Source organism: Siniperca chuatsi, linkage group LG9, assembly GCF_020085105.1.
Source record: "Siniperca chuatsi isolate FFG_IHB_CAS linkage group LG9, ASM2008510v1, whole genome shotgun sequence".
NCBI classification, from domain to species: Eukaryota; Metazoa; Chordata; class Actinopteri; order Centrarchiformes; family Sinipercidae; genus Siniperca; species Siniperca chuatsi.
Window position 1 is genome coordinate 2,668,309 of NC_058050.1, and position 122,999 is coordinate 2,791,307.

At 41.2% G+C, this 122,999-nt stretch overlaps 1 protein-coding gene and 1 long non-coding RNA gene across 20 annotated transcripts; one reads left to right on the forward strand and one right to left on the reverse strand.

Moving 5' to 3' along the window:
- Window positions 1-14,572: 14,572 nt before the first annotated feature.
- On the reverse strand, window positions 14,573-19,387 carry LOC122881845. The gene is made up of 2 exons (XR_006379252.1): window positions 19,251-19,387; window positions 14,573-19,145 (listed from the first exon to the last, which is right to left on the reverse strand). It is a non-coding gene; the product is annotated as an uncharacterized LOC122881845 (long non-coding RNA).
- Window positions 19,236-121,247, forward strand: mef2d (myocyte enhancer factor 2d). Of its 19 annotated transcripts, XM_044208490.1 has the most exons (15): window positions 19,238-19,368; window positions 21,848-21,944; window positions 58,896-59,285; window positions 67,380-67,583; window positions 81,420-81,557; window positions 88,890-89,121; window positions 92,457-92,513; window positions 101,177-101,355; window positions 102,930-102,959; window positions 106,160-106,277; window positions 106,729-106,906; window positions 108,412-108,480; window positions 112,320-112,370; window positions 113,642-113,734; window positions 116,041-121,247. In XM_044208490.1, exons 3-15 carry the CDS (start codon window positions 59,232-59,234, stop codon window positions 116,486-116,488), a joined length of 1,851 nt encoding a protein of 616 aa, XP_044064425.1. In that variant the 5' UTR covers window positions 19,238-19,368; window positions 21,848-21,944; window positions 58,896-59,231; the 3' UTR covers window positions 116,489-121,247. The 19 variants fall into 19 exon arrangements, with proteins under 19 accessions (XP_044064428.1, XP_044064423.1, XP_044064429.1 ...); XM_044208493.1 differs by lacking the exons at window positions 21,848-21,944; window positions 81,420-81,557 and adding an exon at window positions 81,168-81,302 and having other exon boundaries at window positions 19,236-19,368; XM_044208488.1 differs by lacking the exon at window positions 21,848-21,944 and having other exon boundaries at window positions 19,236-19,368.
- The last annotated feature ends 1,752 nt before the right edge of the window (window positions 121,248-122,999 follow it).

Here is a 122,999-nt window from a genome sequence, read left to right on the forward strand (position 1 = left end):
AAATATTGTCATTTTAAACTATGCAAAATTTAAAAAAAAGTGCCTTTTTGCACATTTAAAATGTCGAAATATCCATAATCTTTTCAGCTACATCTGCTGTGATTTGAATTAACTGTTAAAATGATATGAACGTTAACAACCGGAGGAAGAAAAAAATGTCTGTGGCGGATTACTGGCCGAGGAGGAAGAAATGACACACACACACACACACACACACACACACACACGAGCGCGCACAAATGCATGGCGCATTTGCATGTTGTATCCCACGGTGGAAATTACAATGGAGAGCAATTAATATGCACATAAATTAAAAGTGAGAGGGGTTTCTGAATTCCAGGAACAGGCGGTCATCCAAAGAGGAGGAGAGAGGAAAGAAAAGAGGCTCTGTTCACACGGGACAGCAGGAGGAGGAGGAGGAGGAGGAGGAGAAACAGGAGGAATATGAAGAGGAGAGGATGAGGAGATGTAGAAAGAGGAGGAAGAAGAGGAGGGAGAGGAGAAAAGAGGGAGCTGAAAGAGGAGGGAGAGCAGGAGGAGAAGATGGGGAGGAAGAGCAGGAATTAAAGGGAGTGAAAGAGGAGAAAGAGGAAAGATGCTTTTACACCACATTTTGTTTCAAGATATGAAACAGCCATGATGTTCAGTGCTGATGTGGGTGTTGTACCATGTATTTTGTTTTTTGAAATTGGTGTTTGACATCAACAAAAGTATCTTTTATTACAAGGTCATTACACTTCGGGCTTAAACCACAGCCATGCAGTCATCACAGGGCCATTAGAGGGATGATTTAGTGGTGTGAAGGATGCTCACTGTAATGTACAAAAGACAACCGGGTAACACATCAGTCAGACTGAATAGTCTAATATCAGTATTCAGTTTCAAAGAATGAGGAAGAACAATCATCCAGTTCTGAAATGATACTGTAACCACAGCAGGCTCGTCCTCCGCAGCAGCTTCCATTTCCTGTCACGGTGTTTTGACATCATTAACTTTCACTGTGACGACCAGTAATTACACACACAAAGCAGATTACCGGTCCAAAGCAGCGCATTGGTCATACTGTATGTTAATGTTAACACAAAACAGGACTGATATGTGAGGAGATATGTTTGGAGTTATAATATACACATGTGTATTTTATACAGTTTTTTTCTGTGGTGTTCAATATCAGTCAGTCAGTGAGATCTTCTGAGTAGATGATTATGAAAGCTGTGTTTTAGGATGGGAGCCTTTTTTGTAGCATATTTTATTTGTAGGGTGTGAGGCGGAAGACAAGTTCTTTCTTTGCAATGTAATGTAACAAACGTTTCACCACTGCAACGGTGTGTTCTGGTGTCTTAAAAGTCCATTATTGTCTTCGTACTGCCATAGTGTTTGTTTACGTACGTGCTAATTATCACCTTGGGCAGGGCTGATGGTTACTCCCACCTGTCTCAAAAGGGCCTATCAGATGATTGGTACATATACTGTGTGTGGGTGTGGTAACCATTTTTAAATATTTTGACCTGATTACGATCTGATGGGGAGCCAACCATTGTCTATTCAAAGGCATTTGGTGTTTGAAGTCAGTGTGCAGGAATTGCCCTTTCCCTTGATGTTGTTTTCTAATAGCCTTGCACGTATAGTTCATGTGATATGCTCCTTCTATTACCCATTTATCATCAAACACAATTTTATATATGACCTTCGAAACAGCAGAAAATGCCGTACTGTGCTAATTGACCCTTATTTTATAAAAGTTCCATACAGAACTGTTCAAATACGTGAGGTTCACTGAAGGATCTCATTAACTGTTTGGTGTCTTAAGGAACCTCTTGATTATTTTCACACTTTATCCACGAACCCCTCTGAGTAAAGGGCTTTGTTTAGGAGCTCCTCAGGAGAAACTTAGAGAAACCCTTAGAGATGCTTAAAAGTGACTTGATGAACCCTCCAGAAAAAGAGGAGTTTCTCCAGGAACAAAGCTGCTGGATGAGCTCATACAAACACCAAGAAGAACCTGTCTGATCTCAAGAGGGAAGAAAGTTTCAGTATCTCTGAGCTTCCTTAATGACCTTTTTACTTTCTGAGAGTGTGTGCTGCTGAACAGGCTTCCTCAGTTAACACCAGCATTTTAGTTTACACCAACCATCAATAATGAACACTACACACTACCAGGAGTCAGGAGCTCACTGTTGCTCTCAAATATGATATTGAAAGCAGATCCTGATTTTACCTGAACTGGCTGTTTATTTTATTGCTTTTGTGTATTTTATGTATTTTATTTCTTTCTATTTCGTCATTCACTGTGGTGTTTTATTTCTCTTGTTGTGAAGCACTTTGTTTTGATAAGTGCTCTATAAATAAAGTTTTATTTATTATTTATGTATTTATTAAAACGAATGTAAATGTTAATATTTATCAGATTTTTGCATGTGATACAATTGAAATGCAACAAAAGTCAAATACACAGATCCCACTGTAGCATGAAGAACACGAGAGTTTCTCCAACAAACTGGTCCTGCAGAGAGAGAAGCAGCAGATGTGAGCCGCCCCCTACAGGACAGTGGTTCAGGCACTCCAGCCCATTTTTAGACTGACGTCTCCCTCTAGCTGCTGTTTGATCTTACTACAACAAACTTCATTACAAGGGATGTTTTGATTAACCATAATCAAATGGTACAGTACAACTACTGCCACCATTTTTACGTTTACTTCATGTTGTCATTTGGTCAGCGCTAACATTTTTCTGACTCAAAACACTGAAATATCATTAGAAAATAACTTCTGTTAATAACTGTTATTCGGTTTTTCTCTACAGATTTTCAGATTTCTCCTCCACTCTAATCTTCTTTCTCTCTCTCCGACAGCTTGCACTCAGCAGCACTGTAGGCAGTCAGGACCAAGCAGAAGGACACCGAGCAAGAACACGAACAAATGAGATCACATCATCCTTCAAGGGACAAACAAGGTGAGGGCGCACACAAGATGAATGGGATCACACAAATAAAGGCAACCAGATGAAAATATCAGAGAAAAGGGATCAGAAATTAACTACAAAAAAAACATCTCTTATATTAAAAAACTCAAAGCTCAAAACTAAAAGCTCAACTCACTGAAACTAACCCAAACTAACCCCAGACCACTCCTAATATTTATAATCAACAGAAACAGACATGTATATGATATATACAGTACATACTCCGTCTAGTAGCTTACATCATGCACGTGCACTCAAGCATAATGTGACTGCCATCTGTTAACATTAGATCTATCATTTATCAAAAATATTCCAACCATATCTGATCTGTTCACTGTAAAAACAAATCTAAGTTGTGACGAGGCAGCCTCAGAAGTGTCAGTAAATCGTCTTTTCACTGTTGTTAATGTGAAACCCACTGAATGTGCTTAACTGAACTTAAGAGAACGAGTCAGACTCAAACTCTTGTGTGTGTGTGCGGTCTGTGCTCGTTCCAGGTCTTCGGGGCAGAGAGGAGGTCGTGTGGCTCAGGTCCGACCTGTTTTGGCTGCACCTGGAAGTTGCTAATATTCATTTTATTTCGTTCTGATTCTGACGTGTATTTCCTGTCTGTCCAGCCTGGATCCCTCCTCTGTTGCTCTTCCTGAGGTTTCTTCCCTTTTTTCCCTTCTATGAACTCATTGCTTGTTTTTCTTTGCATTTTCTTTGCTTTTATTGTTTGCTTTGTTTCTTTTCCCTGTGAAGCAGTTTGTAACTTTGTTAAGAAAAGTGCCATGCAAACAGTATTTATTATTATTATTAATCATAACCACAATTTCCCCCAAACTTTAGCCAAGTGTTTTAGTTACCTAACCCTAACATTAACCATATCATATTTGCCATGCACAGATATAGTAGAAAGTGAGAATTTCAAAAATGTTGGATCTAAAAAAATAAATATAATTACAATGTCACAGAATGTAAGCCATGATTCAGTGATGAGTTCTGAATGTGATAACTGAACAGATGACCTGACATAACACTGACAAACTTATATTATTACATTGAGTTGAGGAAAAAACATGGTTTGCTTTAATTAAACTGATTATGAGATTTAACGGTGCAGTTTGAACAGGATCACTTTTAATCCCCAAGAGAGAGCTAAAACACATCTGTAGCAGCAGCCACAGTATCCCCACTGCATCTACAAACTGCTCATACCTCTGTAAGCACTGTCACTTCTATCCATACAATCTGCAGGTGTATACGTTGTATTATCGCATTACTCAACCACCTTTTTCTGTAACGCAAAACTTCCCTCAGTATGAAGACTGATTCTGTGTCAGTCAGAATTATGTCCTCATTTTATAACAAAGCTTTCTGAACACACAATCCACAGCCGTACATCGTTCCACAGCTTGTCAACCCGTAAGCATTGATTTCTGTTTGACCCCTTCTCCATCTCCCAGCGGTCTCAGCTCTTAATGAGTGGTTCCTTGCTGAGAGCACTAGCATTGGCGAGTCTGATTGCAGAAAACCTGAATGCTCGGCTCTAACCTGGGCACCGAGGTTCCTGGCCTTCCGCTCTGTGACTCGGCTCTCCTGATTGCCACAATTTAGCCCTAATTGAGGGGTACAGGCTGAAGAGGAGTGGGGGCGTTTGTTGGCTCCGTTGCCATGGACACTGAGCGTTGCTAGGCAGCCAGCGGGATGCTGTGGAAGTGGAGTGCAGCGGAGCAGCAGGTCACTGCGGAGAGAGGGATGTGCACCCACACAACTCTCACACACAGACCAACACACTCTGCAGCTGATGAGGGAGCTGAAAAGGGACAGAGGCGTACATGAAACGGGTCAAGACAGATCCAATGAAAACTACCTTAGTACTAATCGTTCATCTGCTTTGAACGTCTTGACAAATACAGTTATATTATCAAACGACCAATAATTAGTGGAAACTTTATGGTTCCTTTTTACCTTATGACCGCTTAACCCTCACATGTTGCATATGTCAATGATTTATAAGTAGTTCTACCAAAGAGTGGTTTTTTCCCTCTCAAATGGTTTTGTTTGAGGTAAAAGTATCCAGTTTTTCATGAGAAACAAGAAAAGATGAGAAAGAAGTCGGAAACAAATATATTAATTTGTTTAGCAGAAGTATATTTTGTCTTCTTTCCTGTCTCTAGTATTTTATTACAGTACAAACACCGCAGGTTGGTAAATATTAGCACACTGTGTGTAGTTTACTGACATTATCTTGCAGGGTTTGTGGGTATGAGAGTGCAGTTTCTGTGAATTTATGTGAACTATAAAACCCGTTGTATTTTAAAGTTGCATGAACTTATTCGGTTTCTGGCCACTAGGGGACAGAAGAACTCCACAACAAGCTGACGAACACACACCCCTGAAACAGTATCACCTTATAAAGTAGCTGTGGCTAATGCGTTAGTAAACAGTTGCCTAGTTTCACTTCCTGCAGACAAAGAGCAACATAGGAGTCCTGTTTGTGTCCACTTGATGAATGTAAGTCCAATATTCGCTCTCCTTTTAGCTCTGTTTTGGTCTCCACCAACTCCTGAGAAAAACTGTGTGTGTCTGCTGTTTGCTGCTGGGCAGGTAGTGCACTGTGGGTTTATCACAGCTTGTTTGTTGAAAACAGCTGCCTGCTGCTGCTGGAAACCATACAGTAAATATGCCAGAAAAACAAAACTAAAAGCAAGTTGTCGCTGCAAGATTAAAGTCTGGAAAACATCCACTGAGAATTGAGCCTGACAGATATGTGTCAGACCAAGCAGCAAGTGAGGAAGACTCAGTCTTTCAGAAATCATGAACAATGATATTAAACTTTTACGGCATAAGAGAGAAATCTGAATAGTGGGAGAATGTGACACTACTGAGAGAGAAAGAAGGTCTGGCTGAAAGTGCTTAAGCATTTCACACTTGGTGGTTCAAAAATGACCTAATGAAAACAGTAAAGCCTCCAAAATCATCTCCTGGCAAGCAATAAAAAAGGCACAGAGTAAAGAGGAAAATAAACAAGGAGGGAAGAGGATTAGGCCAGAGAGATAAGACAGAGATAGGGAGGAGGAAGGGGAAAAGTGAGAGGTGAAACTGGCTAAAAGATAAAGAGAGATAAGGAAAGACGATAAGTGTGGAGGGACGTGAGGGTGTGGAATCAGACTGAGAGCAAGTGACAGAAATAAGACAAGTCTAGATTTTTGTTATTTTTAATCTCAGTTGAGTTTATAGGTTTAAAAATGCAGCTTCTTTGGTTTGCAGTGACAGGAGCAAGAGGAGAGTTGCGAACAAGAACAAACATGGACAGAAACAGAAAGGGCTGGATGAAAACAAGACACTAACCATGCACAGCAGCAGGTACAAAGTCTCAAAGTTGACAGAAAAAACCTGATAGATTGTTTCAAATCACCTTTAGAAGCCTTTTCTTTTCTCACGTCTATCCTTTCTATTTCTGTCTCTTTAGCTCACATTTCTCTAACTTCTCTTCAGTTGTCCTCTCTAACATGGTCGTAAACTTGATTCAGAGGAACGCTGTCGTGGTGGAGTCACCTCTGACCCTTCTGGGCTGTTTTAATCCATGTCAGTACCTCGGCCTCAGGGATAACAAAGTTGTAAACATTCAGTTAGTTTTGAATGGATCCACTTGGCACATACATGTACACCTATACAGACACGTGTTCTTACACTCACACACACGCACACACACTGGCACCTATATGTCAATGCACACACAGTCATGTGCAATGCAGCTAGATGCCCTTTATACATGACATCTGTTGCATTATTTCTCTTCTTTTTTCTCCCTGTTAAATAAACTGACAAACATATAAACGAATAAATGGATTGCAAATTTCAAGACCTTCATGGCCCCCAGAGGATCCACCCTACTGATTTTGGTGATCCTTTTCCTCTGATGCCACCAGCAAGTAGACATTTTTGGCACAAAGTGAAATGTCTCGACGAGTGTTGCATGGTTTGCCATGCATGAAATTTGATAGAGGTATCCATGTCCCCCTCAAGATGAACTGTAATAACTTCTATGATCTCTTAACTTTTCTGGTGCATCATCAAGTCAAAATTTGTCCAACTCATTCCCATCAGCCTCCGCTGTACTTTGTGTTTGCAGATGAAGCTACGTTACCTACATTCATCTGAAAGCACAGGTGAGCAAAGGACCACTGACAGAGTATACCTTCCGTTTTTCAAGTTAGTTTTCTGGTATGAAATCAGCATTACAGCCTCTCAGGGCTGCTAGCATGGCCGTAGACTTTTAGTCCTGTTTCAGGAGTGTAAGCTCATTCTACTGTCGCTCGCTCTGTGAATCTCTCTGGATAAGAGAATTAGCAAAATGGCTGAAAAAAGAGAGATAAGATAAGGAATACGAGAACGAGAAGACCATTGTGTTTGATGTAATGATGCTGTCTGGTTGCAAAAACAAGATGAACAGAAGTCTTTAGAGTTTAATAAAATACAACCAAAGTTAAGCCATCATTTCTTTTTTAAATGTGGCCGATGGATAAACCCGTTGCAGGATGAGTCTTTGCGCTCTTTCCATTAAAAGGTCATTCTATTACAAAGACTTAAAGTGTGATGTTTCGGTCAGGAAATAGAATCACATTCACTAGCGTGTCATCACAGTGTCCAAATGAAAACACTAATCTAGCAGCAGGACACTCACAGAGCTGGTCCCAAATGGTGAGGTCACGGCCCTCATGTGAACCGCCAACACAGATTCCTGGGTCATGGCTTAAGTCTCAGATTTGGGTAAATAAATGTACTTAAAGGTCTGCGTGTCTGGAGACTAGAAGCAGACAGCACATGTGTTTTGGTTGTGATTTAGACCATTTGGAATGCAATATTGCATGATTTTTATACATGCATATGTTTATACTGCAGTAGGATCTATGAAGCCATTAGTTTGCATACCCGCACATTAGTTTAAACAGATGGATGTACAAAATATTGTTCATCAAAGTTTTGAATAATTTTACAGCAGCTCAAACAAACAGATTCATTCCGTAAAAATTAAAGGATAAGTCTGATGATATTCCATATTTTTCTTCACTTCAACAAATCCCATTAAAAAGACCAAAACAAACAATGAATGTATCTGCTAACAAGTGTTGTGTGTGTATCAAAAGCCTGACATATCTTCTTCCTCTGAGCCACAGAGCTCTGTTGTTGTCCAAAAACTACTAAAACACATCAGGGAGCCACACTGTTGCACTGGGTGACATGTTCCTTCATCACCATGAACACACACACTGTGGTTTATTCTGACTCAGTCCCACACACACCGTCCTGCTGCCCCAAATACTCACTACAGCACCACATGTGGATTCATCCGCCGCTGAAAATAGTCCCGAACAAATGCACTATTTCCTCCTGTTTGAGTAACATTTGAGGAAAAACTAGTGTCCAGCTGTTTTAGAAAATTAGTGAGTCTTTCTTGATTTAATGAAACAATATGTGGCCTACTTTTATTGATTAACATCTTTAGCACGAACCAATGGGCTTGGTTCCTTCTGAAGTGTCACAGGGCAGGGAAGTCACAAAGTACTGAGAGACAGACGACTAACACATTGTTGGTTTGATCTTTTCATATGATTTGTTGGCAATAAGAAAATAATGACATAATGAATAACACCAGCCTTTAAGAGAGGTTAAATGTACACTAGGCACATGTAAAACATTTATCAATTTTGAGTCTTTTCTAAAATATAAATGGTTCATGAAAACATCAATGTATCAAATAATAAGGAGGCATGCAAAGATTACGCAGACTGGCTTGTGGTGATTCAAATACAACGCTTAAAAGTGGACTAATATACAAAACCACCTTACATGTCTGCTGTTGCATCACCAGTTTCCTGGAGTCTTTTGTTAGTGATCCGTGTGTTCGTGTCAGTGTGTGTGTGTGTGTGTGTGGGCTACTGTTGTGTCATTTCGAACAAATCTTTTGGGTGAACGAACTGAGCTGAATCACTTCCTGAAACATTTCTCAGTCAGTTCAGTTGAGCTCTCAGTCAGTTGCAAGCGAACGTGCAGGAGGAACGGGGAGCTCAAGACAGCAAATACACAGCTGAGTCAGATTGCTAACATTCAACAACAAAGGTCTTGGACTGCAATCCAGAAACGTGACATTATCTAGATTCATATTATATGCATAGGCTGACATTTAATGTTACTGCGTGCAGTGCCACACACACACACGCACACACACACACACACACACACAGACACACACACGTTACTGTTTTGAAAAAAGGACAGCTATATGGATTTATAGAATTTGATTTTTTTATCCAGTATCTTTTTTGTCCGGTGTTTGTTTACAGAACGTACGGAGTGGTTGCATTGTTGTGTTGCTTGCCTGAGACCAAGTTGTGACACGATATGAGAGATGCGATAGCATCATAGACTGCATTGCTGCATCTGTACTCATTAGATTTTGAATACATTTAAAATGAGCTATGTTACTTTTTTTTTTTTAATCTCACCACCTTTCGCGGTTTACAATGTGTGGCGAAAGCTGCAACATGAAAATGCGAGCGGCTGAGCCTGAGACTGTCTCCGATCCTTTCACTGAGAGAGAACGCTGCATGTTCAGTGATTCGTTCACTGAACGCACACAGTGAACGTGAGCCCCGAGTGACAGACAGTCGCTGAGTCGCTCAAGCCCCCCCCTCCTCATGCCTTGAAGTCTTGAAGTAGGAAGTAGTAAATATTTGATTTAATAATAAGGTGTCGTGAAAACATATGTGCTGTACATAACAGGGTAAGACTTTGTCATAGCAGCTTTCAGTTTGCAAACGGTATCTTTATCCAACTCACTGGCTCATCCTTCACTAGTTAGCGAGCTGAACTGAACGTTCGGCCGTGTTTCAGTTCAGTAAGTGGGACAGTCAGAGCTTCAGTCAAGTACTGAATGATTCAGTTAACGAATCTTATGAACAAATCTTTTGAATGGCTCTTTTTAATGAACTGATTCTAATGATTCAGTACGCTGCTTTGCCCATCACTAATATGGGCGACAGATTAAAGGAAAAACCACAGAAAGTGTGGTGCCTACAGAACAGCTTCAGGGCACAGCTTGAACACGTCTCTGGAACTCTGACACCATTCTTCCAAAAGAGAGCCCCTTGTGATGGTGGAGCACTGTAAAGAAGAAAGACAGTTTGTCCAACTTAAAATTTTCACATCTGTTAACTTACCCCAAGTGGGAGTAGCTTTTTATTCTACATGGTCACCGCTGAATTTTTACTTCTTTTAATTTACTTATAGTTACGGCAACTAAGATAAGAGGTTTCCCTGCACCCTGCAGAGACAAATTAACAGAACTTTCTCACTTTGTAAGGCATCACAGATAAAGATTTGAATTTATTGTGACTCATTCACTTTCACTGAAGCAAGAAACTAGCAGGATTTGTTGCCACAACTTCCATTTTTATTTCAAATGCGGATCATTTATATTTCTAAGGTAATTCTTATCTATGCCAAAGAATATAAGTTGGCCTTTTTACACCTCGCTCCAAAATCTCTCAGAAGTGTTAAGTTGGGTTGAGATCTGGTGACTGTGAAGGCCATAGCATATGATTCACATCATTTTCATACTCTTCAAACCATTCAGTAAGTTCTCGTGTCCTGTACAACAGCAACTGCATTCATTAAGTTTCTACACTCATTTATTCAGGGTTTTCCTTTCATTTACCCAACAGTACTTGCATTGCTGCACGTTAGCATGCTGTTACATGTACGCATACATGTTGACCTGGTTGAAATGATGCCTGGGGATGAGAGATGCAGCAGGTCAGCGGGGCTGCTTGGCTTTAACTGAGACACGTAGTATACTGAGAGAACCTGCTGCTGCAGACACAAACAAGCCCACAGTCTGTGCAGTGATGGTTCACAGCACGCGAGAGGACTGTGAGAGGAAATGTGGGAAAATTTGCAGCAAAAGTGTGAAGATCTGTACTTCAAGTTCAAGAAGCACCAGGTCATTTTGCATTTCTGTGTCCTCGTATGATTTCGCTCCCTGGCTTTCACCTCTGTTATCATGAGGAGCATGAACAGAGTGATTTTGTCAATTAATAAAATACAAGATACACGTCACTCATGATCCACTTTAGTTTCCCTGCTGTTTCCTCTTCAGTGTTTGTGTGGCCTGTCCTCTTTCCCGGTCTCTGTGGTGGAGAGGAGGTGGCTCAGATCCTACTTAGTAGGCGACACCTGAAGCTGCTCAATTGTCCTCCTGGATCCATCCTTTCCACTTATGTTTTACAATCCACATTCTGTCATCATAATTGTATGTACTATGTCTTTCTGTTGTGAATCTGTTCTGTACACACGGCATCTACCTCATGTCTGTCTGTCCTGGGAGAGGGATCTCTCCTTCCTGAGGTTTATCACATTTTTTCCCTGTTAAAAAGGCTTTTTGGGGAGTTTTTCCTCATTCGAATCGAGGGTCTAAGGACAGAGGGTGTCGTATGCTGTACAGATTGTAAAGCCCCTTGAGGCAAATTGTGATTTGTGATATCGGGCTGTGTAAATACAGTTGACTTGACTTGACTTTCCCTTCTGTTCTAAAATGTCTGTAAATTATGCCTTTACATTTGGTACCAACACCAATAATAGTTTTATTTTGTTGATGGCTGTATGTTTAGGCCTCGACATCTCCATCTGTTCATGGCTGAGCTCCTGACAGGCAGACTGCAGGCTGTGAGAATAATTACCATCAGCACACCACGCTGGTTTGAAATGGTTTTAGCCTTTGACTGTACAGAGTGAGTGGCCTCCAAACATGGGAATAAGAGTGACAGGAGAGAGAAGGAGAATCTGCCTTGATGTCACCAAAACAGCTACTTCTTGTTAGCAAGAGATGGTCATCAATTTTAGGATTTTCATTTTTATTTTTCACTGGAATTACTGTCTCCCAAGGAAATGGTCCCCATGAAGAAGGTTGACAGCAAAGTCTGTGGATTATCCTAAATAACTGGGTCATGTTCAAATGTACTTTTTTTTTGTGCTCTGAGGAACACAAATGAAGTTCCATTTACTTTCGTTGTACTTGAGTGACGGCAGAAGTGGATATCTCAAAAGCTTGGCACATAAAGCCAACGATGCATGGTCAGACATCATGAGCGAGAAAGTGTCTTTTTTTGTAATGATTACATTTGTAATGAAATGACCCTTTGAATTTTTGGTGAACATATCACAAATTGACTGATAGACTCTGAACACCACCTACCTTTGCGTCTTTGCAAACCATATTTCACATATTTGCGTAAACCCTCAACTGCCTGCTATTCCTCAAACAGTAGTTTAACAGTATCCAGGCAGCAGCTTAGAGCAGGTAATGTTGTGTTTTCCTGTTTGGTGGCACTGTTGTGTCACTGATACTATGAATTAACACAGACAAAAGGATGAAGGTTTGGAACTCTGAAAATGAAGACGTGCCTGAAGCAGCGGATGCTGTGGATTATTTTTTGGTTCTAAGTTATGAATCAGATGATTGAGACGCAGAATTTAAGCATGATTATGACAGTGAGATTGATTACAAAATAGTGGACCGCTGTGTGCACAACCATGGTGCAATAACCACAAGACAGTGACTGTGATTTACGATTACTGTGTTACTTGTGTTGCTAAGTGCAAGTCACTGAGCATTTACATCAGCCAATGTGTACCACAGTACAAAATAAACATAAAATATAATACGATATGCTGGAAGATATCAATCATTTTACACATTTCAAACACTTTTTGGCATCTACAGTTTAAGTGATTGCAAAGAAGTTTAACAAGCAAAATTATTTGAATGTGTAAAATCCATGCATTTATTTCTTGAGGAGTCTTAGCATCTGCATTTGCAGCTTTCACGGCTGCAGTCTTGAGAATATCCTGACTCGGTTGCATCGCAGTATGGTTCGGAAATCTGTGTGGAAGTGACGTACGCTCACTGCTACATGTGAGTGAGTAAAGGTTGCATAAAAAGTGATCGGGTCTGACCTGCCATCACTTCATGATCATCTACAGTTCTGAGAAATTTCAGTCAATAAAAGCAAACACCCAGTTGACACATTGTTCTCACTTCCACTTTTTGTAAAACGCTACCATTCAAGTTTAAGACAGTTTGCTTTCATAATTCATCGGACTGAACATCACATGAATTTTACTGCACCTCTCAGATTTTTTAAAAGTGTCAAATAATTTGTTTCATTATTATTTTCTGTCTTCTCTCTTTTGGGTCATTGTATCACTGTTTATTATCCACCCAAGTTAACAGTGCCTGGGCACAAGATTGTCAACTATCAGAATACGCTGAATTAAACAGTCTGCAGCCATGTTAGCAGCTCTGTGAGGCTGTACTGAGGCACAGCGGTGCTTTGAGCTAAATGCTAATGTCAGCATGCTGATGTTTAGCATGTTCACCATCTTAGTTTAGAGTGTTAGAATTCTAACATTTGTTAATTTGCACCAAACACAAAGTACAGCTGAGGCTGATGGGAATGCCATTAGTTTTCGAGGTATTTGGTCAAAAACGAAAAATTTTGACGTAATGATGGTGCTAGATAAAAAGTCTGGGGATCACCAAACATATAACAAATTATTGGGAGGGGGACACAAATGTCTGCACCAAATTTCATGGCATTCCATCCAATGTTTGTCAAGACATTTCACTTACAACCACAAGTCATTGAGATACATCATCTGAGAACTATGAATGTCTGGAGAAAATTTCATGGAAATCCGTCCAATAGTTGTTGAGATATTTTAGTCTGGACCAAAGTGGTGCACTGACCGACCACAGTTCCCGGAGCCACGCTGCTAGATGGCTAAAAGTGACAGTTTAATGTTAACACAGTTAATACAGTTTTAAATACAGTCTAATGTTACCCATATTGCCCATATTTACTTCCTTTCGGTTTATTCCATTCCACTCCATGACGTGCTGGCCAAACAAAGGAGCACCTTCAGCGGAAGACTCATCCCCCCACAATGCACCACAGAGCGCCACAGGAAGTCATTCTTGCCTGTGACCATCAAACTCTTTAACTCCTCCCCCTAAGTGTCAGTCTGTATGACCCTGAGTCATTAAACTGGACATTGATCATTAACATCACTGCAATACTTGAAATAATTATGCAATATTCTCTGTTTTCAGTTTAATTTATTAATTTTATTTATTCATACTTCTATTACTGCAATATCCTCCGTCTCATAATCATCTTAATAAACTACACTTAACTTGACAGTTCATGCACTATTACTTATTACTATATTATTACATTGTATTATTATACCGTACATACTTATCATCAACCAGTAATCCACTCTGTACTTTACACTTATTTTAATTTTATACTTATATCCACTTGGTACTTAATTTATCTTGCCTGTATTATAGTGTATTATATTTTTTGCTCAGTACTTCTATCCCTGTGTGCACTGACGTGACAGTGAGCAGCTGTAACAAAAGAATTTCCCCTCGGGGATCAATAAAGTATTTCTGATTCTGATTCAGATTTTCCTCTTCCTTTTTGAACAGCACATCATATATTGTGATTTTATGCAGCACTCAAAAAATATATTATGCAACCTCAACAACATCAAAAGTGCTTAGAAGATTATTTATCGTTCTGTCAAGATGTCATGCAGCCTGTAAACTCTAAGGTTGAACATTCGGAGTTACTGCACAAACATGGAGCGGCTCCCAGTATTCTTCACATCAGCATTTCATTCAAAATGCATCTCCACTTGATTGCATAACAACGGGTCATTTTTGCAGTCTCCAGCCGTCGTGACCTCACGCCCTCACGAAGCCATTAGCAATCTTCCAGAGCACTGTGAGCTGAACATTCAGGCTGAAGGACAATAGTGGGGTTACTGAGTTCCTGTTTATATCTGTGAACTACATATGACCAGCTGAGCCTGTTGTTCATCCCAGAGCTGCAGAAGGCACAAACATGAGCTCAAGTAATAAAAGTACCATGTAGAAAATACCATGTGGATATTTTAGAGACACTGAAATATTGTGTTTAGTAAGAGAAAACGTATTATCAGAATTTCAAGATGCTCAATTTTTCTATCACAATTAAGAATATTTGATACAGTACTTGGCCAAAAGCATGTGGACACCATCCCGAACATTACGTCATATTTGACAGCTGAACATGTGATTCCGACACCATGGGCATTAATGTGTTGCTCTAACAGCCTCCACTCTTCTGGGTTCACTCTTTCCAGCAGATTTTGTAACCTCTCTGCAGGGATTTGCTCCCATTCAGCCACAAGATCGTCAGTGAGGTCCAACACTGATGTTGGTGAAAAGGTCTGGCTCGCAGTTGGCGTCCCAGTTCATCCCAAAGGTGTTGGATGGGGCTGAGATCAGGGCTCATGTTGGAACAGGAAAGGGACAAACACAAACTGTTGACACAAAGTTGGAAGAACACTGTTGTCTAAAATATTAGTGCATGCTGGGGCAGTAAGATTTCCCCTCACTGGAAATAAAGACAGTCCCAGACCAAAAGTAGACTAAATGAAGATAACATGATAGGTAACACTGAAGCAGCACTCTAAAACTGCTCCAAACGGTTTTTTATTGCAAACATATTCAGCCCTCAGGCTCTTTGTTTGACCTCATATGGAAATCAGTGGCATATATGAAAGAACACACCATTAGAACATTTTCTCAGCAGCACAACGAAGCGGCTCTTAATCTTGGAAAATTGATTATGACATGAAAACAATGTCTTGTACTCAATGAACTGCTGTTCATAAAGCTAAATGTTTCAGCAATGCTTCAACAGGGGGCGCCAAACTGTAGTTATTGATTGGGCTGAATGAAAAGTCCTGGGCTGACATTGTTTCAAACAAAAAAGAAACTATTTGTGTCATTGCAGTGGGATCTGTGCTCTATGAAGCAATAACTTGACCAGCAGCCGGATCAGTAGCTCTGAGTACGGTGCTAGTCCTGCCATGGACGGGGCCTCTGTTTCCTGTTTTTCTTTTGCTCCCAACTCTGACCTGGATGTTTGTTGTCATTTTTCCCGTGGAATTTCCCTGACCCCGGGGGCCAAGTGGCTGACCACTGCACTACCCAGCTGTACGGACAGGACGGCATGAGAGGAAGACAGCGGGACGTCCATCTGACTGCTGCAATTCTCTCGCACATCACATAAGCTTCTTATGTAAAGCAGAAAACACTGTGTAATCTCTCTGTGTCACTCCCTGTCTCTGTGTCTGTGTCTGAGCTGATGTCAACACTACTACTAGCCTACTACTACTACTACTACTACTTACTTCATTACTCTCGGTTCTCCCTCGTTCTTCATCTACTTCATTAACAAATCAGTGAGACTTCCAGTGTCACAACATTTAGCTTTTCCCCGTTACAGCAGGAAATATAATGTTTTCCCTGCCCTTTTCTCCCTCAGCAGTCAGGTTCAGATATTATCAATCATACTGATAAGGTGTCACTTGTGTCCTGAGACTGAGCTAAAGCCCCCTGCCTCGCCTTGAAGGCTACGCCCACAATTATCAGTACACCCAAAACATCATAAAACATTTTAAAAATCTGATTTCAGGCAGTCAAAGGGTTTTCCTTGTGATGTCAGAAACGTTGCATATTCCAGCTGTAAACTGCATGAGTGTCATTCCTTGAGTCAGCTGTGCGTTCCCTGCTGTGTGCTGCTGTTTCCATTTGTTATATTCCTTCTGAAAGTGACAGGGCAGTCCAGACCGCGTGGCACGTTCCCTCCGTGAACACATCACACTCAGGCATGCGTCTGCTGAATATTTGAACTCTTCATATACCTTGTTTGTCCGTTTCCAGTATTGTGGTCTGATTTTTGTTGTCCTACCAAAGTCTTTTTTTTTTATATTTTATAGGGACTCTTGACCTGACTTTAAATCCTTTATTAGATTCAACTTTGGGGGTGGAAGTGGTTCTCTATCTCAAGTACCATGTGTTCTAGTTTGCTGTGTTACTTTTTAATACATCATCTCCCTGATGCAACTAGTGTCATCTTTCAGTTCCCTTTTAGGCTTTGACCTGAGGTCAAATTCTGCACATAATGTATGTGTTAGACAAGAATACTGTCATGGATCCAGCATTGCAAATGTGTGCAGCCGAGTACAAGCTTACAAGTTAGCAGTGGTGGAAAGTAACTAAGTACTTTTACTCCAGTACTGTACTTTAAAGTATTTCTTTTTCTGCTACTTTGTACTTCTACTCCACTACATTTCAGAGGGAAATATTTATTTAGTTATTATTAATCTGACTGCTGGAGTTACTGGTTACTTTGCATATTAAGATGTGTACATACAAAAACATACTGCATGATAACCATATAAAATACAACACATTGTCAAAGATTAAATCCCAGCATTTTTGGATTGTGGCCCCTTCCAAAAAAAAGCAGTGTTCTTGTCAGATTTCAGTTTTCAGATGTCTATGAGTTGTTAGCATTTCCACCAAAGTGACATTTCTCTTCTGAACTTCTCATGCGGTGTCATTAAAATGACTCTTCAAACTGTCCAATATTTCACAACAAAAAACACAAACGTTAGGGAAGTGTAAAAAAAATGGGGGGGGGGGAACCCCAGTTTGGGAACCACAGGACTAAAACTAGCTCCACCTCGAGCAGCTGCAACAGTAAAATGTTGCTTACACATGATTGCATCAGTATTAATAATGTCATATATAATAATATATCAATCACAGGGGACAACTTCTACTTTTGGTACCTAAAGTACATTTTAATGAAAGTACTTCTGTACGGAGTCTGAATGCAGGGCCAAGACTTGTCATGGAGTACTTTTAAATTGTTGCATTGCTAAGTAGCCTACTGCTTCCACCACTGCAGGTTGGACTGTGTATTCATTGGCCATGCAGTCGAAACTGTTTAACGCAACGTGTGTGAATTGGGAAGTTGCATAATCAACAACACTGTACTGTAAACGAGAGCAATATCTCAATATTTTATCTTAGTTTTTCATTTCAGCAATTACTTTATTGATCATCAGAGCAAGATGAAGCATTTAAGCAGCCCTACTTTAAAGATAAATAGCGATAATTATTAGGTATTTGCTGAGTCAGTAAATTGTACATACCTTTTTTTTTGTATATATCTGAAAATATAGTTGCCTACTTACTTCTTATTATGCCTTTTACACATCTTACTAATCTTTATCTCCATTTTGTCTTCACATGTAATTGTTTTATTTATTTGTTTAAGGTACAGCCCTTTGGATGCATTTCTTGTATGAGAGGTGTTCAAATAAATACTGAACCAACTCTGCATGTGTTGGACTCTCTGGCTTCTCCTCCACTACTTTCAATTTTGAGCCAAAATAAAATCATCTCATGCACGAGCCGTGGATTACTTTCAGTCTCCCAGCCAAGCTGTTTCCTTCACACTGACGTAACATGACGTAGCCTAACGCACATACAGAAGAAACTGGAAATAGTGAAAAGGTATAAAATAGAATCTGTACGTCCTCTAAAGTAAATGTCTGTGCATGTGTAGCTGCTCTGCCTCATGCGCCACACTGACTGTATCCGACACTGTACGTCACCATTCCGCTCACTGTAAACATAGTGTTCCTCCGCCGTGAACAGATAAAGTAGGGCGGCGGGGCTCGCACAGCATCGCTCATGTAGCACCGAGGGAAAGTAAAGCGTCACATTTTGAATCACGCATTTACAACATGAAACATCTATCGACCTAAACTGAGCGAAGAATGATGTTATGTTTTGAAAAATAACAGAATTTGGCCGCTATTATCTGCTCTGCTGGGTAAATGTACAACTTAAATATCTTCTCTAGGGGTCTACATGATGACATTGAGTTGTTTATAATTTTTGTATTTAAATTTCCATAATTGATTAAATAATTGTTTTTTTTTAAACTGTACAAAATGTTTTTATTGCTTGGAGCAGGCTATAACGTAGCTTACAATAATGAAACGACCGTGCCAGCTGTAAGCTCTGATTTGCAGTCGGTTAATATTAAAAAAGCAGATAAAGTCGTTGCTCTCAAAACATGACAAGCGGAGGGATACAAACCCTTAACACATGATGTCGCCATCAGCCCTTCCTACTTCACCGCTCACCTTCCACCAACTCCGCGCTGACGATTTGATTGGTCGAAGCAGCGCGCACAGCTCGAGCCCATTGGCCGCGCTCCTGTCAATCATAAAGCAATGCCACAGGATAGATTAGGCACCATTTGCCATAACTAAATAGTTACCTTGTACATCAAGTAGGAAGATTTTGTAATTGGTATCGCACCGCGGTCGGCGGAGAGTTACTGTTTGTCTTCGTTAAAACCTTCCGTCCGTTTTGAATGCAACAAAGTGTGACGCTTGAATCTCCCGTCTCATCAAACAGATGTGGATACACTGCTCGGGTAAGTCACTCTTCGCCAGCTTGTATCCGCATTTCACGTTTGCCACATATTTAGCCTCTTCCTGTGCTCGGTCCGCCTGCCAGCTGTGCGCCCGGACGCTGCGGGGCCGGTGTTGGAGTGTTGTGGTTGTGGTAACTCCGACGAGGCTCTGCACGGTGCTCCCTACGAAGCCTCAGTCTCCCTCAGTGTTTTGTGTCAAGGGCACGCGGGGCTTCATGCAGTTTGCTAAGTTATCATCAGTATTGCACTTAAAGCTTCATCTCCACTGTCTGCTGGCACGTTTCGTTCCCGCAGCCCTTCTGTAAATAACATCTCGCAGCCGGCGGGGCTGAGCTCCATTAGGAGCTGTCAGAAACGATTTACGACAAGTGTCAGCCTGGGTTTGACGCGATTTCTCTTCATTTCTGCACATGGATTTCATCTCTGAGAAAAGCACGTTTAGTTTATTGGCAACTTTTATCGCGCCATCAATTTGGTTTACGCGTTAAATGACAGGTTTACACCGCAGCGAGAAGTGGGCAGAGAAAGAGAGGGAACGCTGTCATTGCCTCAAGAAACCTGTAGTGATTGGTGTAATTGTGTTCCTTTTTATAAAAGAAACATAGTGGATGGTTTTCCTCATATCCTTTAAGCTATTGTGTCTGTCGAATAATTTTATGTCTCTTTCATGAGTCCATTTCCGACAATTGTGCTCTCATTGCTGTGCGTAATTGCTTTTCTCCCGGGAGAGAGTGCCATCAAACTTCTAATTTCCTCCTCAAACCCGGAAACCATTTTGCTCGTGGAAGCAGCCGTGTAATGATGGCATCAATAAACCCGAATAAAACTCCTGTCAAGTTAACTCTGAGATTTTATGGAATGATAAATGTCCTCTCTGTCAGTTTTTCCACATCCAGCATTGGTTTGGCAGGATCTCAGAGAGACAGGTGACTGGGATTAGAGGGCAACAAGACAATGAGAATATGTCTCTGGAGATAAGTCTCTCATGTTATCTATTACATCATTATCTAGTGCAGCAGAGGGATGTACTGCAACACGGACAGATGAGCGTTTCCGCAGCGCCTGCAGGTAAAGTCCAGGTTGCCAAAAAGGTGTCACAAGATCCCGAGGGAGACAGTCCAGATAAGGGTGCTGTGCAGTGCTGGTGAGCGTCCCAGCAGTCATAGGAGAGCAGATTAGTGGTTCTTTGTGAGTCTTTGGCAGTAGGACGCGTGCGACTCAGAGGCTCAATGTAACCGCAGATGAGTGTTTGTCCAGATAAGACAAGTAATATGCAGGTGTGAACTGGCTGACGGGATGGACAATAGACAGGGGAGTCTCAGTTTTGGCAGGGTGGCTGCATGTTTCAGGAGAAGGTTGCAGCCTTGAGTCCAGTAAATATACCGTAACACACCAATGTGTCCTGCAGAATTGCTCCTGAATCTCTCGGTGCAAGCAGAGCTCCAAATACCCAAACTGTAAATATTGATTGAAGAATGAACTAATTATGATTCAAGATTCCTATGTTAAGATAAAAAGTGACGTTGCATTCCAGAAAGTAACAAATTAGAGGTCTGAAGTGAAATCAGAACCGTCTCCTATAGTCAGAACATGGTCCAGAGAAATCTAGACTTGGCACCGTCGGACCTTTTCCTTCAGTCATCTCTCTGCTTTCTTTTGGTTTGAAGCTCAGAATCTTTAAACTGATGCCTGTTTGAAAGTTTGCCACGTTTGAAGCGACCTGCACTTAGAAGTTGCACAAACACTACCGGTTCAATTTCAGCTTCACAATAAATACTCGTGAGTTTTGTCAAATTTCTCTCCATGGAGGCAGGTTTATATCAGGGCCTTTTTTTTTTTTTGGTTTGTTTTTTCTGTCAGAGGTGTGAGCGAGCGTGGGTTTTGGATGACAAACAAAGAAACGCTCTGTTGTTTCTGACGTTGTCAAGATGTCAGAGCTAATGGGATCTCTGATACCTCTCTCCTTACATTACATTCATGCGGCAGAGTCTCTCTCTTAAGTCTCTGGAGGGCTCGCCCCTTCACTCATTTACTCACATGGGAACACAATCCATAAATTGAACAAAATATTGTAACCAGACTTGTTCAGTGAAAAGGGGCTTAAGCTGCAGATAACTTATGGGCTCAGCTCCAGTAATGGGCTTTTGTGTCCCTGAGAACTGTGACTGCAGGCGAAGCTGTACGCCGCGCTCGTCTACAGACTAAAGCTCCCTGCCAGTACTAAACTTAAGGAGACAGTTTTTATAGTGAGAATAATCTTGGAATTAATTCTCCTGAACATCCTTCCAAATTCAGAGTCAGAGTTTGTGAGGAAACTAGACTGGGTTTTGGTTTTTCTTACTGAAGCTCAGCCATGTGCTCCATCATGTGCTCTGTTGGCTATAGTCAAAACACAGTGTGTGTGTGTGGGGACCAACCCCTCCTCTCCCTCCTTGCTCCTGTTAATTTGAGGAAGTACAATCATTCTCTCCTGCTGCAGCTTCCTGCTGAATTGCAAACACAGGCAGTCAGCTGCCGCGCTCTTCAGGCAGTGCAGAGAGCGTCAGTGTCCGTCAGAGGCACGATGAAGCGACTGGGTGAGCTCAAGTGTAGTTTCTTGTGTGTAACAGCATGTAAAAGTTCGGTTTGAGGTCTTTTAGCATGCGTGCCTGAATGTACGAACATCTGTAATCGCACCAGTGTTCACGCTGCAACTAACGACTATTTTCATTGTCGTTTTAATCTGTTTTTCCCATTTAATCGAATACATTTTTCTTATTATTGTCATCCCTGGTGTTTATTTTATTATATTTTACTGATTTTGATGTATTTTAAACATTTTATTCTATTTTCCATTTTTTTTGCCTGAGCACTTAGGCCATGTTGACCTCAAAGTACCAAAGCCAACATGGCCAACATGGATGACAAGGCTTTTTAAACTCCATCTGCTGAGGAAGATCATGTAAGATCGAAAGCTCCAGAACTCCAGGTAGCCATTTAGCAAACACGTAATCTATCTGATAAAAAAGGATTAAGTTGTCTTTGAGTCTTACTTTTTAAATTATTAATGGGTTTTGTTACTAAACTAAATGTAAATAGAATTGATAAGAAAATGATTGACTTATAATATGCAGATTTGATTAGCCCTGAAACGATTAGTCCATGAATTGATTAGTTGATCGACAGAAAATGAATCTACAAAAGTTATGGTAATTTATTATTTCTTTAAGACATTCATCAATCATTTATCAACAATGCCAAAATATTCTCTGCTTCCAGCTTCTCAAATGTGAGAAGCTGCTTTCCTCTGGTTTTGTATCATTGTAAATTGAATATCTTTGGTGTTTTTGGTCAAAATTAGTGATTTTAAGACATCACCTTGGACTCTAGGAACATGTGATGGACATTTTCACAATTTATTCTTTTTATTATTCTATTCAATATATTATGACATTTATAGATTAAACAATAAAATGCTACCTAACACCAGCCCTAAATATTGCTGCTGGTTTTGTGAAAGCTGAGACACTAGAGTGGAGATGGTCTGTGGGGAATAGAATAAGGTCCAAACCATGCATTTGAATTAAACTGAAGAGCAAGTTAGCAGCGACACATTCGTTTCCTGACAGATTTTCCAGAGCTCTTCATTATTCAAGACCCTCTAGACTTTCACAGTGGAACACGGGACTTTTGGCGTGCGCTGTAATTTTAACTGGGGTCTAATTTTCACTAATCAGTTTGTTTGTTGGCCAGGCTGAGTATTGACGGGCTTTAATCAGCGCTGATGCCCAGTCTGCATTAGCCAGTGAGAGCAGAAAATGACATCAGCACACTGTGGAAGTTAAAAGTTAGTTTTCTAACAGCAAGTAACAGGAACAGAAAGGAAGGAAGAAAAGTGGTAAATTTTCTTGCTCAATAGAGGTGAGCTGAGCTACTGTAGCCACCGTGTTGTGGAGGGCGAGCCTCCTGCCACCTCAGTGATTTGTCCGTCTACCTTTTCAACTCGGCCTCACACCTTGTACAATAGAACAGCCTTAGTGGACATGTGTTTTCCGTGTGCTCGCCGGCAGCTGACCCATGCTCTCGTCCCACGACGGCAGAAAAACCCTTTTTGTAAGCGGGGTTAGACAAGCACGCCCCTTTCATTGCTGTCAAACTAAAAGCCTCACACCACAAGACGTGCACCTTTTCAAAAGGACGGAGCATTTCAGCAGAAAGGAGCAATTACTACCTGCTCTGGCCGTGTTGCTTTCATGGCCTCTTTTGTGTGCTGATTCCAGGGCAGATTTTGTCCACGGCTGTTCCCACGCTGAGCGAGGAGAACAGGAAGAACTCAGCCGCGCAGCAGGCCTCTGCCTTCTGCTATTATGGCTATGATTCAATCATCACAGGGCAGCGCTTTACCCCAGCACACTGAAAGAGGGAAAGAAATGTCCTCACTCCATCTCCGTTAATGGAACTTAAAGCCAAAGGTGTTTTTGTACAAAGAGGAGACCATCAGCCACTTAATGTGGGAAGTAGCAGTAGCAAGCCTCACCTCCACAAGCCACTCTCCCCCTACTGCGCTTTCAAAATGGCCTCCCTTCTGTGCTTGCAGCAAGAGAAGCACCACGCAGGGTGGAGGAACCAGACCGGGCGGGATTGGCCTCTCCTGGTGCTGCTCTACACACCTACTGTTTGTTTTCTTTGGCCTGAACCGGAGTGGAAAAGTTCAGCGTGTTACAGTTTTGGATTTCATTCATTTTCAGTCTCACGTGCCCAAATTAGAGACAAAAAGTCACATGACATCACAGTTTGTGGTTTCTCACGTTCAGCACTGCAAAAATGTAGTAAGACATTTTTTTAATGGCAGTGTGGATGGATTGGTACTAAATGCTGCATCAGCCAGGAATTACCTTGTTCTCTTTGAGTAACTGTCAAAGTGAATTGACAGCAAAGCTTAAAATATATCATGTTTAATGGTAAAAAATGTGTTTGATAATAAGTATTTGTCAAACTGCTATTTCCAAGGTCAAGAATGAACTTTAGGCTCAAATGATTAATAATTTGGAAATTAGGCATTTATCAAAAAAAGATACCAAACATTTGTATCTTCTAGCTTCTGCATTTTGCTTTTCTTATTCTTATGATTAACTAAATCTCGATTTTGAAAAAATTCAAATACACAATTAGAAGATGACTGCCCTGGGAACATGCAGTAGGCTTTTGTTTTCTGACATTTTAGAGACTAAACAGTAAATCGATTGATGAAAAAAATAATCTATAGAGCAGATAATGAAAATACTAATCAGTTGCAAGCATGGATGTAATTGTTTTTTAGCTACGACACACTCCCCAAATGTTGCTAATTATTGGAAGGAAACCTAAACAGTTTAAGAAATCGGGGAGAGCTGAAATGCATTTGATTCCTGTATTTCTGGCTAAGCATGAACCTGCTTTGCTCGGCTGTAATTTACCAGCTTTTATTTTCACACCAGCTGGGAACACTTCTGAGCATAAACCCCGTCCAGTCTCTGCTTATTCGGGCCATTTTTATGTGCTAGGCTTTCAAAGCACAAGAACCTGCTCTATTAAATGTCAATATCCACCTCAGTCTACCATGAAACGGTATGAAACAACATACTCCCAAAGCCCCTTGGTTTGGGGTTGCTTCCTGTTGGTATATCACATTGCTTGGAAGAGGACAGAGAGTTGTATTATCAGGGGTCTCAGTTAAGTCAGTTGGTTTTACCCAGTTTTGAACGCCATCAGTCTCACCTTCCTAAAAGCACCGAACCAAAGGCATAAAGTGCTCCAAATTTCAAATAAACCACTACGTACATGCATATAGGGCTCAGTACTGAGCCTCGAAAATTGTTCTGACTGCAGAGGGATGGGGGATGTTTTTATGTGGCTGCTTTGTGTTAAGAAAGCTAAGTATGGTTATTTTTTTAAATGTAAAAAAAAAAAAGCTTTTAAAATTTTAATATAATGTTTTCTTCAAACCAAGGCATGAAAAAAAGATATTTGTACCAAACTTCTGGTATCGTATTTGCATTGTACCGAAATATTTTAGACCTGAAACAATTAGTTGATTAATCGATATGACGGTAAATAGAATTTTTGCATTTGATATTTGGGGGCACAAGCAATTTAAAGACAGAAACTTTTCAGCACCACATTTTTCACTATTTGGTGACATTTTATAGACCAAATATTTGATTTTTTTAAAATTGATTTATCAAGAAAACAGTCTGCAGATTAATTGTTAATGAAAATAGTCAATAGTTGCAGCCCTAAAAAAAAATCCAAGATACCCAGCATGGTGTAATTGTTAAGTCATTGTAGCCTGTTTGGAGCTATTTGCCAACATGTCCTCCCTGCTCTGACCCTCGGGGCCGAAGTGAAGGATTAGGGTCCAGAGGACAACAAACCGCCTTACTTACACAGGACTAATCCCTGTCTTCCAGCAGGCTCTTAATTGAGCCATCATCAGCTGCTGATCTACGGGTTATACATCAATTAAGATAATGAGCACATAGAGAGGAGAGAAGGGGGGGGGGGTCTTCAGTCCAGAGGGCAGGGAGGTGATCAGACCCACCCCGAGGAGGAGGAGGAGGGCAGAAGTATGTGTGTTTCTGTGAAGTGGTAGCTTAGTGAGTGGAGTGTTGATTATGGTGCAGGATGGAGGCTACTTCAGGCAGCCTGATGGTGGTTTGTTGTTAGTTTAGCTGTGTTTGTGTTGGACAGGCTGCAGTCTCGGGGAGCGTCTCAGCTGCTGCTGGACAGTCTGGAGGCTCGCTGGGTGATTTCTCTATCACACACATTTTTAGCTGATGTTGAACCTTCACATGTGTTATTATTGCTGCTATACCTCCTTCTGGTTGGGTACTAATTATATTAGCAGAGAAATGTACAAAGTAATGAGATCTGTGATATCTTCATATCTGTCACAAAGTTACATCAAGCAAAGGATTAGGGCTGCAACCATAAACTGTTAGTTTTATATTCATTTATTAATTGTTTAGTGAGTAAAATGGCAGAAAATGGGGAAAGAAATGCCCACGACAAGTTCCCGGAGCCCAAAATGACATCTTCAAATGCCTTTTGTCCAATCAACAGTCCATATCCCCAAAAATTCAGTTTACAAAAATATAAAGCAAAGAACTAATTCTCAGATTTGAGAGGCTGAAGAATGGCATTTTTGATGATAAATGATTAATCATTCATCAAATTTCTTGTAGATACATTTTCTGTCAATTAATCTTCTTTCAGCCTATACCTGGACGGGCAATGATTCATTCATTGTATTTATTAGATTTGATTAGAATGCCCAGGTAACGGTGATGACATAATGATTGTACCTTGTATGATTTCACAAATCTGTTGTCAAATTCTAATCAAAATCACCAGAATCTATTAATAACTTTGTGTGTTTGAGATCTTAAACCATTTAGGAAATACTGTTTGAAAATAGTAATTTTTCTACTGCAGTTAAATGAGATGACGACAGTACGAGCCAAATTATTCAACATTATTTTCTGATCTTATTGTCAGTACTGTCATATCAATATCAATACTTTGAGGATTTTTGTCCTATTAATTTATTCTTGAAATCTTTTTGATACACATATTAAACATTCGGTGTCTGGTAGTTTTTTTTTTCTTTTGGAAACTTTGTCTGCAGCAAAGAAGTGATGCAATAGATGTTGGAAATAAGCAGAAGAAGAACTGCAGGTAGCAGTCTCTCAAGAGACAAAGAGAAAGAGCACCAATTACAGAAACCTAAACTTCATCAAAAGAAAATCCCAGATCCACCCACGCTGTTTGATTGACAGGTGATCTCTGGAAGTGCAGGGTAGCTGCAGTGAGTGCTGAGCGACGGAGATGGAGACAAAATTAAAACGCAACCTTGTAGATTACCACTTGAAATTAAATTTATTAAGCTTATTTGTCTTTGCCGAAAGCTTTTGAGGAAATTAATGATTGAGTCTTAAAAGCACATTGTGCAAACTAATCAGATTTTTGTCTGTAAGGAGGATGTGTTTAAGAATAGCATCTGGCCCCTGAGAGTTACTAAGTTGGTTTATTTAAATAACAGTCAGTGAGGGTTGGAAAGGGAATCGTCAGATAGCCTCTGGTATGTTTTTGTTGTGATGGCAGGAGCCACGATTTGATAAAAACTCCCTAATTATTTGAGATGATCATTAGAGAAACTCCTTTGGGTTTTCGATGCTGCAGTACACTGCCATTTGTCTTTCTGCATGTCTTCATTTGGCTGTAGTGATTTTAGAAAAATAGTTGTATCAGTATCTAAGGGGTCAATAACATGTCAAACATGTATGCACATATCCATTATCCATGTAAAATCTTTTTATTTAATATTTAACAAACACAGATGATTCAGTCTTTAAGTATTTTATAAGCACAGCTCTTAAGATGACTCATAGATTTAATAGAATCCCAAAATGTGCCTCACTTTCATGTCAGCAGTCATTTTTTATTGCTCTTCATCAACTCGTTCAAACAGCAGCCATATTTCACTTTTGAAGTTAGAGTTCAATTACAGATGGACTTTTTCTGAGATGTGATTTGATTGAGATGTTTGGCCTTACAAATTATATAACATAAATTTGATGATAAATACTTAAATCATGTCTGGGAGTGTCTTGAAATTCCAGTCATTGTAAGCCTTTGTTCCAAAACAGAACAGCAACCGCAGTCCAAACGGGCCCCACCCCCGCCTGGATTCATAAAGCACCACTCCACATTACCAAGTGTACCTGATGTAGCCACGACTACAGGGTCCTGCGTCCCTTCTCAAATCCAGGGACGCTGGAAGTCAGTCACAGTTGGGGGTGCTGAGAGAAGGACACGCTACATAATGACATCATACTAAATGGTGCACGATAGTCATGTTTTTTGTATTCATTTGAATGGCCAGGATAACTTATATGTAATAGCTATTAACAACAATTTGAGAACGTTTTACACTCCAGCAAACTTGAACACCAACATACTGTACAACAACAACTGCACAGTCAACAACAGGAACTAATGCATGAGAACTGCAAGGAGATGAAGAAGGAGAGACAGCGCCTGGACGGGGCGAGAGATGGGACCCACGACCATCATAGTTTATAATAATGCAGCACAGTGAGGATGGAGACGTTTCATAGAGGAGACCAGCGTAGGCCATATAATGCAGATCTGTCTGTTTCCTGTTAACAGAGACTCCAGTCTGCAGTTCATACACGTCAGTGATAAACCACAGAAGAGTAACATTAGACTTCACGATCAAAGTCTTTATATCACGTCAATGTCTTCGGTCCATATTCGCACGCTCCCGTGCTCTCACTCGTCCACATGAGCGCGCTCTCTCTCTCTCTCTCTCTCTCTCTCTCTCTCTCTCTCTCTCTGCTGCGAGTCTGCATCACTCTTTTTTATCAATTGATGGTTTTTAAAAAGCCTGGTTTTAGGGGTGCTGCAGCCCCCTCAGCAACCCTACTTCCCCTGTCTATGCTCAAAACTGAAACCAAGAGACTGTCGGGGCTGGCCACCCTGACTTCTGAAAATAAACGTGCTGTAAAAACAGATGCTGTAGTCCTATTGCTAAGATGAACTTGTATTCACAGTTGATGTAATCTTTGTTGCACTGTTTGAGAAACCGATTTAAAAATATTTCAGCCTTTAAAGGAAAAGCTTGTTCTATCGGTCTTCACAGTACAGTTGTGTAACAATCTGAGTTGAGTGGGCAGGTGGGCTTTTTACAATCATTTTGATAATGACATGCTGTACTCTGCCACAGTGAGTAATGAGGAGGAGTCAAATACGGAATATCGTGGACAGCTCCAACAATCATGGCTGTCGCAGGATCATCATCTTGACAGCGGTTGTGATCCTTTAAAAAGCTCCAGCTGTTACAATGAACTCCATAATCTGCGTCCAGTGTTCTAAAGTCGTCTGTTAAATCTTGCTTTGCATTTGAAATGATTTAGTAATCTCACTATAAAAGATGTTCGTCTGCTCTGTGCTGCAGGAAGGGGGCCCACTCAGGATTAACTGCGGGGGGGCCTCACCTGTTTGCGTTACGGTGCTGGCCAACAGTAATGCCTTTTTACTCCTTTTTGATCACAGGAACTTTTCCTGGAACCCAGAAACCTTTTTAGGAAGTCAGGTTACTTGAAAACTTGAATATTAAATATTGTCTAAACCCATTCAGCCATGCAGGAGCATTGCCTTAATGAAGGCATTGTATTTAAAGTGGCTATAATTGATATTTTTATAATGGCAATGTGAAAACAATGTGACAGTATGAAAGGTGTCTCTGTTAGTGATGAACCTAAAGAGAATTATCACCTGAATCTGCAGCTACCCTCGTTACGGAGCTTTATAGTGAGTTTCAGCTCATTGTTTGGCTGTCCGACTCACAACTTTGGTTCACTCCCACCGCTCTCATAGTGCTGTCTTCGGCTGCGGCAGCCGAGTTGGTAGAAACCAAAACAAAGCTAAAAGAGAGTGAATATTGGACTTACATTAGCAGCAAAGTGCTCCATATCAACTTTAAAAGGTGATTATATGTCAGTGTTGTGTTCACAACTTGTTCCCGCTGCCCCCAAGCGGTTATTGCAGGTTTAGATACTATTTGATCAAAGAAAAAGTAAGCCCTAGCTTCCAGTAGTATCAATATTTGGACTTGGGGTGGGAATTTTTAGCTTTTCATGGCCAACAGTTCATAGCACCGTCACCTTTTGATCCTTCCTCTTCCTTGTGAAGCAGAAGTCGCAGAAGCGTTGGATTGTTCACCCACTAGCAGCGAACATGAGCTGAGTTTTGGCCATCATGAGACAGGTTGACTTCTAAATAAAGTTATGTTGTAAGTTCCTGACTAGTATAAAAAGAGCAAGACAGAACTCGAGAGAGAAATATGTAACTTAATTTGCTAAATATTTCGTTGCGGCTGCGTGCCAAAGCCAAAACTCACGGCATCTTGCCTTTCTGGTGTTTTTAGGCTTTCTTTTTGCCTGCGGGTGCCCCACACAGCCTCCAAGCTTAAAAGGAAAGTTGGATCCCAAATTCCCATTTGCTGGAGTTTGCTCTGACTGTCTGTCACCCTGGCCTAAATTATAATCAACCTTCTGTGGTTTACCACAGACTTTCCATTCATCTCCCAGATAAACAGAGCAGCAGAGAATTCCTCTGCTCTGTCCTCAGATGATGGATCCTGGGGAAGTAGGGCAGCAGGGTGGCCTGGACTTTAAAGAGTCTTGTACTCTGAAAGGTCACAGGATTGTATCTGAGTGTTCGAACTAAGCTACGTGTCCTTGAGCTAAATGCCAAACTCCTACCCGCACTGAAAAAGTATACTACTCTGATTTCAGTGATGATTTAATTGTGGAATAATTTCCATTTTGTTTGTTGAACAACATTAGTCACACAGCTCACCAGGTCTGTTCACACTGTTCACTGCATCATTCTATGAAGATCTGTTACATACAATTTCAATGGAAATAAAAAAAAAAAATGCTGTGTGGTAAATCCCTTCTCAGTTGTTGATTTTTGCTAAAAATATCCTGTTCAGGGCACTAAATTTATCCGGTCCGCCTCGGAAGAAATTGCTGGAATTAACCAGCTTTGGCTCCAAAATGGAAATCTGTGCTGACCAAAATTTGGCTACGAGGTAGAAACAGATGAGCAAATGAAAACATTGAATGCACGTAACATTTATTTTGATCAGGGATTATGGAATCTGTAGGACTCTGGCCCTCTCACTACATTTCATCTCCGGGTGTCTGTGCTGTGATCTCACTCTCGTCCCTTTTGCCGTCAACCCGTTTTGCTGAAGCACTTTATCCAGATTAAGTTGTATTTCCCTTTTTTTAATATACTCTCCATCAACCAAAGAGGTCATCTGACGCAAAGCTGCCCACATAGACATTGTATCGGGTGTGTGGTGGGATCAGAGACCAGTGGTCCTGGATCAAGTAACAACCTACGGCATCTATGTAGGTTAAATGCAACTTAAACCCAACACAATTTGCAGGATTAACCTTAAATAACAGGAGCTTGAGCGGGGAGTCACAGCACTGTCAGGGTTGCAGTGCCGCTCAAAAACCAGGCCTGGCTTGACCTTGACTGGGGCGTGGTGTCAAAATCCACTTACATTCAATTTGAATCCATTTAGTTCAGCTTCTGGCAACCTTCAGCAATACGGCCTTTTATTTAAAATTCCATTACGTTCTCAATAGTCTTGTAGCTTTTAAAAAGAGAGTGAAAAGAAGAAAAGTGATGAACCAAATGAACAGCACTGAAAGTGAAATCAGAAATAGCCACTTCTCTAATATAAATACAATTTTTGTTGTATTTATACTGTTTATTAATGTCTACATATACCGCACATATACATACATTTGATATCAATACCTAAACCATCATATATATTCATATTCTTCTGATCGAAATACACAACCTACAATACTTACAGTGTGTGAGACTTTAGTGATTTGCCTAAGGAAACCTTCATCCATACCTAACCTTACATAACCTTGGAGGTCGGAGGGATTTAGTGTCTTGCTCAGGGGCAATGAAGCAGAGCACATGCTTGCCAACATGGGACTTGAGCAAAAGGACTTGAAGCTCTCATACTTACTACAATGTCCTACTGATATTTGATAGAACTACAGAACCTGTTCTAGTTTTGATATCAGTGTCATAGCAGTGACCTTGTTATCGCTGCATCACGTGTGTGAAACATTTCATAACTCCAAACTCAATATTTCATAACACAGCTGGAATCAAAGGTTACTGGCGTTGCCAGAGTTCCAGTAAGAGCAGTACGAACCAGGAGGATTATTGAGAATCAGAATCAACAACGGCCAGCAATCGACTGCATTATATTCGGCTTGGAATAAAGCTTCTCTGTCCAATCACCGAAGCTGCAGTCTCCACTGTGCACACTGAGGGTTCACTGGAGGTCCATGTGGTATTGCTGCCAGGGAGCTCCGAGAACAATGCGTTGCAAAAGATTATAAAGGAAGACGTGAGCAAAATAAACAAGAAGTTGGGCCAAGGATCAAGGAGCACTGCACACCTACAAGACCGGAGGAAGCTGCAAGAGAAAAGAAATATAGAGGAGAGGTTTTGTTTTCTCTGAAATGCCATACATATGTTTTTAGGAAAGTGTTTCTACCTCTGATGCATCATTCAGTATTCAGAAAACACAGCTCATTCTGCCTCCAGAGGCAGAAATGTTTCACAATCTCTTTTGCTGACTCTAAACTGGAATAGTAACTGATACCGTAAGTTGCTTTGGCCAGGTATCGTTTTGATGCAGCGGGTGTCAAAAGTTTCAACCCTTTGGCTACACAGACAGAGGCAGAAGAAATGCAGAAAGTGAAGGATGCTCGCACTGCTGGCCTTCATGATGGGTTCTAAATTGCTGCTAAAATTGGACTTGTTTTAGATCACAGTTTATTTATTATGAGTTGTAACCCCATAATACTGCCAGTGATGCTGAAAAAGACACACATGAGTAATCAAAGATTCACTGTTTGCATTTTTCTGCCTGAATTCCAAAACATTTAGATTTTAGCTTCACCACATTCCTTCAGGTTTTGTCGAAGTCGAGGCGTCTGCCTAAATACCAACCAACTCGCCTTTTGGCTTTCTTTCCTGTCGTGTTTCCTCTTTGTTGGCTCAGTCAAGCTGCCCCGGTGCCAAACTTATGACGATCATCTCAGACGAATGACGTGAAATGAACTTAGTGACCGCGGTGCTTTTTGAGCATTCAGATAGAAGTCTCATTAGGATCTGATCTGGTGCTACAGATCCATGTGGTCCAGATTGGAATTGGAGGAAAAAACTGTGACCTCAGCTTTTTTTTTTTTTTTTTGCCAATCACACCGAGGAGGAAAAATCTGATCTGTGTGAGAAGGGGGAAATGAGAATTGGGAGACTTTCAGTGTGAACGCAGCCCAAGTGCCGTGCCACCATACTGACGGGGTTACGATGGCGTGAGAGCAGGGGCTGCTGGCCAGCGCTCAGGCACAGCTGAAATAGCAAGCAGCAGAGCCAGGAGCTGAAACACTACACCCAGGCTTCTCGCACTCCCCCTCTCTCTCCCCCCCCTCTCTCTCTCTCGCTCTCTTGCTTTCTCACCTCACTTCCTCACCCTGCCTCTCTTTTATCTGAGGTCCTGGCATTTTTTTGCTGTTCATCGTCATCTAGTCGCCCCCCCCCCCACACACACACACACACACACACTCTCTCTCTCTCTCTCTGGTCCCGCCTCCCATCGAATTCCTCCCACGCCTCTCTTCCACTTCTAGCAGAGCGCAGCAGAGAGGTTACGGCCTCATTTGAATATCTGAATGTATATCAACCTCTTCCTCGCTGGAGCGTGGCGTCACTTTACGGTCACACAGCTGTGGTGGTGTTATGGGACCATCTGCGCAGGGCTCGTTGAGTTAGCCTCGAGCTAACGTGGAGAAAGAGTGTATAGAGGTAGAGGGAGGGGGGTACAGGAGGGAAGCAGCTTTTGTTCTTCCTCTGTTGTAGAATAGTCATTACCCAGAGTTAGGAATGGTTCCATGGAAAGAAGAAGTAGAGGGAGGAGGAGCTAGAAAAATCCCCTTTCCACGCTTCCAAAGTCACACACTTCCTTATGTTTGTGTATGTCTGTGTGATGTTGCTATGACTCCAGGCATGTGAATGTGTGTTCATGCATGAACACACACACTATATCTGTTCATGTGTGAGTATTATTGAGCATGAATTTCATTAAAATTTTACAAAGCTTTACTATGCAAATGCATAATACAGTAGAATAAGGCCATTGTAAAGTCCAAATTCTAGGGCTGGGTATCATTTGAAACTTGGGTATCAGAAATCAGAAATATAGAAATAGAATAGAAATGGCCATATTGCGACTGATACCTGAGTTTCAGTACCAAAACCAATCTGATTCATTTGGCATACATTACTTTTTTTATGTTCAACAAGCCAAACTTCTCAAATTCTCTTCTCTCTTAAATTTTGTCTTAACACAAAGCAGCCTTACGAGAACTTTGCCTATATAAACTAGAATTAGCAAAATTATGATTTAAAGGAAATCATAATTTTACTGGCTGGGTGTGGCAAGTTAAAGGTTAGACGAGTGACGAAAAAAAGTGGTGACTCCCCTAATATTACCTTTTTGAAGCGGTCATAAAGTCCGAATATGTGTCCGTTCCTTGATTATCTCTCTCTCTCTGTGCATCGGAGCTAGATCTGAATGAATCGTTCGTAATTGATAATTAAAATTAAATATTCACACTAGTTTAAATAAACAATTTGATAGTATTTGCCATCTTTGCTGAGCAAGAGTTTTATGCTAACGGAATTCAAGGCCTGTCCCAGATATAGGCAGGTTGAGTTCAGTGATTGAAGCAAATAAAAGCCTGGACTATTAATTGAAGTTGCTCTTTCTTGCCGAAAGTTAGATGAGGGGATCGATACCCTCTCTGTACTGTACTGTACTGTAAACATGAAGCTGGGGCCAGCAGCCAGTTAGCTTAGCTTAGCATAGCACAAAGATTGGAATCAGGGGAAATGGCTAGCGTGGCTCTGTCCAAAAGTAAAAAATCAGCACCCACCAGGACCTCTAAAGCTCACTAATTAACATGGTATATTTCGTTTGTTTAATACGTGTTGAGATTTGATACCCAAATACCAAATTACATAAATGTCCAGTGGAGTTTTGTCTCGTGGGGTACATGGACTGATTGTATATTGTATGTCTTCCTTTTTCTGTTCTGTCTTTTTATTTTATAACTCAAAATTTTTATTTATTTTTTTTTCTTATTTGAGTCTGAAGTATCTTTGCTTCAGCCCTTTTTGCCACGGAAATAGTATTTTTCTTTCTTTTGGAGCTATTAAAAAGGTCTTAGACGTTGTGTAATTTGTGCTCAGAAAGTGTGCAGATACCCTGATGGCTCTTTAAAGCACTGCTGAAATCCATTTCTCTGCTCTGATGTACAAATCCAGTGTTTTCGCGGGCAAAAGCACAGCCGAGCTTTCAGTCGATAGAGAGTGTACTTGTTTTGTGGCAGGCCGTGTCAGTGCAGGCATTAGATAACGTTTTATTTGATGGTGTTCAATGGCTGACTCGTCCTCACCTCTCGCCCAGGCCTCTCCTGCTCTCCAGCCCACACACGCTCCCATGTAAAACCAAACGCACACAGACATCCACCCACTGATGCACACACACACACACACACACACACACACACACACACACACACGCTCGCTCTTTCTCTCTCTGCATCCTTCCTCTGGAGGATTCTGGCAGTTGTTTATGTTATTGAACTGGTTATCACATTACAGCTGGAACACCACCAGGCTCAGAGAGAAAGAGTCCTCCCGCTTTCTCAAGAAAGGCAAAGAGGAGTGTGAGGGAAAAACGAGAGCAGAGGGAAAACTAGATAAGAATATGTTAAAATGTTTTTGCACTGCACTCATCAGCATCATCAGGGTTCTTTACTTATTTTGTATGAACATTAGAAAACCACACAGCATCTGATCTTTACAGAGTGTTTTAACTGCATTTATTGGTGATTTGACAACATGTCCGCCGCACTAAATAACAAAATAGGTTGTTTATCATTGAATTTCCAAAAACGTGAGCGTTTTCTGATCTGGCGGCCCTATCAGCAGGAGGACATTGTTTATCAGTCCCTTCCAAAACAAACTCAACCGTTGTTTCATATGACAGTTTTCTGATCTGCCACTGCTATGGTTAAGGTTTGGTTTAGGCAACCAAATCTGCTTTGTTATGGTTAGGTATGGTTAAAAGAAACCAACATTGGCTGGTGGTAGGAAAGGATCTGAACAGCAGTGTCTGGTGTCAAGGTCACAGGTAGGGATGCCCAGATTGATCGGACGCTGTTCGTTATCAGCCGATATTCAGTAAAAATATGCGATCGGGGAGATCAGGATTGATGCTTTCAAGTCACCCATCGCGAAAACTGATCGAGATCTTGACCTCTCCAATATGGTGACCGCACAGACGCAGAGCAGCGACACACAGCCATTATCGTTAGCTTCACCACCATCTTGACTAGAAGGGAGCCTCCCTTCTAGTCAAGATGGTGGTGAAGCTAACGATAATGGCGATTATTTTATTTTATTTTGTCATCTCGTATCGTGTCTAGCTATAGTGGATCATAACGTATCGGGTGTGGAATTGATCTGCAGATACTCCGGTTCAAGTTGAGACCAAACGTTTCTATGGATGTCAGTTTCTGAGCCAAATATGGCCAGCACCAGACTACGTAAGCCTTGTTTTTTGCCTAGCAGTTGTTCATCGCTTGCGGCCGGTTAGGAGGAGAGAGGAGTCAGCAGTTGGTGTAAAACAGAGGAGTCAAAAGCCAAGCGCTATAAAGATCCATTTCCAGCCATGCTGGATTAAATCTACACTTCCCTGGCATATTTAATGTTCTGTAACGGGCTCATCACGGCGAGGAAGAAAGGAGAGATGGTGACGCGTCAGAATTTAAAAAAATTAGCAATTTCTGATTCTGATCAATTTAATTATAATGACTGGTATTGGTGGCTCAAAGAGCTCGAGGCATCCCTAGTCACAGGCTTGGTTGCAGCGCTAAAACAGTGTCAGAAAAATGGAAACACATGTTGTTTTAAGTGTTTGAACAACCCAATGCTGTTTTTTTCTTCTTGTGTGGACAGTCTCTGGTTGGAAGGCAGGTCTGTCTAACTTTTAAAATGAATTATTGTTTTCTTGACCTACAGTTACAGCAGACATTGCACTTTGCGTTGCACAAAGTTTTTATCGCAAAATAAATAGGCTCCACTTTAACTCATGAATGGTTCAAATTGTGTGTTAGAAGAGTATCATGCTGGCTCAAAATGCTCCTAGCAAGTAACAAACCCGGGTTCGTTAGTTAGCTGTTTTGGCACAGAAAAATGGCATCCTGCCAATAGGGGCGTCAGATCAGAAAACACTTGTAACTGCTTTCCAGAAAGTTATTTGTGGCTTTGTGGAGGGCACTTATAAACATTGTATATTGTTGTTTAATTTGGAGGACTTCTTGCAAAATACAGCCTCAAACATTCCCCTTAGTGATGAATCAAAACCCCGCCTACACAGTATTAATCCTCAGGTTTACTAAGGTTGTATTCATTGTAAAGCCGTTTGGTTGTATTGTTTTGTACTGGTGTTCATGTTATTGTTACTCTCCACCTCCTGTGTGACATATATCTTGATCTTGATAGATGATATGTCCATGTCTACAGCACCAGGGAAACAAGCATCAATAGCTTTAGTGACCTCGTAATGTTTGTACCATTTAATGCCTTGCTTTAGGAAGAGTTACACTAACTCGAGCAGTGTTGTACCTGAGCTCTACGCTTTTAGCTATACTTCTGAAAAAAACTTGCCCTGCGTGTTCTGCCTATTGATTTACACTACAAAATGTAAATGAATAATTTTCTTTGTCACAGTAGGCAGTACGTTAGTGGTACCCTGTGAATGATGAGAGGAGAGAAGAAACAGATTTGGTGGTTAAAAAGTCTGCACTAGAAGTTATTGAAACTTCTTTCTTGCTCTGTTTTGCACACCCAGCAAGAATACATAATCCAAAGATGTGTTTTTTTCTCCTCTCACCCCATGGTTTTCTCATCCAATCCAAAGAAATGCTGTGCTTTCAAATCCCCTCTCTTCTTTGCAGCTTTGCTCCTTTTTACAAACCGATGCTCGTTGTCCTAAATATCCCGTCTGCGCTCCACCACAATTCACTTCGCTTTGACTGACAAAAGCGTTCGGAGAATGTTCCTGAGGAGGAGCCTTTCAGTCTCCATCAAAGGAAGCATCTCGCCGTGTTGCTGCAGAATCTGAACGCCAAAAAGTTTCATTCTCAACAATCGAGGAAACATTAATACCCTGTGATAATAAATTGAGTCGACTTTGAAGTAGATTATTTCCTGACTCAAGTGTGACCTCGGGATTATAAGATCCACATCATATGGTCAAACTGTCATTGTGATTGTACGCAGTGGTGATTGAAGTGAAAACCTGGGTATTGTGGGTTAAAATGATTATGGATTAACATGACAGCGTGGTTTTTCTCCTCACCGTAATGCCGGCACCGGCTTCAGTGAAGCAAAGCAAAGGAGCTTAGTGCTTTTAGCCCGTAGTTCTGGTCTATGGTAGCAGCTGTTGTTACAGTCGGACACAGCATACGCACTCCCAAGCCACTCCAACACTTGCTGGAGGGTCATAAAGCCCTGTTTTAATGCACTGATGGGGAGAGAGAGTGTGTGTGTGAGTAGGTGGGTGATACTGTATGAAGGAAGGCTTTTCACAGGGGACAATTCCTCTGGAGTCACAACAGGTGTGTGTGTGTGTGTGTGTGTGTGTGTGTGTGTGTGTGGATTGCTGAGGGGAATTATGAGCCAGGCACTAAAAGGAGGAAGGGGGGTGGAGGACTTATGAAGGGTCCACTCTGCCCACCTGTAGCCTGTCAGCTGTTGTAAGCCTGTTAAAACGTCAGCTGTTTCTGAGGAGAAGTGTGTGTGTGTGTGTGTGTGTGTGTGTGTGTGAGGGTGTGTGTTAGTCAATGTCAGGGAGCTCGTGGAGGTTAGGGGAGGAGGGCTGGCTCTGTGTGGCCCTCAACGCCCCATTGCACATCAAACGACTTTGGGGAATTGTTTGTGCAAAACACAGCGCCTCGTGCGTGCGTTGAGCACCATGGCGGTCTGGGCTTGCCTTGCCTCTTTCCTGCTCATACAGTATAGCCTGTGCCACACTGCTAAGTTTTGAAAACTCACGCTCCAGACTTAAAAAAAAATATATAATATCTTCAGAGTATGATGAGGACAGGTTGTCCTTTTTTGAAATTTCGCAATGCCATTGGCAATACGAAATCTGAGTCTCTGTACCTTTTGAGTTAATCTACGAAACCCGAAAATGCATCTGTGTTTAATGTTGTTGTAACACAAAGCAGCTGTACAAAAGAATTGCCGAAATTAAATGCAGTCAAAAATGAGCAAAGTCATGATTTAAATCAGGAAATATCTAATCAAAGCATAAGAAAACAAAAGTATTTAGGGCCAGCTTTCAATACTTTTTGGTTGGTTAAAAAGCCTAGATCTGGAAACAAGAAAAAACAGCTGGACATCTTGGCAGCAACTTTTGCAAATTTGGCGAGGAAAATAGTTCCACATTTGGATCGTTGCACCACCTTTGTCAACAAGTTAAACAGACTGTGATTCAGTTGGAAACTTGGTGGACTCTTTGATGTGGCTTTCGTGTTTTCAGCTGTTTGGTTCTGACCTTTTGTAGTCTGCTGTAATGAGCCAGACTATTATCAGCTAATTTCCAGTCATTCTTCCTCTTCTTTATATTATTTTACACTAGGGCTGCAACTAATGATTATTTTCATTATCAATTAACCTGCCGATTATTTTCTCGATAATCGCTTTGTCAAAATATATGTGGGAAATGCTCATTATAATTTCCCAGATCCTAAGGATTCAGATTTTTTTATCTGACCAACAGTCCAAAACCCAAAGATACTCAATTTACTATCATTTTTGCTTGAAAAATGACTAAAAAGATTAATGGATTATAAATATAGTTGCTGATAAACTTTCTGTCAGTCGACTACTTCTTTATTAATTATTAATGAAATGACCAAGTGTTTCATTTTATATCATGGTCATGGAAAATATACTAATTTCTGATTGACTGTCAGGTGTCCAACCTGTTTGGCTGGTGAGCCCTTAAAATGAAGCAATGTCTATTCGTGACCCTTCATGGTTATGGCCCACTCAAAACATGAGTTATGAGCAACCAAAGAGTTATTTTTACTTTGTTTCATTTGAAGATGTTTTAGAAAGTTGAGGAGGTAAAAGTCAGAAAGAAAAAAGCGTCATTTTGTGCAACAGAAGTATATTTTTACCTGTCTTATCCCTTAAATCATCTTGTGACCCCTCAGATATATCGAGGGACTCCACGGGGGTTCCTGATGTAACAGGACACCTCAAACATAGTTCCAGTCAACAGATTAAGCACTGTTCTAAATCAGAGCTCACAGTATATAAAACTGCGGGTAACCGTAGCAACAGAGCATCTGCTTTGTCAGTTGACTTTCACTTGTAAAATGAACCTAACAGAGGGTTAAACTGAAGACAAACAAACTTTAAAATGAATGACATTTTGAAAACAGCTCCTCTTTTTGCCTGTGATATGTAGCCGATATGGTACCAAACTATACTTTCAGGAATATCGGCATGTTGATTTCATTGAGCAAAAGTCCTGAAGGATAGGCCTAATTAATTATCCTGCACAAGTATAATACCCGCACGACTCCTTTATAATGGAAACGCAATCCTAAGGGACTTTTGTAAGCCAAAGTTCTCAAATGTAAAAGGTTGTCACAAGCAGCCGTGCAAGAACTTTGCCTAAATAAAATAAAAGTCTTAACTTTTGATCACCTGATAATCAGACATTTCACATCATTCATTCATCCTGACATTGTCTTCATGTAAGCCGATTTGTTGTTGGGAGGGAGGTTTATTATTGCCCTAACCAATCATTTGCAAGTGACATATCCATCTTGCCACTGCAGACGAAACTGTGGCAGTGGTTGCTAGGAGCAATTAACTTTGTAGAAATACATCAATTTGAGAATTGTTATTTCTGTAATTTGACCTACAACAACTTGTACAGCTGCATTGACCTCATCCACACTTGTCATCATTTTTCTAGTATATTTTCAATGTAGCTAGCTACCTATGTGGGAAGATGATGTACCCACTCTTAACCCCGCCTGCTCTGACTCTTTCGCTTCGGCGGAAAACAGCCGTCAGTGAGCACAACACCAGACTTGTTTGTATCGCAGAAAAAATATGAGATGTTAAATCAGGAACTATCTGATCAAAGAATAAGTAATTAATTCTAGAAATCTAACCAGACTTTCGATGCCAGCTTCAGGTACTTGATTTGAGCACATTCCAGTCTGAGGTTCGATACCCAGTCCCTGTAACACAGGGTCATGAAATAATCCTCTCTGCGTTTGGCAAATAGGATTGTAACACTACAAACACTTCACCAGTCCAATGCAAGTCTTTCAGTAAGCACACTACCTTTCTCGGCTTGTAGTATTTAGCTCCAACAAACTTGCAGAGGCTGTTTATATTCAGAGGAATAAGAATTGGCTTTGGCCATGGAATGATTTTTCCAATAGCATTCCAAACAAGAATGACAATTTAAAAGAGAATTTTTCCTCCACAAAACCTCTCAATCCAAACAGCTCTTTGACATTAACATCGATGAATCTTTAATTCCAGACGTCTGCTTTTATTTTTCTGGGCGTAAGCTAAACGTCTGCCGTCTCTCCACTCTCCAGTCGGTCATGTTGGCGTGGGAGTCACAGGTGTTGAGTGATTTATGGCTTTAATTTACTTGGTAGATTAAAATATAATATAGCAACAAGCATAGAACATTAATTAGGCAGGTCCTGTTTCCCTTAAGTCGCTTGGCAGGGAGACAGAAAAAGCTTACTACTACACTTAACACATTTAAATAGTGTACTGTACACAGGGAGACATGTATAAAGTTTAGAAGAGATAAAGAGATTTGTTTTTCTTAGTATGAAATAGAGAAATCAATGAGAATTTATCGATTTCACCTTGAAACAACCTTTTAATCTTAAAGTAAAGGAATAGTAGAACAGCTTAAATGAGTATGTGGGCACATGTGAGACAAGGATTTAGCCCAAAAAGCTGTTAAAGTGCACCTCAAAGTGAATAATTTGTCCCTGAAACTGTTCCTGTGTGGCTTGGAGCTGCAGAGGCAGGCTTTAGGGGGGGTTGGAGCCTTTGTGGTGGCAGCTGAGTGAAGTTGAAGGGAACAGGTTGCTGCGTCTGTTAGGGCTCGTCTTGCTGCTCTTGACCTTTTTAACCTTTAGCTGTGACAGCTCCTGGGGCTGGGAGATACCAAATTTCCCCGGATTGAGAGAGCCAGGCCGGATACTGGCCAGTACTGTTGTATAAAACATAAAGGCATTCTGGTGCAATCTCAGTCTTCTTAAGCAGGTCATGTTACATCAGATCTTCCTCATTAGTTTAAACAAGTGTTATAAGCTTATTTAACAAAGCATATTTCCATGGATTTTATGACTGTTAATTGGTACAAAAACCATACACAGGGAACTGTGAATTTAGTCATTTACAGTATTGTGTTACAGCTACGGGTCTATTCTGTGAACATTAGAACATTTAATGGCTTTTGTGGAAAAACAAATTTGTCTTATCAGCCTAAATCATCAAATGTGGCTACAACAAACAAGAGCATCCCATCTTCACTAATGAGAGGCTGTGGATTTGCTTTATTTGCCCAAATTAGATGTTAATGTCAGATATGGACACTTTTCTATAATAAAAATAAAAAAAGGACTGTACTTGTATAGAGCCTCAAAGCGCTGTCACATTACATATACTGATGGCAGGTGCCAACTGCTCATCAGTTCAAAGGAACTAACTCATTCACACACCGAGGGTACAGCCCTCGGGAGCAATTTTGGGTTCAACGTCTTGCCCAAGGACACTTCGACACGTGGGCTGGTGGAAGCTGGGATCGAACCGCTGACCTTCCGATTGGTGGTGATGATGAATAGAAACTAAAAGCATGACATGCAAACTGTGTCCTAAAAACAACAGCAGCCTTGTCCTGCTCGCTCCTTGCGAGCATTAGATCTATTTGCTGCCTGACCCTTTTTGGTAGAAAAGCCAGCCGGGACTGAATGCAGTTTACTGATATCACCTTACAGGATTTCAGGGAAGTTAAGGATCTTACTATTTAAACATTTTTATACCCAAAATCACAAGTTTGACCCAAAGGGCTGTGCAGAATATGACACAATCTATGCTTTGATTCTTTTTCCAATTTAGCCGAGAAGGTAAGATACCTGCATCATGACACGACACACCGTTTCGTCTCATGATCAGTTTAGTTTGTAGACGATGGCCTAAACTTCAGCCACACTCCTTAAGTATATGGTATTTGCTGTGTCAAATTGCACCTCTGCTCGTTTTCTCTGACCTGTTTTATTTCATTAAGGTGTAATAATTCTTTATGATATTGTCATAGTAGGTGGTCTTTATTTCTGCGGAGTTGGCCCACCATGCTTTAAGACACTGCAGTAATCCCTTTGTTGATAAAAAGATCACAATGTCGTTTTTGATGGTGCAGACTTACATGGAAGTCAATGGGTGAAATGGACAGTGAATTGGTTTGATCCACTTAAGAGGCTTTGGGACAGCTGTTGTCACAGAGGACTGAAAACCTTCTGCATGGTTTAAAATCACTAGACAACATGAAGTGCAAGTAAAACATTCATTGTATCACTGTTCATGTATGCGTGAAAGTGTTGACTAACGAGATGCCTGGGCAGGTTTAAGCGCTTGTTTCAGGGCTCAGGTTTGATCTGGATGCTGGCACAGATAATGTGGAGTGTAGATAGATGTGTGGATGTGTATTTTCTCTTGAAAATGTTCATCTTGTGAGCTGTATTATGCTGCGAGATTTGTCAACTGTGTGACAAAACTGTGGAGTATTCCTCAATAATGTAGGTCGCTGAAGAGAAGAGCTCACAGTAGAGCCACACCAGAGAAAAGCTTTGTCATTTTTTTACTTTACCCCGTCCTCGGGAGGGAAGCAGATTTGCATAATCAGGGTATTCACTGTCAAACCCTTGAAAGCATATCATGTTTATTCACAAACCTATTAGTCATTTGGTACAAAGACAAAGTACCAAATAAGCTTGTCTTCAACAAAACCTCTTGAGTTTTTCTTTGTGATGGCACATCACTCAGGTGGCACACCTTTCACATGGAACAAAAACCCAAAAACAAATCTTTTTGCCTTTTCTACCACTGTTCCCAAGTATTTGCAGCTACATGGATGGATGTTTATCATTGCGAGAGCTGTAGCTTATACGCTTTTGTGTTTCCTTTCAACATAAATACACTTGCCTCAGGGCAAAAAAGCTGCTTCCTCTCACAGCTCTGTTACAGGAGAGAGAATAGATATCCTTTCTCTCAGTGTTTGTGCCTCCCCCACCTCTCCTCAGTGCCGGATCCCCACCACATGTAACCAGCACCACACAGTCTTGGCCAACGCTCGCGTTTGTCTCAGGAAGAGCGGAGGTAGGCTCATAGATCCCCATTTTAGGCTTCGGGCCAACACCCTGTGTTTAACATGGAGGGCCCCCAGGCAGCCGTGCACATGGACGACAAATGTGGATGGCAAGCGGGGGAAAAACCTGGAAAAGGGGTAGCGAGATAAGGCCATTACTGAGCACTTGTGTTTGTTGTGGAAGTAATTGTGTCCTCAGTGCTGTGACATTAGGATTGTTGTGTTTAGTGGTGGTGTATATTTTTCCCATCCATGGGCAGATTTCCTGCTCCTGATAGACAAAGGGAGTTCATTTTTTCTGGCCTCTCCTCTCAGATTTATCCATATAAGCTACTGCTTCAGGACGGAGTTGGTCCTTGGAATTTTTGCCCCTTGTTTAACCCGTTGGGCTCTGGGCAAAGGCGTGCCTGCATCCATACATTTGCTGTATTGTGGGGAAACTCAATGACACAACTGTTTAGCAGACTCCTGGTCTCCCATTTCCCACACCCTCCAGGCCCCCTCTGAGATTTCAAGGTCAGGAAAGGGCAGAGGCTGAGATTCATTCCTTGGGAAGCGGAGCCACTGTCGCAAATGGTCACAGACGGCAAATCTCTCCTTTTACAGTCCTCTCTGCGGTCATCTAACTGTATCTCACCAAGTTCAGTTCTGTGAGGATTTGATTTCCACAGCTTTGGACAAAGCGTCAGATCATGGCCGTCAGCGGCGGGCTTCATCAGAGCTAACAAGGAGGGGAGATGTGGCGGTGCAAGCGGAGAAGTTTGACAGCAGAGGAGTCATTTTAGAATCGAGTGTAGAGAGTTTGGGCTGAGTGGCACGAGACATTATCGGTGTGTTGAACTCTCCGACAGCTGAGCATGCAAGTGTATATGTGTGTGGTGGTGCTGTGCGTGTGTGTGTGTGTGTGTGTATAGATTTCGGGGGTGGGGGGGCCTTGAAGGGTCCAGTGCAGCAAAAGGTATGTAGGCAGCTGCCGTCCCACTGCCAGCAGCTCATGATCCAAATGGAGGATGTACACACACATGTGCACGAGGGACAGATTGGTGTGCAACAAGGATCTGACACACTTAGCTAGACAGCTAGTGACACACACACACACACACACACACACACAGACTAGTGTTTGCAAGCTTTGGCTCCTCATCGTGTACTCACTACATTTTTGTTGACCATTTTCAAAGGAATGCCGTACAGTTTGTATGTATTTGTACAGTTTGTCTGATCAGGCAGCCGTTAGTTTCCATTCATCTACTTACTGTATAGTATACAGTAGTCAGTACACACTTGAAACCCGCTTAAAGGCACAGTTCACCCCAAAATCAAAAATACATATTTTTCCTCTTACCTGTAGCGCTGTTTATCCAACCTAGATTGTTTTGGTGTGAGTTGCAGAGTTTTGGAGATATCGGCCGTAGAGATGTCTAGATTTTGAATATAATGGGACTACATGGCACTTGACTTGTGGAGCTCAAAGCGCCAAAAAATACTTTTAAAAAACTAAACAGCAACGTCTCTTTCCAGAAATCACGACCCGGTTACTCAAGATAATCCACAGATTCGTTGTGAGCAGTTTCATGTAGGAACTATTTTCTTTCTACCAGTAGTTCCTACATGAAACTTCTCACAACAAGGTCTGTGGATTATCTTGAGTAACCGGGTCGTGATTTCTGGAAAGAGACGTTGCTGTTTAGTTTTTCAAATGTATTTTTTTATTATTTTTTTTAGCACTTTGAGCACCACAAGCCGAGTGCCATGTAGACCCATTATATTAAAAAAATGACGTCTCTACGGCCGATATCTCCAAAACTCGGCAACTCACACCAAAACAATCTAGATGGATGAATAGCACTACAGGTGAGAGGAAAAATATGTATCTTTGATTTTAGGGTGCACTGTCCCTTTAAATTGTGTAATCCCCAAGAGTAGGGCTGCAACTAATGATTATTGTCATTATAGATTGTTCTGTCGATAATGTTTTTTTGAATAATCAGTCGTTTTATTTATAAAATTTTCAAAAAAGATTTTGAAAAATGCCCATCACAATGTGTCAGAGCCCAAGGTGGCACCTTTTTTTAGATGTCCTGCTTTGTCCAATCAACAGTCCAAAGCCCAAGGATATTCAGTTCACTATAAAACAAAGAAAAGCGGCAAATCCTCACATTTCAGAAGCTGGAACCAGAAAATGTTTTTTATTTTTGCTCGATAAATGACTTAAAACGAGTAATATATAATCAAAATTGTTGCCAATTAATTTTCTCATTGATTAATCAACTGATCATTTCATCTCTAAAACAGGGTGAACATCAAGCTTATATTAATTTTGTATCAAATTTGTAATGTTACACTATTGTTTTGTGGTAATTCAGTGCAGAAGTGCAGATTGATGAGAAAGGTCTGCATTTAATTGCCTCATAACAATTTCACTTTGACAAAAACTAATACAGACTTGTTCCCTGTAATTGATGATGATTTATTATTATCATCAACCGGTAAACCCACTTTGCACTTCACACTTATTTTATACTTATACCCACTTGGTACTTAATTTATCTGACCTGTATTATAGTGTATTATATTTTTTGCTAGTACTTCTATTCCTGTGTGCACTGACGTGACAGCGAGCTGCTGTAACAAAAGAGTTTCTCCTCGGGGATCAATAAAGTATTTCTGATTCTGATAACACGTGACTCAAGAAAGTCAGCTAATGGATTTTTTTACTGTATGGAATTGAATAAAAACCATGGATGCAGCTCGCTGTGATGAAAAGCTGATGTAAAAATGATTAATAGATTGGTCAATTAATAAATAGAAAATTAATCGGCAACAATTTTAATAGTTGAAGACTTCTGTTGAGTAAAAATGCTGGTTGCAGCTTCTCCAGGGTGTGTAAATTTGATCTTTTGCTGTTTCATATACTTTGAAATATAATATTTCATTTTTTTATACTGTGGTTGAAACAAGACTAACAATGTAAAGATGTCACCTTGGACTCTGTAAATGTTTTATAGATGTTTTTGACCATTTTAAGACATCTTATATGCTATATGTGTATGTATGTATGTGTATATATATGTGTATATATATATTATCGATTAATTGAAAAAAATGATGATCATCATGATAATCGATGATGGAAATAAGTGTTAGTTGCAGCCCTAAATACATGTACATGACTGGAACGTTCCTTTTAAAGAGCCGAACAACAAGCACCTCAATTGCCAGCACAGACACTGATGAATTGGTGGCAGTTGCTGAAGGCATATTAGGGCAAAGGGTGACCTGGGAGGGGTTTGTGGGTGGGGAGGAGGGAGATGAGTGTACTGGGGGGGTGACAAGAAGCGGCAACAGCGTGCGGGGTGTGTGTGTGTGTGTGTGTGTGGGGTCGTCCAGTGAGAAGGGTAATTTGGGGCGTCTAGAATGAGGCGTTCCACCAGCAGTTGTCACTTCAGCAGTCGATGGCGCATGTGCTGCTCTGAGTTGGACCCTCTTTCTCTTCAGGACTGTATCCCTCTGTGGTCTTTGATTTGGACTATCTCGTACTTGGAGCTCTTTTTAAAATTAACTGGCCTCAATCCAGATAGTTTTTTTTTTTTTTTCTGTTTGTGTCAGAGCACTTCCATACCGCCTTTTGGCATCTTTAATCTTTGACGGTAAGAGCGACCAATCGAGACATTGCAGCTCTAAGTGCGTGTGTGTGTGTGTGTGTGTGTGTGTGTGTGTTTCCTCTGAAGTAATTGGTTTGAATTGACATGAACGCTGCTTTGCTTAAAATCATAATTACTTCAAGAGAAAATGTCATTCTTGATGGATGTGTTTAAGTGTTACTTCTCCTCTGGCAAAAACTAACATTTGTCAACTTTCACATGCTTGATTAAAAGCTGAAGTGCAAGAGACGGTCTCAGAAATGTTGTGAGCTTTCTAATCAGTCCGGGAAGCCATTGGTGGGGTGCACTTCTGGCGCCTCTGAGGACTTTACGAGGTAGATAGCGAGGAGTGCGAGGTGACTTGCTGTGTGGCCTGTTCTCCATCATCAGCCGCCGAGCTGACACCTTCCCCAGCCTCGGAATCTGCTGAGGGGGGATCGAGAGCGGAGGGGGTCTGTTGTGAGGATTTATGGTTGATGGCTTGTGTTGTCGTGCAGCTCATAACATTACACCTGTTCCTTTTCTTTCTTGTATTGAAGGCTTACACAGCCTTTGTGTGTCGGGTGAGTTTCATGATCCTCGTGCCCTTGACACCTGTTTAAACCATGTTGTGTACTTCAAAAGTACACACATATAATGCTTTTAGGGTATGTAGTTGATGGTTTTCTTTGACCTTGTTGTCTGTTCTGCTTATATCTTCAAAGCCAAGTCGGTCAAACAGACGGTAAATAGCAGGAAGTTGTTTATCACTGTTCAGTAGCCTAGAGGTATTCTTTTAAAGCTCAGGAGATAGCAGCCTTATCTTAATTTTCTTACATAAAATGGTCTGTCTGCCTCTGTATCCTCTGTAACAACTTTCAGAACTGTAAAGGATCACTCTCACATACTACAGATAAGTGAGAAATGCTTAGATGAATCTTCTGAGTGGCACAATGCTGCTGTCTGCTCACCAGCATTTCATTTTGAGTTGGTGACAGAAAATATCTTTTTCTGAGGCGAGTAAATCCCTCAGCATGTTTGTGATATTGTTATATGTGCCCGTTTCTACAAGTTTACTGACTTGCCTCGTTGCCTGCCTCATTTGAACCGCTCAGAAGAGGAGTGCATGGACTCGCGGGGCTCCAAGCAGCTGCTCGACACTTGTTTTGAAGAGTATCTTGACAACAAAGCTGACCTGGCTCGCTCTCCTGTGGCCTGATTGAAAGATGCCTGTCGGAGCTGAGGGACCTCGTGCTTCTAAGTGACCACACATATAAACAATCGTGACAGTCGGTTTATTCTGTGTCCCAGCAAAAGACCTGTTTTCTTCAGGGAGAGTTAATCTGTTGACAGGATTGCAGCTCACTTCTCAAAGCAGCAGTGTGTGTGTGTGTGTGTGCCTGACTATCTGCAGTTGTGTTTATTATTATTGAGTGCCTTCAGCATACTTGCAGTGCCCACACTTCATATTTAATGACGGATAAATCTCACAAAACACTTAAGCAGGTATTACTGTGCCTAAAACAACAGCATTCCTCCTCCCACTCACCTGCATTCATGAAAATAAACCTGATAGTACTTGTGATAAACGGCTATTTTAAGTGTTAGTCAGCTGACTTGTGGGAAGCCTCGTTGATGAGAGCGTATTCGACTGGTGATGGCAAACCTTCGTACGCATGCTGACGCCGGCGTGCACGCCCTCTGTCCTCGAGTGTCACATTGATGTCATCAATGTTTTGTCTAGAGGGCATTCTTCTCTGTGACAGACCTTTTGTTGTTGCACCATAGCAGATTCAAGACAATGGGAAAGCCTGTGACGGAGGAGGGAGGAAACCTGTAAACCCTCTTAGAAAGCTCACTTTACATCTCGAGGTATATTCCATTTGTCCTGATTGAAAAGATAGTGTTACATTTTACATGATCTGATCTGGAAGACAAACAAGGGCCTAAGTAATCAGTAGTTCTTCATAAATAATAACTTTATTAAATACAGTAAATTGATGAGTACAGAGGTAGAACTATTAGTCAGTTAATTGATTAGTTTGGGGCTGCAACTAAGGATTATTTTCATTATTAATTATTATTTTTTTTTTTATTTGTCATCTAATCGTTTAGTTTATAAAATGTAAGAAAATAGTGAAAAGGGCTCACCACAAATTCCCAGAGCCTGAGGGAGCATCATCAAATGTCATGTTTTGTCCTAACAACCCCAAAGATATTCATTTTACAATTGAGAAAAACAGCAAGTCCTCATATTTGAGAAGTTGCAACCAGAGACTGATTGGTATTTTGCTCTGTAAGTAGCTTAAACAATTATTAACAATGATCAAAAGTGTTAGTACTTTTCTGTGAAATGACTAATCGTTTCAGCACTACATGGGTTGACTGGGCAATGGACGATTAATGGAGTTGGTTTTCTCAACGCAACATCATTTTGGGCTGTGGGAACATTTCATTTCATTAATCAGTAGCTTAATCATTTTTGAGAATAGTCACTAGTTTCTGCTCTACACTGCGGCAGGACAAGCAGCTGTTGCTGGGATCGAACCTGTGGCCTTTTTCAAGACATTCTGTCAAAACACAAGGCCACCCTCAAGAACCAACAGCCGTGCATGCACGTTAAAAAAATCAACCTGACCTCCACTGGATTCTGATATTTCTAAGCTTTTTCTATAAAAACGATGCACATTGAGCACTTGGGATTAATGGAATGGAATTAAGTGGCAATCCAAAGGAGATACTCAGTCTTCAGTAGCATTTTGTTTTCTCTCTGGTCTTTCTGCTTTATATTTCACTCTTGAAGTACTCTCTCTCACTCTTTCTCTGCTGAAAAGATGAGTAAATCAACAACATAAACAATTTTGATAATTGCTGAAGTCATTTATCAAGCAAAAATACCAAACCTTCATCAGTTCCACCTTCTTAAATGTGAGGATTTGCTGCTTCTCTCTCTTTGGGTTTTGGACTGTTGGTCGAACAAAACAAGGCTCTGCGAACTTGTGATGGACATTTTTCTCTATTTTATCACATTTTATAAACAAAACAACCGATTAATTGAAACAGCGACAGATTAATCTGTAATGGCAGTAATCATTAGTTGCAGCCCTACTCTGGTGGATTAAACAACTGAAGCAAGTTGCAAGTGCACTGATAGATTTTGTACTGTACTGAAATGAATAGGAACCAATGGCTGCTTGGAAGGGACAAAGCAAACAATTTGGTGACATCAACTTGTGATGATCATTTTTGACATTTTATACACTAAATGATTAATCAAAAATTAATGGTAAATGATATTGGTTACAGCCCTAATGAGCTCACCTGATGCATTTCTCCAAAGCTTATTTTATTACAGTACTATTAGTTTAGACATTTTTTTAGCATGGGTTTCCCCGGTTTAAATCAGTTCCTGAACCCTTGGCAGGTGAACTGCTTTCGTACCAATAATAACTTGTAAACAGAAAAATCATCTCACACCTTTCAGGGATGGGTGTGCCTCTGTTAAGTGCGTCTACCTTTAGCGGTGATGTAACCTGACAGGTCAAACTGCATAGTCCACGCCGGTGACACAGCGACAGTGGCAAGTCTCACAGTCTACAACAAAACATACTAAAAGTACTGTGTGACCTGCCAACACGTCCTCTTTGCTCCACATGTTTTCTGAGCTGCTGGACAAAAGGCATCTTTGTGTGTCAGTGTTTACTCAAATGTGCGGGCATGGGCGTATTATGGGTATTATCATGGTATTTTTGCCGTATTCATGCCAGAGGCTATGAGCATAAACAGTAGATCAGTGACAGTTGGGGCGCCCTGTGTTAAACGCGTGGGTGTGTGTTTTTCTTTGTGTGTGGTTGTTTGTTTTTATGTATGTGTTTGAGTGTGTATACGTGCTTGGGTAGACTGCGGTATTGACAGCGGCCTGGCAACGTGGGCGTGATTCACGAGCCGAGAGGCACAGGTCTCTTCACTGCCCCTCCCATCCCATCCCATCCCCCAAACCACCTCCACCACCACCTCAGAAGTGCTGCCCTTGCACTGCATCTCTCTCCCCCACCTCTCCAAAGACTCGCCCATGATTGGTTAAGAGGAGGAGGGGGAAGGGGAGATCATATTCCACTGCCAGGGTTGGCAGCGATGCACAGGCACAATCACAGTCCCAAGCCAGGCTTCAGATATAAGGCCAGCAGCTCCCTCCTCCATCTCCTTCCCCTCCTCCACTATTTGTCACAATTCCCCCACTTCACTCCACCTGCTGATGCTTCTACCACAAAATCAGCCATAGGGTTTTGTTGATATAGTGAAGATGCATGCTGGGTGACTGAAGGCTGAGTGTGGCGGGAGCCGTGTCCAATGGTTGCCCGGGAACATGCGGCAACAGACTGTAAATATCCCACAGCTGGTGCTGGCAGAACACCCTCAAGGTTGGGCCGCAAACCGAGCCTCGCTGGGTCAGATGAGGGAATTCAGGGGCCCAGTTAGACGCCAACTCCCCCCAACCTCGACCCCACCGGCGGTTCTGTCTTTGCCCCAATGAGGAAGGAGCCCATTTAGACCCCCAGCCCCCCTCTAAAACCTGATTCATGCTTACAGTGTATCTTGATACTGGTAAGCTGCTTATGAACCTTGGCATTAATGCCTTAATGATGACATTGGCCCTACATGCAGATATTTGCAGCTTAAAGGGGTACTCCACCAATTTGGTATTGCACTTTCATAAAGTTGGGGGGGTTCAGAAGAGACCGAGGTAAGAATGGTTGAAATCAAAGCAGCAGAGGCTGAGATATCCTGATTTTTAATGGACGTTCAGACTGAAAACAACTAGTTAATCTTTTGTCATGGCAATCACAAGGTAAAAAGTCGAAGTACAGCGGTCACGTTTCAGAGTACTGAGTCAAGTTCCAAAAATGGCTTGATCCTACATAATGCAACTCAAGAGCATCATTTCGCTAGACCCCCTCAGCCTGGTAAATGCCTCAGGTTTTACCCCGACTTCATCATGAAACTCAACATGTTTTTGAAATTTCACTGAAATCCAGTGATGGTTGAATGTTGTTACTTGTTGTTTGCGGCACATTTAAGCAGCAAATGTGTGTACGTAGGGTGTGCCAGAACAATGTGCCACTATGGCTGCAACAGTTATTTTCATTACTGATTGATGAAGATGATGAAAATTGCTTGTTTTGTCTGACCAGACGTCCAAAACCCAAACTGCAACCAGTTAACCAACTAATTGTTTTAGCTCTATCTGGCATAGAAGATTAAGCTATCAAGTTCCCTCAGCCAGAATGTGTAAATTTCAGGTTCTTGAACTTATTAATGTTGCGGGAGCGTACATTCATGTTGATCACTTGTTCCTGTCTGCTCCAGCTCTGCTATCTTTGCTCAAAGAATCCTGATGCGATTTCATGTGATTCCCAGTTGTATGGAGCATCTGACGGCATCATTTGTTATCTCATGTTTCGTCCATCACGTCAGGCCGGTTTGAGTGAGCATTGAGTGATGAATGAATATTGGTTAAATATTGATCTGCCCAGACTTCAAATGGAGGGACAGATCAGTCATTTTGATAGCCTACTGCAGAGGTCATGGCTCCAGCAGCTACATGCAGCCAGGTCTCTCTCTTCTTGAAACCTGAAGCCCTGAGGTCCTCTGCAGATCTCGAGGTGACTCCTGTGATATTTTTGCCAGCATGGCCTGCTAACTGATATAACATGTTTTCTTACATTTCGTCAACAGTTAACATGATTTGTAAAGATATCATGACATACAACCTCTGCTATTTGTTGGACACTTTCATCCAGCATGCCTTAGAGTACCTTGTATATTTTTAGGAGTGACTGATGTGGCCCGCAACGTCTATTCAGTAACAAAAAGTTTGCTTGGACTCCTCTCCTTTAAGCTGCACTATTGGAAATATTTTTCTATGCATCCATTCTTAATGAACTGAGACACTGTAAGTTCACCCTGTTTGCATTTAGTAAAGCAGATGTGTTGCCTATACAAGCAATTATTTGCCTTCAAGAAGCGACAAATCAAAACTTAACAGTGAAGCAGCAAATCACTGTTGAGAAACAGGAATTAAGTATTAAGAGATTGGCTCTCTTAGACGGTTTGATATGTGTTTAGATACATATAATCTCTTACAACAATTATGCAGATAAAATGTGACTCATAGTAGTCGCTGAACAGTTTGATTCAGATCAGATTTCATGCTTTTTTTAGTTTAGTTTACAATTGTATATGAATTCAAATATGTGAGCAATTATTGGCAGTAGCTTGAAATAAAAACTACATTTACTCACTCATGGTGATTCATAGGGCAACTTTTTGGAGGATGCATTTTTCACTGAAATGCTGCTGAATGGTAATTGTGTACTTGGGTCAGTATCAAGTGTCCGAATCTGACATTATCAACAACACTTAACAGTTGAATTTTCTTGCAAATAAGTTTATTGCTTTAGTTATTTCCTTTGACAGGACAAGTTCAGGGAGAGTATGATTTTAGTTGTTGCCTTAGTTTGCCTTACAGCTGCTTGACAATTTCGCTCAAATTTGTGGCCCTATCTCTGACAGTTAAATCTTTACATCCCTAGGTATTTAAATTCACTTGCATTCATCACAATTTGCATAAGCACATGCATATTGTGTAGATGATGTTTAAGGCAATTCCCATGACATCTGCAGCATTTGCACCATGCTCTATCCATTAAACCTTACAGGACCTTATTAGTCCAGGTTGTAGTACTCACAGTTGGGGCTGGTGTGGCCGCCGGTGCATTGGAGGTCTGCAGTGGAGCTGGTTGTGGTCAGCCTCAGCAGATGTTGGGGCTGAGTGGGAAAAGTGATGGATTTCTCAGCAATCCTCTGGCATGGCTCCAGCAGCCAAGGACCATCTTCACCCCGGCCCAACTACCAACCCCCTACCACTGACTGTTATCTCTCGGCTCCAGGCTGCTCTGCTGCCACTTAACACACTAGGGCAGTAAAGGATGGACATGCAAGAAGACACACACACACGCAAGCACATAAACAGAGGCCTGACCAATATATTGATGCTACAGTGTTGTATTAGAGACGTATCATGTGGGGATACTGATAGCGCTCTTCTAAAATGACTGAAAATGATTCTAGCGCGATGACTGACTTTTTGAGCATTTGTGTGCCCTAGACCACAGGTTTTCAAACTGCGAGTCGCTCCTCCCCAGGGGGCGCAGGAGAGCTAAGGGGCTGGATTGGTGTAGAGGGAGAGATGTGAGCCGCATTTTGCATCAACATTTTTACTCTTTCTCTGAGTCATAACTCAAATCTGAAACACACACATCCATGAATCTGGTTAGAAATCATAGGAGAAACCAATAGCAACAACAAAAAATTAATAAATAACCCTTGCAAATATATTTTAAATTTTGGTCTATTTCAGATTTCGTTCTGCTCTAATTATCACTTGTGTCTGACCCAAATATTGTACTGTATCAGTCAGGCCTTAGTGTGCACACACATAGCCACATCGTCATCTGATTACATCACATCTTTCTTCGTAAAAGTCAACAGAATGCTGTGTAGACTCGAATCACATCTAACCCAAACACACCAGTCTCCTGCTGCATTTTGTGGCATGTAAGTGGTTTGGTTTCTGTGTCATGACTCAGTCACAGCCCTGCGCTCCTTCCCTGCAGGTTCTGACACATTCAGCCGGTGGCAGAAACATTGGTGGCCATGTATCAGTAATATCGAGGGCAGCATTAGCCTACAGGGCAGCAAGGCAGGTTGTCAGGAGGAAGGTCACCAGTTCACAAACCTCGACCGGCTGGGAAAATCTGGGTGACTTGCCCCTTCGCAAGTCACTTAACCCCTGAATGCTCAAGGGAAGCTTCTTAGTGTCCAACTGTAGGAAGGCTGTGGTTGTACTGGGAAGCTTCAACTGCATCTGTGCAGAACTGTGAAGTGTGTTGAAAAAGAACATCCCTATGCCAACTTTCTCTTCATGAATAAATGTCTAAATCAAAATATTGCCCTCGGAGCTTGTTGCTTTCCACCACATCGTTGGAATAGAAGATTGAAGTTTTGAAATGCTTAACGGCTGCAGCAACAGATGTCAGGGATAATGATGCGATGCAGCATTTTCTAACTGTTATTTTATGGACTAATCTTTGTTGCAGGCTGCCCCGAGGCGATGACCTGATGTGCCCTCTCTAAAGCTTAGTGGACACATTTGTACAATAATAGTGTTTCTATTTCTTTTTTCATACCATTTCTAATGCTCTGTTAAGACACTTTATTTTGTTGCCGAGATTCTGTTTTTTGTTGGTATAAAATATAAAAATTGCAGCTTCTACGATTTAGATATTGCACTTGGCCATATTGCGATTTCGGTAATATTTCAGTTAATTGTGCAGCACTAATGAGAACATCTCACATTAGAAGGGTAATAAGCATCACGGAGCTTTAGCAAGAAAGAGTTGCCCAGTGTATCCACAGGGATGATCAAATTTCCATCAAGTCTTGACAGCTGTAATATAGCATCTGTACTTGTAGAAATGTAGCAGCTGTACTTGAAATGTTTGTGCAATTTCCTCAAGAGCTCTGAATTCCTTTACTCCAATGTGTGCTTTTATGTCCATATTCCCTGGGTGCAACTGTTATAAAATGTAAAAGAAGAGCTGGTCATTGGCCCCTTGTGAAATAAACCATCTAAAAGTTTTAGGTGTTCCCCAGGGTTCTAATCTGGGTCTGCTGTAGATTCCTAATTATCAGCGTTAATCTTTTCATTGTCCAGAGCCTCTCTGTCGCTCTCGCCTGCTCAGTGAGGCAGCAGACACACTCCAGGCCCTCTGCTTCCCATGTGAGAGCAGACATTCTGCCTGACATCAGACATGGGAAGCGAGCTCTGGCAGCATGAAGGGTAAAAGGTTGAGACTTGACCTCCCCGGGCAGATAAAGCAGCCTTTTTATGTGTGATCAGCCCACAGCCTGAAGACAAATCTCTCGGTGTGCTGCCTTTGAACTTCACTGCAAGTGGAGCAAGTCCCCCTGCTCACTCGGTGGCAAATGAAGGCTGTGAGAGAGTATGAACACACACCTCTTTTTTTTATTTAGCTTGCTATGTTAGCTCTCTCTAACATCTCTATTCGGTGTAATTTGAAGCTGAATGAAAAGAATGAGTGTACAACATATTAGGAACACCTACTCTTTTCAAGAAGTACACTAATGAGGTGATTCAGGTAGAATTCATTATGCTTTACTGATATCTTATTAAATCTGAACCAGTCAAAAGAAAGGCGATGAAGATGAGGAGAAGCAGAGGACTTGAACATGGATTTTAGAAAATGAATGTGCTGAAGGAGCTGGACCTAAATATAAGAAAGATGTTGCCAATAGTTTGTACATTCAGTTCCTGCAGCTCCCTTTTGATTTTCCATGTAGAAACTAGGCTCAGGCAGCCTCCAGTTCTTCATCAAGCCTTTTTACAAAACAATTATGACACTCATAACACCCTCTTTCTTCAACCCCTCCCCCCCAATCTCTCCCATCAGTGCATAATTCACAAGCAACTCATCGCAAAAGCAAAGCCAATTGCATCCACTCTAAATGAGTGTGCAGTGCAGCGCCCACAGCAGCACAAAAGGAATGTCAGTCTCATGACAGACTATTTCACATTCTTTGTTTCATAATAATGGATGTAAGAGGGCGTTCTTCTTCTGCTGCTCTCCCAGGTAGAGGGAATGCAAACAATGCTGGAGTGCTAGTGTGGTGTCTGTACTCGCGGCTTTCCAGATGCTTCAGCGCTGTAATGCTGCCACTTGGCTCCCACTGTCGTGTGTGTGTGTGCACTGTACTGTGTGTAAACACAGTCTGTATGTATATATAGAGGGCTATTTTTAAAGCTGATCCACAAATAGTAGAAACGGGGCCTAAAACGGTCCTCGCCTCTGTTGCCATTCCTGGGCTGCTGCCGCCTTCTCATTCATTCATGAGTTTGCATGAATTTGCAGAAATACTCTGGGCTTTCTCTCTCTGCGTTGCCCTTTTGAAATGTGGGAATCTGCCCACTCATACCTGCTTTGCGGACATATCAGGAATCTATCCCGAGAGTCTGGATAATCATAATAAGAAAAGTACAGAAAATTGCTTTTCAGACCCAACTATCATGTGTTTAGATGTTTTGTGTATTTGAATGTGGAATAATTTCCATCCATGTAGTGTCAACTGCCAGATTGCCCTGCCACTATCGATGCAGATCACGTTAAACACAGACTAAAACCTGTTTCCTGTCAAGGAATTAGCACAGAACAGGATGGCGTTTGGAAATGGAAAATATGTAGAATCCACAGACTCGGTGGCTCCTGTCTGCTCTGCCTTCGATTGGGGAATCACATTCGGCGTGTCAGGCTGCCCCAAACGGGCAGCCGGTTGCCGCAGGCGACCAGCAGATCAGTGATGTGGCGGTGATGCCTCTAATGAAGCTGACACAGCACAGCCTCCCTCCTCGCGGGCCCCTGAGGGCCTCCTGCTCTGCATGTAGGACCACAAACACTCCCCCCAATGCCGTCATGTTTCAGCTCAATGTGCTTCTGATTTGATGGCGCCTCAAATGCTTTGCTGCATCATTTATTCTCTTGTTGTATATGAGGGGTCAAGGCAAATACAGTGTTTGTAGTAGCTAAAGTGGGTCACAGTATACAAACAATGCCTCTCTTCCCCTTTTCAGAGTCTCGCTCTCTCAGTCTGATGAATGCCTCTGTGTTGTTTTCCAGGAGCTGCCCAGTTAAGGTGAAGGGGAGGGCAGAGGACCCCAGTTCAGCCTGAGTGTGGATGACCTGTCCCCGGAAATAGGACCATGATCTGAAGAGGGCGCCACGCACCGAACCCCGTTCTTCCTCTCCTCCTTCTCCCTATCTTTTTTCTTTTTTTTTTTTATATTTACGGGGTGACAGCCTCCCTGCCCGGCTGCTTCCAACAGTGTCAGCGTGCACGGAGAGGACAAACTGAAAGAGACTAGACATTTTAAGGAGGAAGAAATACAACGACATCCATTCTTGACCTCTGACCTTGCCACGCCCTCTTGCCCCTCCCACCGCAACATCGGAAACATGGGGAGGAAAAAGATTCAGATTCAGAGGATCACTGACGAACGCAACAGACAGGTTAGTGCCAATGAAGTGAGCCAACAATATCTGAATGCATAAAAACTTCTTGACTTAACGCACTTCAGCCAGCAGCTGCATCAGTGATCAGCACCCTGATTACAGCATCCTCAGGCATCACTAACACAGAGACAGGTGACAAATTAAAGGAAACAAATCTCAGTAAATTAATGAATAAAAATAATGAATACCGATGCTTTCATACAGGAAACAAGTACTGCAGTGGTGCCATAAGGACAGGAATTAAACAAGCAAACGATAATACTGTATTAATAAGGAGTGGCTGGGTGGCTATAGCTTTGGTGGTAGAGCAGGTCAGCTATTAATCATAGGGTTTGTGGTTCAATCTCAAGCTCATCCTGTTCACATGCTGATGCTTCCTTGAGCAAGACACTGAAATCTAACTTGCTCCTGATGTATTTGTGAGAAGAATCCAAGTCTCTTTGGACAAAGCTTCTGCCAAATGAATGTAATGCACAGTAAAATAACAATGAACATACATGCAAAGGGCAGAACTTAATATGATCATTTATTGACTTTTAGTGGTATCATACAGTATTGGGATAATAGCACCATATTGGGCAGTTATTTTAAGAAATGTACGTTGTTTAAAATAACAAAATGAGTTGTCATGCATTCAGATTAATCATGTGTGATTTCTGGATTTCTTGTGTTGATATCACCATGGGAAGGTTCGTCCTGCCTCATTCCTGAATAATTACTTTCTTCTATTTGCTTAATGTTGGCTGCAGTTTTATAAATCTCCACTGGCATCAGAAACGTGTCGGCGCACAAGCTAACCAAACACAGTTCTTGTTGTCTCCACCTGCTATTTCTGGAGCTGCTGTAGCCACAATGTGTAGCTTTTGAGAAGGTGCACCAGCTATGACATAATACACAACTATAAATGCAGCTTAAGACAACATTTACAAACACATAGTTTGGTACCATGCAACAGCACATATACATTTAGTCAGTTTCTTAGATAAAACTACAGGTTTCATCATGATGGTGTCCATTGTCGAGCTCGAAATGACAGTTATCCAAATAATCTAATGTTTAACTGGCTTGAACCTCCCTGTAAAACAAAATATTCCTCCCATCCATCCTGCTCAGATCTAAGAAAGGATCATTTCCACTCCTGCACGACTGAATTCCATTGTGGTGACAGAAAACTGTAACTCGTGCGATAACAAATTCCCACAGGGATCCTTTCTGTTTTCACATGTCCCATGTAGCATGAACAGCATAGTGGCTGTTCTCTCAGCAGTACCACAACAGAACAATATAATAGCATCGTGTTTTATGAGGCTCACATGACTCCGCAGAGCAATCATGGGGTTTCTCAGAGCCCGCCCCCAGAGAGAAAGAGCAAGAAAGTATAATATTCCCCCTAAAAACAGCTTCAGTCCCTCTGGTTACATCAGCAGCATTGTCAGAGAGGATGAAAGGGTAAATGATCCATCTAAAATGAGTCAACTGGTAAATGGGCTTCGCTCCATTGAGCAGATTGAGTAATGGATTTGACGTGCCCACCTTCAAAAGCAGAGAGAGAAGCAAAACAAGACGGAGAGGGGCAGAGGCAGAGAAACGAGGTGCCGGGCTGAATAAGACCTGAGCGGTGTGAGCGCGAGCTGGCCGTAGGGGTTGGAAAATCATCCTCCGTTTTCTCCTCATCAATCTACGCAGGTTGCATTTCCATAAAGGAGAGCAAACTGCGCCTGCAGGGGGTCAGCAGAGTATGATGGCTTGTTATTCATCAGTACACAATTAGACATAAAGGAGGAGGGGGGTGCAACTATTTCTATCGGGCAGGCTCAGGTTAATGGAGCTAGCGTTTGTATCAGGTGTTGAACAGTTTGTCAATAAGGTGATGCACTCTGTGGTAATACATGGCCATAGCGTCAGAATCAAAGATTACTCATTGACCGCAATCAGGCGAGTAACAAGCAGCCAATGGTTTTTTTTAATCACTGCAGCAAACCGATCGGGGTGATGACATTTTGATGCCCGTATTAAACCAAAACTGCACTCAGCATTTACATTTCACATTCTCTGTTTATCTGATACCCTTATCCAGAGCAATTTACACAGTGAAATAGGATTCAGTTCTTCTATCAGCAACATTCAGAACAAGTCTGCTGTGTTTGAAGTGGAACAGTATTAGGATGGTAAAGAAATAAGTGCTTTTTACACGCTTGCTCAGTGTTGCTTCAGCTAATGAACAGTGCAGCTTCTGAAAGGAAATCAAATGAATTTTGGAGTACATGCAGCCCGTCACCCTCCTACGTGTTGATTCAGAGATGCTGCCATAAGCTCCGCAAAATAAACAGCGTTCAGAGTGTGGGCCCCGGCTGGAAACATGACAGCATCCCAAATACCGCATTTCTTATGGAGACAAAGACACACGAGAAAGAACAGTGAACAGGACTGGAAATGTTTGGATTGATCTGATGAATTTTTATTTTTGGAAAGTGTTTGTCACATCAAAGATAACAGAGAAAGGGTTGCCTTTTTATTGACCCTTCAGGCTGGAAGACGTGAAGAAACATAAATCCATAATCAGTTTAAGTAAAGTAAGTAAAAACTGTACAACGTCCAGCACAATGCAAGAGTACATGAAATCTAGTGTGAGGAGTTGCTTCAGGTATCCAGGGATTCCAAGAGAGAAGTCATTTCAGTACGAAACATTGAATCACGCAGCTTCTCGTTATGTTTTGCCTCTGCTAAAAACTGTTAAAGATTACACTTTGCATTGTAGAAGCCTGTTTATACATTTAGCAGTTTACTGTTCACTTTCAGTCAGTTTTGGATGAATTCAGCATCTGTACTGCAGTGCATTGGTCCCAATTGCAAGAACTTCATTTGCTGCAGCTCTGTTTTGCTTAGCTGAGGCTCATCTGTATTGTAATAGTTAGAGCCAGACTACCATACTAAACTGATGGAAAAACAGGATTTCTCACAAACAATGTTTAAATAATTACAGCTGATAGTCATAACATAAACCTATAATATTGTTAAATGATCCAGAAGACTCCTGTGTTTCCATCTTGAGAAACGTAGAGGTGTGAAGGTGAAGGAGCTGCTGGTTCTGGTAGTATTTTTTCCCTCTCTGAATAATCATTTCAAATGTGTCTCCAGGATAATGGAGCAATACTATAGGGCCACCATATTTCTGTACTTTGACAGAAAAATAAACATGAATTCTCAGCAATAGTTTGGTATGGCTGGTGACTCCAAATACCAGGATACCCAAGAGCCTCAGCTGCCATTACTAAGCCACTCAGAGGCACAAATCAAAACTGTAGCAAATTCAAAATGCTTAGTCGTTGCCGCTGGGAACAAAACATGGCACTATTGTTGCTGAACTCATCCCAAACTGACCCATAATCTGAACGTGAATGATTCAAGCTTCAAGATTGTGTTATCAATTTTCTACAGTGTAATATTTAGTAAGTTAGTGACACAGGTAACATAATTTTAATGTTTATGCACCTTGGGAGTTTTAGTTAACTTTTCTCCTTCAGTTTTTATGTCGTCCACAGGCTTGTACCTTTGACTTTATCAGATATTTTCTAACATTTATTTGTGCTGATGATTCAACCAGGAGCGTTTCATCCATCCAAGCCTTGGAAGTGTCCCAGCTGTCAGTCGCCTAACTTTATTTATGAGAAAATGGATGGGATTTTACTTCTGAAATAACTTCTCTCACTTTGCAACTGTGTTGAGGATATCATTAAAAGAAAATGTTGAAATGGGAATTTACAGCTGTGAAAAAATCTCCCTTTCACTTTCAAACTTTAAACTCCTCATCTGGCCCTACAGTAGATGAGCTATGCCACATTATACAGAAAAATCAGGCTAAAATGGCAGACAGCCTTTTAAGAGTTCATGTGTCAATTTTTCAAGTTGAAAAGCAAGTTTCATCCATTGTATGTGCTTTCTTCCAATTCAAATTGATACAGATCCCAAAAAGCATCATGTATGATCAGTAGATCAGTGTCTAGTTTCAACTGTTCAGACCTGATTGTGTGAGTGAGACGGTAAGCTAGCGAATGAAAGACAGGTATTAGCTACAGGAAACAGCGAGAGGAGGTTGCGGTTGTCAGTGGTGGTTTCCTCATCCATCTGCCACACAACCACAACCTCGCCAACACACACACACACACACACACACACACACACACACACACACACACACACACACACAAATGAAACCACTCGCCCCCTTTCTTTCTTTCTCTCTTCACTGAGGATGTCTTATTCTTCAGTTGCCATTGGTTACCTGGCAATTCTGTTCTTAATGTCAATTACCTCCAGCTTGTTTATCCTTTGTGGCAAACACCGGGATCGAAACTGAGACCCAAAGTCACTACCCCGCCGTCCACTTTTTCTAAGAAAAGAAGAAGAAAGAAAAACAGGGGTTTTATTGGGATGTTTGGAGTTACTGTGTTTGTTTTCAGCCCCTTTGAATGACCTTATAATTTGTTAGGAGAGCAGTTGTTGTTTGCAGAGGCTTGTCTCTTCATCACCAACCACTCTCGCCATCCTGCACAGCCGTAATTTCCTCCCTTTCCAACATCGCCACATAATTTATCTGCTCATTCTGTGTGTGTGTGTGTGTGTGTGTGTGTGTGTGTGTGTGTGTGTGAGAGAGAAGGAGAGGGGGAGGGAGATATGTAGATAGACAGAGAGATAAAGATGGGGGGGAAATAGAGAGAGCAAGGGAGGTAAGATGATGGTAGCAGTGTGTGATGAGGTGGGAAATGGGGGGCGGAGGGGAGGCAGGAGGGGAGTCAGTTGCCCATGGATACGACCCCGATATAATTTGATTTGTGGCAGCAGGAAGCAATGAGTGAGCGAGCGCAAAAGTAGGGAGGGAGAGGGCGTTGGGGGGGTGATGGAAAAAAGCGAGAGAGAAGAGAGGAAGAGAAAACAAGGGCGAGAAAATAAGAGACGAAGGAGGATGATAGAGAAAGAGAGAAAAGGAGGGATGAGGGAGGCTTAAAAATGTCAGCCTCTGAAGGAAAAAGGAGCAAGAGATATGAGAGATGGAGTGATTGTGAGTGAGAAAGATGGAGAGACTGAAGGTCTCACATGGCTGCTTTTCTAGCTTTCATCCTCAATGACTCTATCTTATCTCTATCTTTTCCTCTCTTTCTTTCTTTCCTTATTCAATTCATTTCAATTACATTCAGTTGAGACCTGCGCTGCTGGCACGGCAGCCTGCAGCCAAAGAAATACAGTCTGCATCAGTGCAGGTAAACCATAGAACTCCATTCATTATTTTAATAGCACTTTAACATTTGTACATTGATTTGCAAACAGTATTAGTACAGTATACTCTTTTTTACATTTAAGTGAAATATTAAGTGTTTCTGGAAAATGTAAGGCAAGGCAAGTTTATTTGTATAGCACATATCAACAACAAGGCTAAGGGCTTTACATAAAACATAAAAGCAGCATAGGGCAATATAAAATAAAATGTAAATACACTGAAAAAGAGTTCAATAGAAAATAAAACCAAGCTAAAACAGGAGAGTAAAAGTTACAGTGCAGTGTAAGAAATGAACAGAAAGTGTGACTGTAAACTTACGGGGTCTTGGATCACACAGTAGTGCTGAAAACCCCCAACCAGTGATGTCACCGAAGGTGTTTTAGCTTTTACGTCTGATGGGAAATGTGTTGATGTCACTTGTGTATGTGGCCTGAAGAGCAGCATGCTTGAAACCTTTCTGCCTCTCTTAACACCTTCATTTAATTCCAGCATCCCATCTGTGTACACACTTTTTATTTGCATTTCTCCCATATCAAACACCAGATATTGTAGCGGTACCTGAAACTTCTTCTTCATTCTCTTGTCTTAATCTTCCTCTCCCTGTGTGTGTGTTTGTGTTTGTGCAATCCTGTGTGTTTAATCCAAACAAAGGCAAATCTCCCTTGATTGTAAATACCAGTTGGTTCTAGCAGGGAAGCGCTTCTAAAGCCAACCAGCAGACAACAAGGGACCCTGTGCTTCAGCAACACTCCCAGTTCTGTTCTGCTTGTTCACAACTGAGGGGGCTGGTACAAGTGTGTGTGTGTGTGTGTGTGTGTGTGTGTGTGTGTGTGTGTGTGTGAGGAAAAGAGAGAAATAATGTGTGACAGAAGGAGAGTGTGAAAAAGAGAGCGGGAGAGAGTGTGTGACATAGAAAGAGAGCATGGAAAAGAGCATAACAGAGTGTGAAAACGACGAGGAGAATGAGTGTGACGGGAGAAAGGGAGTGTGTGGAGGGAAGAAAAAGCCTGTGTGTGTGTGTGCAAACTACAAACTGATTACTTGAAAGAGAGCATGTTTAGACACTCTGTCTAGAAGTCTGTTTCCTAAAACACACAGTACTTTCATACAATCAATCAATCCTGTTTTTGTCCCAATGACCCCCTACTGCAAACTATCGGCCTTAATGCACAACTACAAACCAGTGGTTTTGTGGTCTCTGGTCCAGGACGATCTGAAGTTGAGCCTTAAAGGAATAGTTCAACAATTTGGAAAATATGCTTTTTCGCTTCTTGATGGCAAGACTTCAGGAAGTCACTGCTCCCGGTCAAGAAATAGTCCGGCACATAACTCACCGTAAAACCTCAACTTGTCATTTTTAATCTTTGTTTTTTGTATGAATAAAACGAAATATAATATGATAATTAGTGAGCTTTAGAGGTGCTGGTTGGCAGATACTTTTAGCTTTTGCACAGAACAATGCTAGCTGTTTCCCCCGTTTCTAGTCTTTATGCTAAGCTAAGCTAACTGTGTCCAGGCTTCATCTTCATATTTAACAGACAGACTTGTCTAACTCTCGACAAGAAAATGAACAGGTGTAGTGACCAAAATGTCTAACTATTTTTAAATCTTTAAATTTGCAGATTTTGTTTTTAACCAAAAACAAAAGTTTTTAAAGGAGCAGATTTTCAAGCACTTTTTTTGTCCTTGAAACATCCCAAATTAGCTGTTTCTGGCTGCAAGAAGACGCTGTTAACCAGGAAATGAGATCCCCTTTTTCCAATTATTGATTTTTAAAATGTTTGATCACTAATTGACCTTTTTTTTAAAAGATTTTTTTTTAAAGTAAACATTTATTATTTCGCTTCTTTGTTTATTTTGCTTTCACAAGGGTCTGTGAGATGTATATTTTGTCATCTGCAAGGCCCGTGTCTGCAAAATGTATGACTGTCTGCACATGTGTGAACATATCCGCTTATGCTGACACGCAGTGTAGTATTAACAGACTCATGTCCACTGTCCACCCTGGTGTCAGCGTCAGTTTTGGAGTATATTAGGAACTTAACTGAAGCTGATTGGGCTAGTTGCGTTTTTAGACCCTTAATCAAACTGTTTTTATTATGTATTATGATTATATTATGGTATTGTGGTCTGACAACAGGAGCAGAAAGACAACACATGTAGGGTGTGAGCAGCTTTAGTTAAACACAAAGTCAGCCTTCACAGAGCGAGTTGGAGGCACAGAAAAAGCAGGCTTCTTTGTTGGTGCAAATGAGCCAGACATGTTTGTGAAAAGTCTTAATGTCTGGTTTAAGTGACTGATTATTTTTAGGTTGAATTTGGAGGTAAAGGAAGATCAGTTTATCGGTCTGTATTTTTTGTAAATGTGTACATTGACATTTGTTAAAGTTCCCACTCTGCAGTCCCGCGAGACATTTTTGACTCCCTGAAAATGAAAAGCTCTTTCAATAAATTTTTATAATTCTTTGCTTGTCCCCAGGGCCCCGGTCCAGCTCTGGGCCCACATCATCAAACATTTAGGGCAAAGGGGCCACTTCAAGACATATTTTTCTTTAAAACTTTTTTTTTTTTAAATTTAAAGGGTGAAATAATGCCACTTGTCCCCAGTTCAGTTTCCTTTTTTGAAGAAGAAGAAGAATATTCTTGACATTAGTATCAGTATCATGAAACATGACAAGATAAGTGACATTTTCATTTGTTTTAGGAAAATATGGATTTTAAAAGAGACCTTTTGCAGTGTTTTGTCTCATTTATTATTGATAAAAACATCGGATTTTCTTTCTTTTCTTCTCCACCTCTCTCTCTTCTTCTACCAGGTGACGTTCACCAAGCGGAAGTTTGGTCTGATGAAGAAGGCATACGAGCTGAGTGTCCTGTGTGACTGCGAGATCGCCCTCATCATCTTCAACCACTCCAACAAGCTGTTTCAGTACGCCAGCACTGACATGGACAAGGTCCTGCTCAAGTACACCGAGTACAACGAGCCGCACGAGAGCCGGACCAATGCTGACATCATTGAGGTAACGCGAGGGAGGGGGTTGTGGTGGGTGAAATAACAAGAGTACTGTGTCCTTAAACTCCCCAAAAGGTAGAATTTGCATAAATATAACACAGTGACATTGATTTGACCATGGTAAAGTCCTCGAGTCAAAAAGTCCAGTTCCCTGTTAATGATGGAATTATTACTTCTTAAACATTTTCATTCATAGACTTAGAAAGAAATATGAGTAAGGCTATGTGTGTGAAAGTTGGAAAATCAGTTTGCTGTATTCTTAGTTACTGTTTATCCTGGTCTTTGTTGGTGCGTCCTACCAGTAAAAAAGCAGCTCATCTGTTGAAACTGATTCTCACCTGGATTTTATGTCCACAAAGTGTAAAAACGATTGGTTGTGGGATTATGTTAGCTTTGGACAGGACCAGGCTAACTGTTTCCCTTTCTTTCCAGTCTTTATGCTAAGCTAACTGTCTCCTGGCTTCATATTTAACAGACAGATATCAGAGTGGTGTCAATCTTCTCATCTAACTCTCGCAAGAAGGCGAATAAGCACATTTTCCCAAATGTCAAACTATTCCTTTAAGAGGACAATAGAGGGGAAAATGCAAATGAGCTGCTGACTATGCACCAGAGTCCCTATAAGTTCATAAAAGAGAAACTACAGATGCTGCACATCGTATTTTTTTAAATCTATTTTTGACAGATTTTTGTCTTATGGATTTGTTATGGCTATTTTTTTTTTATTTACACAAATAAATCCATGATTTTTTGTTTGTCCTTTCAAGACTGAAAATGTTGAGCCCTATATGTAACCCACCGCACTCCCAGTTTGGAGTTGTGGAGTCCAGACTATCCCAGTGTTGTTTATGGCTGTACTCTGGCTTACTGCCTGCTAGCTTGCAGGGAGGGCAGAGGTAGGGACAGCTGGGCCTCCCCCCTCCTCCCCCCCTTACCCCTCTGGCATTGGCCCTGTTGTTACCAGAGACGTCTCCAACAACAGCAACAGCAACAACCGCAACAAGCCAACAGACAACGCCTGAAACCCAGTGGAAACCACCTCGGCACAAAATGGCCACCAGATAGAGGAAGAGCGGCTGAAAAACAATGTTTGTTCATTTGCACATTGACTAGAAGAGAGGTCAGTGATGAGGTTAGGAGAGAAGGTGTGAGGGCAATCATTTAGTTCCGTTTTTATGTTTTTGTAATAGGAATATATTTTTTCCTAACATCTTTCCTCCCTGTGGGAAAAAGCTTAGCTGGAGCTCGTCAGGCGAACACGGAGCACATTCACATGCCTTGCTGACCCTTTTATACATAATGGCACTCTCATGAATTGAACACGAGATGGTTAGCTATGATTCAGCGAGCCATGTACACTGCAGTACAGCACTCAGGCTTCATATGGAGCGTGAACTTAAAGCTGAATCTCATTTGGGTTGGAATATTTCTCACTTGTTTTTACACGTATTGCTGCAGGAGTTCATGATCGGTCAATCACAAACACTGTCAACATGAAGTCACCACCACATATTTATTGTCATGTTGAAAGCTGAGGTTAAAGCCATATTCCAACAAAAACACACTGCAAAGCAGAAAACGAGATGGCCAGCACGTAAATAGATTTAGGCCAATAAAGTGAGCACTGGCATTAAAGTTAAAACTGAAAGTTAAATGACTGAGTCACAATGTCTTGATCTGTTATTTTTGAATTACAGGGGGATTTCATTTTGGGAACTTTTTGTCAAATTGGCCACCTTATTTTGGAATAAAACCATTTTTTCCGCATCTGTAGCAAGGCTCAAATTGCATTAAGTAATATTGTGTGTTGGTAATAATCTAAAATGAGAACAGAGGAAAAATAATGATTGTAGTGGGACTTAATTCCCAGGACTGTTTTTATCAGTTTCTCCTAAACTCCTGTATGATCGCCATGCTAAACAAGGGAGAATATTCCAATTAAATTAAATATAAATTTCAACCATTTGTTCTCTGCCAGTTTTGGATTTACAGCCGTTATGAGCAAAGCGATACCTACCTGTGTCCCAGAAGTGGTGAGCTTTGACACCAAATGATGAGTATTTATTTCCCCCTTTTCAGGCTGTTTTGTCAAATACGTTATTGGAAGAAGCCCAGAGGCTTCAAAGATTATTTGATTCATCTCATAAACCCCTGGGTCGGCTCCTCCGACCTCTCACTGCTGCTTTAAGGCATAATTCTTTCCCAAGTTGTCCGAAGATATCCACAAACATCAAAATCAGTCACTAGCTGGTGTGCTGGAGCTAAACACCCCTTCCACTGCAACTTTTCCAGGAACCTAGGAACCTTTTTAGGAACTGAAGAGATATAGGGAGCTGACGTCATGTCCGGACTTCAACATTCTCTCGTTCAGCATTTCTTTAACCTGCAATATTAGGCTTATGGAAAATGGGGTTTGTTAAAGGCCGCTAAAAACAAAAATATTGAATAAAAAACGGTATTAGATTATTTGTTGTTTTTTTTAAATTACTTTGGTTCTCCATACATTTTGACCAGAGAAATTAGGGTCTAATAAATTTTGTTCCTGACCCCCCCCCCCGCTCTTGGGATAATGTGAAAAGGGGACTTTTAGTTTCTAGTTTTGTTCCTGGGACTATTTGGTCGGAGGGGGCTTGAGGTTAATGGGGCCAAAGCAGAATACATCCAATGAGATTTAATCCAATAATGGATAAAGTCCAATAAGGACTGAGATCTCAGTAAAAGTGTTGGTGAAGCAGTTTTGGATTTGAGTGGGCAGAAGGTAAGACTGAGGTAGCAGAGTTTGGTGCCGTATTTTATTACCTTCACTTCTCTGTCACTTCCTCTCTTCCTTTCACCCTTCTTCCTCTCTTTCCTTCCTCCTAAGCTCCTGATTTGCTCGGTCACGACGATTTCTCCCGTCTTTTCTTATCCTTCTCTCTCTGTCTGTCTCAGAGTGTCAGCAGTAAAGCCTTTCTGTAGGCTGTATCTCCAGCTGCAGATGGCTCTTAAGTGTATGTGTGTGTGTGTGTGTGTGTGTGTGTGTGTGTGTGTGTGTGTGCATGCATGCGTGCCGTGGCAGGGCGTTGGGCTGCTTCGGGCCACATCAGCTCAAGCTCCACTGGCCCTGTTTGTGTGCGTACATGTGTTTGTGTTTTCAAGTGTGTCACTCTGTCTCTTTCTCTCTCTTTATGTGTGTTCATTTATGTATGTATGTGTGTGTGTGTGTATGCATAAGTCCACCTCTCTCTCTCTCTCTGTGTGTGTGTGTTTGCACGCTCTGCAGTGGCCCATGAGAACGCCTCATACAATATTCAGGTCTTGTGCACCACTCGGTTGTGTGTCGGCCTCTGTGTGTGTGTGTGTGTGTGTGTGTGTGTCCTACATGGGATCTTCCCTCCTAGACCGGCCTGTATACTGCCCCCCCCGTCCTCTCTGTAGGCCAGGAGGTATGTAGCAACTTTCTCCCGTGTCTGTCCTCAGCTGTCCCCTTTGCCAGATGTGCTGCAGTACACACCTCCTTGTTAAGCGGGTGCTAGTGCTCGAAACCTACATTTGAGAAAAAACTGCTATACCACACTGCAAATAGCTATACCAAAATGCTAACAAAACAATATTGCAACACATTTAATTTAATGAGACTATGACATGTTACGTATGTAAAACCTTAATCTGTATAACGTAATTAGTAAATACAGCCATCACATAAATGTAGTGGAGTAAAATGTGTAATATTTAGTTCTGAAATGTAGTGGAGGAAAAATGGAAAATCCTCCAAAAAGGAAACATTCAAGATGCTATTCAAAGGATAAGGCTGGTGCTATTCTAAATTTTAAAAAATCCCATTAAAAAAACAACAACATTAGTCCGCCTCTAAATACTTTCTGAGTTCCCTGTTTTCTCTGTGGCTCTCAGCTCCAAGCTCATTGGTTCCTACTGAAGATGTGAATCTTTAAAAGTGTCTCACAAATATATAGTTTCCTTTTTTTTAAAGGCTTAGTAATTTTGTAAAACAACAGGCCGCTGTAGTTTTCATCAAACGTCACTCAAACAGGAGGAAATAGTGCATTTGTTGGGGACTATTTTCAGCGGCGGATGAATTTGGTGCACACATTTGGTGCTCTAGTGAGTATTTGGGACAGCAGGACGGTGTATTTGGGACTGAGTCAGAATAAACTACAGTGTGTGTGTTCATGGTGATGAAGGAACGTGTCAGCCAGTGCAACAGTGCGGCTCACTGATGTGTTTTTAATAGTTTCTGGACAACAATGGAGCTCTGTGGCTCAGAGGAAGAAGATATATCAGGCTTTGATACACACACAACACTTGTTAGTAGATACATTCATTGTTTGTTTTAAGGTTTTCATGGGATTGGTTGACAATGAGAAAATGAATCACTACACCTATCCTGTAATAGAATACTTCAATAGAGCATGTAGTACCTTTATTCACCTCAACTAAAACAGAGCCAGGATATTATTGGATATTTTCTGGTCTGCTCCAGTTCCACATTAAAAGCAACACCTTCACTTCCCTGGAAGGCTTATACTGTGAAACATTGGCAGGAACACTTCCTGAGAGTTTCATTAATGCTTGCTTGACAAACATTGAGAAAGAGTTATATGTTTGAACAGACAAGCTGTTATCTGAGACCAGGTCATTATTTGAGTACCATCTTTTATTTGATTCATCTCTTAAAACCTTATTTATCACCATATTTGTTTTGTAGTGACATGTGTTTTAATGTAGCAGCAGTCTTATTTTTTCATAAGGTTTCTCTGTTAGCCTCTCCATCTTTTGTTTGGGTCACATGGACGCATGTTGTATATATTTAAAGGGCATGATGGGTAACATGTAACAGAAACACTTGACATACAATATTGGGACTTTCTGGGAAATTCAGAGTAGATCAATGTGACAGTATGGATGAATTATACAGTATTTATTAAAGTTGCAAGATTATCTGCACTGGCACATGGTGTAACATCGCTGGTGGAGGACAGAGCTGAGACGTACTGAGTGACACAGAGAGAGAAAGACAGAGGGAGAGAGAGAGGATAATTGGATAGTCACAAAATGTGCACATTTACCGCTCTGCCTCCATGAGTCTCTCCAAGCAAGTGCTTTTGAGTATAAATTATGAAGTGTGGATATAGTCACGCAGGCACACACACACAAACTCATACATGAACGCACACACACACTCGTGTTTTGGTATGTGTATGCACGTGCATGCAGCAATGTCCCTGTACGCTTAGAAGCACTTAGGTGTTTGTACTTGCTACATAGTGAGGACTGAAACACGTTTTTTACCTACAAGTGAGGACATTTTGGCCGGTCCTCTCAACTTCAAAGGGCTGTTTGAAGGTTAAGACTTGGTTTTAAGGGTTAGGTTAGAGTTTGGTTATGGTTAGGGTGAGGGTAAGGGTTAGGTTTTTAGTTGTGATGGTTAAGGTTAGGGTACAAGGGTGTGTGTGAGAGAGCATGGACTTCATCACACGCTTAGACATTCCTTCACTCCAGTGCAAGGCTGAGAGGCAATACATATGCACACACAGCCTCTCTCTGAGATGCACGTGCTGCTTGAAAGAGTGTGTGTGTGTGTGTGGGCAGCCTGCCTCTTCTGCCAGAACGTGTTAATCCGCTTGACTGCAGATCCCAATCAGGGCAAGGGAAGGAAGAGAGCGAGGGACAGAGGGAACACGAGCGAGCGAAATGCTAAAAGAGCGGCGGTGAAGAGGCGAGGAGAGAAAGCAAGATGGGCGGAGAAGGGGGATGCCCTGTTTTCTTTAAGCGGCTGAAGGAAGGCAGATCTCACCAGTGAGCCTCTCTGCAGGGGCTAAAGGACTTTGGGAACCGCCCAGATCCTCCTGGGTCACGGCCAGGGGAGCCTCACATATCGCAAAACACCACTTGACAGGATTCGCCCCTTAAGTAACTCATTCAACAATTCCAACAAAATCTATACGACCCCAAAACAACAAAGGTGTTTTCACCTCTCACCAGACTTGTATACCCCTCTATCCCCTGACCCCCCTGACCCCCCTGACCCCCAGCACATACACAGCTTGGAGGTGATGCCTCTGTTTGCCTGGAGATGCTCCTCGGCTAATCCTGCTTTTCTATCCGAACTCTGAGGGCCTCCTCCTAACACCTGTCACATCCTGAGGTCCTAATCTGGACTAGACGAGGTCACTGCAAGGCCTTTCCTTATACATGCATGATTGGTCATCTTAGGTCAGCTGATCGCTCTCACTGGGACTTGTTTGAATGAAGTTAGGTTTATTTAAACAGCCCTTTATCACAGAACATGTCTCAAAAGACTTAATGAAGACAAGCCTGACAAACACTAACAGATAAACCCTCTGTCACTAAACAAAATGATGCAGCCAGCCAGGGCCAAAACTACCATTGAGAATGCCTGTATTGGGTTATATTTTGGGAAATGTCGGGTGTTACATGATCTCAAAGGGAGTTTACAATCTACAATTAGACACATATTACACATGTTGGGTATTTTAAGAGGGATTCTGATATTTCTTAGTTTAAATGTCTTCAAATTTGACTGTTTTTAGGCCAAAACCTACATTAATTACTATTAAAGGGTTACAACTCTCAATACCTTGCAGTGCACTTAACAACATTAAGTCAATAATGTAGATGAGATTTTTTTTGGTGGCAAGTGATGCTTTGTGATGGGAGATTTGTCACAATTTGGACTCATGACCTCAGTATTTCACACAGTGTTCAAACAGTATAAAACAAAGAAAATAAAAGACAAGCCACATGATAGCATGTACAGAACAGGCCTCAATAACCAACACTCAGAGCTCTGGTAAAGGCAAAGAAAACCTTCTGAAGAACAATTTTTAAAGACAATTTAGAGATCACCCACACAGGGATGGCATTTAATATTACGATACCATCATTATTTTAGAAACAGGCTCATAAAGAGGCATTAAGTCTATTTAAAAAAAACAACATAATTTTAATTTTGTTTCTGCTCATAGCTGCATTAACACAGTTTGATTCTAAGGCAAGGTACAAAGTTGAGGCATCTTATGTCATTGCCTCAAAATGTGAAATGAAATGAAGGGTTAATTGGAAGTGATTTCTCATCATTACAACAGCAATTCTACAGCATTTCAAGGTCAAGGATTTCAAAAAGATGTCTTCTGTGGTGTCATCAAAATGATTAATAGCCCTACAATGAAAAAGGGCCAAGACTCCATTAAAAAGATATTAAGTACTTGAAGTCCTTGATTAATGAATTAGTGACTCATTTCCAGACTCACTGTTATTGTAGAGATACTGAATGATGAACACCCAACGCAACCCCAAAAAACAAACAAAAACACACTCATAGCATTTCATTAATGAATCTAGTTTCTATCCAAAATGACCCCCTTGCCACCCCTTTGTTCAGCCTCCATTAGTGCAGGAAAACATACACCGATCAAGGCCAAGACGTTATCTGTTTTGGCTGACAGGCCATCTGCAGCCGAGGAGGGACGACCCACACGGTCGGCTTCCTCTGTAACCAAGCAAGTCATCCCGAGGCCTCCCAAGAGCCAGCGAGAGCAGAGGCCCATTAACCTCATAGATAAATAGTTCCAGTCAGAGCTGGAGGAGTAATGGCTGTTTGGGGTAGTGATGAGTTATCAAACAGAAACTGTCAGAATGTAAAAGAAGACACGTACACAAAACAAAACAGTATGGATGATAAATCCAACTTGACGACCTGATTTGTTTATTACAAAAAAATGGAAATAATCTGACTGTAAAGGCAGATTTTTCTTTTCTGCTTTACCAACAGGTGACCTATAAAGTAAAATTTGGACATTTCACAATAGCAGGTCTGTGTTTATTGAGCAGTAAACGAGACGGTTTCCTCACGTCTCACGGCTCGGTAGGTTAGTGACACAAGAAACAACAACTGCTGATCTATAATACAACATCTGAGCAGCTCAGGAGCAGTGGAGAGACTGTGGACATGATGTCCTATATGACTGACTGAGTACATGTGTGTGTAACTTGTATGCGACACTCTACAATGAGAAATGACATTACATTGTGCTTTGTGTTGACCAGAGCTGCAGATCCTGCCTGCTACCTCAGTCCTTCTGGGTTCATATAAAGCACACAGTCATTATCTAGAAAAACACACAAAGATGTAGACAGTCTCAGTTAAACATGTATATGTAGGAAAAAATGAAAAGTATCTGCACGCTGGTTTAAAACTGCAAAAACTTAATTGGACTGACTGTTTCGAGTCTACCAGGTCCTCATCAGGCAAATGGCCAACGTGACAAAGGACAACCTGAGTTTCTGTACCAATACCAAAACAATACTTTTTTTACTACTTACTTTGATTAATATAAATGTGTTTTACTACAGAACCTGTTTTTTCGAGGGAAGCCAAATTTCCAAATGTTAAATGACGTATAAACACAAGCTGTCATACAAGACTGTATTTTATTGACAAAAATTGGCAAAATTTTGATTTAAATCAGGAACTATCTCATCAAAGACAAAGAAAACAACCCTCGAATCTGGGCAGGCATTTGATGCCAACTTCCAAAGGTCAAGTCAAGTTAGTTTTATTTATACAGCCCAAAATCACAAATCTCCCTCAGAGGGTTTCACAGTCTGAATATGATAAGACACCCTCTATCTTTAGACCGTCAGTTTTGATGTTTTGAAGTATAACTCCACAAAAAAAACCTTTAACTGGGGAAAAAGAAAGGTGGTAGAAACTTCAGGAAGAGTAAGAGAGATGGACAAACATGCAATAGATGTTGTGTGTACAGAGTAGACAGAAAAAACTAAAGTGAAATTCGAATATGGAGAAACAGAATGACAATATTAAGTGCATAAAGTGTAATAAAGAATATGAGCCAGCGAAGACATTGTGCAACTTCCAGGTGGTTCCAGAAGGTAAGAGATGTTAAGGGCGAAAAACACAGAAGGACGAGTGTGAGACTTTCTGTGAGAGAGCGAGAGCTGCGTTAAAGGTGGTGGGCTGAGAGATGAGAAGGCGAGAGAGACAAAAGGAGGGAGAGAGCAGCAGCGTTTCATGGAGAGCTGGAAACAGAGGTCGGGTGGACACGCGGGTGGGCGAGCGAGTGAGCCAGAGGGGAAGGAAGGGAGGGAGATGGGGGCGGGGCTTGTCAGCAGCTGCAGCCAGTCAGAGGCCGGCGTGGTGCTCTGCAGGGTGAATCTTACCCTGGCAACACAATAGAGCGAGAGGGAGAGGGAGAGAGAGGGAGAGAGATGGTGGACAGGTGAACAGATGGCTGACTGACTGAGAGACAAGCTGATCGGTGGGTGTGTGTGTGTGTGTGTGTGTGTGTGTGTGTGTGTGTGTGAGCATGTGAATGTACTGTAATACAACTCCATGTTCAAGTGTTCACTGTGAGAGATAGGAAACAGAGAAACTAAGAGCGAGAGAGACAGAGAGAAGGGGAAAGATGTCCAAAAAACAATATCAAGTGTGTGCTTGTGCATATGAAGGAACATAGAGACAGTGTAAGAAGGAAGCGTACTGTGTTCACAGCAGTACCAATTTCATGTTAGGAACAATTTCACTTTTAGACCTTGAGAGTGAGAACATTATCGTAAAGTGAGGACATTTTGTCTGGTCGTTGCCTCTTCAAAAGCCTGTTTGAGGGTCAGCCCAGTATCCCTAGGAGTTTAGTCCAGATTGGATGGTTCCATACCTCATGATTTACGTCCAATTTAAATGTTAAGTGCCAATGCAGGACGTGGGCGGAAAGTCAGAGTAAGAAGTTCAGGGTGGCGGATGGGCATGTAGCAAGTCCTACTTTCATGCCAGTTCACATCCTGTCAGAGACCTGCAATTAATGTTTTCCTTTTTATGAACCATAACAACTATCTTTCCCTAACCGTATCCAAGTGACTTAGTTGCCTAATAAACCTTACCCTAACCATAGTTTATTTGCCATGATCTTTCCCTAGCCTTAGCTATACGGTAGTTGCCATGTGCTGATATTGTACAAAGTGAGAATTTGACAAAAGTTGGCATTGGACGTAAAAACAAACATCACTGAGCGCAATCTGGGGTTTTGCAGAAACATCCAATATAGATGTTCTTGTCTGGCAATAGGGTTGGGGTAAAGACTTGGTTTTAAGGTTAAAGGATAAATCAGTTTTATTTAAACCTGCGTCTTATTTTATTGTTTTTGCCATTTCCTATTAGTAATTATAACAATCACCCAGTTAATTTCGGAGATCTGGGAACATGGCGACATCGCTAGAACAAAGTCAGACCTTAAGAAACACGAGCAGTCGGATGATCAGAGCCCCCCAGGTTAGACACTTATTTGGAAGACAAAATGTGGGCAAAAGGTAAAATTAGTAGACAAACAGTCCGTTGTAAACATCCATCACAGTTTACTATGGATGCATTAAGGGAACTGGATTCGTGTTCCAAGATGGCGCCCCATTCGTTCCAAGGAAAGTTGCTCACTGGGTGCATATGCCAAAGAGGTTGTAATGATTAACATGGGAGTTAGAGAATGCCAATACCAGTCACTGATGGTCCTCACAAGTATTCAAGTACTTTTAATATTTCTTAGTATTCAAGTGTGTTATGTGTGTATATGTATGTGTCGTACATGTGAACGATGCACCAACATGGCTCCAGTGTCGTCGCAGTTTTGTATGCAGGCTCTTTATCTCTTTGTGTCCTGACAGTCGGGGGCAGGAGGTCCACGCCTCGATCACATCCTCCATGCAGCCCTCTGTCACATGGCGTCATTGTCATGTTGAGGTTGTTTTATTTCTATTTATTTCATTTTTCCTATGGTTCTTTTGTTCCCTCAATTTTTAGGTCAGAACACACACATATCTGCACGGCAACTGCCACTGCAGAGTGTGTTTTCTATGAACTGTGGACAACAAAGCGCGTGGTGGCGGCTCCCGTGTGTTAAATTTGCATTAAGCTGCAGATCAGAGCGCTGACTTGTTCTGGTGAGACTGAACAGCTGAATCAGGCGACTGTCTCCGTGTTGGAACAAATCTGTCTAATAACCCATTTCTGTGGGTAGATAAAATGCAGCTTTGACACTGCGATAATAATAATGGCTTAGAGTTTTAATGAGATTCATATCAAAGAGCACTATTGTTATTAAAAAAAATCTCTTTACCCTGACATCCATATGGCATCATTACCCTCTTGCCCTCACCTGTTTTGATGACTTAAGGCTAATTCATCCAAAATTAAAAGAATCTGTCTCTGGCTCCTCGGGGTTTTGTCGGGAGCTCTTGCAGGTACTAGTTACCATCGGCTCCACTTCCGAGGCTGAATTGCATTCAGTTGAATCATCCTCACTTAGCAGTGATTGTGCACAGTGGGAGTCATGGAACATGTGCTTATGTTTTAATCAGACCACCACTAGACTGCAGTCACACTTGACACAGCATACTTAATTAAAGGAAAGGGTGTGTGAAATACTGAATATGACCTTAGAGTACTTTATTTCTTGTGGATAATCTATGAAAAGATACACTGTAAAAATTCGGATTCATATTTGTTTGTCATTAAGCCCTTAAATAACCAAACCAGTATTTTTGTTATTTTTAAGTATGAATTATGCATACTTTACATTTTTGCTTACATTTTGAAATGTATACTAAATTGTTTTAGATTTCTTAAAATGTATTTTTCCATTTTAGACATGAATTGATGTCCATTCAATGAAATGAAGATGAAAATTATCAATTAGCAGACTCTTAAAACTCGCCTGAAATGTGTAGTCTATCACAAGTGAACGTAAAGTTAAAGCTACACAAATATAGGATTAGCGTTTTAGTGTCTTTCAGCTCATTGTTTTGGTTTAAAGTCAATTTACTGCATTGTTCAGTTACACTGCTTTTATCAACCTTGCTTCCAGCAGCAGGAGGCTGCTGTTTTCAACAAACCAAACAGCTGATATCGTAAACAATGTTAGCCAGTAGTTGGTGGAACATCTAGCACCCAGTAAACCAGATATTATTCTCAGGAGTTGGTGGAGACTAAACCAGAGCCAAAAGGAAAGTGAATATTGGACTTAGATTCATCATCTCCAAATGAATGCTAATGTACTCCATGTCTTCAGGATGTGTAAATAGGCAACTGTTTGTAAATGGAGTAGAGTAAATGGACTAAAACATGTAAAATCACTTGTATGGCTTTTTAAAGTCTTATTTAGAAACATCTGCCAGTGCAGTAAGATTCTTGTTTCCAATAAAAATCAACTTGTTTCAAGTAATTTCTAAAATCAAGTTACATTTTTCTTGATTCAAGCTCAAGATCAGCCTGCCCCTTTTTTTTGTTTCAAACTACTGATGGTCATTTCTAGGAAATTCTTGAAAAAAGTAGAAGTTGTCTCTTGGGGACATGATGTAATATTCTTCTACTGTACTGGCAGATTTTTCCAGTTTTAAGAAAGTAAGGTTTTCAGGACTTGATAAGATGGAGATTTTTTTTTTTGCAGTGTACTATTGTCTATTTCCTTTTGCTGATAGATTTCAAGGCGAGGGATTTTCTTCTTCTTCTTCTTCTTCTTCTTCTTCTTCTTCTTCTTCATATGGCACTCAGCTCTAAAGCTTGTATTTGGACCACAGAAAGCTCTCCAGCTCCAGTTTAAGATCCATTTTGCTGCAAAGATCTATCTGCTTGGCTGTGTGGTCAAGGGCCCACCAGGCAAAGCTACTTAACGGCAAATCTCGTTAAGCAGAATCCTCTCAAAATAAGAGCCTCTATCCCCCCACCCCCGCTCTCCCTCTTTCTCTTCTCACCCTTTCCAAAGTGTGCTAACACTGACACAGCCTGACTGCCGTTAGCCACGGCGCTAACACCACCGCGTGCTTTCTAACACACCCTTTACCCTTTTGCTTCACTCAACCACTTTCCTCAGCTCAAGGCCTCACACCAATTAGTAACACTGTTGATTAGCCGGTGTGCAGAGGTGTGATGCCTCAGTGTGTCTTCTGACATCCAGCTCAGGTTTATACACAGTTTCTCGCCCTGTAAAAGTGCCACAGGTGCAGTGCAACAGATCCTGTACACTTGCTAAAGATGGGGGTGCTTGTTTCTTGTTTTCTAATGCCACATCCGTTGATTTGAAAGCTTTTAAATCAATTTAGATCAATTCAAGAATTTTAGTCAGTAGTTTCTTCACCCTTTTAACCCATGACTTCCCGAGAGCACCTGCCGGGTGAGCAAGTATATACTTTCTTTCACGTGGGCGGCAGATGTTACGAACGTTGACCTCGCAAATTGTTCGAGGATTATCAGAGGTTGAGAATGTGTTTTCTGCAGGGCCCTTTTTCTACGTCTTGAAGATGATGCTAGAAAAAAAACCCTCCTTGTATATTATCACCAGGGTCAAAGTGTTCCATCTGACTTTTACTGCTTCATGTTTATACAATGAACAGTGTGGGAGTCAGCAGATATCGTGCAATCAAGATGGTAATTTGTGTTTGTGTGAGATGAAAACGGCTTTACAAAGTGTGTCTTAAAATCAAAGTGGTAATCTCAAAAAGTGCATGAAAAATGAAATGTAAATGTGCCTCCTCCTTTTCCTCCTCTGCCCCTCTCTGACCGCTTCAGACGTTGCGAAAGAAAGGCTTTAACGGCTGCAACAGCCCAGAGCCCGATGGCGACGACTCCATCGACCAAAGCCCGCTAAATGAGGACAAGTACCGCAAGACCGAGGACCTGGACAGCCTCTTCAAACGCTACGGCGTGAGTACCGTCACACTTTTGTCACCTTATCTAACCTTCCCTTTCTCTTCTTCTCTTTCTCTATCTACCTCTCTTTCTCTCTGTCTGCCCTCTTCTTCTTTTGTTTGGGGAACGAAGGCTCTGAACAAGAAAGAGCACCGGGACTCTGAGAGCCCAGACCCCGAGGAGCCCTTCTCCCTCACCCCCCGCACTGAGGAGAAATACAAAAAAATTGACGAGGAGTTTGATAAAATGATGCAGAACTATAGGCTGTCAGTGAGTACCGTCCCCCCTCTGTGTAACCCTGCCCCCTCCTCATGTTGGTACCCTGCTGCCGGAGGTTTTCCGGCTGCTGATGGCGGCCTGACTACTCACAGAGCACTCGCCTTCACCATTCCCCACCCCTTTACCTCCTCCACTTCACCTCTTACCAACAGCACCTCCCCCCACCCACCAAATCACTACCCACAACCCCCTCTGATGGTGTGTGACTGAGCAAGGAAGGTAGGGCAGAGGCCAGGCTGACTGACTTAAGGGCAAACTTTTAAAACCAGGGCTGCAACAAACGATTATTTGCATTATCAATTAATCTGCAGGTTATTTTCTTGTTTGATCAATTAATAGTGCACATAGTCCACCTGTACTGACATATTTCATATCTTGTTTTAATAATAAAGGGACTTCTAGGACTCAAAAAGATTAAGCAGATGTCAAAAAAGTATAACTTTGTGTGAGTTAGAAATCCTTAGAAAAAGCAGTATAACACCAAATAGGGCATTCTTAACTGTGATTATTCACCTGAAGTTATAGTCATCACAGTGAAGAGCATCCTCAGGAGTATTATGGGTTTAATACTGTTTCTGGTGCCTCTGCAAATTCAGTAATGTACAAGAATAAACAACAGGAGGAGAGGAGTGCTAACTAGGTCCCTAGTTTTCACAAAAGTTGGCATAGCAACTGATATCACAAGGGGAAATCGTGCTTTATGGTAATAATCAACATGTTTGGAGCATGCCTTTGAGCAGTCGGATTGCTTGGCTGAAAGTACCAATTGGGTAATACTTTGCAACACTAAAGAAACAAGTGTGCAATTGCAGACATGCTGAGTCTATTCCTGACATTATGCAGGTAACGCAGAGAAGGCCAGGGTCGTCATTTACAGTATTACTGTGGTCACTTTGGTCCCAGTGTAGTTCCGCTCCTGCGACTGGATGTGCTCCTGACATTATCCAGGTTCTGCCTTCTGACTGGCGCTCTGCCAAGCTCTTTTACCGCTCCACTCCTGTGCCAATTTCGCTGTGATTCATTTTTCCTCCGTGCTCAATAATGCCATTAATGTCACTTTAATGAGTAGCACTCAATTTACAGCCCCTCTTCCTGTTTGCCTGCTCCTCTGATTGGTCACTTGGGATGGGACACAGTCACGTTATGGTGCTGCAGGAGAGTTAAACAGTGGTTATTCCTAAAATCATGTGTGTGGTGATGTGTCTGTAGAGAAAAGCTAGTTTTTTTTGACAACCTGGGCCTGGGTTTCACAGTCTTAGTCATCTTTTACCTTAATAACTTAATTTCTTAACGTAATTGTTGTAATCTGGAGACACAATCAAATCAGACCAGTTGTAAACTAAATCTGTGTTTGACCTTTTGCCAGCCGCTGTTCTGCCTGAACATATAATATATATGCATCAGGAGATTGCACTCTTGTCGGTTATTGGGCTCATTTTTAAAAAGAACGCCCTGTCGTTAAAATAATTACAATAAGTACAATGCGTGGCAGAGTATACAACCTTTAAAAATATGATGGACAAAACTACATAAATAAGACCCAGGCGGGAAAAAACTACACTTTTTCTTTAAAATATAGTTACCGCAAAAGCGTTGTCTCACATACATCAGATCAGGCCTAATAGAGAAAGTGAGCCACCTCTCAAGTCTCTTCTGCCGTGGCAGAAGAAGAATAGAAATTAATCTACCGCCCCTGGAGAGCCGCAGCTCTTGGCGCTCTGCGATTGGATGCTAGCCGAACGCCCCTAGCGGGAAGCATCCCCTCCCCCACCACCACCACACTGCCCTTCAGCCTGCCTGGTTTGCCCAGCACACCTTTCACAGGGCACCAGCAAACGGAAGCATACATCACCACCCACCACTCCTCCCCTCAGCATCATAATCCCCAGCATGACAGCTAGGGGCCGGGATATACAAGCTTAATCCCACTTGTACTAAAATACCTCCTGAGGTAGGGAGAGAGTGTCGAGGGAGAACGGGCAGAACACTTGGCTAGACGAGCCCCGAGCTAACGTATCCGTGCCTGGCTGTGGTAGGCGAGGAAAAAAGGGAGCTTTTTTACCGGAGGGTCTCTGGTTTGATCCTTTTCTGGCTCTGAGATTCTGTGTCGGGAAATTGAATAAGAAATAGATTTCCTCCTTTTAACAGCGAGCTCCGTGGTGCCCTTGAGCAAGGAGCTGAACATGTTGAATGTCTCCTGTAGAGGCTCCGTATGAATGTGAACAGTCAGAATGTGAAACATGAAACTAAAAATGCTGCTTGAGCTGCACAGTTAATCACATCTAATTTAGTCTTCAGATTTTTGTCTTTCACAGTGAATAATCAGTAAATTCTGTCATTTTCTCACCTGTACTGAAGCATTTAATTTCAGTAAAATAACACTAGAAAATAATCAAGATCAAGCTTTTGATGCCAAATGTAAGACGATGAGTAAAATAACAACTTTAACCCTTAAATGTTCAGAACTTAGTTTTTAATTTCAGTTTTGATCACAATATATATTAACGGTGTGAACATCTTGTTGTCATCTTGTTGTTAGGGATAAGATCAAATGTTAAGCACGCTAACATTCCCATTGAGATAAATGGTGCTGTAATACAAACATTCATTCAATTAATTCTCAAAAAATTATCTAATTTGTTTACTATCTGATGATATGCGATTATAACTAGCATTACCTTTTTTTAAATTACAAATTTTACTGTACAGATTAATATATGAAAAACCTCATCATTATGAAATTCATAATCATTGTTCAATTATCAGTTATTGCTGCAAGACCTCGTTCTTTTTTCGATATGACGTTATCGCCCAGCTGTAACACAGCCTCATCCTACAGAATATCTGAATAAACAAAGTTGCCTCAGTGGAATATAGCATCATACATTCGCCTTAATAGACTCTTAGTACTGTATGTTTCTTGTGAGGAGAATAAAACAGCCATGTAGGAATATGTTTTCATCAGCAAACATTAACGACCTTGAGTGCAATATGATCATTAGTTGACTCTCTAAGGCATTGCATTGATGCGTTTGGTGACCCTAAGTCTCAAATTGTAATTTCAAACCATGAAAGCATCGGAAACATAAACATTCTTTTTAATTAGTGTTTGGAGCTGCGGATAAAGCAGTTTTCCTTTGAATCAGACTCAGTGAATCAGAGAGTTATTCACTCTCTTTTTAGTTCTTTATTCAAACATTAGGGAAGTTGGAAGGGAGATACATGAGGGAAAGCAACAACTAAAACCTAACTTACTGGTCGACTGCTGAGACGTCTAAAGGTCACGCAGACACTTCTCTAAAGTTGCTTCTGTGTTCAAATCCACAGCTGCTAACAAATAGGATGTGACAATCCTAAAGTTGAAAAAGGGAAAAAAGATTTAAAAAAAAAACTTTCAAAAGGCTTCCAGGACAAGAGGGAGGGAAAGGGAAACTAGGCCATGAGTTAAATTCATTCTGATTTACCCTTGCATCCAGGAAACACACCCTTGTTGCAAGCTCCTCTGAGGGAAAATAGGTTAGCTTTCTCTCTGCTCATTTTGTTCTCTTCACACAGAAGAGGCCTTGAGCTTCCTCACACGAGCCTCTGGAAAAGCTCCCTAGCAATTATTTACCTAACAGGTTCTTGTGGCTTTTTTTTTCTAAGGTTCACCTTTGTGTTAAACCGGCAGGATGACGGCCAGTACCCAATTAACCCTTCTGCCTGCTATTAGGAGCATCAGTGTTAAATGGAGTTGGAGTGGGTAGATGTAAATTCACTTGTAATTTGACCAAAACACAGATTAATACTCAGTGGAGCACAGTGCAGAGCAGGGTGAGGACACATTTAAAATTCATATTTAGAGAAGAAATGAAGAGGTTTTGTAGTTATGTCACCAGTCTCCTAGCAACCAGAAGCTGGCACCATCGTGGCGGTCCTGTTACGGCCGTTACAGATTGGCAACGAAAAGAGAAGTATCTAAAGAAGATTGTTGTGGTGTGGCTGTAGTTTCTTTACAATAAAGAGTCTCTACTCCAAAACACTGAAATTAGAACTTGTCAAGAGTCAGCCCAGTGAGCCAGAAAACAAGGTCCAGATAAATAACTAGCCAGCTGGAACCTTTTGAAAATCATCTGATGTCAACAATGCATCCGTCCTGACTGACGACTATTGAATATTTAAGTCACAAAAATAAGTTGGATAAGGAGAGACGGATTAGATTCCTGACAGAATCAGATTGATGCGAACAGGGCCGTAGCCAGTATTTAAGAAATAGAAATAATAAACGTCATAAATCCAAATTCAAGAAATTTTTGACTAGCCACCAACCAAACTCTGGAGTATTTAAAATCATCACAAAATTTCACATTGTAGTCATTAATTTAGCTGTTGCTAATGCTATTTTCCTACTTTATGGTCTAGCTCTACTTATACTGAATTCCTTTTACTTTAATTTTATCTTAAAAAAAAAAGTAGAAATTGGCCCTAAGAAAAAACCCAGCATGTGTATTATGTGTGTAATTGTAAAATTTAAACTCTTCAAATTCTTCTTGTCACCACTCTGGATAAGAGCTGAAGACCTAAATAGTGAAATGTGTTTGGCTGCAGACAACCCCCCCCAGCCCCGTGAGGATAAATCTTCTCTAGTGCTGTATGCTCCATGTTTACACACCTCCGTCCCCTTTGCACTAACCCTTCACCCCCTCATCCATCCCTCCATTTATCCGTCCCCTCCCTTGACCCTCTGCTTGGCCGGTGTGCAGTGGTGCAGTGCTGTTAGCTGCTATCTTCACCCGCGCTGGTCACTGCTTCCAGATCAGTCTGTACGCTCTCCTTCCTCTTTACACTCTAATGGGTGAATTTTAAATATCAGAAAGTTGAGAAAATAGAGACAGTGTTCAGTTAGTTCACTTCAATTTAATTAATTCAAATGAATTTCTAGTGTCTTTTACTCAGAGCAAAGCAGGTCAACTGAACATGCCAAAATGTAAAATTTGTCCACTGGCAAGAATACTATTCTACATATATGGAGAATAAAGTTTACAATAATAAATAAATAATAAATTAATATGTATATGGGTTTAAATGAAGCTTTTCTTTCAAGGAAATTCCTACTTTCCTTATAATTAGGACCAGATTGCATAGTTCTTTCCACAAAACCTCCTAAATTATTAGAAAATTATTCAGACATTTACCAAAGATAGGATAGCATCTCCGTCAGCCATAGTCAGACATATTTCTCTCTCATCTTTTCAATTTTTTGTTCTCTTTTCCCTTCTCTCTCCCACCAAAAAAAGCAAAAGTTACAAAACATTGCAGAAGGAAAAGAGGCAGAGATCGAGGGCAGGAAGGTGCCCTCGTCCTCCTCGGCGTTAAACTGGGTCCCAGGCAGTTTGAGTACAGTACAGCGCAGCACTGGCCCACATTCTATATATAGAAGTCCTTCTTTCAGATTGAGTTGGAACAGGGTGAAATGGGTCAGATGGCTGGACAATCCGAGGTCCCTGCCCTTGATTTTTTCCAGGACCCTTTCGGAGATCAACTCAGGTGACGAGGTAGCCCATTTAAAAAATAACAAAGGAGTAAAAAGTAGTAGTAGAGAAAGTAGTTTCCTCTTGAGAAATTTCGGGTGTGCTGGATGAAGCATTAGGCCTCGCAGTAGCACAAGATGTTGAGGCACATTTTATTAAGCAAACTCCTGCATAAGTATTTAACACGGAGGGTGATTTCACACACAGTCGGATATTTCCCAACGTTCCCGGTGATGAGCACATGTCAGTGAGGGTGGTGGGATGTAGCTGGAATGTGATATGCACGCTATGAAATGTCACCAATAACCCGATGCAATAATCTGCTGCTGCGACAAGAGTTTTAACCTGGCATGAGATGTGAAAGGCGACACAGCTTTTTGGCCTTTCCACCAAGAAGTCACCTTGCATGCTAAAACTGAGCGTGTGTGTTTGTGTGTGTGTGGGGGGAGGGGGTGTTAGAGAGGGATTTGATGTGCGTGTTTTCTTGAAGAGTTCATTTCCAAAACACTCTTTTTACATTTTGAAGAAAATCCTTTTACTGTAAAGGACCCTTTTCCAGTGTTTTTGCATATTTTATCCCATTGAATACAAATTGCAAATACTGTCAAACACTGCCTGGAAAGTTGGAAATCAATCTGAAAACGTATCATTTTCTTTGGAAAATAGTCAGTAATATAAAGTATTTAGTTAATGAGCTGAAACAGTGATATGTTCTTTTAAGATCAGTATGTACTCTGTAGGATCCAGTTAATAATAGTGTTGCCATCATTTTAGCCATTGAGGTCCTCCCAAAATTCATTTACACTACAAAGATCTTCTTATAACATAACTTAAAACATGATTTTCTTAAAACAAGTGAATGTCTGCAGAAAAAAAACCTATTTCCAATGCAAATCAAGTTTTTTCAAATGTCTTCTAAAATCAGTTTTAATGTTTTTATTCTTGTGTAGTGACCTGCCTTATTCTTTATAGTTTCTAGAAAATTCTTGAAACGAGTGGATTCCTGTTGGATACTGGTTGGAATAATCTCACTACAATGGCAGATATTTTCTCCTGTTTAAAGAAAAAAAGGTTTTTTAGAACTTGAATATTATAACAGAAATGACTTGATCAGCTGGAGATTTTTGCAGTTTAAATTATCAATCATTTAGCGAGAGCAAAGGTTAGTGTTTTTAAATAAAACAATTCTTCAGTAATTTCAAATTCAACTTAAATGTCTGTATGTGTGAAAAAGTCTCCACACCACAACTTCCGAACGTTCTTTTTTGATATACATATTAAAAACATATTTAGATTTCACACTTTAGACTCTTACTGAGCCCAAAAAGTCTTAATTTTTGAAAACAAGTGGAGAAATCTTCCACTGCAGTATAATTTTACGATGTTTCCAACGTAAAACGCGTTTTAAGAGGTTTCTAGAAATGACTATTGAAACAATAAGACAGATTGCTCCACTTATTTTGAGAAAAGAAGTTTAATAGACAAAAATGACCACATATGATGGAGATTTTGGCAGTGTTAATACATTTCACTTGCATACTATATTTGCAGTTGTAGCACCAGGGTACTATAGTAGAGCATTAGAGTTGGACAGATGGTCTTATATAACTGTATAAATAATAAAACTGCATATAACTGTTTTGGGAAGACTCTTTGTTGTGATTGGTTATGTTGGTGTGAATTTCACCTGTGGGCTCATTTGCACTGCTGCAGATCACTAACTGATCACCTGTCCATTACTGTACGCATGTACAATGTATGTGTGTGGGGAGGCCACAGTCTGAGCCCCGCCTTCTTCCTGTCTCTCCACCAGTCTACAGTCCCACAGCCCACCTTCTCCATGCCAGTCACCGTGCCAGTATCCAATCAGAACGCAGCAGCGGCGGCAGCCCTTCAGTTCAGCAACAATCCCGGTGGCGCCCTGGTCACCACCACCTCTTTTGTCACCTCCACCCTCACAGACCCCCGCCTCCTGTCGCCACAGCAACCAGCTCTGCAGAGGAACACCGTGTCGCCAGGGTTACCACAGCGACCAGCCAGCGCAGGTAAGAGACGGGGTGAAACGCAGCTGGGCTGCTTTGGTTAAAACTGTCTGTGCAGCTCCACATCAAATCAATAATTTGTGGCATTTTCATATAAATAAACGTCCAGTTTCAATACTCTCAGCTGCTGATTGATCCATTGGCTGTTTTAAATGCCAAGTGATCTGGTACCTCTCTACTTGTAAAATCCTCAGCAACTGATCAGATTTGCATTTCTGAAAGTAGCAACAGCAGTTTGAAATCAGTTGAAGACAAAAACTCGAAACTTCTAAAAAAGAAGCAAAAAGACTTCAGAGTGCCGCCCACACTGTCTGCAAATAGATCAGTTCAAGAGTTTGTCATTCATCGCTTTAGAGAGAGAGCTCTTTGCGGCCAGTATTGACAGGAGAAACAATTACAACAGAGAGATCCCAGTAACATTAAGCTACTCATCTGGCTAGTCAGCATTAGCAGTAAACTGTTGGCAAACAAAGATGATAGCATATTACATTCAGAGGTAGACAAAATAATGTAAACAGCAGGCTGACTGAGGTCTACATTTTCCCATTGTCATTTCAATGTGACAAAAAAAAACGCAATGCACTTCTAATGTAATTGTACCTACTTGGATTAAAGAAAGAAATTAATTAACAAATTCACAGTTTAATTAGATAATTGTAAGTTTACTCTTGTTGATTTCTGGTAGCTTTTTGGTGAGAGAAATTTGGAATTTCAACAGATTCTTAACTTTAGAATATAGGATTGAATTTCTCTGAAAATGACTCGCCACACTTAATCACATCACCTTGTCCTACACATCAATGATGTCTATCACACACTCGCTTAGCAATTTCATCAAATAATCACTCGGCCTGAGTAAACACTTGAAAAAGGACTTTAGAGTAACAACATGACCACTGCAAACTCTGCTATATATTTGGGTCAGATTGCGTTGAATGCTAATTAGCAGCATCTCTCAACCCTATATGTAATGTACATGTGTAAACTTGCTGTTCCCCTCTGCCTGACAGTCATCCTGTGCTTGGCCTACTTTTTGTACAACTTGTTGTCATGATTTTCCAAATGCTTACCTTTGTCAGTCAGCTGTGAGACCAGTCTTTTGGCATCTTCCAAACATGTTAAAGTGCTGATTGCCAAATGTCTCTTATAGCTGGAATGATTTGAGCCATCTTTATAGACATGGTTGTCATGGTAATGTAGTTACTTCAAGACCTTTTTCATAACGTGTAATAGGTGCCATTTTTCTCCCCTCTGTATGTAGAAGCACAGTTTATGTAACAACAGTGTTTTTATAGTCAACAAGCAGCAAAATGACCAAAGAAGTAAGTCTGTGCTCCGCGTACAGATGTCCAGTCTCCATGCTCGGTTACCTGTCAGTGTGAGTAACTCCTATTTGCTCAAATAAATGCAAACTGCCTTATAATGACAGAAATCCATCATTTCCTTGACTGAGGCTGGTGCACTCCTGTGCGTGCCCGCTGCCTCTGTGTGGCAAACCAATCCTTCAGCCTCTGACTAAAAGGATTTGTGCCCCATTTTTGCGTCTCAGACAAGGTTACTTATCAAGCTTTGTTCCAACCAGCGTAATCTCATTGTAAGTCAGAATTAGGTGATGTAACGCGCAACAAATGCATTACAGCATCTTTCATAACATGCCGTTCTCCGAGGCAAGAGGGTTTCACATAGCAGTAATGGACGCCCCCCCTCCCCTCCTCATAACCTCAGCCGTGCAAATACTCTGCTGTACCCTGCTATGCATCCCACATTACCAGAGATGTATTGGGTTCATCATGTTTGCTTATTGGTGTTTTTCCATGTGTCCGTCCAGCCAAATATTTTTCAGTCGCCCCTAATGACCTCGAGTTTCTGCCTTTCTAAAGAGTGTTTGAGCCAAAAACTGAATCTGTACCACAACAGGGAAAATAAGTGTCAGTGCAGAAAAGTGCTGTCTGCCATTTGGAAGAAAACTGTTTGCTAGAATGAAGATAAAAGTATAAAGACATATTGTACTGCACACAGATGTGTTTGCTTGCTGTTTAGGGACAGAGCACGTTAATCTACATTGACATTTTAACGCAGTAGCAGTTGATTTTTATGTATTTTTTAGCTTTTTGGGGGCAGCGGAATAAGCTGTAAACACAACATTGACTGAACCAAAACAGTAAAGTTGTGGGCCAGTAAACCAAAACAATAAACTGGATGAGGCTACAGCGCTCCGTAGAGTTCAGTTACGATATTCAACTTAGTTCGGGCAGACCACTGAGGTCGCGATCATGTCAGCTGCTGAGCATCAGCTGTCTCATTCATGCTCAGTATCATTGGCTTATTAATTCAGCATTGGCTACCAGGTGACTAGTAACATCCAATCACATTCATACAAGACTACTAGGCGGCAGTTTTCACTGCGACTTTGCTGATTCACAATGCCAACACTGGTTGCTTCCACAACTCCCCCCCACCACCACCACCACCACCACCACCACCACCCCAACCTCCTCCTGATGTGACTGAAGCTTTGGTATTGAAGTCTTGCTAAGCTCTAGTGTTCATGTACATTTCCTGCTATCTTTGATTGTGTACTATTATGGTTCAGGGTGGGATTAGTAGCAGAATTCAGCAGAATCCTCATTGCTGCCACCAAAGTGTGGAGCCATTTGAGACCAATCTAACTGTGAAACCATTGGCAATAAATAGTGAATTCCATGACGTTACGTGTCTCTGGCTGAACTTAGGTATCAAAATAAAAGTATTGTTTTGGTATCTGTACCAAAACGCAGGTATATTGGCACTGATATCTAAATTTTTCAAACGATACCCAGGCCTAGCTCCAAACAACACACACCAGACATTATAAAGTCATGAGAAGAATAAGAGAAAAGATGGAAGTCTATGACATTAAGAAGAAGAGAAGACATACTTAGCTGATTGGCAGTTATTTTGACTGTTACTTCCAATAAAAATATGCATTTTAAATAATTTTGTATTTTTTAAATACCTTTGGGTGAACATCAGGTGGCATTTAAACATTTCTTTTCACAATTTAAAATGAGTCTGATCTTTCTTTTTTCCAAATATGACATAAGTACCATTGAGAACTAATGAAACCGGCACTTAAAAATTAACTGGTAATGCAGAATTGAAACCAATTATAATCCTTCATAGAGTAAAGTGAGTGTCGATAGCAGAAGCACTTTTTTAATGACATACTTGATTTAATGATATTTTTCAAAATGGGGATATGCAGCATTTTAGATCAGTGCTGTTCAGATTAACTCTTTGATATGAAATAGTCTTTATGCGGTTATATTTAATGGTCATGGTGTGTTTTTCTGTCCCAGGTGCTCTGTTGGGAGGAGATCTGGGGAATTCAAATGGAGCGTGCCCGAGTCCAGTCCGTAAGTAGTCTTATGTTTTTCCTTGCTCTACGTTTTTTAGAAGAATTGAGTTTGTACTGATACAAACCCAGATAAACACACACACACACACACACACACACACACACTACAGTATGTCATCCACCCTGCCCCAGTCTGCTTTCTGTATTTTAGCTGGACTTTATAAAAGGAAAATGATTTTTGAGTCTGAGTCACAGACAGAGCGATGCAGAATATTTCATATGTGGCAACAGCTGGTCATGTGTCCACAACTCCCACACCGACTCAAACACAGTCACACACAGACATACACACAAGCACAAAAACACCTGTTGACTGGTGACAGTTGAAGGTCACAGTACAAGCTGCTTGTAAACAGTCCCAAGAACAGAATGGGTTTCAGGTTGTAAGAGAAAAACAGGAGGAGAGGGTTTGAAAAGAGGAACAGAAACGGACAGAAAATTACCTAAAAACTCTTGGTTTTGCATTGCTGTTGCTTGTGACTTGGAAACCAGAACTAAGTTGAATATCTTAAAATCTTGTCAATATTACTGACCTGGTCTGGTGTGCCAGCTGGTACAGACACCTGAAAGTGAGCTCAACATTTCGTTCCTGTCACCCGTTTTGCCAAACTATGAAACTATGAAATTTTTTGGCCAAAACTTGCTTGACTGATTGAAGCGTTTGTCATCGACTTTCTTTTTTTTCTCTTCAAGATGACTTTACTCATGAGGCACTCAATAACTGGATTTTGTTACAGTTCAATAATCTAAATAAAGTTGGAATTGTATTTTTCTTGTCACCTTCAAATTGTGTAAACATTAAAAGGTCACTCCAACGAATCCCAAACATACAAAAAAAAACATATTTTTCCACTTGCTCCTATTGGTATGTAACCGTGCAGATAGTTTTGGTTTAATGTGCTGAGATTTTGAGAAGTCCTGCTCTATGTGTTGACAAATGACATTTGAAGACCTCAAAAGCAACCAGTCTTTCCAGAGACAAATGTTCGCAGACCTCGCTCTTCGTTGGGACTACTACTGTTTTGTTGAATTTTTGTGATATGAGTGAACTGTCCCTTTTTAAGACAAAGAAAAAGAAGACTGATTGGAGAAAGATTTGGAACTTGACACCAGATTTCAGCAGTCAAACAGCTGAAAATAAGCCTAATAATGAGACTGAATTGCTACTTAATTTTACTTCATGTTCATGTTAGCTGATTTCTGTTTGGGAAGGGGGTTATTTCGTTTTGTTTTGCCCTAACCAGTCAGTATTGAGTGATATATTGGTCTCGCTGATGTTCTTTTCAGTCAACACGAGTACTGCAGTAGTGGTTGCAGCTAACTTATTAACTTAGTATTTCTCTATAACATTAAATAGTCATGGTTAAATAAGTAGAAATAACATGTTTAGGTTATGACGAATTTAACACCAAGACTGTGTGGGTGTAGTTTTATCAGATTTGATTTACATATCAAACAACCCGCCAACTGTCATCAGATTCTGATGTTGCTAAATCCTGATTGGTGCATGGAAGTTTGTGACTTCGCCTTTCTCTAACCGAGCCCCGCCCACTCCAAACCAGCGAGAAGAGCACAGAGAAAAACAGAAACAGAATTAACGAAAACGAGTGTAACTTTGGCAGAAGGACCCCATCACTCCTAGTAAAAAAAATAAATATTCAGGGTCTTTGACATTTTTCACAACGATCAAAGAAATATAAGAGTTGTTATTTCTGTAAGTCGAGTCACAACAAACTGTACAGCTGCTGTATAGCTAGCTATCTATGTAAGAAGATGACGCCCCCATTCTTAATCCTGCCTGTGAAGCTCTGATTGGCCGTCAGTGAGCACAACACGAGACCTATTAGAATCGTTGAACAAATCAGAGATGTGATGGTGATTCAGAGGTCTGGAACCAGGCTTGCTGAAAACTTTTTATGAAATGAAAGCAGTGCCAGCAGCCAAATATTAGAGTCAGTATCGATGGTACCAAATTAAAAACCCTGGGATCCTGACAGCAGTGTGCTCAACGCTCCTCAGCTTTACTCTTTCCCGTCTTCAGCCACTGCTCCTCCCCCCTCGTCTCTCCATCTATACCCCCTCCCTCCCCCTTTCATCCTGTCTCTCTCAGCTGTTCCCACTCGTCTTCTCTCTGGAATTATCTACCGCGCCTCCACCCCACCTCATCCAACTGTCCCTTGTCTTGGCACAGGACTCTCCTCAGAGGTGACTTTGACACTGGCCAGAGCTCTCCCCTTAAATCCCATTAGCCAGCACAGATACTGCCAGCCAGCCCGTGGTAATAGATATGGTGGGAAGGTGTTTTTTTTTCTTTCTATATTCACTTGATAAACGTATTGTCTCAGGGTAAGGTGGGCCAAAAGAAATCAATACATTTATATTAACTTCCCTGCACTATATCAGAGGAATATGCCAAAGCCAAGTTTCAATATTGATGTTAGTGTTTCAAGGCTATTAATGAAAGAGTATACTGTATATGTTTTATGAAACGGTGTTCTTAAAAGACCAGTTTTGTGTGGTAATTCGTCAAAAAGAGGAAGTACAGATTAGTAAAGCATTGTAATATCACAAGATCAAATCACTATTTTTGGAACATGATATCATATTACAGTCACAGCAAAAAGTATAACTACAAGAGTAAATATAAAGTAATTTGTTTTGTGAGTCTCTTGGTAGTTTTCCAGCTTTCTGTGTTGATCTTGTCATTGATTGGAAAAATGGACGTGTCTTTCATGTTCTGTAGCAACTGTGGCTGAAACTGTGAAAATCAAACTGACTTGAATGACGTTTTGACAAGTGAATGGTTGGTGAATGAATGGTGGCTTGAAATTAATGAGTCAGTGTTTTAAAAACTGTCGTGTTAAAAGTCCTAACCTTATTATAATGTTACGAGTAGTTACCTTCAGCATGTTGCTGCTCCTCGCAGTGTAACGTTTCTCTGATGAAACAACATAGCTAGATTTCAAAATGCTTAGTAGGTGTGGTTAGCTTGGTAAAATACATTTAGATGTTATCCAACATATGCAGCCTTTCCCCAAATGTCATTTGAGATATTCGTTATTGTAGATTTAAAAAAAAAAAATTAAGTTTAATTCCTGGTCATGAAAATCACATTTGTAGCGAATCAAGGAATGGCAAAAATAGGATTGGCTTTCAGCAGCCGAAGTTTTATCAGTCTGCAACTTTCCCTTGGCTAGTAACTTGCGGACTATCCACACATCGGTCAAACTAACTATTTATTCATATTGCATTGGGATGTCTTGTGACTTGTTCTATCTCAATATAGAACAATTTGATTCATTTTAAATGGGAATTTTGCAATTTTGACAAAGTTATAACGTAGCTCCCCCTTGTGGATCAGGAATCTTTGGCTGCATTGTGACGTATCTGTTCCAAAAGATCCAAGACCTGATTTCATGATTTTTCATGATGGAGGTCTGCTGTGGTTGACTGTTAGTGTCAGGATCACGACTCCTTCGCGTGTCGAAACACGAAACGTCTTCATCCCAAAACGCAGCTCAGGTGGCCTGATCCACCCCTCCTTCCTCCACTCTCTCCTTCATCTCTTATTCCTCTCTCTCTACCTCGTCCTTTCTCATTATATCCCAATTGTTTTCTTCGCCCCTTACCTTCCCCGACTCTCCTTTCTTCTTCTCCTGTACCAATATCTCTCCTCTTTCTCTTCTTCCTTCCTATTATCTTTTTTCCTCTCTCACTTTATTTCTGCTCACAGCGCAATTTTTCTATTCCCTTTCTTTCTTATTTTCTTTACTCAAGTTTCATTTCCATATTTCTTCCTCTCCTCTTTTCTGTTTTTCCCGCTTTTCTAGCTGTCTCCTTTCATCCCTTCCTCTCTTCTCCTTCCCTCTCTCCCCTCCTTTTTTACTCTTTTCCTTCTCCTACCCACTTCTTTCTCTTCTGTCCTTCATCTCTTCCACTTCCCTTCTCTCTCAACCTTTTTCTCCTATCTTCTCCTTTTCTCTGCTGCCCTCCCCTCATCTCTTCTTTACTCTTCCACTCTGTCCTCCCTTCTCCTCTCTTTTCTCCCTGTCCTCCTCTTCTCTTGGATCTGTCGTTCTCAGCTGTTGTCCAGGGACTCGGGGCTCCGGGAATGTCACCATTGACGTCACCCGGCATTCCACACATTCCCACGCCCAGCCTCGCGTAATAGGAGACCTCGAGACCTCACTCACTCACTCACTCACTCACTCACTCACTCACTCACTCACTCACACTCACTCACACACACACACACACACACACACACACAGTAGCCAAAGTAGCAAAAAAATTAACTTTTTCTTATAGGTTTTAGTGTAAAAGACAATCTCTTACATGAAAAAACGAAGCTACATAAAAATAAAGTAGTAAGTAGTAAATGTCTATTTGGCTGGAGTAACCTTCTCCAAACACCCTGAAGTTATTGAGTTATTTGAGAGTTCTGGAGGACATTTTTTTAAAGGGTCAGTTCACCCAAATTTCAAAAAAACAAAACGAAAAACATATTCCTTTCCACTAGTGGGATCTATCCATGCAGATAGTTTTGGTTTTGTTTGTCCAGGTTTTGCAATATCTTGTCTCTTGAGATTTCTGTCTGCACAACAATACAATGGAGGTGAATGGGATTTTGTTTGTGGTATTCATGGCACAAAGAATTACATTTAAAAATGTCAACACAAACAGTGTTCCAGTGCCTCTGGTGAGGTCTGTGGATCATCCCATTACAGGAGAGACAAGTTGTTTTCCAAATCTAAATTCCATTTACCTCCATTGTATTGGGGTGGGTGCAGAAATCTCAGCAGATAAAACCAAAAACATCTGCATTGCTGATACAACTAGAGGTAACTGAGAAAATTTAGTTTTTTGGAATTTTGGTGAACCGGCCCTTTAAGCCCAATTTTAGATTTTTGGGGTAGGAGACTTTTAATGAGTATATGCCTGTCAGCATTTTCAGGCATCGATATTGACTTCCATGCTGCATATTGTCACATTTTTGTGTCACAATATATTTTGCCACAATTTATCATTGCGCCCCTAAATCTTCACACTTACTTTCAAACAAGAATGCATCTGGGGTCAAATAAAAATGTCTTTAGGGAACATAGAAACACCCAAAAATGCATGAAAAATCTGCATCTATAAATTCCAGTAAAACCATTACTAGTATAATATAGTGTAAACACACACACACACACACACACACACACACAAATACAAATATTCCAGTACTCTAGACTGTTTCTGTATGGGGATTTGGTGTTGGCTTGAGGGCACCTGCTTTTCAGTCACACACACACACAAACAGGAACTCACTCACTTTCACGCTCTGTGTTTGTGTGTGTGTGTGTGTGTGTGTGTATAACGCTCATAACTCCGGGTCACCACAAAGCCGCCACCATTTACCCACAAACATGAACACAACGCAACCAGCCACAGATTCCCGTCAGTCAGTGCATGTTACTCAACACACACACATTTGGAGGGTCGCGGGATTTCTCAGAAACCCCTGATGCAAGGAGGGTCCACTGTGTATCAACAGGACCAGGTGATCTCTTTGGACAGATGCCTTCTTTCCTTCCCTACCACCTTCACTTTCTCCCTACATACCCTATCATTCCCTACCTCCTTGCTTCCTTCCTAGCCTCCTCCCTCTTTCTTCTTACCTTTCTCTCCTTTCCTATGTCCTTCCTCTCTTTCGCTACCTCGTCTCGCTCTCTGCCTCATTTCTTGCCTCCTTCCCTACTTCCCCTTTCTATCCCTACATGTTTTCCTCCTTTCCCCAAGTCCCTTTGTCATTCCTTACCTACTCACTTTTCTCTTTCCTTCTACCTTTCCCTCCTTCCGCATTTCCTTCCCTTTTCATCTTCTCTTATCTCTTTTCTGTCTTTCCTTCCCTACCTCCTCCTCTTGTTCTCTACCTCCTTTCTTCCCCACTACATTTCCTACATCTCTACCTCCTCTCTCCTTCCCAATTTCTAAAAAGTCTGCTGCTGTTTTAGTTCATAGCAAATTGATTTTATTTCCATTTGACCAGGAGATTATGGATAACTTGTTTGGTTTATTTTCAAATGAACGTTCCACAGCAGAGCTCCTCAGCATCCTCTCTGTTCTCTTTTCTTTCTTCATCTATATCTTCTCTCTTTTCCCTCCATCACTACAACCTCAAACCTCTCCCTCCTCCTGCTTCCCTTCACTTCTCCTCCCCCACCGCCTCCATCACCTCTCTATTCACTGTCACTGTGTTTTTTCTCCTTGCCACCTTTCTTCCCTCTCTCCCTCCCATGGAGCTGTTAGAGAGGCAGTTTTCATTTGTTGTTGTTGTCAGGTTTAGTTCATGGGTTCTGTGTGTCTGTGTCTCCCAGGAGTGTGTGTGACCGAGATGAAGCAGAGTCACATGCCGCTGTCGTCTGGAGGCGGCGTCATGGCGAACTGCTATCTGCTATCACACACACACACACACACACACACACACACACACACACACACCCTGACTCTGCCTGTCCGAGGGGAATACAGCCTCTGTGTGTGTGTGTGTGTGTGTTTGTGTGTGTGTCAGGGCTTGGAAACTCCCTGCTGTCCCCCTTTTACTGTTTTAGTCGAGTTCTTCTTTTGACCTCAGCAGCACGAACAGGCTGCTGTCTGCTGGAGTCTTGTTGTCATGACACCCAGACCCCCCCGATCCCCTACTTTTTTAAAACAGCTTTGAAAATTGTAATACAACTTATAATACAGTACAAGTACATTATTGAGTTTTAAAGTATAAAATTAAAATGTATATGTAGTAGTAGTAGTAGTAGGATTAAAAACTTACACACTTAAAAATGAGAAAAAAAACTACCTAACAAGATTTAGGTAATAAACGTTTCCTTAATCCTTAAAAGCAGGGTTGACGTCAAAGCACACACACACACACGCACACACACACACGCACACGCACACGCACACACACACACACACACACACACACACACACACACACACACACACACACACACACACACACACACACAGAGAGGTGTGTATCATGTATCAGGTATTGTTGTTTCTTACAGAAGAGTAACTGTTGCGTTACAATGAAGGAGTTTGGAATGTGACCAGTTGTGCAGTGTCAAAGGAGGGAGCGTTCAACAGACGTGACGTTCTGTCATGTTGCTGGAATGCACCCACGAAAAAGAAAAGCAAAAGTACTGTACACTGCAAAAAAAGTCATTTCTTCCTATTAAAGGATAAGTCTGGTGATGTTCTATATTTTTCTTATTGTCAACCAATCCCATGAAAACACCAAAACCAACAACGTCTTGATCCTACTAACAAGTGTTGTGTGTGTATCACAGTCTGATATATCTTCTTCCTCTGAGCCACAGATCTCCGTTGTGTTTTTAATAGTTTTTGGACAACATCAGTGAGCCACACTGTTGCACTGGCTGACATGTTCCTTCATCACCATGAACACACACACTGTAGTTTATTCTGATTCAGTCCCGCACACACCGTCCTGTTGCCCCAAATACTCACTAGAGCACCAAATGTGGATTAATCCGCCGCTTAAAATAGTCCCCAACAGATGCACTATTTCCTCCTGTTTGAGTAAAAACTACAGTGAGCAGCTGGTTTAGGAAATTACTGAGCCTTTTTTTAAATATATAAATGTATATTCGTGACCTGTTTTTAAAGATTTACATCTTCTGTAGGAACCAGTGAGCTTTTAAAGAAAAGAATTATTTATTATAAATATTTCCATTGAGATTCAGAATCTCTTTTAAAAGGGCAAGGCCAAGACAGCAACATAAAATTTAAAACATAAAATTTTTCACATAAAAGAAACAAGCAACAGACTTAAAACAAACAATTTTTAAAATTGTGTCTTGTTTCAAGAAAACTTTTCTAGACAAAATGCTAAGGGGCAAGAAGGCCAAAAATATCAGATCTTGAGAAAGAAAGAGGCTCTGCACACTTAGGTTCAATGCAGGTATTTCATCAAAAAGGCAAGCTTTCAGCATTTGAAGTCTCATCAGGGAAAGCAAATCTCAGAGCTTATAATAGCATGCAGTTATGCAGGTACACATGGGAAATGCACTTCACAATTGTAGTTAGCAAGGTGCAAATATATAGGAAGCTCCGATAATTGTGTTATAGTGGAAGCATGTTGAAATAATATCACTGCATTAGAAAATGTTTCACTTGTTTTTTAGGGCTCAATAATAGTCAAAGCTGACTTAATAAGAAGGATATTTTTTGCAGCGTAAGATGGAAAGAGTCCAGAGACATTTGTGTGTGTTTTTCACCGTGCGCAGAGACAACTGAAACAAAAGAGGAACGACGTCGAGAGAGAGTGGAAATAAAATAGTTCTAGAGAGAGTGACGAGGTTTTGATGTGGAGGAGCTGCAGAAAAATCAGAGCGCCGCCAAAAAACACTGTTTGAGCTGCAGAAACGATGAGGAGCATGTGGTGCGACAGAGCGATCCAACTCGCTAATGAGAACACACACAGGCAGACATCAACACACACACACACACACAAAGAGCTGAATATACACACCCAGGCAGACAAGCACAGACAGAATTCACAAGTAGATACATATACTAAAAACATCAAAACATACACACACACACACACCCCCCTCACTAAATATCTCTCTCTCACTTTATGTGTCTCTCCAGCTAATGGCTACATCAGTGCCAGGGCCTCCCCGGGCCTCCTCTCCGTATCCAACGGCAACAGCCTGGGGAAAGTAGTCCCAGCTAAGTCTCCGCCTCCGCCCAGCCCTCAGATGGTCAACAGCCGCAAGCCGGACCTGAGGGTCATCACCTCACAGGGCAGCAAGAGCCTCATGCAGCTGGTGAGGAGAACACAACTACGGCAGCCACACGGGGTCAAATGATGGGTCCAAACTCAGGGGATGGGACAAAAAAAGCAGTCAGAGCTGAATGTGAATAGTACTTTAGCTCAAAATCAGTCAAGGTTAGGTAGTTTCTGGCAAACTACCTAGGTAGCTCCATTATAAACTATGGCTTATAATGAAGCAGTAGAAGGATTGAAGGGTATTTATTGGTCAAAGGTTGAGCTAGTTGAGCCAGTCGTGGTTAAAAAAATGTATAATTATTTGTCAAAGCGGCTCTTGGTAACCAGGGTTACTCAGTAATCGTGTGTCTATTCTGTCTCGTGCCCTTGACCGCCTCCCATTTTAGTCTTGAACTGCTTTGTTTTAGCAAAGGTATCTAACTTCATGCCAAGCCGTTCCATCTTTATTTCTGTCACAGTACGGCTTTGTGATGACAAAGTGTTGACAGCAGTAGTAATATTTTCTAATTGTTTTGGGTCAGAATACTGACACTGCTAAATTTGTAATATTTTCATCTGTTAATGTCTGACAGCAGGACTTGAAGCTCAGAAGTGTAAAATGTTTTTCTTTTTGATTTTTTTGGAGTTTTTTATTAAACTTGCCCACAAAAGGAGTCCACAACAGGTCACCTTATAGCAGTTTAAGGCCATTGATTATGTTACTGATGAAATCTCACAAAAGCACACCCACTAACGAACAGCTGGAATTTATCAAGTTGAAACGACTAAGTTTGTGCAGTTAGAGTTTAGTGAAAGCGACTTGGAGAACTCGCAAGAGGTTTAGGATAAGAATCCAAAAAAGTTCTTGCATGAGGCCCATTATTTAAAAGCTACTGGAATTCAATAGATACTCTGCGCCCATTGCATCTATGTCATACTGCTGCTTTATGCAGGTATTATGACTTTTATTGCCAATAACTGTGTTAATTTATATTGCATCAAATTTACATTAGTTTTCCTATTTTTGGATTTATCCAACGTAAAGACCATTAGAAGGAATGTCACCGTAACGAATATAATCAGCTCAAGTTTAAGAATGAAAGCTAAGCCTTTTTCACTAGTGTCTCTAAATCCTTCTCCAGATTTTCCTTTCTGCAACATCAGTTCATTTAGATTTCAACAAAAGGAAGTCAGGTTCTCTATCGATATGTAGTGTACAGCAAAGTTAACTTGACACTTAGAAGTCACATATCCATAGACAAATCCTAGACAGACTTCTTGGGGATGTTTAAAACATTTCACATCTAGATGTTGTAGAAATGTGAATAGTCCTCCTCTCTTTGTGCAATCCAACATCTGGATCCAGTCATTCTCCTCCAGTCAGCCATCGATCAGTTTGGCTGCATTTTGACTTTATAGTTGAGTTCAACTTTAGAGTCGACTGTGCAACACTGCTTGAAAACGGGAGGCCCTGTTTTCAGTATCACTATAAACATATTGTTAACCATATTTATTGGCAAGACTTTAGATTAAGTTCTTTTTAATGAATGTTCATATCTTACCGCAGTTAGTTGTTTTAGAAACATAACCGTCCTCTGTTTTTTACTCCCCCCTCCTCCACCCGCTGTGCAGACAGAGGAAGAGCTGGAGTTGGTGAGTGAGGTGAATAGACTTTTAGCTTCGTGGATGTAGTGTCGAACTCTGTGTGATCTCACTGAGCATGAGTGTGACACCGTCAGCAAATGCATCCCATCAGGGTTGACTCAGTGGCTCCGGTGCTAGAACGGAAGTAGAAGAAGAGCATCAGAGCACCCGGTGAACTCAGAGCATCAGAGCAAGGGACACACAGTGGGCAAATCAGCTGGTTGCACTGGTTCCTGGAAGATTTGGACTGTAGCGTTCAGGGTTCACTACAGGCTGGGCACGATTAGGTTTCCCTCACGGGATGTTTTTCTTTCAATCCCCTTGCAGTCCTATCGGACCTGTGGACTTGAGTCAAGTCACAAACACGAGGACTTCAGACTTGACTTGGACTTAACTGCTGTGAGATTTGACTTGACTTGACACTCGACAAAAGACTTGACTTGAGCTTCAAAGGGGTTTCAAGTTTCTACCTGCTAAAATCCCAGAACGTTACAGAATAAATGAGACAGGAAGGCCTTGCATGGCCACACACCTCGCATATTGAATTATTAGGCCTTTGCATTAAAGGACTCAATTATGCAGAAAAACACTATTAACACAGTTTTAAAAGAAAAAGTTGACTTAATAGTTTGACATTTTGGGAAATACACTTATTTACTTTCTGTACTTTACTTTCTTCTGAGAGTCAGATGAGAAGATTGATACCACTCTGACGTCTGTACGGAATATCTCAGCTTAACTCAATAACTCAATAACTCAGCTTAGCATAAAGACTGGAGACAAGGGAGAACAGCTAGCCCAGCTCTGTCTCAAGCAAACAAAATCTGCCTAAAAACACCTGTACAGCTCACTAATTAGCACATTGTTTTTGTACAAATTAAACGTGAGACACAAGGGGTAAAAACGACAGTTCGCTGTTTTACAAAGGTTATGTGCCAAACTATGTCCCGGCTGAAACTAGTTTCATACTTAGCGTACCGACATGTGAGTGATATCAATCTTCTCATCTAACTCCTAGCAAGAATTGTTAGCATATATTTCTCAAAATGCTGTTTTTTTTTTTAAGACTTGACTTCGACTCTCTTAATTACTCAAGAAACAGCTCTTAGTACCATAAATGCATTTTATACATGAGTGGCTTTATTGGGAATCAGCCCTCAGCCCCAACCCAAAGCAGACTTTGTTGTTTGCCAGTAACTTACTCCACCCACTGACAAGCTTAACCAAGTGATACGATTTCTTTTTAAATCTGCTGATATTTATATCTAAATTCCAGTACTGTAATATTTGTATAACAGTACATATAAGTGTTGACTTTATGGTATAGACAGAAAAAATATGTTTCCTTTTCCTAAGATACCATGCTTGCATCCTATAGACATATTTAGACTATACTGAATTTAAAAGTTTGACAATTTTGACCATCCAATATCATCAAAAAAGTTCAGCCACAACATCCAGTTTCTGTTAGATTTATATTGTTTTAGAAGCAAAAAACACATCAAAATGTTACATTTTGCGTCATAAATTATTTTGAAAAGGCAAAGCAACAAAACTAAAGATGTGTGCATTTATATTGTGCTAAATTTGATGTTACAGTGAAGCTTAAAGTGACATTTGTACTGTCCAAACTGTCCATAGAGGGAATATTGAGGGAACCGGAGCAACCAGCTGACTCTCCGCTCTGTGTGAAAGCTGCTCAGCATGTGCATGTTTGGTTTCATCTGAGTGTCGATGCTCTGAGGATCAGAGTGAAGAAAGATCATAAAGTCTCCAACCTGGAACACAGACGGCCATGTTGGAGTCCGACACGCTGACCCTCTGTCCTCCGCACACACATGCATGCTGACATGTGTTCATGCATATTTCTCTGCATAAATATACACACACGCACGCCTCAGAACAAACACACACCTCACATTGTGAATTCATTCCTCGCATACCTCTCTGCAAACATTTACACATACTTTTTTCAATAAAAAACACATTCTTACACACACACACACACTTGTCTATCCACTGTCATACTTGTCGATGCATGCGTTCCTGTCAGCATGATTCTCCAGCACAGCGATGCCTCTCATAACACCTTCCACCGTGACGCTACATAACACAAGCGCCCGGGCCTGGCGACAGCGTTGCCATGGCAACACCACCTTGAGATGCGAGACACTTCTCATCTTGCACGCAGGTGTTAAAGTGTCACAGAAAAGTTAAACGCCTCAGAGAGAGCTGAGGTGCTTGGATTTTCTCACAGGGGGCAGAAACGCTTCTGTCTGTGGCGCGATGAATAAAACATCTTCCGCTGCCCTGCATGGGCAAAGTGAAGTGATCTAACTGTTTATTATGTCAGACGTTAGTTATTAGTGTTTTAGAATATTTTTCTTTATTTAGTCTGCCAATAAAACTTCAAATGTGGCAGGAAAACTGAGGGTTGAAAGTTAATTAGAGTTGCTGCACTTCAGCTTCGTAAAGCAGAGGGTACAATTAAAACACGGGATAATGAATTTGTTTTTTTATTTCAACTAGAAGTAGAACAAGCTGTGTTTATCGTGAAATATTTCAGTAGTAATTAAATTGTTCTCAGTCACATTACAAGGTATCTGCATCCACTCTGCTGTACAGTGGAAAGCACATGCTAACCATTATCATTATTGCTGTTGAAAATGGATGAAGTCATGTGCCGTGAACTCCTACACTCAGCCCATATAAGGAGAAAAAGACACGATTCGTTGTGGAACCAGACCAGGGTTTCTCACGACACAGAGCCACAACACTGGATCCAAAGAGCCCAGAAAGAAAGGGTTTGGTTGTAAATCTTAGATGGATGTTTAAGCACCTTTTGCGAGCAGCTTTACACGATTACAGACATTTTAAATCCTTAACATTTTGACACCAAAACCTTTCAGAGATAATCACACCAGTGCCAGACTGCCATTGAAAAGTTGCAAAAAATGCATGAATTAACTACATTGTGGAGATGGAGATAATTGTGCTAAGAGTGAATTTTATAGACTGTTACGTTAGACACGTTTTTATATATTCAATTCTTAAGAAATCAGACTACTCTTCATTTAGGTGGAGACCCCTTAGAACCACCCTCTGGCCCCCTGACGGGCTCCAGACCCCACTTTTAGCACCACTGTAGCAGTAATCACCTCTTCCACTTCCAGTGTCTCAATGTTCAACTTCCTCCATCCATCTCTCTGTCCTCCCAGAATGCCCAGCGGCTAGGTGGCTCCCAGGTGGCGCAGCCGCTCACCACACCAGTGGTCTCCGTGGCAACACCCAGTCTGCTAGCGCCCTTCTCTGGCATGCAGACGGCCTACAACACTGGTAAGACAGCGAAGCACTGCCTCCCTGAAGCAAGACAGGACATTTTAGCAGCTCAAACTGAATCTGTCTGTTCACATCAGGGCAGGAAAGGGACTACTACGTCCACCAAGACTGAATTTAAAAAAAAAAATGGAAAAGATAAAACATCAAGCCAAGTAAAAGATATAGTCTGCAATATGTCATGAAAAATCTTGAGTGTCATGTAGAAAAACTTGAAAACCTCGCAGTGTGATGCCACAAACCACTATGAATATTCACTTTGTTCATTGTGTGAGAGCTTCTGGAATGATTCCACTTCAAAGGTCTCCATTAATATGGATTAGCCCTGATTAATATTGATGCACCAGAAAGTTGTATGATGTAAAACAATCCCCCCTCACCCCCTCCTCTCCACCCCCTTTCCCTCCTTTCTTTCTCCCTCTGTGTCTTCCCCTCCGTCCCTTAATCTCAGAGTACCAGCTGACGAGTGCAGATCTCACAGCACTCCAGACGTTCACACCACCAGGGCTGGTGCCTGGCAACATGGCTGCCTGGCAACAGCAACCAGCAGTCTCCCAGCAACAACAGCAGCAGCACCAACAACAGCAACAGTCACAGCAGCTGAGCTTGGCATCGCTCAGTAACTTGGTGTAAGCTCCCTTTTTCTTCAACAAACTAACTAATAAATAAGATTGATTCGCCAATTTCCTGACCTTTGACCTTTCCCCTTAAACATCCGACCAGCAGACTTTTTATAAGTGCCGTGCATGTCAGCTGATTCAGTACACACTTGAAGTCCTTCTCCCATACGGAGCAGTAGCATCACCCCAGCTGCGGTTGATTCATCTTTGTGGTGACCTAGATATACCCCCGCGCGCTCGGCTCCGACTCCCACTGGAGTCCCACTTTTATTTAGCTCCTGGTAGCGAGGCTAGGCTGCTAGCTGTGTTATCCAACACACAGGATTTGAAACTATAAAAGCTGGACTGGCTCGCAACCTCAAAAAAAAGTTCTTACTTCGGTAATCTTCTTGTTTGGCCGACTGGTAAATAATGCCGAGGATGTGATGTCAGTTTTAGAACAAATTTACCCTACAGGCCTCACTCAGGACAACTTTAGCTAGTTGGGTATATAAAGTGTCCCTCTGTTCGGTCTGAGCACCCCCAAAGTGCACCTCTGGTTAGCTTTGGCAAATTTCCTTTGTTACCTTAAAGCAAAATGAACCCTAACCCTATTTGTGAAATAGGTGTCCCCATTTCTTTTTCGCCCCAGCCACTTCTAGAGTCTGGAAACGCTACTGCGCCTATGGCCCGCCCACACAGGTGTTTTCAAATATTTTGGCTGGTCAGTCCTCTCTCAGTACAAACTCTTGTCCGTGGCAGTTTGAACTCGGGACGCAGTGGGATATTGCAAAATGTCGAATGAACAATGTGAACCAACCTCTCAAACCAATTTGGCATTAACAAATATTAGATTTAGACTCTGCGATCGTTTATCGTTTATCGTCACAAAACGTATTATATGTTATGTTTGAAACACTATGGAGACGTCAGAGCCATAGGTGAATTACTGAAGGGCTTACTGAGATTAGACTGTTGTCCTCGGAATTACGATGGACGTTGACGTGGACCATGATGATGTTTTTGTCATTTTTTGGACGGAAATTGTAATAGTTGTGAGCCTGGCTCAAACTCTCCATCATCACCTCTGGTTGACGCAAAATGCAAGTTAGTTAAGATTCAGAAGAACTGAAAACGCCTGTGTGGCTGTGCAGGGCCATGATCATTCAGTTTAGCTTGTGCTGATCCTAATGACCCACAGTGTATCAGTGTTTTTGTGATTAAGTTACTTCAGCGATTAAGTCCTTGCCAATGATGTGTTTTCATTATTTTGTCTACTCTCTGATAGCACATTACAGTTAGGGGGAGCTGCCTTCAGTAAAAATCTTGCATCTCCTAAAATGTTTGCAAATTGTTTTTACGTCTACAAAGCTAACTTTGCTTGAGTCCTATCAGGCACATTTGTGTCGTAGCAGTTTAGCCTTTAGCGCTAAGTCTTTGTGTGACCAGTCTGGCTGTGCTAGGCTAACCTGTGGATGGGGGAGCGGCTTGTAACTGCCTCTTGTTTTGTCCTCCCTTCCCCCTTTTCTCCACAGCATGTGGGGTGCAGAGAAACAGAATGCAGAGATGGTTAACTGCATCTCCAATTTTGCTGCTAACCTGAGGTGAATGACATGATAGCATCTAGTGCTTCACAGCTCTGCCATGCCTTTTATCTGTGAAGTTATTATACTGCTCATAGGCTCAGTTATGAGCCAAAACAAGAAAATAACCCAAAGAAATTACAGAATAGATGCAATTACATGACAAACATGATATAAAACCATCTTTTCTCTCCATTTGTATGTTGAATGTGATGCCTGTTGTTGCTTTGCTGTCTCTGTACTTCATTGCTCTTTTAGTTCCGTCAAGGCACTTTTTTTTTTTTTTTTTTTACCATGATTATCACTTTACTAGTGTAGTTCTAAGAGTTTTCATGCCACCTAAAGCTTACAGTAGATCTGATCTGAAGCTCTTTGGAAGTGTCACGAACAAAGACGAAGGTGCTGCAGTGTGACAGCAGCAGTGCCTCGCTAGCTTCTCAAATGAAAGGAGTCTCTGGTTGCTGCTTTCAGTCCCAAACACTGTCCCAGCGCACAGCTGTGCACCACCGACATGCTCACTGCATTAAAGTTTTACTTTTCAGCCATTTAGCTGTCACTGTCAGCTGACAGTCAGATGCAAGCTTCAATTCCTCAGATACATGTAGGCCTGAAATTCCTATAGTGGCATGACTAAAAAGAATAATTTAGATGTAGCTTAGCTGTCAAAGTCAGTTATTTAGATAGATAACATTAAATGTAATGCAGTTTGGAATCAGTTAATAGCCTGTAACGCTCTTGGGTATACACACTGAAATAAGCATTTAATATTATACAGCTCTCTCAATGCTGATATTCTTTTGCTCAGAACAATATCATCTACAAATCTTGGCATAAAGATAATTTAAGAGACAGTGTACAGCTGCTCGGAATCTGTCACAAAAAGGAAATTAAAGATAACAGAAATGTGTTTAAAAAAATACTTCAAATAATGCCAGCTGTCACGAGTGAGATTGTTATTTGTTTCTCTGTCTGACAAGCTGAAAATTGTCCATGAAAATATGATAATAGGTTGTTTGTTATTGTATACAACAGCTGTGCCTCCAGGGGGTTCAGCACAAAGCAGTATATACTTACCACCAGCTCATACACAGCACACTTCATATCGCCTTGTTATTGTTAACAAATGGCTGTCCAGATTGTATGAAATCCTTCAGCAACCAGATCCGTTAAACCACTCAGAGACTGAAAAAGCAGCCAGCATTTCTCTACTGAGGGCAATATAGACTTTTTTTCATATCACCAGTATCCTTCCCAACTTAAATAATTGTTTGATCATTGAAATATTTGAGGAACTCACTGTCCATTGAATCATTTCTTGTTGTTTCAGGTTTATTTTACAGACTAGAACCTCACATGTAACATTTAATTACATTTTCTCTTTCCCTATATTTACATTTTGTATTAAAACAACATTCTTGCACTCCATAAAGTCTTAGAGAGAGGTGGGACACATGAATCTTTTTGGTCTACGACAGTGTGCAGGGCTGGGTTAGGTTATTTTTCATGTTTTAAGTAGAGCTGAAATGATGAATCAATTAATTGATCGACAGAAAATTAATCTGCAACAATTTTTATTAGAATGATAAATTAAAGATTAAAGTAATTCTTTTAAGCAAAAATTGCAATAATTCACTGGTTCCAGCTCCTCAGATGTGAAGGATTTTTCTGTGATAGTAAACAGAATATTTTGGGGTTTTGGACTGTTTGTTGGACAAAACAAGACATCTGAAGACCTGGGACCCATCTGGGAACTTGTGATCAGTATTTTCGCTTTTACCAAAAACTTAAATCGAGAAAATAATCTGCAAATTGTTCAAAGATGGAAAAAAATCATTAGTTGTAGCCCTAGTTAAGTATTAAACGATTTTATTCAGAATGTCTGTTGTGTTAAAATAGCTAAGATATTCCATAAAACATTTGGAACAATAATCATGATTTCACATGAATGAGCAGTATTTTAATTCGATCCACTCTCAGGTTTGACACTAGAATGAACACCAGGCAGGTTTACTGTGTTGTGTGTGGGATCAGGATGACAGATTCGCTGTCACTGAAAACAAGCGAGCGCCACAGAAATGTGGGAAGCTTTCCCAGCACACCAAACTGTTCTCTCAGCAGAACGGAAAATCGTGCCGTCCTAGGACAGACGTGGGCACTTCTGCAGCCCAGACTGCTCCAGTTTGTTTTTGATTTCATCACAGTGCGGCCTCACAGCAAGCAAACAAGCTCTTCCAATCAAACAGTGAATGACGGTTTGGCTGTGAGCCTCGCCTTCGCTGTCGTCCACACTTTTCCTCGCCACAGGCTCCACGAGGAAATGATTTCTGTCATCTTACCCTCTCCCGGCCCCCTTTTTAATCATTCCTCTACCACTACTTCCGCCTTTCCGCTTATTTCCTGCTCTTTTGTCAGACTCGGTGTAATTCAGCGTACACCTGTTGACTCTCATCTTCTCCTCACTCCCCAATCTAAATGTTAATGTCATGGCTGCCCCCTAAACCACCTCCCTGCAGAGCCTCGCTTTCAGCTGGTTTGCCTGTTTATATAGAATTGCTCTACGGATGCTGTTTGTTGTTTGTTTCCTCGCTGAGTCAGTGTGTTATCAGCAGACGGGGGCCTCCATTTGGGACACTAGCAGGAAATAAACAGAGCAACTTTTAGGGACGTTGTCTGCTGGTGCATCAGTGTTGTTTTGTCTGTTTGATCCATCCATGTACATAGCAACAAATCTATCATTATGGAGCTAACAGAGTGGATAAAATGTTTTATTGGTGGCTGAAGTTTCTGCCTAGTGCTCTTCTCACTTTGTTCTTGTTTTTCACCCACAAAAACACACTTCACTCAAAAAAACACTCTCTCTCTCTCAGGACAAAAACACTTGCAGACACTGCACACATTGCTAAATTACTTACAGGACACACTGTTTGTCGGCAGGGCACAATGCACACATGCTATCAGAGGCTGTTCAGTAAAACCTCCCCAGAGAAATCAGTGTTTTCCCAGCTTACAGATTAGAAACCACATTGTAAAAACCAGCAGCGGCATCATTAGGCTTCCTGCTACCTGGAAGATAATACTTCTGTTTTCTTTAGCACCAAACATACAGTCTGTTTAGTCATCACAGTATAGGATGGTCACAGGTTACTGTGTTCCACGTTAAAAAGCAAAATGTCAGACTTTGCATGCAGCTATTGAGTGCTGGGTATCAAAAATCTCTATTTACCAGTAACTAGCTGATGTTTGGCATCAGATGGGCCTTCTTACAAACAAATGATCATTTCATTTACCATAAATTTAAAAAAAAAAAAGGGCAGGAATTAAATTGTTTGAAGAAATAAAGGCTGAGAGGAAAGAAAAGTGGGGGAAACTAAATTAGCAGTATCTGTCTGCTAATGGCTGTCACAGTATATTCTGCATTTTACAAACGTAGCATTATTTCATCCCAAATTCACCAGTCAAACAGGAGCAACAGCAAGTTAAACCAGTAAAAAGGGGGACAGAAGTTTCTAATAGCCTGTCTGAAATACACTATTTGAGAATTTACGGTATATTCCTTTAATGACAGCCTGCACTGAGGATTCCCATTGGCCTGATCCAATTTTAGGAAAAGCCAATGATTTCAAGTTTATTGGAGCTGACTGTAAAAATGGATTGCGTGTGGATGACTATCAAATTTGTGTCAGTTAACACTTCCTGCCGTACCCAGCTCTGCCTCTTGCAACATCTCAGTGTCACTGAAGCAGCTGTTTTTCTTGTAGCAGCCATGTCTGGACTGACCGTGACTGGCCTCCGTCCCACTGTTTCCCTGCTGTTTTAGCTTTTTTAAACTTGCTTGTCTCTTTTTCCACCTCCCTCCACAGCTTGGCCTCTCAGTCCAACTTGCTCTTTGGCAGGGAGGAGGGCCTCTGCTGGTACTGTACTCCACACTTCAGCCACACAGCTACAGCACACTGCTTTCCCAAAATATCTGCTGCATGAAGGAACCTCAGCACAGTTTCAAAACTTTAACTGCAAAGTCTGCTACTAAAATGAAGAGATGTTACAAAAAAAGATGAAATATGAATGATTCCTATGGGGCAATCAAAATGTAATTAGTGATAAATTGAAAGACAGAACATAACTAAATATGTTAAAGTGAAATGTATGACTGAAAGTACAAATGTATCACTGTTTCTCCTTGTACCTGTTTTTAACTCCTTTTTTTGGGAGAGTACAGTTCAATTTAAACACATTTAAATGAATTTAGACATAATGTTTTCAAGGATTTATTGTTGACCTGCCAGAAGTGAAGTTTTTAAGTTTTTCCAAGTTTCGTGCATTATTTTTTGATTACTTTTACAACAGACGATTGTTTTTGAAAATGACCATCATATATTCCTGAGTTTTCATAGTACTAGCAGTGAAAATGCTTCATAGTGCTAGTGGCCTATGGGTGGCCTAACAGTGGGTGTTTAAAGGTTAAATGACACCTACACATATACCACAAAATTAAAACAAGTTACAGTACATTTTAAAGGACTCAATCCTGTATTTGGCCAAAATAGTTAACTACCACAAATCCTCAGCAGTTACTGAGTTAGGAACGTGAGGTCGTATAAAACAAGAGCTGTTTGTAGAATGATATGTTGCATGGATGTACTAGGAGTGCTAGCTAGAGTGCTATTTAGAGCCTTCTGCTCATATTTATTCTATTTATTACATGAGATGGAGAGTAGTATTTAAGGAAGATGATATCAGGACGTTTTGACAAGGAACACAAGGAAAAAAACATAAATTAAAAGTACTCCAGTGATTTAGTATTACAGTTCCATAAAGTTGGGGCACTCACAAGTGACAGATATAAAAAAAAACAAAAAAAAAATCGAAGCAGCAGAGGCTGAGATATCTTGACATTTAGTCCCTAGTATGGGTCAAGGTCCAAAAACACTGGATCCTACCTCTCCCTACTTCAGTAAATGTGTCTGATTGGAATATAATTTAAGAAGAGTTATTTTGCAGCTTGTTGGTCCTCAGAAAAGCAGAGCATTTTGGGAAACACGGCTGTATCTCATCACACCGCACTGTAACCAAGTGTCTGCTTCTGGCTGTGCTCACTGTGTTGTTAGCGCTCGGGGGGAGCCTGCCGCTCTCGCCTTCATCACTGTCACCGGCCCGCTGACTCTGCCGTTTTCTCTCGCCATAGCAACGGCACCCCAGTGGCACCGCCATCCATCTACCTGCGCCGGCCTGAGCCACGACGCACAGGTTTGATGAAGTGGGCATGGCGAGAGACGGAGTAAGCCTCGCCACCGAGGGATTTTGTGTGTGTGTGTGTGTGTGTGTGAGTGAGAGTATAGGAGGGAAGGAGAATTTGTATGTAAGACAGCAAGAGTGCACGAGTGTAAGTGTGTCAGAGATGGAGCAAGACAGCGAGCACATTTGAGTGCCGCAGATCCAGATCGCCTGAAGGACTGCTATCTTAAATTCCCCTCTCAGTCTGCTAGTAATTGAGGGAATATTAGAGATACAGTGCTGCAGATGGCTCATGATATGACATATTAGAACACACCCTAGGGGCGAAACGCAGTAATTGGGAGCTTCAAATTCAGATCGACCGTGTCAACCCGGGGGAGAGAGAGAGAGCGAGAGAGAAAACGAACACTATCCGAAAAATCCTGTCGACACGTCAAAGAAGCGAGCCACAGTGCAGCGTCAACAGCCGGTGTCAGCCTCAGTGACAGGTTCGACTCAGCCTCCAGCCAGCAGAAGAGGAGGAGGTGAAGGCTGAGTGTGAGGGTGGAGGGGCTGATCAAAGAGTTGTGGCAGGTAGAAGCACAGACACTGGCATAGACGTAATCTTTTTGGCGCATGACTTTGTCCCAAGCATCTTAAGGCAGATGCACGGGAATCATGTTTAGGGCAGCTTAATAAAATGACGGAGTGTGTTCTCCTTCAGACTGTGATCATATTTTTCAAAACGTCAATCGGAAAAGTATAACAATATTTAGAAATTGTGGTCGCTGGTGGTGGCTGAATAAATCCATGTCAGACAGACAACATCCTGCAAAAAAGTTGCACCTGGCCATAACCCAGCACAAGTCATCCAGCAATGCAATGCTTTGGCCAATCGTGATGAAAGCACACATTCCTGGTAGATTATTCGTAACATGCACAAAATAATTCTACTGCTTGTGATTGTGGAGACAGAGGATAAGTTCCTCATAGTAGTATAAACCTCTGTGCAGCATCTGTTAATCCTTAAAACTCATGAACGTTTTACTCAAACTGGCATTCCTGTGTCATATTTCATAGTCTCACCGGTATCTGTAGTCACATGCTCACACAAATGCAGGCGTCCTTTGGACACAGAACGCTGCCAATAGGTGGATCAAAGACCCTCCGATTGCATCTCCTGGAACAATCTGATGGTCCTGGTGGTGATGGGTTGTGCAATAGTCAGTCTGAAAGACAGAATAACAGAATCACAAACATATGTAAAGAGCAGCATCCAACAATTGGTTCATGGAACGCAGGCAACAGGAGCCATCTTTTATTATTATCAAATCCACATTGCCTCAGAATGGGCTCCTCATCTTCAAGAGGTATAGAAGTAGAAAATCACTAACTCTCATGTTCATTTTTATATTCAGGTTAGCTAGCTAATACTAATTAGACAGCTCCAAGTTTTTGTCAAACGGTGATTTGGTTTTTCTTGTATCCTCTGTTAAAAGCAGCAGAATTGGGGGTTTCTTGGTTTAAGCATCAGAAAAAAAGTGTCCTGTCTTGAGTTGGAGAGAATAATAGCATTAAAGCTCAGGTGCCGCAGTCGCCTAAAAATCTGAGTTTTGATCCTCTCCCAGTAGAGCTGTCACGCAGTTTACTAGGAGACATAATCCAAAGCAACGAATGGAAAGAAGGGTTATTAAAGGTAAAATGAGCAGACAGACGTTGATATCTGATAGCCAGCAGTTTGCCAGCACTCTGGACTGATCCTCAGCAGTTTCTACATCTGTTATGGTATAAGGTGTGTGCTCTTAACAAGGAATGCTACAAAAACTTCTCACCTGGCAGGTTGAAAGTTACCAGTGCAACCTATTATTTTACAAGCTCCCATTTGCTTGTAATTGTGCAATGTGAACTTTAACAGACCAAATCCAAAATGCAAGGATGTTTGGGCAGCATGGCTTATGGACTGTGCTTTTATGTGGCCTATGTAGTCCTATTTGTTTCGTGTGTCCTTGTTCACCATGTGCTGAAGTCCACCCAAGCCTACATTTGCCTGGTTTATAGCATTGCCGCAGAGTGTCTTGGGTCTTTGTCTGTGAAAATGGCTAGCTTATCCTTGTTTATGTTTCGCATATGGTGATGCAGTCATTTGACAGCGACCATTCCTTGAATTTTTTGCAATATTGGCTGACCTCTATGTTTCATCCCTGCAAACTGTTGTCTAATGAAGGTCTGCTCACATGTAATGTTCAGGCATAATACAGGTAGTTCTATAATTATGTTCTTGATACTAACGGTAGTCTCACTCTTTTTGTTTCCCTTTGTTCTCCCTCCATCTTTCTGTTCTCTTCTTTCTATCTTTCTCCATCTCTCCAGGCCGATGGGCCAAATACCTCAGGGCGCCGCACTGACAGTCAACACAAACCCCAACATCAACATCAAGTCCGAACCTGTCTCACCAAACCGCGACCGCAGCACTCCCAGCTCCACCTGCGGCGCTGGGGGAGGTGGAGGCGGGGGAGGCCAGGGTCAAGTCCAGGGACAAGGTCTGGTTACAGTCGCCTACCCTGGTACCCTGCGCCTGGAAATGGGAGGTCAAGGCCGCTCACCAGTCGACAGCCTCAGCAGCAACGGCAGCTCGTATGAGGGCAGCGACCGGGATGACGGCACCCAGGGACGAGGCGGGGGTCAGGACTTCCACCACCAGGCCAGCGCCGGGGCCCAGCAGCCCACCATGGTCCTCCTGCGGCCCTCTTCGGCTGAGCCTCAGGAGCAGGACGGGACCAACGTCAAGCGAATGAGACTGGATACCTGGGTCACATGAAGAGATGAGCGGAGAGGGATGGATGGACGGACAGATGGAGGATGGAGATGTGTTCTTGTGGCTTGTGTACATGCCCCCACCAGCCCTGATGCCCCCGATCTCCTTCCCCGTGCATACACACACACACACACATATATATATTAGATACACCCGCCATCAACCCAGTAACCTACTGTCCACACAGGAAACGCTGACCTCACACACATACAGACACAACACAAGCATGCTAACACACTCATGTCGCACGTATGGACACTTGACACGCACTTGTATGGCAACGTGCACACGCATTTGAACTCTAATGTACTTTCAGTCACTCTCTCTCTCTCTCACACACACACACACACACACACACACACAGAACCCCAAGGGGTTGAGCCACCAAACCAGGGATTATTTGTCGAAACAATTACAATGTTGGACTTTATTCAGCTGTATTTGAGTAGAAGTGAATGAGTAAGTTTTTAATAAGGCCACAGTGGCTAGTAAAATCCTTAATTTGGCCACTTGGACTATTTCACTCGACATGTTGACAGCCGCTGGCAGAGCAGACAAACATACCAGCCTCTGTTTCCCAGCATGCCCTGCACTGGGTTAGCGGCTGGTGGTATTCTCCCACTCTCATGTCCTTACTGTCTGTTTATCCACAGTAGGTTTTGGTCAAACACAACTGCACTGCGTTAAGTCAGTGCCACCACGTGAGTCCACATCTTTGTACACATCGGCCCGACCACGGTTGTGTTGCTGTCGCTCTAGATTCTTGTTTCTTCTCTAAGAGCCTGGGCCGTTTTGCTGTTTTTAAAGTGTGGAGTTTTGTCCTTCTGTCTTGACTGTTGATCTTTAGAGTTTGGATTTGTTTCAGTTTTGAATATGAGGACACTAAAAGAAAAACTCGCCTCCCTCCCCAGCCTGTGGTCGCATCAACAGGCCGGCACTTTGGCCCTGTACAAGACTGACGACCCCCGGGTCTTTATTTAATCTGAACCATGCAGACTAGCTGTAAAACGAGGAACATGATTTGTTGCCGAGGTAAAAGACTGCTTTTCTTTGAATCAGGGACGAGCTACAACAGCTCAACGACACATGACGCAGATACTCCTAGTTTTGCCCACATCTGGTCAACTACAGATGCTGAGAGGGGCAAGTGTGTTTGTTTTTGTGTGTGTGTGTGTGTGTGTGTGTGTGTGTGTGTGTGTGTGTGTGTGTATACGGGTTTGTTACCTCAACTGGTCGTTTTTTAACTAAGTGATTTGGGCAAATGTTCATTCTCAATTTCATCCTTGAACACACACCTGCAATGCACACAGCTGAAATTATTTTTGTGAAGCGACTCGTGTTTTGAATAGATAGCTGATGTTCAAAGGGGAGATTCGTGAGGTACCATGTATATAAGCAATCTGTAACCTTTGTGGCTTTTGTGTGACAGGGATATGGTGTTTTGATGGTTCAAAAAATAGGTCATATACAAGTATATATTTCAACAGCTTTAGGCGGTAGCGAGGGCAGCTCTGCATCCGGGGCAGGAGACTACAATAGATGACAGGGATTGTATATATTAACTATATATTCGGCAGGATATCCCTTAACAAAACAGAAAACAGCAAACATTAATTCTCAGTGGATCGGTCTGTTTTTTAATAATTATTTATGCTTGTATATAAAGTGTAATATGTCGACGAGCCAAGAGAGGGTGCTGTAGAGGCAGAAAGGGAAGACGTAGCCGTGGTGACTCGGACTGTTTGGAGCGATCAATGGTTAGGACTCTGTCACTGATGGAGCGCACTTTACCTTAACCCCCACCCCTGACACCTTAACACACCTGACAGATGGAGACAAACACACACACACACACACATACTGCACACACACACTAGGGTTAGACTGATATTCCTGGCTGATTATAAGGCTTCTGTTAAAAATACATTTGTGCACTTTTTATTTAATCCTCCAAGTTCTGTTTTGTTGTGGTTTAATTTAAGTAATGTATTACTGTACATCAACCTGTACAGCTCCCTTTACAGCTCTGTGGGTTGGCCCACCTTCAGTTTTTATTGGCTGCCTGTTAGGAATGAATTAAGTTAATAAATTGAAGTAAATTGATCACAGAAAAGAAACTGTAAACATTAAAGCAGAAGAAAAATGATAGGAAGAGAAATTAGTAAATGAAATCAAAAGTACTATTTAAGCGCCTTTCTAAAAAAAAAAGGCAAATTGATTTAAAACTAAAGAAAATACAACTTAAGTTTTAATTTTTTTTTTTTTTTTTTACATTTTTCTTTCAAAATGATAAATTATGACAGAAATAATTGGCAAATTTAATGATCATTTTATTATGTTTTTCTACTAATAGTTTAGAAGCACCAATGGTAATCAATCATTCATGATGGATAGTTTGTTTTTTTAAATATCAGTTAAGTAACTAATAAACCAATGCAAAAATGCATCCTTTTTAGGCAACAGCAACTGCTTACAGTGTAAGCTACTAAAAGCAAACAAACCATTTCATCATTCTGTCTACATTTCGAGTTGAGTGTCACATGACGGTCTAAATTACCCCCCCAGAAAGGTTTTCCAGCTTTAAAATGTTTGCAGGTATAATCGCTACTTATCATTAAGTAATTTTTTGGCATATCAGAGTATTGAGTATTTGCAGCATCAGTACAAAAATACCAGTATTATCTGTCACAAACATATCAGTCAAACTCTAGAGCAGACACATAGATAGTATACGATTAAGCGAGCCAAGGCTGTCCCCTGTCCTCCTGCTTTCCCCTTTCCTCCTGTTAAAAGCCATGTATGTATATTTAAAGGATCTCTCCTTCGCCTGTCACTGGTCGGCTGTAGTTTTATATCGCAGAGAGGTAAAACGACTATGAAGGTAAAAGAAATGTCATTTTTGTACTCTATAATAAAGTGGCAAAGAGCGATTTCGGGTACCGTGGGTAGATTTTAGAAACATAGTGGTCAAGAGTGCAAATTCATGTATTTATTTTTTCCAAAAAGCACTCTCAGCCTCCGTCCATTTGTTTGTTAAAAGCTTTGGAGGCAGAGTTTGAGTATCGTTTGTCGTTAAGCCGGAGGTTTCAGAACGAGTCTTGATCTTTTAATGACTACCTCCCAAATCCAACGCAGACTTGTCGACTTTGGGTTTTACCACATCCAGCCACCACATCCTTTTCACGGGCAGCCCCTCTTCACCTCCCTCTCACCCCTGTCACTCACTCACTCAGTATGGTTTTTTTTCCCTGTCTCGAAGCTTAATCTCAAAACCCCACACACACAAACACACAACTACTTTTCTGTTTACTCCGTCCAGACAGCGAGTGTCAGCGCTAAAATGACAACAAGTCAAATTATTTTGGGGTCATTTCCATGGGTAACACGTAGCCTCATCACACACTACTCCCATCATCCTCTCCTCACTTCATCTCCGTCTGTCACTTACTCACACACACTCATCCACTCTGTGACAAGTCTGAGTGTCAATATTGCTTTTCTGAGCGCGTGGCAGAGTGAACATAAATCCCCCGAGTGTAAACACTTTGACTGTTAAGACTGTTGTACCCTGAGCTTCGAACAAAACAAAAAAAACAAACTCGCCCCACATATAAGTCTGCAAGCCATAGGTTTGTCAAAGAAATAAACAAAATGGCATCCTTTGCGACGGGACTCACGGGAGTTTTGTTTGTCAGTGGTCGTATAAAGCCCTGGCACGTTCTTTAGAGCAACACCAGGGGTCGCTGTAATCACAAAACAGAAAGACAATCGTGCTGAGAAATAGTTTCAAGAACCTGCATCCCCCCCCGAAAAAAAACAATACTTGCTCCTGTATAACGATGTTTAGAAGTCTCACTCACTTTCCAGTGTTAATTTGTGCTGGTGACAGTCTGTTTTTAATTGTTCTCTGAGAATTGATATTATTATTATTATTAGTATTATTATTATTATTATTATCATCATCATTACCACAGCTTTCACTGATGGTAGCTGTCATGATGATATAGAAATCTGCGTTTATTTGTGTAGCTTAGGCATCTTGTTTTATTTGGAATTTGATTTTATTTTATTATATAAAAATATTCTATAAATATATTTTTTGTTTTCTCTTTTTGGGATTTGTTTTCTTTTTTCTTCAAAAAGGGTGTTACTAATGTTGCACGATTTTTATGACATGAAACAAACAACACAAGCGTAGTAATATTAGTACACGTGTGGCTGTGGACGGAGGCGCTGAACCAGTCGACTGCGATAAACCGCTTCAATGCTGCAACTTTGAGTCCAATGTACAAACCTCTCAGTCCACACATGCTAACATTGGGGGGGGGACACAATGATGACCAGACACAATGATGTCAATGCATGGGCGTTTTAAAAACAAGCAAAGAGTGACTCATGTTATAGGAAATACAAATGTAATATCGACACAAATATACATCACAAAGAAATACATTTAAGAAAAAAAAATGAAATTGAAGAAAAAAGTTTAAAATAAATTATAGCTAATATATTGTGTTCGGCTAGTCTGCTTTTTTGTTGTAAAGATAATTTTTTGTTGTTTTTGGAGAATGATATACAATTTGTGTATATTTTCATAAATAAAGTATGCACTGATGTTATTACAAATTCTATACTGCTTTTACAAAAAAAAGTGTTTGTTATTGTACCAAAGTATCCATTGGTCCCCTCTTACCCTCCTCCCCTTTTTGCGTATGTTTTACCGTATTTTATATATTAAATAGACAAGTTGACCTACAGAAAAGCTTGAGTTTGTGTCATTTTTTTGTGAGTGTCTGTTATTCTGTCCTGCTGTCTGATGTGAGAGCAGTATCGTGTTGCCACCACTAGATGGCGCTCTAATGTTTGGTATTGGTGCTGTTGCAGGGACGCAGTGGAAGCTGCTGATGGGTCAAGAAGCTCATATTTCCAAAATGCAACTTGTTTTTAAGGACTCAGATTTTGAAAAGCATACATTCTCGTGAAAAATAACCGCAGTGTTCTATTCTAATACAGAGATTAATGATAAACTTCATGATTCGGAACATTTATGTGTGTGATTAAGCTGATGCTTGTTCATTGAGCCACTTTAACTGCAGATCGGTGAAATTTGATATTTAATTGATCTCCACAAGGTAAATAAGCTGTTCTTCCGCTCCTCCTCCATGTTCTTTCCACACAGGAGGTCAAAGGTCAGGAACAGAAACAGCTAAAGCTCTAAGGATGGATGTTTTGGTCATATTGTGAAGCCCTCTGAGACAAACCTGTGATTCTTGAATATATTAATATATTAATAAAATGATTTGTCTTACCTTGTGTAAAGTCACTCGGCCTCCAAGAAACTGCAATAAAAAATAAATTGTGTGACAAAAGTGAGTTCAAAGGCACTTTAATTAAGCTGAAGGGACTGCTTCAACATAAAACACAACCTACATACAGTGCGTGCATGCTAAAGCTAGAGAGGACAATGATACAGAAGGTTTTAAAAATATGTTTGGAAAAGCATATATTAAAGACATTTAAATATTGTTATTACATGACTTTTCAATATAACAAGCTTGTTTCCTTGAGATAAATCACAAGAAAACTGTTTGTCTTAACATCTCAACATAACATGCAATTATTCCTTCATCTCGACATAAAGTGTCAAAACTCAAAATCAAAGATAATTATTTAGTGACGATGGGTAAACAGCGTTACAGTAAGACAACTGAGAATACTTCTTTTGTGATCACAGGAAAAACAGTGTTTGTCAGCTTTAATGATCTTCAGAAAATAAAACAGGACTACTTACATTTTATAAATGCCGTTTTGTTTAAGTCTGTTTTGTCTCATTTTATATTACACTCCGAGTGGTTAACAAAGGCAAACGATGAGTGAGCCGTAACAAAATGTAATCAAAAATAAATAATATCTTTCAGATGTACTCAGCATGAATACTGTCCAGCATTGGTCTCACGTACTGTATTTCAGTTCAGCTTTATGGTATACTTTATATTTCTACACCGTTACATTTCAGAGGGAAATATTGTACTTTTTACTGCACTTCATGTATTTGACCGCTTTAGTTACTGGTTACTTTGCAGATTAAGAGAGAGTTTAAATATCTAATAAGAGCACATAAAAAACAAAGCATTGTTATATAGTAAAAAAAAACAGTATAAAGAATTGTTTAAATTAGCTCTGCCGTGACCACATGAATGCATCAGTGCTAATAATCCAGTACATAACACAACAGGTGCCATCCTGCATAATGGGTACTTTTAATGTTGAATCTGATAAGATTTGGTACTTGTACTTAAGTAAAAATTTTAATGCAAGACTTTACTCGCAAGAATATTTTTCTATTGTAGTTTTGCCACTTCCTTAAAGCTGCACTAATCAATATTTTTATACAATCAATCAAATGATTACATGTTATGTGAGCGGGTCAATGTTTTGGTTCAGTCTCGGCGCTCATCAACAGTTAAAGAGAGATATTTTTCTCAGGAGCTGGTGGAGATAAAAAACAGAGCTA

Bases quoted from the DNA above. Each gene is read 5' to 3' on its own strand.
- mef2d (XM_044208488.1), top strand. From the start codon at position 59,232: ATGGGGAGGAAAAAGATTCAGATTCAGAGGATCACTGACGAACGCAAC. The intron at 59,286-67,379 runs GTTAGTGCCAAT...TTCTTCTACCAG, and splicing joins CTGACGAACGCAACAGACAG to GTGACGTTCACCAAGCGGAA. The intron at 112,371-113,641 runs GTACTGTACTCC...CTCTCGCCATAG, and splicing joins AGGGAGGAGGGCCTCTGCTG to CAACGGCACCCCAGTGGCAC.